The sequence below is a fragment of the Melozone crissalis genome, unplaced genomic scaffold (genome assembly GCF_028551555.1).
Source record: "Melozone crissalis strain CALT ecotype California unplaced genomic scaffold, PUWL_Pcris_2 ptg000007l_1, whole genome shotgun sequence".
NCBI classification, from domain to species: domain Eukaryota; kingdom Metazoa; phylum Chordata; class Aves; order Passeriformes; family Passerellidae; genus Melozone; species Melozone crissalis.
Window position 1 is genome coordinate 16861343 of NW_026535785.1, and position 144179 is coordinate 17005521.

General features: G+C 46.4%; 1 protein-coding gene across 1 annotated transcript; it reads right to left on the bottom strand.

The window, feature by feature from the left end:
* Nucleotides 1-3593: 3593 nt before the first annotated feature.
* LOC128951053 (hydrocephalus-inducing protein homolog) lies at nt 3594-66294 on the bottom strand. Its single transcript, XM_054296209.1, has 63 exons — nt 66169-66294; nt 64571-64770; nt 62177-62301; nt 60676-60880; nt 59794-59986; nt 58637-58712; nt 57580-57698; nt 55467-55690; nt 53485-53552; nt 52027-52259; nt 51129-51229; nt 50531-50666; nt 49908-50072; nt 48886-49038; nt 46814-47052; nt 45498-45750; nt 44788-44931; nt 43311-43451; nt 42507-42823; nt 41278-41379; nt 40645-40648; nt 39667-39867; nt 38669-38797; nt 37610-37787; nt 36975-37135; nt 36113-36246; nt 35016-35152; nt 34256-34377; nt 33957-34159; nt 33499-33661; nt 32213-32452; nt 31774-31960; nt 31127-31297; nt 30656-30829; nt 29330-29454; nt 28790-28918; nt 28281-28485; nt 27683-27806; nt 25372-25999; nt 24750-24908; nt 19705-19898; nt 19351-19533; nt 18992-19111; nt 17546-17705; nt 17268-17440; nt 16908-17106; nt 16119-16221; nt 15500-15599; nt 14854-15022; nt 14336-14574; nt 13925-13997; nt 13155-13359; nt 11903-12135; nt 11195-11346; nt 10082-10274; nt 9418-9520; nt 8562-8813; nt 8088-8230; nt 7525-7746; nt 6197-6357; nt 5583-5683; nt 4664-5045; nt 3594-3872 (listed from the first exon to the last, which is right to left on the bottom strand). Exons 1-63 carry the CDS (start codon nt 66292-66294, stop codon nt 3704-3706), a joined length of 10923 nt encoding a protein of 3640 aa, XP_054152184.1. The 3' UTR covers nt 3594-3703.
* Nucleotides 66295-144179: the final 77885 nt, after the last annotated feature.

Below are 144179 nucleotides of genomic sequence, written 5' to 3' on the forward strand. Positions count from 1 at the left end.
ACCATTGTATTACTATTAAACTTTTAAAATTTTAAAAACAAATTATTGGCGTTTTCCACAGTTCCCTTTTTCCCTTTCCCCCTCCGGGCTGTCCCTGTGCCGGGAGCTGCGGGGCCGCGCTGCCCTAGATGTGCGGAGGCTCCGTGGATTCCGTCCAGTCCCGCCTGAACTCCGGCACTGGAGCAGCTCCCAGTGGGAGAAGGACCGTGAAAGGGCTGCATTTGTGACCAGTCACAGAACCATAGTTGGGAGAGGAGGAACCACAGGAGGTCCCTTCCACAGAATGTGGATGGGACCTTAATGATCACCTTATTCCACCTCCATGGTGTTGGAAATGCACGGACCTTTAGATGCAATTCAGTGGGGACAAATGGTGGAAGCAAAAGAATACTCTATTAGTAATGAGCCAGGTGTGTGCTGCCCTTGCCTGACAGACCAAGACTGCCCCCCCTGAGGAAATGGCTTCTTTTTGTAGCCTTTCCTGGTCGGGGCTGTCCCTATCCCCTTTGCCATTGGATGGGTACTCAGGAACTTCCATTCTCTCCCGACTGCCAACTTTTCACAGAATCACAGAATGAATTAGATTGGAAAAGACCTTTAAGGTCATCTACTTCAACCCATGACCTAACACCTCCTCATCAACTAAACCATGGCACTGAGTGCCACATCTACTCTTTTTTAAACATGTCCAGGGTTGGCAACGCCACCACCTCCCTGGGCAGGCGATTCCAGTGTGCCGTCACTCTTTCAGTGAAGAATTTTTTTTCTAACATCTAATCTAAACTTCCCCTGGCACAGCTTAAGACTGTGCCCTCTCCTTCTGTCACTTGTTGCCTGGGAGCAGACCGGGCCCCACCTGACCACAACCACCTTTCAGGGAGTTGTAGACAGTGATAAAGTCTCCTGAGTCTCCTTTTCTCCGGGCTGAGCACCCCCAGCTCCCTCAGGGGTTCCTCACAGGGTTTGTGTTCCCAGCCCCTCTCCATCCTCGTTGCCCCCTCTGGACATGCTCAAACATCCCAAGATCCTTCCCAGACTGAGGGCCCAGACTGGACACAGCACTCGAGGTGTGGCCTCAGCAGTGCTGAGCACAGGGGAAGGATGATCTCCCTGCTCCTGCTGGCCACACCATTCCTGATCCAGGCCAGGAGCCACTGGCTTCTTGGCCACCAGGACACACAGCTGGCTCATGCTCAGTTGGCTGCTGACCAGTGCCCAAGGTCCCTTTGTGCCTGGCCGCTGCCCAGCCACTCTGTCCCCAGCCTGTAGCGCTGCAGGGGGTGTTGTGGCCAAGGTGCAGCACTCGGCAGTTGGACTTGTTAAACTTCATGTTGTTGGACTTGGCCCATCTATCCAGCCTGTTCAGGTCCCTCTGCAGAGCCCTCCTACCCTCCAATAAGTTGACACATGCTCCCACCTTGCTGTTATCTGCAAATTTACGGTCCCCTCCCCTCTCATCCTACTTCTGTTTAGGTCTCCAACTCCGCCCCCCTCCCAGCTCACAAACACTCAACAAACCAACCAGAACAAATCCAAACAACACCACATAGAACCAACACCTTTCATTCTTTAACCTAAGAACCTTCTGGCTTCAGCAAAATCTCACCTCATCTCTCACAATCCACCCTTTCCTTTTATTATCCTTTTATTGCTGAACCCCTTGATTTAATTACCCTGTCTGGTCAGCACTAACTGGCTCCTTTTGTGAAGCAGTTATAAATAAGATTAATCAGTCTTTTCTGAGGTCAGTGTTAAATTCAGTCTATTTAAAAGTTCCTGATTTGTCAGTTCTGGTTGCTGTCCATAGTTCTCCTCCAACTCAAGCAAAGCAGGATGTAGATACGCTTGTGTGCAGTGTCTGCCATCAGCAGTTCCATCTGTGCTTGCTGGGATGATGCAAACCTCAGATGGTGACTGTAGCACCAAAGGTTGCCTTCCTCGGTATCCATACCTGTTTCCTGAGCTCTGTGCACTAGAACAGCACACTGCAGGGATGTAGAGGTGAAGCATAGAAGCCATGACACTCCATCCAGCAATTTGCAGAGGCTTAGAACATAATCTCCTATTCCTCTTTTGTCAAAGTCTGGTTTGCCTTATATTCCCACTGCTCAACGCCCAAGGGGTTGCAGCCCACAGAGGAGCAAAAGGCTCTCAGGTGGCAAATACAGAGGTCAGTCCAGTCTTGCCCTTGACTGTTCACTATTAAATCATCTTTTGAAGATTAACTTTTAAGGGTCACTTCCTTGTACCACTGCGCAAGTTTGGGGAGGAGCTTCCACTGGCCCTTTGACTTGAGAGGCGTGAGAGCTTTTCTGCAGTCCTGGTAATTGTTTCAGTTGTTAAAAGTACCTGAAAGGGACCTTCCCATGCTGCTGTTAAGGCATCATCATTCCAAGTTTATTAGAACCCAATCTCCTGGTTTTACCTGGTGTATGTGAAAGTCTAGAGGTGATGTTTGGGGTAACAACTCTTTTCTTCTAAGATCCATGAGAGAGAGTACAATTGCCTGCAAATAATTTCTGAGAGCCGAGTCATTAGTTTCAGCCATTGGCAACCCCTCCTCCCTTCCCAGATAAGGTAACCCAAGTAACATTTCACTGGGAGAAACTCCTCTGCCCTTTCTTGGAGCAGTTCTGATCTCTAATAATGCTAATCTGCTTTCAACCATTAATTTGGTAATATGGTTCTTAAGGATAGCATTCATTCTCTGCACACATCCAGAGCCTTGAGGGTGCCACGGGGTATGAAATCTCCAATTTATGTCTAATTCCACACATATAGAATGTAAAATTTCTCAAGTGTGTTCCCTTATCTGAGTCTATTCTTTCACTATGCCATATCTGGGAATGGTTTGTTCTAATAGCATCTTAGCCACTTTGGAGGCAGTTGCAGGTGAGGTGGGAAAGGCTTCTACCCCGTGGGTGAGGTGATCAACTATTACAAGAAGGTATTTCCACCTCTGTATTCTGGGGAACTCAGTGTAATTTATTTGCATATTTTGAAAGGATCTAAGGGCTAGGGCTCTTCCCTCACCAGGGTGTTTTCTCATCACTTTCTTATTTACCTTTTAACAAATTGAGCATTGTTCAGTCTCTGTTTGATTCCTGTATAGACTCCCTCACAGCAATAAGTTCTTCCGAATTGATCACACAGTGCTTGAGCTCGCCAGCGTATTCCTTGGTGTAGCTTAATTAAAATTTCTTCAGTAATTGCTTTATTCATTAGCTGCCTCCCTTCCCTGCCCAGCTGTGACCAGAACTACAGCAAAGGGGAAGTGCCTGCAGCGAAGGGAAGGCCGTGGTTGGGTATCTGGTTCTGTTTGTTGTTGCTGCCAGTGTTGTTTTTGTTTGCCTTACACGCTAGTAAAGAACTGTTACTCCTTTTCCCATATCTTTGCCTGAAAGCCCCTTAATTTCAGTTACAATAATTTGGAGGGAAGGGGGTCACATTTTCCATTCCAGAGAGGTCCTGCAGACACCTGTCTTGCCAACCAAGACAAGCTGACAACTAACGATTTATTGCCAGTTGTTTAATCAACAATTAAACAACAGTTAGTGAATTAACTTAGGTAACTAAAAGATAAGCTAGAGGCGTTCACTGGAAGGGTAGCTGCGGAGGTCTCTGGTGAAGGGTGGGAGACCACCAGCAGCAGAAGGCACGGTGCTGCTGGCTCCTGTGGAGGCTCCAGCTGACACAAACGCTCTCACTCAGGGGGCAGTTTCCAGTGCACCTTCTTCTTGGGCTTCGGGCTCTCCTCTGCCTGCCGTAACGCCGAGCGTTTGGGTTTACCAAACCTCATCTTCTTCTTGTCCCGGGCCCTGCCTCTCAAAATCAGCCGCACCTTCTTCTGACTTGGCCTCAGCTTAGGAATCCTAGGAAGAAGGGGACTGGTGTTAGCCAGAGGAACATTTCCAGCCAGCTGCTTTTCTGCCTCCTTGCAAAGCACACAGTGTTGCATCCTCTCTCTGTGCAAGCAGTGAGCAGCACATTAAATAACTGCACTCACTGCACAGAGGTGCAAGGGCAGGACCATGACCTGTTAAGTGCCTGGGAACCACCTACAGCACACAGGGTTCCATGTAGAGAAGCAGGCCTTGCTTGTCCCCAAAGGAACCAGAGCTAGGGACTGGCTGGTGCCCAGATCTCTCATTCCAGATTTTGCAACCTTCCGGGAGCGTGATGTTTCATACGGTGTCTTTTCCCAGTGCCTCCCTTCCAAGGCCAGATGATCTGGCCTTCCACAGATCTTTCTGTGCTCCTGTGGGTGTTTCTGCTGCCTCTCTGGGGCTGCCTGACTCCATGCCCACCTCCCCATCCCAGTCAGAGGGACTGAAGGGAGGGTGTTAGGGGGGATGAACCAGGCTGTGCTTGGTGATGCCCAGCAATAGGACAAGAGGCAATGGCAGCACCTGAACAGGAAATTCCACCTGAACTTGAGGAAGAACTTCTTTCCTGTGTAGGTGACAGCTTGCCCAGAGAGAGTGTGGAGTGTCCCTCACTGGAATTATTCCAGAGCCCTCTGGACACAACCCTGTGCTCAGCGACGACCCCACCTGAGCAGGGAAGTGGGACCAGATGACCTACTGTGGTCCCTTCCACTCTGTCCCACCCTGTGATTCAGTGACACCCATCGGTAGCGTGAGTTGGTGGAGACGTTTCCCACCTGCACACCATGATGGTCTTAAACTTGCCCACAGCCTTCGGGGCGAAGCGCACGTGGAAGGTCTGCATCTGGCCAGGAGCGAGGGTGCCGCGGTAGGGGTCGATGGAGAACAGTGCCGCCGGTGTTTCATCGGTCAGATCTGGGAAGATTTCCATGGAGGAACTGCTATGCTGTAGAGAGACGTGCTTTGTCTTTTTCTTCTTCTTGGAAGGGGCTGGCTGCTCGGGCTGCTGCTGCTGCTGCTGCTGCTGCTGCCACCACTTGGAATGCTGCTGCTTCTTGTCAGGCCACCGCCGCACTTTAGGAGGACGGGCCAGCCGCCGCCAGTAACGACGCAGCAGCTTTCTGCGATGCTTTATAATTTTAGAAGAGAGGAGCCGACCTGCAAGGGAGCAAGAGAACACCTTTCAAAGACCTGTGTTCCCAGCAACTCCGCCTCCTGCTGCACGTAGGTGGAAGAGAGCTGGGATGCACTTGGAGCATCTCTGGCCAAGTCCTTTATTCTAGCAGGAAATAGTGTCTGGGAGCAGCGTCTCTGCCTGCAGCACACATTCCTGTGCCAAAGCAGGAGAGTTGCTTTTAGACAGTGACTTTGCATTTGCCCTGGAGTGAGGAACTGCACACAGACAGTGGCTCCAGGGCAGGTCACTTGTTACATCACTGCTTTTCCCAGTCTCAGACTTCTCAAAGAGATGACCTGATGTCCCCCTTCCCAGTCCTGACCCAGCACGTGGCTCTCCCCAGAGCCTGGCTCAGCTCCTTTGCAGAGCAGAAGGGGCAGAGCAAGAACAGAAAAGGCTGAAAGGCAGAGAGGGACAAGGTGAAAACTCTCCAGCTGCGGCTGGGAAGATGCTGATGAAAGTGGACGTGTGGACAAGGATGAAAAAGCAATTCATGTTTTGGGGTGAAATGCCCTTACGCATCAGAGCGACCGAGTATCCCTTCTTCACTGGTTTACTAGCTGTAGGTTCCTCCCAGTAGTATTCCAGAGGTACCTTCCCTGTGTTGTGAATTCTGAAACTGAAAAGCAAGAAGGAGGAATAAAAAAAAATGTCCAATAAATATAAAGCAATTAGTACAGTAACATTGTCTGAGGAACTCCTGGTATCACTTTCTGCTGAGGAGCACCTTCTTCCCCAGGCAACCCTGCTGCTCAGACTGCTGTCCTGGGTGGCCCTAAACAGTATTTCCAAGTCTGGATCTTTAAGAGGAAAGGGCCAACATGGTGCCCAGGACATGGAAGCTAAGGGGCTTACTCTGGACTTTAGGTCTTGGTTTGACTGCAAACTTATTCCTGAGCAGATGAGGACAGGTGACATGCAGTGAGAGCAAACCCATGGCTGCTCTCAGCAGAAAGGTCTGGCAGCACTGAGGCTCTCCTGACCACCATCTCCTGCTTGGCCTTGTGTGCACGACAATGGGCCTGTGCTGGTTGGGGCTGGGGCAGAGTTGTGGCAAGCAGGCACTGGGCCAGCCCTGGGCAAAGGCAGCTCCTGCTCCCAGGAGGAGCAGTGCCTGGCCTCCAGCACTCACGTGGCTGTCCTTGTGTGGAAGGGCAAGGTGTTCTTGAACTGAACCACGATGGTGTTCGTCTTCAGCTGGGTGTAGGCCACAGCAGCACTGAGGCGCACCTCGGCCTCCTGGGTGCTACCCTCCACCTCAGTGTGATCCGTTTCTGGGACTGGCTCGACCACCTGCAAACACAGGAGGGAGGGGTCACTGAGCAGAGCCCAGAAGGTCAGGCCTGGAAGGGAATCTTCTGGCCTCCAAGGTCAGCCTCATAGCGGGACTAGAAAGGACCATTCACTTTTACTTCCCTGGAAAGATGACAAAATTGGGACTGCTCTGCTACAGTAGTTGTTTCTACCCACTGATCCAAGCAGTCACTACCACAGCTGTTAATATCCCCACGGAGACTATAGCTGTGTTCCAGTCCCTGTACTTCAACCTTGTAGAGGGACTGACTCTCTTCCTGTCCCCTATAAATCCAGCAGGTCTCAAAATTTGGTTTAAGTTCCCCTGCTGGAGCTCTGTAGATGAAGAACCCCAGGACTGAAGAGTTCTAGAAAGCACCTTTTCCTTATCTTAGGAGAAAGTGCTTTCCAGATTTCTTGTGTGGAGCAACAGCCACACTGCTGGGAGCTGGGGATGGGCATTTTGGGATGTGAGAGATCTCACTAGGAAAGTCTCCAACTGCAGATGTTCTGATAGAAAAGAGGATGGTTTAGAAGCCTTAAAATGGTCCAGAAACTCAGAATGAACCTTCGCCCAAGATGAGTTTGCGTGGCAATAATGAAAATAAAACCTGGAGTCTCTGGAGATGATCCTTCTCTGGACTCCTCCATACTGTCACACAGTGCCTGAGCTACTCCATGATGAGATATCCCACACAATACAGAGACTACAACCAAATTCTCTGGTATCCATGCAGACAAAACTTGGACTTCACCAGCATATGCAGGAGAAGTGGATTTCTCTCTGCTTCAAAAGAAGAGACAGAGTGCAGCAGACTTAAGTCCTTGTTGGTGAAAAGGCACCAAATGAGATGAAGACATTTCTAACACCATAAAATGGGATAAAATCATAAAACATTGCCCCCCTTCAACATGGGCTGCAACACTTGTGCTTGTGGCACAGACTGATGGTTTGTGTAGCTAAAGGTCTCTGGTCCAAAGGCTTCCCCTCTTGTGTGAGTGCATCCAGTCACTGTGCATCCACCTCTCCCCTGGACTGCACTGCTGGTGAACCTCACAGCTGTCTGATGTCAGAGGAAGCAGGAGCTGCACAGCCAGCAGTGATGGTGTTATGGTGGTTCTTTTTGTAAAAGCTGGGTTGGCTTTTTTTGCCATTTTGCTTCTTACCTTCTGCATTTTATAGAATTTGTCTCCTGGGTCTTTCCTGGGGGTACTCTTCCACGTGACAATGCACTGTTGGTCATCCCAGTCCGGAACCTTCCTTGGTGGCAGCTGAAACTCGATCTTGGTCACCTTACATTTCACAAGGTGCCTCCTGTAGGTGACTGGGACATTTGATTTGAAGGACACTCTGATCTCCTTGGAACGGCGAGGACGGAGGTGTCCCACCTAGGGGGAATCAGGGAGTCAAGACCAAACTTGAAGCACTGCCAAGGGCAGGACTGCCAGCAAAAGGAACTGATGTGGTAAGCAGCTGTGCCAGGAATCTGCACCTCAGAGTGGATTTATGCAAAGTCTGATAGACAAAAGTGTGAACAGAAGGTGCCACCTGCCATAACATGAAGCCTTTGCTGCAAGGCTGGCAGCCTTGGCCCAGCCAAGCCAGGGACTGCATCTCCTACATGGCACTGGAACAGGCTATCAGTGGCATGTGAGGACTCCCTGCCAGCTCCTGGGAACACCAGGGCAGGGCCTGAGCAGTGGGGAAAGGCAGAGCAGTCCACGCTCACCTTGGGGGAGATGTGGAATGGGCCGTCTGCCTCCCACTCAAAGCGCAGGAACTGGTGCCGGGTGCGGTTCCTGATGGCGAAGGTCCTGCGGCAGCACTTCCCGACAGGACAGTGCCCAAAGTCCATGTGATTCACTCTGATAGCTGTAAAGGAGGAGAGCAAGAGATCTCAGCATGCAGGGAGCTCCACACACCCCCTCACGTGCACAGACACCTGCACGTTCAGTGCTTCCTTGCTCCAAGCCTTCCTCCCTCTGGAGGGAGTTCCCCATCCCACCACTTCCAGGGAAACACCCTGACACATCCTTAAGCCAGCAACGGGCAGCACAGCACACACTGCTCTGCATGCATGGCTGCCACGCCCACAGGCCACCAAGTCCCGTGGGTGACAGCCCAGGCCTGGCTAGAGGGAGGACACACATGATCAGACATTGTCCTCCTCCTTGCTCCACCTTGGCAGCCTCTCCTCTCTTACCATCAATGATGTCTTTATTCAGGCTGCTCTTAGCATCCCTTTCCTCTGTGTCTTCCTTTAGTCCTCTGAAGGTGAATCTGTCTCTGTGGCCTTCACCCACCAGCTCTACTAGGATCTTGTTAGAGCAGGCGTCCGCCACCAACAGATGAATCTCCCCTTCCAGACGTTGAGCCAGGGTGGGTTTGAAAATGACATCAAACTCTGCTGATTCCCCGTGACGCAGAAGGAAGAAAGGCTTTGTGGGCTTGCTCCCTGCACAGCAATGGAAATCAGAGTTAGGTGATACAGCTGTACAGAGGAAATATTTCCATAGGAGATATGAGGAATAAGAGGTTGAAGCCAGCTGCCTTCTAAGCACAGGTTCTACCCCCAGTAGTTCCAGACCTTCTTCCTATGTTCACAAGACACCTTGTGCCTATGCCACCTCCAGACACATCACCACTTAAGCAGCTTAACCTCAGGCTGATGCCCAGCCCTCATTCCATCTGCTTCCAGCCAGCTCCAGCCATATGCAAAGCTGAGCCAAAGAGTGCTTTTGGCTTCTGCTGGCTGGCTGTGTGCTCAAGGGCTGTGTCTGTTCAGGTTGGTACCTTCCTACATGCAGCAAATACCTCAGAGGGTCCACTGTGGTAGTGACAGTCCCCCACAACTCAACGCCCCACATCTAGAACAGAAGAACTTCCTACAACTTGCTAGGAGGAAACCCTGCAAAAAGGCCCCAAGAAAAGCTTGGGGGACAGAGAGCCCAAGGAACAAAACTGTGCCTAACATCTGGCTGCTGCTCGGAGAAGCCAAGAGCAGGCTTGGCTGAGTTTTCCCTCTTTGCATGATCACATTTCACGGGTAATGAATTTACCATTTATGAGGGAGTCCTCATCTTCAGTGCGGAATACCTCGAGTGTGGAGGCCCTGCCCTTCAAGAAGAACGCTCCGTACTCGTGCTCCAGGCGTAACATAAACTGAGAAAAGGGAAACCAGAGCACAATGATGCTGGTGTGAGTACAGGGTGGCACAGGGACTGACACCACAGTGCTGCTGGTCCCACATGGCAGCCCAGCACCTCTCCCACTACTAACAGCACTTAGCACAAAAGTGAAGTCAAACCAGACAAGAAAAAAGGGCGTTCAGAGGCATCTGGGTAGAACTGACAGAGAACCAAACAGGACAGAAAGTAATGAGCAGAATGTAATTAAACCACATCTAAGTCTACTTCAAATGTAGTAAACTGGGATCAAATACAATGTAATGGAACTAGAAAATCACACATGTCCATGAGAACAAAAGGTGACCTGAGAGACGGGGGGAAAATACTCCACAACCTTTCTTGTGTTCAACTTAAAGAAGAAAGACTGGATGGAAAATTTCCAAGAATTCCCTTCTTGGAGAACAGATGTCAGTCACTTGCTTCAAAAGAATTTCTGACACCTCTTCCCAGGTCTGCCGTGTTTTCTGGGACCCTTCCCCTGTGCCACAAGCGCTCGTTCCCACACCAGACCATTCCTTGAGCAGGTCCTCCCCACCTTGAGAGGTATGATGCCATCGTTCCGGACGACCAGGGGCAGCTTCTGGGATGTCCCCACGCGGCGCCTCTTGAAGCGCAGCACGGCCGTTCCCCTCTTGCTGCGAGCGCTGGGGCACACGACCGTCAGCTGCGCCTCGTGCGCCTTCCCACTGATGGTGAAGGTCACGGTTTGGGGTTTAATTTTCACAGGGCTGCAGAAGAGGCACAGAAACAATTTCGGCTGGCACTAACGCATTTCTCACTAGGCAGGCCACAGCGTTTTCCCTGCCTGGTGCTCCTGTACCCCACAACACGGCCCCCCACCAGCTTCCTCCCAATCCATTCAGGGCCATTCACAAGAGGAATCTGCTCCAAAGAGCCAGAGCCTTCCACAATAACAGTTAAAAATAATTTCATTTAATTGAATCATGCAGTACAGCAGGTAAATAATGAGGCACCAGATGAGATATGGCAAATCCCCTGGCTGCACTGAGATGAACTTATGCAACAATCAAAAGCACAGCATGAAAGCAGTACAAAAGCAAGAAGGCAAAAACACATCATCATCACCATCAGTAAATATCATTTCCATGAACAGTAAAAAAGCAGTTGCTTATTAGCAATTAGACTTCTCTTGTTCCAATTCAGCCACTAAAGGGTTGAGGAAGAGCAGGCCAAAGCCCCAGTACACAGGTCCCAGAGCAGAGGAACCAGACTCCTCTTTCATACCAGCTCCAATCACTCACATAAAACAGCTTAATGAATGCCAGGGAATCACAGAGGATCACCTAATTTTGCAGAAACAAAGAGGAAAGTGTGACTGCTGACTTGCTGGTACAGAAACTGCTTCATCCAAGCCTTTGTCCTTGGAACCCCCAGCTCAGCTGCAGCACATCTCAGTAACTTCCAGTTGGCTACCTAATATTTGCCTGTCTTCTTAGTTCCTCATACAGGCTAAACCATCAGCCTCATTTTTCTGCTCTATCTAAGAGTTACTGCCTCCCAGATCATCTCATGCCAAGTATTCTTCCTGAGGCTACTGAAAGCATTAGAGCTAACAAGAGGTCTGTGCCTTTCCAGGGGAGAGGCAGCTATCAGTGAGGCCTCCCGAGTATTTCACAGGGTCAGTTACCCTTTGGGGATGACAAGGGAAGCCTTGAAGGTGCAGTTGTAGTTCTGCTCATCTGGCGGGGTGAAGGTCACTGTAGCAACAGCATAGGATGAGCCAGGAATGGACATCTTGACTGGATCCAACTTGAAAACGTTGTTGATAGGGATCTGTTCCTTGGGGGAATCCAGAGAGCGTTGTTAGGAGAAAACACCTTTCAAGATGACACAGTTTTATACATAAATGCATTACTGAGAACAGCCCCAGACATTGTGTCTTCCTCCCTCCTTCCCTGACCTTGTGCTAAAGCATTGTGTATTTGGAGTGCTGGCAGCTGCCCCAGCCTATATGGGAGATGGGCACTGCATGGAAGATCCTGCAACTAACCCAGAACTGGCCTTCAAAGAGAAGGAAAAGCCAGGGAGCCTGAGGAAATGCTGTGCTTTGAGCCCTGGCATGTCAGCTCATAAGAGCCCCTCTCTGCGTGTGCTTCCAGGAGAGGTTCCGAAGGATTCACTTCTCCCTCTGAAGACCCAGAGGTGTGAGCCAAAACCTTGCCCGAGACATGCAGAATTCCACACAACTGTTCCCTGCCTCTGCTGGTCTCCCCTGCAGTTTGACCTGCACTGATCAAGACTAGTCTGGGCCACAGGAAGCAATGCACCTGGAGAACAAAAGAGGCTCTCACCCGGCCTTTAGAGGGCAACCACCACCTTGGCCTCCTGCTCTTACCTCTCCAGGCAGGGGTTTGATGGAAAGGACCACATCACACGGCAGGCTGCTTGCACTGTAGATACTGAAATGAGCTTCTGCCTCTTGGCCAACCAGAACCTTGTTGAAGATGAACCTGTTCTCATCTCTGACGAACAGGCCCGTGCCTTTCACCAACTGCATCTTGCGGTCGAGGTTGGTGCTGCTGCAGATCAGGTACTCCTCAAAGATTAACAGCACGTCCTCAGCAAGTCCTGGGGACACACCAGAGGGATGAACATGGAGAAGCCTCCCTGATGAGTTTATCTGGACCCTGCTGGCCTCTCAGAAGGCTTGATAAGCCCTTTCTGCCCGGGTGACTGCTAAGCCCAGCATTGGCTGAGGCAACTGGCTGTGAGGATGGAGCCCAGTCCACCTCAGTCTTAGAGAGCATTGCTTTCCTTTTATCCTTCCATGCATCCCTCTCAGCCTGGGAGGCGTGAGTCCACTGGTGGACTTGAAGAGGGCTGGAACCTCTGAGGATTTTAAGGTGGGACACCAGGGCTAGCATGCCTCTCTATCCAAGCAGCAAGTTGAGGTGTAGCATTGTGTTTTTTAATTGTAATGCATTTCTAGCAGTCAGTTTTGTAATCTTTCTTAATTTGTACTGTCATAGCATATTTTATTCTTGATGGATTGTTCCTTTCTGCCCTGTGTTATTGGGTTTGCCCTGGCTGCCCATCTCTCCAAAGATCTGCCCCTCTGTTCCCTCTTCCTCCTCCTATTGAATGTCTATCCCTCCCCAAGCCTGCCTCTTTCTCTAGACACTTCCCTATCAATCTTGCATCCTTTGAAACCCCACTGATTTGTTTAAATTATTCTCCTCCCCTGCAGCCCCTTATTGGTTTAAACACTGTATTCCCCGCCTTGTGTTCCACCCCCAATTTCTCCCTATTGGTCTAAGATTGTATGCTCCCCTGAGACCTCCTCCCCCTTATCATCTGATGTACGCATTTGAGTTTGCCCTTTCTGTCACTGAACCTGCGGGAGTCAACTTCTTTGGGAACCATACAGAGGGCCTCTCCCTGATCCTTGTCCCTACCCTGGCACAGTCTGCAGTCCATGGCAGCCGTAGAGCGGCCGTGCCCTGCAGCTGCAGCCCGGATTGGGCAGCTTTCTGGGGCAGCCCACCCGTGCTGTCGGTGCCGGGCGCTGGTTGGAATAATCCGGCACTGTGGCACTGAGGTGCTGCTCAGCAGCAGGTGTGACCAAGGGCACTGTGGCCAGTAGGTACCTGGGAGGCAGGACTCGGCAATCAGGGTGAAGGGAATGCCCAGGGGATTCTCCTTGGGGTCTCTGCCCGGGATGTCAATGTAGAGCTGCTCCTCACATTTCCCCTCCTGCCCCGCGAAGCAGTCCACTGTGATCTTCTGCTGGCCCCACGGACCGATGGAGCCGGAGCAGGGGGACACCGTGAACATGCCAAGATTGAGGTGACTCTGCAGAAACAGTTCCAGGAGAGGTTGATGGCTGATAGCTGTGCCTTGAGCACCCCACCAAAGAGTATGTCCAGTCCCAGGGCAGGGAAGGATGACTTCATGGCCCAAAGGCAGCCCCAGGCTGGGAGCAACAAGCCAAGAAGAGCTACAAATCTGTCCCAGGGGGCAGAGAGAAAGGAATTTAAGTGTAAAGAATTAAGGTGGTAGCTGTGCTCCTTCAATCTCCAGAGGTAACAGAGGAGAGCAGAACTACCTCTGAGAAATGATGGGAGAGAGGTAGGGGACTGCAAAGAAGAAAAAGCAATGTTGTCTGAGCTCTGTGGACTGGGAGTTCAGTGGGGGATGTTTTTGCTTCTGAGGTGTTCACAGACCTATGCTGGCTTGCAGCTACCAAACACAGGACCTGCTCCCCTCTGTTGACCCCACAACTCCAGGTCAGAGCCAGACTACAGGACTGTCAGTGGGACTGAGCAGATACTGGTCTTGCAGTGAGCCGTAGCCTGGGCACAGCAGCATCTTCTCACATCCCCTGCAGCAGCACTGCTGGGCAGCAGGAGTCACCCACCTGTGTGAAGGAGCTTGATTTCCTTGCTGTTGAGAGCCTAGCAGCCAATGGAGCAGATTCCCCTTCCTTTGAGCTGAGAGGAGAAAGCAGAGGTATCTGTCATCTGAGCTCCCCTGCCTTTCTCTGAGGCCGAAGCTGGCCTTCCTGCTCACAGAGGAAAGCCTTGTGCTCCTGCTGGCTCTCAGAGAGCAGCCAGCAGCACCCATTGAGAGCACCTGCTGGACTGAGCAGCTCTACCACCAGCTTCATACTACACATGTGGATACCCAGGCCTTTTTTTGCTCCCTCTCCTCAAGCCAGGGATGCAAATGCACATCAGCCACAACAGCCCAGGTCCCCTGGCTGCCTGCCACATACCAGCCGTGGGGTGGTGCCTCCTCAGACAGGAAGGGTGGTCAGGGCTGCTCGTACCTTTTCCTTTCTGATGTAGATGCATCCTCGGGTGGTTGGCGGATGCAGAATTTGAAGTGGAGCATGCCTTTGTTCTCCAGCACCACAGTCTGGCTCTTCTTGGTGCCCTTGATCATGGCCCCAAAGTTGATGGGTGAGGCAGGCTCAATGCTGTACTTGCTGTACACGGCTTTGGCCGACACCTTCAGTGGGATGTCAGCCACAACCTGGCCTCCTTGACCTAATCTGGCATCTGTCACCTGTGTCCACAGGAAGGGCAGGTAAACAATGCAAAGAGGCCAGCCTCTACCCCAGTCCCCAGGCTCCCTCCCCAGCCTCCAGTTTACCCCTCCCTGTTTAGCACCTCCTCCAGAGTCACATTCTCAGCTCCACTTAGGAAGCCTCCCAAATGGTGTCGAAAGACTTTGTGCATGTAGGAGAGAGGATTCTCCAGTTAAAGGCCTCCTTCCATTAGACATCTATCCTGTTTACACTCCCAAAGCACCGTGTGATAACACAGCCTGGCCCAGGCAGCTCACCTGGCAGTACAGGATGGGTCTGTTCTTGAGGAGCATTTCACTGGTGGGGTGGAAGAGCATCTCAACATTCACAGCAGGCTGGGAGGCAATCAGCACGCCCGACTGAGGCGCAACAGTGAAGTGGGATGCCGCGTCTCGCATCCTGGGACCTGCACCCTTCAGCATGAACCTGGGGAGAAAGGGAAGGAATGGAGATCTCTGCAGCTAAAAGTACAGGTGCCACCAGCACAGCCAGGACTTTGCGTAGGACCAGAAAAAAAAGGGAGAGTCCAGCTCTGCTCAGGAATCTTGGATCTTGACAGAGAGTGCAGACAATCATGAGGTTACTGCAAGAAACCTTGACACCAACATTTTTCATTCCCTTCCTTACAGAGTCTCAGAAAGGGAAAGGAGGTGACCATCAAAGAAAGGCAATGAATCTCAGCATTCCAGTGGCTGAAATTTCTGGGGCTCTCCTTTGGGTTCCTGCTGAGCTGTGAAGAACTGCTGGTTTGTGGCTGGATTCTCTGGTAGAATAATGGAGATTAGAGAGTCCAGGTTTTGTATTTACCATGAGGTAGCCAGCATGGAAATGGTTCTAGCCATTGACAGAGCATGCAGGCCTGGGAACCCAAGGAAATGCTCCCTACCAGGCAGCAGGACTTACCTGTACTCAATGTTGTATACCCCTTTGTTGTTTAAACTTAGGACTTTCTTCACATTATCCAGGACATTAACGGTTCCAAATTCCAAGCTTCCTTCTGGACCTGCAGAAAACCCACAGAGTGGGATCAAACATGGTATTTGTGAGCTGCTGCAGAATACAACAGGCCACAAGCTACATAGAGGTCTTGGTGCAAACCCCCTTCCAGCAAGTTTCTGTTCCTGAAAGTGTTTCCAGCTGCCCTTTCTCTTCACACTTAAAATATCTGCAGGCTTAGTAGCTAAAGAGCTCGCCTTCCATTTCCTCGCTCCCAAGCACAAATCCAATTACTTTATTTGCTGTGCCACGCCTGTGGGCATTGCCAACTGCCGGTTCATGTCGCTGTTGTTTCAAAGCCCCCAAATCCAGTCTGCACATGAAGCTGCACACTTCAAAGTTCAGAGGGGAGAGACTTAAGGCTGTCAGAGCCCTTTATTTCATGCAGGTTGCAGGGTACATGCTTTATGTGTCCATGCCATCCTTGTATCCCATCTCATCCCATCCCATCCCAGTGCTTTGGCTGCCCACCTCCCAAGGTAATACAGTGCACCTGGACTGCTTTGTTTAGGAGGCATCCACTGACCTTCAGGTATGAAGTCAATGGTCAGAGAAACATCGTAGACCTCTGCAGAGATTTCGATGTTTTCAGTGTGGACAACCCCTAGGACATTTTCTATATCTGAAACCTGAGGCAGCAAGAAACAAACACTGTTCAGATTATTCTTTTGAAAAGTCCTTGTCTCTGCTGGCTGCTTCCCCTATGGCCTCCCTGGCTTCACAAGCGTTGGTGGACTCCCAAGCTTTGCTAACCTGTTCCTCTCAGGGGCTGCCCCAGTGAGATTCTGCTGCAGTAAAAAACCCTATCAGCCCAACTCTGCACTCCTGCAGCAGGGAATGCTGCTGCTAAAGCCTCCTTGAGAGGCACAGGGGGGTAAGAACAACCACAAAAAGTGTGAGGTGTCTCAGAGCAGGTGGCATTGACAACCCTCTCCAATCACCTAGCACCCTGTCTGAAATGCAGCCCCTAAACCATGGGGAACAAAATCCCAGGGGGAGAGTTTGTTGCACAATGCAAGGGCTTCAGACAAAGTCCAGGAGGAATGTAGAGATCACGCTACAGTCTGTACAACCAGACAACAGCCTTCAGCCATTCACAGGGACAAGGTGGTTGTGGTAGAGGCTCAGGATGCAGTGTCTGCTATCTGGGGGGATGTGGATGCACTGCATGTTCTGGCAAATGCTGTGCAGAGGCAGAAGTTGGGGTCACAGCACCCTCGTGTCTGGCAGGTGCAGCTCTTCGTGACTCTGTCCCTAGGAGCACATGGCTGCTCACTGTGCCCTGCTCTGCCAGGCAGAGCACAGTTCCTCTCACCTCTAGTCGGAGGATCTTCTCCATTATGCCAATCTGCTCAGCCTTGAAATGCACTGTCACTTCCAACTCTGAGTGGGGATCAAGGATGCCATTATCTTGTGACAAGGAGAAGTTCTCAGCAAGGTAATCCAGCCCATTGAGCTGCCAGGCCATGGGCAGCAGGCTGTTGTTTTTCAGGACCAAGGTCCTGCTGTCAGTCCTGCAGAGAGAGGAAGGGAAGGCACTTGGCATCAGTTGCTGGATGGTCACACCAGCCTCGCCACTGAATGCAACTTGGAGCAGCTCCATCCATGCCCCAGAAACCAGAGTCAAACGTTTTCTCTTTGTCACAAGTCTCGGAGTGCTTGTGGGATCACTGACCTGTGCAGAAGCAGCTTGTCAAAAGAGAGCTCTGGGGGGCTGACCTCCAGCTTCACATGCACCCCATAGCAGCACAGGCTGAAGACCACTGGCTCCGGGTTCTTCTCAATGCTGCAGATGAGCTTGTCTTCCAGGAAGCCAAGGGAAGTGGGGTATGCCCAAATGGTCAGCTCCTGGACATGGCCCCACAGGAAGAAATTAAAGGAGCTCTGAGTGTGAGCAGGAGGAGCAGCCCCTGGGCACTTCTACAGTGCCTGCTCTACCTGCCCTTCTCCTACCTGCTTCTCCTTTGGTTTCAGGGTTAGGCTGGGAGGGTCCAGAAGGAATGTTTCTGCTTCCCCATCATTCTCAAAGGAGAAGTGGACCTCTATGACCATGGGGGAGATGTTGAGGATGGTTAGCTTCTCCAAGTTGCCGGGACAGTTCAGGGCCTTGTACCTGTCCACAAAAGAGGAAAAGGCTGCAGAGGAGACTGTTGCCTTTGCCACACACCGAGGAGAGCACCGTGTGCACCCGAGGAAGTGGTGCTGGGAGACCCTGCTCTAACAAACAAGTGAGGGAAATGGATCCCAGTCAGGGGCATGGGCGTGTACTCATCCCTGCCTAACTCTGATGCCTTCCCCTGGACTTGGTGCCTCCAGCCCAGAAGGCTGATCATGCTCAGGCCACTTCAAGAGTTTTTAACAAAACGTTAATTCAAGGGTGCCTAGAAAAATAACAGCACACCAGACACATGGGTTTTTCCCCCCTCTTTCTTGGGATGCCTTCCCTGCAGGGTACAAGGAAAGGCCTTTGGAAAAGGAGTTTAGCTAATCTCTTTCATAAAAGTCATGAAGGTACTTTGGATTTCATGGGTTAGCTCAGAGTCTGAGAAATAAATATAAAGCATCAGTTCCTAAGAGGAATGCAAAAAGATAACAAATGATCCTTCTCTTAGGTGTGGAAATGACTTTGGAGTGAAAGTTAGAGAGAAGAATTTGGAGAAAGGGTTAAAGAGGCAAAGAGAGATCCCAGACCATCCATCAACCTGGCAAAAGATTGTATGTATTTCAATTTCATTTCCTTGGGCTGTCAAAAGAGACCTAGCCCTCCAGATCTCCCATGGAGATAAGAACTTAATGTTAAATTTTTATTTTTTTTTAAGTGACAGTAAAAGTAGAAGTACACAATAGCTTCAATGACAGTGTGTTTATGCAGATTTTATCCAGCAGTGAGCACGCAATGTCATTGCAGGAAAATGTAATTCCTGCAGTGTGTTCCCCTCGACACCTATTGGCAGGTCAACCATAAAATCTTATTAATAATTAGAGATTAATGAAAGGTTTACAAAACCATCTACAGAATAATTGCTAGATCAGGCTACCTGCAGAGCTCAAAGCACTTCAAAAACCACCATAAAGTTCATTTCCTATGGGTTGAAGCTGACATGTGGGGGGACACAAAAGTTGCCCCCCAAGTCACCTTTGGACTCGCAGCAGCACGCGGCTCTGGCCACCAAGGCGGCCACCAAGGCACCCACTGGGTAGGCAGAGCAGCTCCTCCAAGGCTCATTTGCCTCTTATCTGCTCAAGTTCACACATCTGTGGTCCTTCAAACCCATGTGTCTTCAAGCCCACGTGTCTTTGGTCCTTCAAATCCAGGACTCTGTTGGGATTGTGCCACCAGGACAGCATGTCTCTCCAGGCACGTCCAGAAAAGTACAAGGCCCGGCAGGGAGCACATACCACTCTCTTGATTTCCCACACAGCAGCGGTCCAAAGTGGAATTGCTTTGTGCTCTCAACGTATTCCTTGAAGATGACTTCGTCTTCCTTCATGGTTTTCCTGCACTGTGGAAACACCACCCTGGGCAGAGAAAGTGGGGAAGGAGGAGCTATGAGATGCTCCAAGTAGGAAATGCAGTCAGAAAGCCATAACCCTTCCTGGTGGCTGAGGTACCATCTGCCTTCCCAGCTCCCAGCACAGGAAGAGGGGCTGGGCAGCCTCAGGCAGCACGGTCTGCCCAGGCCAGAAGCCCCAAGGGGCAGCCTGGCTGTGAGTTCAGGGCAGCTGTGCTGTGGGAGGCTGCCAGGGCCCAGCCTTACCGTGGGTTCTGGCTGATGCTGGGGTACAGGCCGGTGCCACAGCAGGGCAGCTCGTACTGGCGCTTTGACTGCACGAGCTCAAACCTCAGTGTCTGCTCAAACCTCCCTGGCTTTTTGGCGAAGAAGTTGACCTTCAGTTCCACCTCACCGTGGGCAGGCACTATCCACCGGTACCGTTTCAGCCTGGCAATTTAAGAGGAGGCTTCAGACATTGCTGAGGAGCCAACAGAACAAGGAGGGTGCACTCGCCATCCCCCAGCACTGGCACGGGGTCACTGTGGAGCTGGGGACGATGGACCTTGTTTGGCAAGAGGACCAAGAAGCAGAGGCATCACCTCCTCCCGTGCAGCTCACCTGAGGAATTCTGTGGGGACTGAGGCACTTCCCACTGTACTTTTGGATCCTGTTGCAGAGGAATCCCGGGGACTTTCTGCTCTCTGTGTGGAGATATGCTTCTCCTTGGCAGAGCTGTCTCTGCTGGTTGCTTTACCTGTCTTTGGATGGCCCTTGGAAGAACTGCCCTTCACATCTGGATCTGGGGCCTTGGGCTAAGGAGAGAGAGAAGAGGGAGAGAGAGGTGAGCCCTGAGACATCCCCATCCTGGAAAGCAAAAGGGGGGTTTGTTCACCAACGGAAGAGAGAAAAAATAAATAAGTCCACCTGCCCATGGACTTGGTCTCCCTTATTGGTGTTTGTTTTGCCTAGGACACCCCTGCTCACTCAGGACCCTCTCCTCAAAGGAAGTTCATGGTTTTAAGTGCTTTTTCCCCCTCTTGTCTTACAGAACTGCTCTGTCTCCAGCAGAACAGTCTCTTTTGTCCCATCTTTTTTTTTTTTTTCTTTTTCTTTTTTTTTTTTTTAAGATGGCGGAATTAAGAAGCCTTATGTGATGGACAAGACTGTGTCCCTGCACTGAGCTGTGCCGCGGAGCTGTGCCGCGGAGCTGTGCTTTGCTCCTCCCTTCCCCGCATTCTGCATCCCTCGCAGAGCCTCTGCTACCTCCTTAGTAGCCCTGCAGCGCCGACCTGCTGCTGGAGAATTCCTGGAACTCTGAAACCCCGGATTTCCAAATCCCAGAATTTCCAAATCTCCGCATTCTTGAACCCCTGGATTCCTGTAACCCCGGAATTTGGAATCCTTGGATTTCTAAACCCTCGGATTTCTTGAATCCCCGGATTCCCGAACCTCTGGATTTTGAATCCCCTGCTGTCTGGTTGTTTTTGAGGTGTTTGTTAATAATGGTTTCTACACGGTCAAAAGCTGTGGCTGGTACAAGTGACCAAGTTGGGCCCTCCAAAAAGGACGTGAGTGTACAGACCCATCCGTGCCCAGAGTGTTTGAGCTTATCGGTGGCATCAGGGAGTGTTGTGGAGGAAACCTGCCTGCGCTGTGAACAAGTGAATGACCTCCTTTCACTGGTGGCTGAGCTTAGGGAGGAAGTTGAAAGGTTAAGGAGTATTAGGGAAAGTGAAAGGGAAATAGACTGGTGGAGTTCAGCCCTACCATCTTTAAGGGAGGTTACTAATCAAGAGACTGAGGACTTATATGCCTCCCACTCTCAGGCAACAGAAGGGCAATTGGTGGATGAAGAGGAGTCGAAACGGGTCCCTGTGCGGGGTGGTAAAAATGAAAAGACCTCCCCTCCCACCATCATCCAGCCAAGTACCACTTCAGAATAGGTATGACATTCTGGATCTAGAGATACAATTAGATGATTTAGGAGTGAATTGTCTTCCTAGTGAACCCCCCAATTATGATTCACCTGCAACACGAATCACTACCTCAAGCACCAAGAAGAAAAGAAGGGTAATCGTCGTAGGTGATTCCCTCCTGAAGGGAACTGAAGGCCCTATATGTCAACCAGACCCATTCCACAGGGAAGTCTGTAGCCTCCCTGGGGCCCGGGTACAAAATATCACTGAGAGACTTCCTGGACTGATTCAGCCCTCTGATTATTACCCACTGCTGATACTCCAGGCTGGTAGTGATGAGATTGAGAAGAGGAGTGTCAAGGCAATTAGAAAGGACTTTAAGGTACTGGGTCAGGTAATTGACAGGGCAGGAGCACAGGTAGTGTTCTGCTCAGTCCCAATGGTGGCGGAGGAAAATGATGAAAGAAACAGGAGAATCCGTATCATCAATAAGTGGCTTAAGGGTTGGTGCCACAGGCAAAATTTTGGATTCTTTGATCATGGTGAAACTTTTACAGCATCTTCTCTGTTGGAACCAGATGGGGTACACCTCTCTGTTAAGGGCAAAAGGATTTTAGCTCACGAACTGGCAGACCTCATTGAGAGAGCTTTAAACTAAGTTTGAAGGGGGAAGGGGAACCAGCTGAGCTATCTGGAAACAGGCCCAAGAATGGCAAGGCTAAGATAGGGGTGAACTCAGTTGCCCAGATGAGGTGCATGTATACCAATGCACGCAGTGTGGGCAATAAACAAGAAGAGCTGGAGGCCATGGTGCAACTGCAAAGCTATGATGTAGTTGCCATCACGGAAACGTGGTGGGATGACTCACATAACTGGAGTACTACACTGGATGGATACAAACTTTTCAGAAGAGATAGGAAAGGAAGAAGAAGAGGTGGGGTGGCACTTTATATTAAGCAAACTTTTGACGTCATCGAAATTGAAACAAAGGAAGGAGGAGTTGAATGTCTATGGATAAGAATTAAGGGGAAGGCCAACAAGGCCGACACCATATTGGGAGTCTGTTATCGTCGACCCGATCAGGAAGAAGAAGTAGATGAATTATTTTATAAGCAGTTAGGCACTGTTTCAAGATCATCAACCCTCGTTCTTGTGGGTGATTTCAACCTACCAGATATCTGCTGGGAACTTAATACAGCAGTAAAGAAGCAGTCCAGGAAATTCTTAGAATGTATGGAGGACAATTTTTTGTTGCAGCTGGTGGATGAACCCACCAGGGGAGGGACTATGTTAGATCTGCTATTTACAAATAGAGATGGGCTGGTGGGAGATGTGGTGGTTGGAGGTCGTTTGGGGCAGAGTGATCATGAAATAATAGAGTTCTCAATACTTGGTGAAGTCAGGAAGAGCACCAGTAAAACTCTTGCACTGGACTTCCGGAGGGCGGACTTTGGCCTGTTCAGGAGACTCATTCAGAGCGTCCCTTGGGAAGCAGCCCTTAAAAACAAAGGAGTTCAGGAAGGGTGGGCTTACTTCAAAACAGAGATCTTGAGGGCGCAGGAACAGACCATCCCTGTATCCCGAAAGATCAGTCAACGGGGTAAACGTCCAGTCTGGTTGGGAAAGGAGGTCTTGGAGGAACTCAAGAATAAAAAGAGGATGTATCAGCGTTGGAAGAAGGGTCCGGTCTCTAAGGAGGTATTCAAGAGGGCTGCTAGAGTATGCAGAAAAAAAATTAGGGAGGCCAAAGCTCAGTTTGAACTCAGAATGGTGACTACTGTTAAGGATAATAAAAAATGTTTTTATAAATATATTAATGGTAGGAAGAAAGGTAAGACCAGCCTTTGTTCTTTATTGGGCAAAGGTGGGAAGTTAGTATTTGCAGATGAGGAGAAGGCAGAAGTGTTTAATGCCTATTTTGCCTCAGTTTTTAATGGGAAGATGACTTGCCCTCAAGACACCCGCCCACCTGGGCTGGTTGATGGTTTTAGGGAGCAGAATGGTCCCAACATTATCCAAGAGGAGGCTGTCATAGAACTATTGAAATGCTTGGATATTCATAAATCTATGGGACCAGACGGGATCCACCCCAGGGTAATGAGAGAGCTGGCAAATGAATTTGCAAAGCCACTCTCCATCATTTACCAACAGTCATGGCTTACTGGTGAGGTTCCGGATGACTGGAAGCTGGCCAATGTGATACCCATTCACAAAAAAGGTGTAAAGGAAGATCCTGGCAATTATAGACCAGTCAGCCTGACCTCTATACCTGGCAAAATAATGGAACAGTTTATATTATGCACCATCATGCAAAATTTGCAGGATGGCCAGGGTATCAGACCCAGCCAGCATGGATTTAGGAGGGGTAGATCATGTCTGACTAACCTGGTCACCTTTTATGACCAGGTAACCAGGCTAGTGGATGCAGGGAAGGCTGTAGATGTTGTTTACTTGGATTTCAGCAAGGCCTTTGACACTGTCTCCCATAGCTTACTCCTAGACAAACTCGCAGGCCGTGGTCTGGACAGGAATACCCTTTGCTGGATTCAGAACTGGCTGGATGGCCAGGCCCAGAGAGTGGTGGTGAATGGTGTTGCATCCAGCTGATGACCAGTCACCAGTGGTGTCCCTCAGGGGTCTGTGTTGGGGCCAGTTCTGTTCAATATTTTTATTGACGATATGCATGAGGGCTTAGAGTCTTTTATTAGTAAATTTGCTGATGATACTAAATTGGGAACGTGTGTAGATCTGCTAGAGGGACGTAGGGCTCTGCAGAAAGATTTGGAACGGTTGGATGCATGGGCAGAATCAAACGGGATGATCTTCAATAAGTCCAAGTGCCGAGTACTGCACTTCGGCCACAATAACCCCCTGCACCGATATAAGCTGGGGACGGTGTGGCTGGACAGTGCTCAGGTGGAAAGGGACCTGGGGGTGCTGGTTGACAGTCGATTGAACATGAGCCAGCAGTGTGCCCAGGTGGCCAAGAGGGCCAATGGCATCCTGGCCAGTATCAGGAACGGTGTGGCCAGCAGGAGCAGGGAGGTCATTCTTCCCCTGTACTCGGCACTGGTGAGGCCTCACTTGGAGTATTGCATCCAGTTCTGGGCCCCTCACTTTAGGAGGGACGTTGAGATGCTTGAGCGTGTCCAGAGGAGGGCAACGAGGCTGGTAAGGGGCTTGGAGCACAAGCCATATGAAGAACGACTGAGGGAGCTGGGGTTGTTTAGCCTGGAGAAAAGGAGACTAAGGGGCGACCTCATCACTCTCTACAACTTCCTGAAGGGTGGCTGTGGTGAGTTGGGGGTCGGTCTCTTTCTCCGGGCAACAACAGATAGAACAAGAGGACACAGTCTCAAGCTGTGTCAAGGGAGATGCAAGTTAGAATTAAGAAGGAAGTATTTTACAGAAAGAGTGGTCAGATACTGGAATCATCTACCCAGTGAGGTGGTGGAGTCATCATCCCTCGAGGAGTTCAAAAAAAGACTGGATGTGGCACTTGCTGCCATGATCTAGTTGAATAGTTAGAACATGGGTTGGACTTGATCATCTTATAGGTCTCTTCCAGCCTTGAATTTCTGTGATTCTGTGATCCCTGACAGAAAGGAGACCTGCAGACAAGGGACCCCATCACATCTTCACTGCCGCTCCACAATGCTCCCTTTCCATTCAACCTGTCCCGCCTGTCCCCGTCTAGCCTGGTCCCTGCCCTGGCACCTTCAGTGCCAGCACCACTGGAGCACCCACCAGATCCTCTTCTATAGCAGCACCTTCTGGTGCCACAATGCTGAAGGGCTCCACACGCTCTGCAGAGCCCAGTCTCTCCTCTGGGTACTCGACTATGGAGAGCACAGCAGCAGGGGGAAGGGGGGGGCCATCAGGATGCAGTCCCAGATGTTTCAGCAGCTAAAACAGAAGAGAAAATCCTGTTTATATTTCTGCCACCTTCATCCTCACAACTCCTTCTTTTAAGGCACTGAGCTTTTGGCAATGGGGTTTTTAATTTACACGAAATACGAGTGCTTTGTTATGCCCAGTGGGGTGAGCAGGCTCCAGAGCAGACACAAGAGCTACAAGCAGGACTGGGAGAGTGACTCAGCTGAAGAAAACAATGGCCATGTCCTGGGAGGGTTTATGATTTCCGGGATGGGAAACTCTGAACAGATGGGATACTTGTACACAGAGCCCTCCCACTTCCTGCCCATCTGAGGGATGGTGACAACCTCCCCATCCACACGGATGATAGAGTCTTTGTGGAATACCATCAGGGACCTGGACATGGCTCTGTGCCATTATCACCTGGGGGAACGCAATGCTCCGGGGCCCAAGACCACAGCAAGCTCAAGATCTGAGCCTTGCAAGGTTTTACCTGGTCTTCCGTTGGCAGCTTCCCATCCCTCAGGATCTGCCCAATCATGGCCTTTGGATCTGAGACCTCAATGTCCAGGCACGGCACCCCAATGTGCTCGTCTCCGACTGCTCCTTCGGCAGCTTCGCTTCGCGTCCCCAGCTGAGATGACTGAAGACTCCTTTGGTCTCCACTTTTTTGTTCAGGCTTCTTCTCCACCTTCTCCTGAGGCTTATTGGTCTTCTGACCTTTGTTTTCAGCTGGAGACTTTCCCTTTTGGATCACAGGTAACTGCACGGTACCCTGAACCCTGTCCCAGCAGGAGAAAACCTGTGCAACATTCTGCTGTGATGAATCATAAATCTGAAACCTCAGGATCAAGTTCTCCATCTCAGCTGGGTCCTCTGGAATTTCGGTTTCCCCCATCCCTGCAGCTTTGGTTTCCCATTTCTCTGGGGCTTTGGTTTCTCCGGTCTCAGGGGCTTTGGTTTCCCCCTTCTCTGGGGCTTCCTTCCCCTCAGGTGATCTGGTTTCTTCCTTCGCTGGTTTTGGAGGTTGCTTCTGCACGGAGACACCCTTCTTTTCCTCCTTCCGCCTCTCTAAGGCTTTTGCCTCCTCCTGAAGCTTTTGAGCCAGCCGCTTCAGCTCCCTTCAGCAAACAAAACAGAAAATATCGCTGAGAGTCACCAGTCCTGGCTGGCCCTGCACTTCATTCCTTGAGCCTGAGGCCAACATTTTCCTCCTCCCCCCACCAAATTCCAATACGATACATTCCCCCAAATCACCAACTCTTGGTCTGGCACCACCCTTTAGAATACTCAATCCGCAGTTCATCAAGATGAGAAGGAGTCCTTCTTTGTGCCATGGACTTCTTGTCACACGTGGCACCGCCCGGAGATCCTTTGCCATCATGACATCTTCCTTCCATGCCCAGTGCTCTCACCACTGTGCATGGACCAGGGCTGCTTCTGGGGTTCCTTTTAAGGATGCCTTGTCTCTTTCCAAAAAGGCACAGTCTCAACTTAGGGACATCTGTGCCCCCCATGTTTTTTGCACCCCCTGGTGCCGAGGGGTACCCACACTGATCCCTCCTGGTTCTGAGGCATTGCCCCCCCTGGAAGCAGTCTCTGTATCACAAGGAAACAGTCCATGGCTATACAAAAAAAAGAGTCCAGCAAAAAATGCCACTACATCTTCTCCATTCTTCCAACATCTCTCTCTCTGCCCAGACCTTCATCACTCTTCTAGGAAGGGTTAATGTTCTGTAAAGTTTTCATTGTCCACAAAGGGGTTAGAAGCTCCCACAAGCAGCTGGACACATCGCTGGCTCCTCCCTCGCCTTTCCTCCTTCTCAGCCGTGCTGCCACACATGTTTATCAAGTTTCAGGGTAACTGTCAGGCACGGCTCTGTTTCTCTCTCTGCCTCCCAGAAGTGTGTGGAGGGGAATACCTCTCAGTAGTTCTTCCATGCTTCCACCCTTGGGCCCCTCAGGGTCAGGCCCACCTCTCCCAGGCCGCGTGGCCTTCCCCTTCCCTGCACAGCCAGCAGCTGGGCTGAGGGAGAGATCAAACTCTCTCCCGCCTGAAATCCAAAGAGAACCTTCCAGGGGGGAGCCCTGCTTTTAACCCTGTGTTCTCAGAGGCGGATCCAATGTCCCAATGGCCACATCAGGCGCCAATATTAGAATCTGAGCACCTATTGGTGACCACAGCATCCCAGAAATCCTATTTCCGGTCAAACCACCACACACTCCCATCTCCACAATTTGCCTATGTGTCCTGAGCTGGGCTGCCTTGCTGGAGCAGAGCTTCTTCTGGGCTTGCCTACTGCTGCAGCTGAAGGGGAGCCTAAAGGACATGAGCTTTCATGGGTGCTGTCCCACCATAAGGAGAACCCTGGCAGATCAGCATTGCAAGGACTTGCAATGCTGGGGCAGGACCAGGACCCAAAGCAAGGTTTGCTCTGTGCCCCACACCTGCCCATACCACAATCCCACTGTTTTGGTGAAGGGACATGATGAAGAAGGTGCAACTCAACACCATGGACCTAAAGACACCTCTAGAGGCAGTGCCAAGGCAAGCCCAGAGCCCAGTTCCCTGCAGGCAGCATCTAAGGCAGGAGGGCTCACCACTCAAATAGAGAAGAAGATCTTCTGTCTCAACAGAAGAAGGTCCTTCCTCTCTTGGGAGCCAGGGAGCTCAGAGTGGCCATCCCTGTGCTGCTTCTGGCCTTTGCTCTGCAGCACCTCTGAGCTCAGAGTCCTTGGAGCAGGGAAGCCCTCCAGGGACGATAACCCATGGAAGAGCAGTAACCCATGGAAGGCTTACTCACTTTTTCCTCCGTATGCGCTTCCTTTCCAGGATTATTTTATCCATTTCTGCTTTCTTCTCCTTAGGGAGAGCATCATACTCATCCTCATCTATTTGCAAGATACGTTCTGCTTTCCTCTGCAGAGCTTTTTCCCGCTGCATTTCTTTAGCACAAACCAGAGGAGAAACCATGAGTGACTGCAAGCAGAGCTGGGTGCTCTGGGGCAGCTGCAAGGATTCACAGCTTTTCCTGACCCAGCCTATCATCCCAGGAGATATTGGGGAGCTCATATGCCTGCTCCAGAAATCAATCTCCCAAGCTATGGCCGGGCAGTGAGGTGCTGTGCTTTGCCTGCCTTAAGTGCACCAAGGCTGAGGACAGTTGTTTGTCACTGAGCTATAGCAGCTGGCACTTGTGCCCAAGCTTTAATGTTAGAGATTAAGGTGAGTCTTAAAACCTCAGATCTCCTGCAACTCTGAGATGAGTGCTGGCTACACTGAGGCAGAAGGCGGAAAGATTAATAAAAACATTTCTTACAAGCTCTGCTGCAAAGCCAGATACACAGAGATAAGGGTGAGGGCTTGAGAGAAAAGATTTGAGAGGGATGGAGATATTTCACCTTCCTTCTCTGTTTCAGCTTCCTTCCTCTTTCTTTCAGCTTCCTCCCTGGCTTTCCAAGAATCATAATCCTCATGCAGGTTCACCATGAAGATATGACAACGATTCTTGACAGCTTTGAGTACACAGAGTAGGGAAGATTCCAGGCTGCTTGCAAAGAGGCTCTCCAAGCCATCAAAGATCACTCCCTTGGAGCAGTCTTTACGCTGTGAATAAAGGGAAGAGTAAGTCAGCCATTGCACGCAGGGGCCTCACAGCTGGACAGTGATCCCAGATGTCCCAGGGCACCAGCTATCCTTGTTCCAAGTGCAGTAGCTAAGAGCAGCTGGGACCTGTCCTTAGGCTCTGCCAACTAAGGGCAGCTGCAGCTTCCCCCAGGGTTCCCTGCACACAGCCCAGGATCCTCGAGCAGCATGTACAGAGCTGCTCCTCCTCCTCCTCCTCTCTGAGTCGTACCTCAGTGCCTTCTCTCCGGAGCAGGAATGTCTCCTTTTCCCCCACCCCACACACCTGCAGCCTCTCACTGAGGATGTCCACCAGCAGCTCCTCGGGCAGCACACAGCTCAAGCAGTTCAGCTCTTCCCCACGACTGCTGACGATGTTCAGCTGCTGGGGCGCAGGAGCAGTGGAAACTGTGAACTGCAATGGGAACCATTGTAAGGAAAAGAAACCACGGTGGAAAGCCCTGAACAACTCCCACTGCTGGGCTTGGAGCTGGGGTTCCTCACTAATGGAGACTAGAACAACCCTGCAGTGCAGGCTGGGGGCTCCAGGGGACGGTTCTGGAGGGCCCATCCCTTGGCCAGCAGAGACCCAACCTTGCAAGCCCCAGTGCAGCCTCCCAGCACTTTGCTCACTGCCTGCAGCCACACTAGCCAGGACTGCACTTTGCCAGCAAACCACTGAGAGCCAGTGGAGCTGTCTGCCAGAGCACATTCCCAGCCCAAGTCATGGCACACAGACCCACAGAGCCTACAATGCAAGCGGCCCCTGCCCATCTCAAAGACAATGCAAAGGTCCCAGGCATCAACCAGGGCAGATCATGTTTACCTTGATGTCATGTTTACCAAGTTTGCTGGCTGACTCCTTCTTTTGTGATGGAGGGGTCTTTTCTTTGACATTCTTGTTGATTTTTTCCCCAGAGGCTCGTTTATTCTTGGTCTGAGATGTTTTATCTGTACAGGGAACAGATGGTTCAGGGGGGCTTTGTAAAGCAAGCAGGCACCTTTGACTGCAATGGGCACAGCCTTGGGAAGGAACATGGCTCTTTTCCCCAGTCTGCTGGGCACTGGCAGCACTGTTTCCCAGAAGCAGCTCCTTCCCTGCTTCTCTTACCAACATGGTAAAGCACACCGTCCCATACTTGATTTTAAAGCCAGCACTATGTCCCTCCTAACAACTGTGCATGCAGGTGACGCTGCTCACACAGCAGTTCACCTGCAGATCAAGCCAGAGATTTGTCCTCCAGGAGCATTGTTTCCATACACTGCACCCATCCTGCATTCCCATGTGGAGACCTGCAGCCCTGCCACACTTGCATCACCCATCTCCACTGAAGCTAAATCCTCCTTGTGGGAAAAGCCCAGCTGGGACCCAGACTCTTCTTCCTTCCACCAGCTCCCAACCCAGCCAGGTTCAAAACTGAGCACTGCAAAACTTCCCCCTGCACCGAGCCAGGTCTGGCCTCACCCTGCAGAGCTCAGGGCACCAACTGCCCAGGAAGTTTCATAAAAGTCTCCAGTCTCACATGGAGAACAGCCCAACGAGCTGTAACCTGACAATGGCCATAGGTAACTCTCTGGAGAAAAGAGCTCATCTGGAGCATGTCTCTCATTGGAAATTCCTCTGGGAGGCTGTCCTTCCCTTCCTCTCGTTTGCAAGGTTACATGCATAGTCAGTCCTCTTGTGCTCAATGAGCCACTTCAGAAGGCTTTTTCCTTGTTCAGCCTTCATAAGAAGAAGGCTCAATTCAGCTTTGAGGAAATATAAAATAGTTGGGAAAGAGAAAGGCATGCTTTACCAGCCCTAGATGAGCTCTTTTCTCCAGAGATTTACCTATGCCCACTGCCAGGTTACACAGCTCGTTGGGCTGTTCTCCATGTGAGACTGGAGGCTTCTATGAAACTTCCTGGGCAGTTGGTACCCCTAGAAAAATGAACATGTGCAAGAAAGGCAGCAAAGGGGGCTATAAAAGAACCTTTTTCTGAGCCCTTAAAATTGATTTCATTTTTTTGGCAAGCCAGTGATGCACTTCACCCGTGTTCCCTAAGAGAAACCCAAGGACTGAAAAACTGCTGCTCTGAGTAAGCAGAAGTGGACAGTGGTGGTGGGTTTCTCAAGTACTGGCCCTGGGTCCTTACCAGCATTTCTCCTTACCAGCATCACCTTCGTCTTTGCCTTCCAGCTCCAGGGCAGCCTGGGTGCAGAGCTCCCGGGCACGGAGCCCCGCTGGGCTCCCGTCCTTGGCCATGGCCTCTTTCACCACGGTGTCGATGGACACGTAAGCAGCGTCGTAATACTGACACAGGCCTGCTGCTATCTCTGTCTTTCCTGAGAGAGAGAGGAGGACTGCTTGGTGACACTGGCACAGGAGGCATTGCAGGGACAGGCCCTGGAAAACCTCCAACAAATTTCAAAGTTAAAATGACAGTGGGAAAGCAAGTGTCGCTCCAGGGGAGGCCATGAGGGAGGCAGCTGCAGCGTGGATGCAAACTCTGAATTCTAGAGCCAAGTGGATCATCTCCACCTCCCGTTCAGCTGAGGACTTGCCTTAAGCACCGTGGCCCACCAGGACGTGTTCCCCCTGCTTGTCCCTCTCCCTGCAGCCCTGGGCTGCAGCTCACGTACCTGCCCGGGGCGGCCCATGGATGATGACAACCATCCCTCCTTGGTGGGGCTGCGCCTCGCACCTCCTTGAGTCCGGGTCAATGCCCAGGTGGCGCAGGACAGCCCGAGAGACAGGATTCCCAGCCTCTTTCACCATGGACTCAGGACAGAATGGGACAGCTCTGTGATGTGCTGCAGTGCAAAACCAGGAGGAAAAGTCAGCCTCCTGCCTACCTTTGATCCTCACCATCCTCCCCATCCCCTCAGATCCCAGGAAATGAGACTCGGTGAAAGAAAGATGAGATTGTTCTTTTGCAGCTAGGAAGGTGCAAATATAAAAGAGCCAGTGATATTAGACCTGGTCCTTTTGGCTGAGGAACTCATCCAGCCCTAGTCTTTGTGGCTAAGGGACACAAGGAAATATCCTGATTATTTCCCCAGTCTATGGCAGGCAGATAGGAGCTTGCTTTGGCTGCACTCAGGATTGGAAGAGGATGCCACAGCCCTTCAGCCAAGAGTTCCTCCACCAAGCTGGGGAACAGGCAGCTGCTAAAAGCACGGGCTTTCCCTGGAGAGCAAGGTGACAGAGAGTTCAGGGTGTATGGGCTGGAGTCCCTGCTGTGACCACAGGCAAAACAGACACCACCAAACCCTCACTGTTTTCTGACCTGCTGCTGCCTTGCCCATGGCCTTGGCCTCAGCCTCAGCCCTGGCCTTGAGCTCTGCCTCTTGAGCCTTTGGCCTCCACTGTGCTCCATGGTCCTGCAGCACCTCTGGAGGCAGTGTCTCACCCACGGCACGTGGAGGCAGAAAAAAGCTCTTTTGGTACTCAGACCCCACTGCCATCCGCAGGATCTGTGTGTGGAGGGAAGAGAAGCCATACACAAGATTCCTTTTCTTGCCTTTCATCACACAGACTCAACAAACCCATTTTCTGTCTCCTCCCTTCCTCCCAACAACACAAACTATTTAGTTTAGGTCCTCCCACAGCATGTCAGCAGAGCTGGCTTTGCCCTGAGGATTGCCTCCATCTCCCTGGCACAAGCCTGGGAATGCTGGAGTGCTGTGAAGCTTGGGCAGCGTGTACATGGGGACCAGACTTCTCACCTTCTCCTCCTCAAGGTACTGCTCATCAAAATCCAGGGAGTAAAACTCAATGGGGAAGTTGCATGGGTTCTTCACCACCACTGTGGCCTCCACCCCATCGCTGTCCACCAGCATCCATCCCATCTTTAGTGCTGGGGGCCTGAACTCCAACCGTGGCTCCAGACCTTGTCCTGAGAGGTGCAGCTTTAAGCGATTGCTGCTCCCACAAATGATAAGCTCCAGCTCATTCTTGTAAGACCTCTGAAAAGAGGAAAGCGCAGAAAACTCATCCATGAAGTCTCAGATGACAAGACCCCAAATACAGCAATGCTTGGTGTTATCAGTCCCTCCAAGGTGAATGGAAACCAGATATTTACTTATGCTAGGGACTAGAGCATCTGTAGTAGTCTGGGTCTGAGTAACTGGGATGAATGCTGGTGTGCACTGTAACTGGGTATCAGATGGATCTACAGTGGACTGTCAGACATTTTCACCTAGTCATGCAGGAGTGCAGTGCTCATGGGAAAGGCCCTCAGGGTTACAGTGTCCAGACACAGTCCTGGCACTGCTGCATCAGGCAAACACCAGCTCCAGGAGAGAGGCAAATGAGCTCTTGCTGGCCAGAAATAAGGGTCATCTTCTCTGCTTAGTGTTTGGCTCTGGTCCAAGCCAGACACAAGATGGTTACATTTCTTGAGCAATTAAAAGATCCCTGGGAGTGTGTGTGGGCACAGAAGCACTTGTGTCCATGCTGGTACACACTGCCACTTTCCAAGACCCAGCAGCCACAGGCAAACCACTTTTGGGAATGCTTTGTCCTTTGAGCTGAATCCCCAGCTGCACAGGAATGTGCAGGCAGGCCAGAGCCCCAGGGACTGCTGGCAGCACCCCACTACAGGTGACTGTCCTGCCGTGCCCAGGAAGGTGGGTGGTGGCTGTTTGGTCTGTCAGTCCTGCAGCAGGATGAGCCATTCCAGGATTATCCTCTGTGAGTGGGCAGCTGCTCTGCACTGAGTGTCACAGCTGCAAATACAGCCAGGCAAGGGGCAGGCTGAGGGGAGTTGGGCACATCCCCCCCATGTGCCAAGAGGCAGCCTCAGAGCCCTGGTGCTCTCTGTGCAAGCTCCCTGTGGGCATTTCAAAGCACATCTCACGGGAGTGCTCTGTGGGGTGAACTGAGCCACGCTGAGTACGGGGTTTGCAGAAAGCTCCCTGTGAAGGCAGAGCTCCTACCACACTCTCTGCACCAGGCCCTCATTTCCAGATAGCCCTGACAGGCCTCCTGGGCTGACACCCGCCAATCTCACCTCCTCCTCAGGTGTAAACTGGATATGCAAGTTCTGCCACTTTCCTGGATCAAGGGTTCCTTTGGAGGGCGTCACGTCAAAGGGACAGGGCTCGTGCTGATTGTTCTGGGCACAGAAATCAATAATGTGAGGTCTCCTCATGTTCTGAGACACTGACACGGTGCTGAGAGCACCCACAGCCAAACCAAGTGTGGCCCCAAAGCCCAGAGCTGGAGGGAAGCCCTGTAGACAGGGCAGGCAGATAGGGAACTAGTGTCCTCAGAGGAGGAGGAGGAATGGGTGAAGATGGCAGCAAAGCAAAGCATCAGCTAATGGAACAGGTTAAGGCAAACCAGCCTTGATCTAGACCCTCAGAAGTTTCCTCAAACACACTGTAGACCCAAGTGCTCAAGCAGCCACAGAGCAGAAAGGGCAAGAGTCACAAAGAAAACCCAACCAAGTTCTGTGTTCAATGTCGCCTGTGCTTTACCCTCAGAGCAGGCTTGTTGGAAGCAATGAACCATTTGCAGGGTACTCGGAACCAGTTGAAGAGTCGGATGGTATTAACCTGGCAGTCCCCAACAACGATGTCAGAGAACTGCAATCTGTTCTTGGAGAGGGTGAGTGACAGTTCCAACACAGTGGCACGGATGCGGATGCTGTACATAGGGCCTTCTATCACCTGGAGAAGGACAGAGAATTCAGCAGAGCAATGTGACAGTGCAGGTGACATCTGCTGCTGTGCCCAGCCTGCTGCCTGCCCCAAGAGCTGTGGTACCTCTATGGGCAGCACCACTTCCACGTCACCATACGGCTTGTGGGCACTTTCAAAGCGCACGTCGAAGTCCACGCTGTTGTTGGGGGGCAGGCAAATCATCTGGTCCAGGCTCACACTGAAACCTTGAACAGATGAACACAAAGCCGCTGAGATACACACAAAACACAAAATGTGTACAAGCATTTAGGCCTTACAGGTGTCCTGGCTGAGAGGTGTGGCAAAAGCCCCACGCTGTGCTGTGACCTGGACAAAATCTTAAGAGTGCACCTGAACACCCTTCAGACACAGCGAGCCACTGTGTGATGGAAGGGCAGCCTTGCCTCAAGGCCTCTTTTGGAAACCTCTTTTGATCCACCAGAGGATCTCACAGGCTGCTTCCTCAGTAAAGGCTGAATACAGGTGCTGGGAACCTGTGTGAACTCCAAACAAAGCACTTCCAAAATACAGCAGACCCCACTGGTTGGCAAAACAAGCCCACAGAGTGTCCAAAGAAACTTGCTGCTTGTGGGAGCCAAGGGTGGAAGATGCTGAGAGGTGACCAGGGTGATGGTCACCATTGGCCCCTGCACTGAAGCGTTAGGGCAGTCACAGGCAGGCCAGGTCCCTGGGCATGGCTGGCCAGGAGAGTTCTGCCTCTACAGCTCCCAGCAGGGGCACTGAGAAGAAAAAGCTCAGAAACCTCCCCAGGTTCAGGGGCTTAAGCTAATCTGTCTGAGACACCTCCTTCAAGGGCACAGGAAGTGTCTCCAGCACTGCTTACCTGTGTCCTGCAGGACAGATACATCGACCTGGAAGGACACATGGATCTGCCCAGGGTTGGTGATCTTCAGAGAGTGTGACTCAGTGTAACCCTTAAGGACAGGGCCCATATCCAGGACATACTCGAGCAGCTCAACTCTGCAAGGAATAAGGACAGTCCTTAAACCACAGCCTGGCTACACATCCAAGTGGATGGAGGATACAAATAAAGTGGCTATTTCTCTATTCACTGCTGTCAAAACTCAGCTCAAGCCCATGAAACCCATGGCCTGACCACCTGGCAATAACTTTGGGAAGTCAGGAGGAGTGCAGGTCCTAGGTTTGATCAGCTACTAATGGTACCTGAAAATAAAATTAGTTTAAAATGGACACTGGCCACAGTTCGTCTGCCATGAAAAGCCATTCTAGGTGAGTCCACTGGGCCTCCACTGCTCTCAGTGGAACTGCCTAGCCTGGTGTACAGCCTGAGCCTGAAATTGCTTTGGAGTCTAGGAATAAGGTTTGCCTGCACAGGAAATCTTCATTGCTCTGCAACCAGACCACATGAGCTGCTCTGCAGAGCATCTCCTTCCTGAATTGAAGCCCCCGTGCTTGTGCTGCATCATGATGGTGCAAAGGGACAGGCCAAGTCACCTAGATAAGCCCTGCCACCCCACCAGGATCCAAATCATCTGATGTTAGGTTTTAAAGGGTTTGCTGACACGTGCAGTTCCCTTCTCCTTTTGTTCAGTGTCACAGCTGCCCAGCTGTTAGTTGGAAGCAAGACCTCAGCTGGGAGTTGTCTCTTTCAGAGCTAGGCAGCAGGGACAGAATCTATGCTGTCTGGAAGGGCTAGAAGGTCTGCACTGGGTCCCCCAGCTCTAGGGACAGAACCCCACACCTGTGGGGAGCTGAGCAGTGCAAAGCTCAGCGTGGTGCTGGGGAAGGGAGGACACTCTGCTGCTCACATGCAGCGTGTCACAGCCACCAGGACCAGAGCCTTTCTGGAGTCCAGGCTGTTCCCAGCTCTGCAGACACAGGGAGCTCTCAGGAGAAGGGGACATGGCTGGGTGTTCCCACCCAGGGGCACCTGGAGATGGGGTGGGAGTCCCTACTCACTTGACAAGACTCTGGCACAGCTCCTTGTCAGGGAACCTGCTCTTCAGGGGATGGGATGGAAGAATTTGCTGCAGCTCCAAAGCAGCCTTCTCTATCAGCATCCTGATCATCTTTATCTGCAGCTGAGTGTCTGACTGAAGAAAGGGAAGACAGTGGCTGGTTAGCAAAGGTCCTTCCCAAAGCCCAGCTTGCACCTGAGAAATGACCCCAGCCCACTCTTGTTGGGAGGGGGTGTGGGGTCCTCCTGTCTGGCTGCTCAGTGCCTGTGACACCTCCTGCTCTCTTAGCCAGGACCTCATCTCCAGGGAAGTAACTCCAGCATCTTTGCCTGCCCAGACACTGTTAGCAAAGCTGATCTGGCCAGGCAGACCGACAAGCCAGGAACCTTCCAGAGCTCCAGATACTTGCCTGCCCCCAGCCTGTACCAAGGCAGCTTGGACAGAAGCTGTCTCGAAAGGGAACTGGCACCAAGCTGGTGCCTCGTGGAGATGAGCACCTCCAGCACAGCCCCAGGGCACAATCTGGCAGCTGCTGTTAAGGTCTGTAAATCTGGCAGGGCAAGGGTTGGGAACAATGAACTCCCCAGCAATGACCTGCATCTCCTTCAAAGCACCATCAACTCCATCCCTGGAGCATGGCCTTCAGCATCTCTCCCTGGGGCAGCCAGGAAGCTGGTGCAGCCCCAGAGGAGACCATGACCAGCGTGGCAGCCCTAGGGGCAATGCTGAGGTGACACAAGGTTGTCAGTGGGCAGGGAGGTCCCAAGTGTCATCAGGGCACCAGGAAGCTGCTGTGGGCTGCAAGGGGCTCAGGTGACATGGAGAGGGTGGCCTGTGCCAAACGGGGCTGCAGCTGTTCTTACTACAGTGCCAGAGGCAAGCACGCTGGGCTGCAGGTCCCGAGTCTTCAAGGTCTCAGTCTTTGGGCTCTGAGGCTTCTTCAGAACAACTGATTTATAGCTGGGATCGAATATTTGCCGGCGTTTTACGAGCCGTTTCAGTGTCTTCTCATATTTTTCATTTCCTGAAGGAAGAAAGCATCCACAAAGAGAAGGGTGAGCAAAGTGCCAGTCCCATTTAAGCTGGGAAGTCCCCGCCTCTCAACACTGGTTTCTTCCAGAAAGAAATCCCTCAAGACATCCATGGAAAGTGGATGCTGCTGCTCCTCTCTGAATCTCATCCCCTGCAATGTCACACAGATCCAACCCTGCCAGAAGCCCTGCCAGCCTCTCTTACAGCTTCCCCAAGCCTTTCACTCTAGCCATCGTCCTTCAGGACCCTGCCAGATGAGCTGGCAGGCTCTGCAGGTTGGTTCCTGGGACAAAGTCCACATGGGATCCTCTGCTCAAGACTCATGAAGCAACCAGGGGGCTTGACTTGATCTGGGAGTCCTGCAACCCTCCAGGCTCGGTGGAGGTTGCCATGAGCTGCCCTATGGGCACACGGTAGGGAACAAAACCAGAGGGGCCCTTCCTGGGGGCAGACAGGCAGTGCCCACCTCTGATGTTCCAGGGCAGGTCCAGACTGATCATGGGAAAGGATGCTTCTCCTTTCAGGCAGATATTTTCTGGTTCCAGGTCACCCACTTTAAGCTGGTAAGTCCTGCTGAAGGCTCCTGGTAATCCTGGCATGTAAGAGAATTTCAGCACTTGCTTCTTGCCAGGTGCAAGGGAACCCTGCAGGGACGGGAGAAGAGGGAGGGAATGCATCAGAGTGTTTGATGGGGGATGGCTCGGGGGACAGATAGGCTGAGGAGACAGGTTCTCATCTAGAAGAAACCATCAGACCACATCACCTTCATGATAAATATATTACAGTATTGGCTTTCACAATTGTTAGAGTAAATATGATGTGTTTTATAATGATGACTTTTGTAAAAGAAGTTTTGCTAAAGTTTACAGCTCTTTTAATGAGAATGTTGTGTTGTGTTAGCAATGTTGGTGAAGAGTTGTTGCAATATTAACATTTAACCAATGAAGGAATGGAAACCTGTTGAATGTGTTGAAAAGTTACAAATGACCAGGACTAGGAAAACTGCACACGCTCCATCTGCTGAGCAGGAGCTGACACAGCGCCTCAGGGCTCTAGCGGTGACGCTCTGTCCCTGTCCACTGTTGCTCTCTCCATTTCTCATTTTCTCTCTTTTCTGTCCCCCCTCTGGTCGGGACCATGCCCTTTCTTTATCAACAAACAGTTTTCAGATACAACACTTGCTGCGTTTGTGCCTTATTTTCATCTGAGAAATCTATCAAAAAGAATTCTCCTCTGCTCCCCTTACAGCAGGACAGGACAGTGACCCACACACCTGTGCCTCCCGCCGGTGTCGCCTCTGACAGCAGAGCCACCCACCAGCCAAGGCCCTGGGGGAGTCTGTCAGGAGAGCACTTGTTTGACCTTCTCTGGCCCCAGCAGAAATTGCTTACAGCCCTGTCTCTCTCATGGCTGGGTTTGGGCTCTTCCCCTCTGACTTTTTTCCCCCTTCCCCACCTCCCCCCTTTCTTTTTCCCTTTCACACTCTCCTGACACAGGGCTGGGCTCAGTCACTTGTGCTACTTACAGTGGTGGGGTTGACCAGAAACACACCAGGCAGACGCTTATCTGCAGGGCTGGGGTTTAGCACCCAGTTGAGTTCAATCTTGCCACCATTCACCAGGGTGACATTGCTGTGACGAATTTCATTAAACATCTGGAGAGAAGGCACAGGAGAGGGAAGTTACAGACCTGGGCCTGCTGCTGAGAATCTCCTTTCTCCCTCCTGGGTTTGAAAGCCGACACATCATGGGAGCAGGGACCAGAGAGGAGATAGGGGCACTTGGGAACCTGGGGAACGCCCAGGCACAGGGCACCTGCACAGCACCAGGGAGCTCTGGCAGCACACAGAGCTGTGGTAACAACCACGTGAGGGCCAGCAATAAATGAACCAGGGGACACAGGCCCTCCTCTGCCCTCTGAGGGGTCACCAACAGCCAGGAGAAACAGAGACAGCACTGAGGCATTCCAGGAGAAAAGGCACCTGCATGCAAGTACTGGCAAGCAACATGGATGCAACAAGGGAGTCACCCAGGGCAACACAGACAGAGCCAGCAGCTGGGAATATCTGTGGGCTTTTGACTGGAAGAGAGTGAAGTGGGGATTATTCTGGGACAGTCTCTCCAACTGTAGTGACTGGAAGCCCAACTTCTTTCCTTGATCATTGTGTGGATTAAGCAAGAGCTTTAGACAAGAGCATCTCCTTGGAGGTCAGGCTTTAGGAGTGGACCAGCAGAGGGATGTCTCAGGGACACACCCCTCAGAGCATCCCCACTGGGCCCCTGCCTGCCCCAGGAGGCAGTGTTAGGTGCCCTGAAAAAGAGGCATTCCCAGCATTGTGGAGAGGGTTGGAGATGGCCATTTTACAGCAGCTTGGATGCCAGATGTGTCCCTCAAAGGTTGGACTTCCAAGCCCCAGAGCCAACAAAGGGGCTGGGAAGGGCAGGGAGCCCTGGAGCGAGGTGGGCAGGAACCCGCTGGCCGTGGTGCCAAGGCAAGGAGCTGTGCCAGGGATGTGTGTGGTACCTGTAAGCCACAGTTGATCTCCTGGGGCCTCACGAGGTAGCTGAGATGTGAGATCTCCCCGGTCACCAGCACCTCGTAGGTGGGGCCTCCCTCCACGTGGCACAGCGCCGTGACATCGGCGATGGTGTTGAGGTGGCCACAGAAGGTGAAGGAGACCTGCTGGCTCTCTCCTGGCTGCAGCACACCTGACACTGGCAGGATACTGAAAGCCTGGATGGAAGACAGGAGAGATTGAGCTGTTGAGCATGGCAATGGATGCAGAAGAGCATCTTGGAGCAAAGTGCAGCTGTACCTGGAGGGGCCTATTCCCCAAACACTGCCAGAATCACCCTCATCTCATCCTGCATCCCTGCCACTGACCAGTGGAGGGACCATGGGGAAAATCTTCTCCCATACTCACAGATCAATGCATTAATTAGTACATTACAGGAAAGTGAACTGGGATGTCTCCTGGCAGTAGAAATTCTCTCTGATGCACAACTTGCCTTTAAAAAGCATTTCTTACTGCTTTTAGAAAAGGAGGAGACGCAGAGTAAGAGCTCTTGGAGCTGAGCAAAGGACTCCAGCCCAGCTCATCTGACTCCTGCGGCTCTTCCCCTCTCTCTGATTTAAATGCTGCTTTCTCAAGGTGCTACAGCAAAAGCTCCTGCAAAAATTTCCTATGGGCCACCTGAGGAGTTCCAGGGAGAGCAGGGCCCTCCATAGGTGCTGCAAAGTGTCCTTGGGCAGCCCTACAAGGTGTCCTGCACAGCCTCTCCAACTACCAGCTGCTCCAGCAGCACTTTGTGATGGGCCTGCAGGGATGGGAGGCCCCTCTGTGGCCAATGCTGAGGGCCACCAGTGCAGCGGTGCGTAAGCGGCCACTAAGGCAAAGTCCGGCGAGCTGATGGTCTGTGGCCGACACCCCAGCTGCATGGAAAGCCAACCCCCTTTGGCGTCTTGGCCTCAGGCTGGGCTGGATTGCGGACTGGAACTCACGGCGCTGACGGGACGAGAAAAGGAGTCGGACACCTTGCTGGGGGTGAAGGTCGGTTTATTCGATGTCATGGAGGCACCAACCAGGAAGGACACCAACCAGCAAAATGGCCCCGAGGGCCAGGAGAGACAGGGTTTTAAAGACAGGGGGTGGATAAGGGAGGGATTCACAGCAGACCAATAGGGAAGGGTATAAGGAGGAACTTAACATGATGGGCATACAGAAACATCCAATAAATACAGAGTAAAGGAGGGGCCCCGGGACCACAGCCAACCACAACCCCCAGAGAGAAGAAGGTTCTCGAAAACTAGGAGGAGTGGGGGGTGATTGACTGGGCCCAGGGAGGAGAAAAAGTTTACTTATAAGGAGAAATACGGGAGGAGAAATTACATAACTTAACTGACTGACAAAACCAGGGGCAGGGGTAACCATAGCAACAAAACTGTCAGGAGGGCTAAGGCGGGAAAACTAGGGAGGGCAGAACCATTTTACATTGGAAAAGGGGGGAAACAATACACCAAATGGGGGAGCAATACAAAAAACTTAATGACACACTACAACACACCAGTGGCACTGGGAGCTGCAGCCCTGCTTGCCACACTGACAGTGTGCAAGTGAGACACATTCCCTCTTACCTCCTGCGCTTCGAGGGAAGTCTGCGGTACGTCCACGGAGCAACTGACTCCCTCAAACCCCACTTGGAGGCGAGGGTATTCAGGAATTTGTGCTGCTTGCACCTGAAAAACAAGCCATTTTCTATGCTAGGAGGAAGAGACAGCCACTTTGCAAAGTCTCAGTTTGTAAGAGCTTCAGGGCCAGCAGTGCAATAGCAGCTCTGGGTGAAAGCAGAGCCCTGCAAACAGGAGTCTGGCTGCCTTGGGAAGAGGCTCCATGGAGATCAGGATCATCCCAGATGGCTCTGGGAAGGAAGCTGGAGGCCTTACCATGATGATGCAGATAAAAGCCTCATCTTACATTGTAAAGGCAAAAAATCCCACACTCAACACAGGTCTGTTGGATCTGAGCGAGCTTCTCCAAGGAAAACTCTCCTATTTCTCCCTCCCACACAGCCCATGTCCAGCCACTGGCCCTGCTGCCCAGCCCACTGGCAGGGCACAGGACAGCAGGGCAGCAAAAAGGGAGGTCAGCACGAGCATGACTTGATGGTGGCAGGCTGGGGAGGAAACACAAGCAGTAGAAGAAAATCTACCTTGTCTCTTAAAGATTGGTTAAAATCCTGCATTGTTTTCAGCATTCTGGCTGTCTCCTCATGTCTTATCTTGAAGTGTCTCCATCGAGATGCTGCGTGATCCAAATAAGTTGCCTTCCCCTTTGGTGGTTGAAGTTTGAATTTAGGTGGGTAAAGCTCATGTCTGGAAAATAACATAACAGCAAACCTCAGTGGCCAGCGGCAGTAACTTGTAGCTCTATGATCCCTGGTGCTAAGTGGCTCTTTCTCTGGTCTTGGGACCTTCTGGGCATCCTCCAGCACAATGCAAGGGAGGAAGGCAAGGAGCAGAGAGCAGCTCCTGCAGAGAGGACCCATCCAAAAGCAGAGGGGCCAGAAAGGCCTCCAGCAGCACTGTGGAAGCTGGGACTAGGAGCCCTTCATCAAGGTGGACATGGCCTCAGGCCACAGAGGTCTGAGAAAGCAGCTTTCACCCCAGCTTTCCTTCCCAAAGGAAACCACTCTGGGGGCTATGCAGCATCAAACTGGTGGAAAACCTATTCCCTGAGCATCCAGCCTGAGCACACAGCTGCTCAGTGTCATTTGTCAGACCCCAGGCAAACAGCTTTGTTGTTTGCCAAGTACAAACAGGACTCCAGCAAGAAGAGCTTGAGGGGGAGGGCAAAGTGCACATACCTAAACCTGGTCACCTCGCTGTCGGACTGGAATGACCAGTGGTACTGGACGGGCAGTGGGCTGCAGTTGCTCATCTCCAGGGAACGCACTTCTTCAGTGCCAACCCTGATGCAGCCAAACTCCAGGGAGCTGGGCTGCATTTGGAGATTTGGGAAGTGCACTTCTCCCTGAAGGCTGATATGCTCCACAAAAGGATGGCCCCTGACCATGTCTATCTTCAGAACCTTTTCTTCTTTCCAGCTCTTAAAATCCAGTTCATAAGCTGGGTCAAACACGATGTAGAGATGGCAGGTCTCCCCTACATCCACTCTCACAGGCTGCAAGGAGATGAGCAGTAATTAATCACCTGTGGGATGAGGTCCCAAGGCCTGGCAGCAGCAAACAGTAAATGCTCCAAGTGAGCCCAGCATGGGCTCCTCAGTTCATGCTTCATCTCTCTACAGCAGGGGTCTGACTGCAGGCACCACACTCCAGTCCAGGATCCCTCAGGCTCCCGTTGCTGTGCTCAGCCCCAATCCAAGGGGGTGGCTGCTGGAGAGCTGGCATGCTTTCCAGGAGACACCTTTACTGCATGCCTTGCCCAGACCAAGCTGCCTGCTCCCTTCTCCCTGTGCCTTAAAGCCAGGATGGATCTTCACAATTCAGATAAGATTTTGATTCTTTCAGCAGCTTTGCTGATGCAGCCCAGGCCAGCCCACTGCTGATGCTACAGAATTATCTTCTAGACTCAAGGAGCTCCCAAGAGAAAGGTACACCCACATCCCTCCTCTCCAGACCCCACTGGGGGAGTCCAGGGCTGCTCACCTGGCCAACTGGGAGGGGCTGCTTCTCCTCATCACAGACCTGGAACGGCTGCTCCAAGTCCAGCATGAGGTCCAGTGGCAGCAGGCAGGTGTTTTTTAAAGACAAAGGCTGGTACTGCAGCCTCAGGACATCACTGGGTTTCTATGGAAACAGGAGACAGGGAAAAACAGCCTCAACTAGACACAGACCTCCTTCTGATTCTGCTGCAGCTCACATTTTTCAGCCTCAGGAGTGCATTCATTTCTATTTGCAATTTCTATTTGTTTCTACCCTTCCAGGAGGTTTTTCCTGACAGCAGATGCTTTTCATGTTTAGAAACCACAGCATTCTCTGGAGGACAGAGAAACACTCCCAAGTACACATGAGGGAATAGGCCCCTGAGAGGAGGTGGCTGCTTGAATAAGATCTAAAGCAGAAAGTGAATCCAGGCCATTTGTCTCCAGTTTTGTCTCTCTATTGGGCAGAACAGCACTAGAGGATCTTCACTCACAGACAGTCATTTCTCACAACCTTCCTGGCTCTAGCAGCCTCCAAAAGCACTTTGTCTGCACCACGTATCCTGCAGCCCCTGCTACAGGCACAAGGTGTCTGTGGTCTCAAAGCTCTGAGCAGCCTGGGCTCTTCCTTCCTATCTGTGCATTGTGCTGGGCTTCCTGCAGGGTTTAGAGAAACCAGAGACTTTGGGAAACAACTTCTGCACGTACTGGCACCAAACAGGTGCTGTGCCATAGAATGCAATAAATCAGTTTGTGTGTGTGGCATTGAGCAGAACCCAGGCAGAATCAGGGAGAGTTGAAAAGCTTCTAAATTACATCTGAACTGCCTGTTCCAGGGATTCTGTACTTCACTGGAAGCCTGGGAACCAGAGGAAAGGCCTGAAACTACAGAAACCAAATCATTAACCGTCTTCTCTTTTTCACACAACTTGCAGGAGGCAGAAAGATGATGCTGGAGTTGGGATCCAGAGACTAAAGGGCACCTGCTCTGCCTCAGTGTTATCATCACTGCAGTTGCAGGATGCCTGGGATCCTTTGAAGCAGAGGAGGCTTAGGGAAATGCACAGAGCTATACCATACAGCTGTACCATCAAGCATCCATGCCAACAGCAGAGAAGGCAAAGAGACACAGGAGATGTTGGGTTTTTCCTTGTCAGCCTGAGGAATTCACAGGAATCTCCAGATTTCCCAGCTTCCCTACAGCATCAGTGTACAGACATCACCGTGCCTTGGAGGGTCCTCAAAAGCCTCCCTTTACAGTGAGCACAGAAACTGGCATTTCTCTGGAAGTGGCCACCATCTCCTTGGCACTGCAGCTGGAACTGCACTTTTACTTTGGGGAAGTCAAACACCAGTCTCGTCTCTAAAAGCATCTTCACTCACTTTACAAAGTGCCTCAGGAAGGGTAAAGAGGGGCTTCAACACAAGCACACACCCCCCTCAGCCATGCTGGTAAATGCCAGCATGCAATCCAGACTTACCTTCTCCACATAGAAAGAGAATTCTCTGGCTGATACTTCTATAGAGGGGTGAATAAACTCACAGGTGATGATTGTTTCTATTATCCTCTCCTTCTTGAGGGCTGTCCCAATGAGAGTATCACAGTACACATAATCCTGCACCTCCTGCAAGCAAGAGTCACTTGTCACCAGTGGGTAGTGGCAAGGCTCCCTGAAAATGCCCTGCATTGGCTCTGCACCCACCATGGGCCCTATTCCTGCCACAGTTACAGTCACTGCCCCCTTTTCTTCCTGTGCTCAATTGTCTGTGACACTGCACCCCAATAACCACAAAAGGCACTTGTGAGAAACCCCCTCCCTCAACATGGCTTTTGTTTTACTCCGTGCTCACCCCAGATAAACCACTTGGCACTTGTTTAATTCACTTTCTTTTTGGGCTCCTAGCCTAAGTGGAACTTATTTCTCTGCCCTTCTCTGCTGACTCAGCATGCAACACTGCTTGCCCCAAAAGAGCAATATTTCCTTCCACCCCTGCTTTGGGATCAGCACTGGGTTTTGGTAGCTGTGGAATCACAATAAAGTCTCAGCTGGTCTGATGGTGGCCAGCAAGGAAAGCAACTGGTGCTGCCACAGAAACGTGTAGCCTTAAATCAGTTTTGTAAAGGCCCCTGCTCATCTCCCCAGGCAAACGTCAAGGGACGGTGGAACAAGCCCAGAGGAGGGGATCTCACCTGTGGGATGCGGGAGAAGCCTCGCAGCACCATGTCCTCAGACTGGCCTCGCGCCAGGCCCATCGTTGGTGACTTCACCCCAAACGCAGGCTTGGCACGTTTGGGCTTCTGGGAATCATCCTGGGGGCTACTGAGGGCTGAGACACTCTGGGCCTCCTCCTCAGGTGGGCTGTAGCATTCTGCACTCCAGAAGAGCTGATGGTAACGGCGGCCCTTGTTTGTTACTTTGAACTGACGAATACAGGGCACCAGGCTGGAATAGAAGGCAGGATGGAAAATAGTATGGGAGTAGCTATTTCCCTGGTCATCAGATTGCTCCCAGTCAGCAACCGGAGGTGTTAATTGCTTGGAGACTGTCTTCATCTCCAGCTCTTAATGTGGACCAGAAGTAGTGTGGGATAAGCTGCCCTTTTGATGTCATTATTGCAAAGAGAAATATGTTTATTACGGTAATGTAACATTTTCCAGGTGAGGATAACAGGACGTGGTGTTTTGCCCCAAAATGTTTGTTCTGGGGTGATTCATACTGTTGCTGTATTTTGTGTTAATCTGTGCCCAAAACTGAAACTGAATCTTTGAGATGCTGCCCTTGGGGACCCTGTGTGTGGGAGCAGGATTGCAGACATTCCTAAAAGCTGCCTCAGAGGCAGTTTCTGGATGATCCCAGCTAGCTGGCAAAAATCATCTGCCTGCTCCAGGAGAGGAAACCAGGGGAGCAGAGCCTCTCTCATTCATATCAGCCTTGGCTCTGCACTGGGAGCCATTTGTAGAAACTTCATTTTGCAATTAGAAACTGTTTGGAAGTGAACTTTGCAAACTCTGCTGGCAGCTCTGCCTCTGGAACTGCTCTGTGGGCTCCTGCCTTCCTGGTGGGGGTTGTCACCCTCCTGTCTCTTTGTTCCCAGGGCCCCTGCTTGCCTGGGAGGTGCCACTGGGAAAGGGCAAGGGCAAGGGCAAGAGAAAGGATCTTCCTTCCCTTGGTTCCTCAGCCACATGGAGGGACTGCCTCATCTGGGCACCATTTCAGGAACCTTTTGTTCTGGGGCAGCCTGTGAGATCATTACTTGATCAAGCCAGGACATCAATGTATTGGAACTAAAGACAATTTGTGGCAATTTAGCAACTGGTTTCCCTTTCAGCGGCTTTTGAGGGTGTCTAACAACTCTCAACTGCCCATCACATGTTTGTAAAGGAATCTCTGCCTTTAGGGAAGCAGTCAGGGCTTTGAACACTGAAGAAGATCTTGCCTGAAGGACTACAGAAAAACTGCTCCTTGTTGAGATAGGAGGAGAGGTGGGAGTGGAGAGATCTCCTACCTGAATTGGTATCCCAAGTTGAGCTCTGGGGCAAATGGTTCATCTATGACAATTGTGGTGCCAATGCCAAAAGCCTGGAGAAAGACGGTGCTCCAAAGGCTGTTCCTAATGAACAGCTGGACAGACTCCTCAAAACCCACAGTGTCATCCAGGGTTGCTGTGACAGTCACAGGAACCTCACCCCTAGCAGGGATCACTCCTTCACTGGGTTCAACAACAAAGCAGTAGGATTTGGAAAGCTGTAAGACAAGCATAATATGCATTTAGGATGGAAACCATACACCCTGGTGTCTTGTGGGATATAAGAAAAGGAAAGACTAAAGAGGGGAGGCTTAATCCTGAAGGCTTAATCTCCCTGAAGTTAAGCTACAGTACTGGGCAACAGCAGAGTTCATACAACCTGTATTTTCCCCTCCTTTTAGGGACTCACCCAATTAACCCCGTTTTGCCCAACCCAAGGGATGCTTATCCTCAGGAGAGTGTTCCTTCCCCAGTCTTTCTCTGCAGTGTGGGCCAAGGAAAGCTGCTTTCTCTCTCCTGGCCTCTCACAAAGGCTCAAGGCCAGAGGAAGTCAGGACTGCTCAAATCCCACTGCAGAAACCCCATGGCTGGAGGACACTGCTGAGAGCCTGAAGAATGTATCTCTGCAAAACCAGGTAAGCAAAACCCCAACACCAAACGATTCTTTCCCAAGGGGCCATCAGTGCTTCTCAACACCCCCTGAAGGACTGAAGCCCTCACTCCCCACCAATCATCAGCTGTAGAGAGGTGCCCCAGGGCCCTCTGCTTTGGAAAAGTCACCTCTACATGCTTCTAGCAGAGCAGGAAAGCAGGAAGCAGAAAGAAAACTGGACAACATGTGCTCTGTGGGCATGGCCCACTCTTCCCAAGAGCTCTTGTCATCTGCTTTCTCATGGACTTCATGGACTGAGCAAGGGAGCTGGAAGGTGCCCAAAGGAGGGGGAAAGGCCTTGCACCAGCACAGCTGTACAGACACAGCTCTGCAGGTCTGGCCCTGGCAGGAGCATGTGAAACCCAACCTTTACACACCATGAGCACCCAGCCAAGGTGCACTGCTCCCTGCAGAGGCTGAAAGCAGAACTCCATTGTGGAGTCAGAGAAAGCTGCCCTGGAAAAAAACCCTCACTTCAGAATAACATTTCTCTCCCAAACAGTTGGGAAAGCAGCAAGAGGAAAATTCACACCCCTCCTCCTTGGCCCAGGAGGCTGTGGCTGGACTCTCCCACATGGCCTGATGCTTTATCCACAGACCAAACAAGTCCGTAGCATCAGGTTTTATCCAGCTCCACAAGTTCAACACACCCAGCATGAAGAAGAACAAACCTCAAGCCCCTCACAGATCTCCCCCTCCAGCAGACATCCCAGCCAGCCCCAGGCCCAGCCTACAAGCCCTTCCTGGCTGCACCAGCCCTGCTCCCCCTGCCAGGGGAGCAGCCCCAGCTCCTTCTGCCCAAGGCAGCCCCCACACCTTAAACAGCCTTTCTCTGCAGCTGCTCCCCAAAGATGCTCTTCAATAGCACAGAGATCACAGGCTGGGGGTGCACAACCCCCACACTTGTCTTTGTGTGGACAGCCCAGATGGCTTGACCCCCAGCAGGTGTGAAAATTGCCTCCCCACCAGCAGTCTGAGGACAGACCTCACACCCTGCTCTCTACTATTAACAGCAGTTTGGCACAAAGCAAATGCAGATGGGACAGGGAAACCACAGTGAAATCCATGCTCTGGGGAGCAAAGGATCACAGGTTTCTCTTGATCTCGGAGCTCCAAAATGTGACACACACAGCTAAAGACAAAAGATAAAATTAAGGGAGAACTTGTCAACACAACCCAGATTAATTTCTGCTCCAACATCTTTGCACCTGACTTCACTGAGGGGTGCCCCAGCTAAAACCACTCCAGAGCCAGGTTCCTCTTGCCTCGCTCAGAGGGAATATTGGAGTATCTTGCCTCCTCTCACACAGGGCAATATGGAAATCTTGCATTTAAAAACCAAGTCATGGCTGCTACTGACCAGTCCATTTCCCTGGAAAACAGCCCCACAGATACTTACAATGTCTACCCTGAAGGTTACAGGGACGAGACATTCACTGAAGAGGGTAAAGCTTTGTGAAGCAGGTTGTAGAGCTGGGATCCTGCCAAACTCTAACAGAGTTGGACTTGGGTAGATTTCATCCAGCCATCCAGTGCTCCATAATTCTACTCCCTGTTCCAGGAAGCAGGCAAGAAAGATTAAAAAACCACCCAAAACAAACCACAACAGGGAAACCTAAAAAAGCTTAAACAGCTCAACCCAGCTCAAGTTATTTCTTTAGGGGCAGCTACCACACTCCAGATAAAATGCTGGGCTTTTGGGGAAAAAGAAAAATACAGGTTCACGTCCAAATTTAAAAGGATTAAGGTAAGAGAACCTTTCAAACTACAAATTATTGGCCCAAAGGTAAAAGCTTTGCAAGAAATCTCTAGTTAAGACCAGGCTGACAGTTAAACAACTGGTTATTCTGGTGGGGAGAAACCCTCCTCTTTAAGGTAAGCAGCCTGATAGTTGAAAACAACTGTTTTGTCAAACTTCAGGCTCTCTGGCACAGCCTGCACTGCCTGTCCTTCCTGTTCACTGATTTACATGCAGTGCCACAATGGCCCAGGTTCAGATGTTTGGTGCCATCCAGGGAAGTTGGCATCATCATTTCCTTATGTTTTAGTATCAGTTTAAATCCTTGCAACCACTCTTCAAATGCCAGCTTTCCTTTCTTTTACAGAAAGCTCAAGGTTCCCAGAAGTCTTCTGACATCTTCTTTTGTGCTGAGAGAGATGATATTTTAAAACAGATGTTTCCAAAGTTAACAGCATTTTAAAGATTAATTAACTAAAACTACCCTCAGTTCCAGCTTAGATGAACTACCTTCTGTGTCAGACACTGAGATCACCACCTATGAGGCACGGGCTGTTTGTGCCACCCATCTCTCCTGTCCTTCTCCACAGCAGCCTGTGGCTGTTTTCCCTGGCAGAATCCCTGTCCCCGTACACCATTCCAGGAGCAGTTGCACACAGGCTCACATCTCCCCTTGCACTCACCCGTGGGTGTCTCGCATCCCCGAACACGCCGACGAGAATGTTGGTGCGATGCTCGCCCACTGTCTGCACTTCGATTATAACTGGGATCTCTGCAGTGCTGTAAGGCTGGACAATCCCACAGGGCTTGGGGCTGCTGTAGAGCACAGGAGAATCCTCCTCGCGTTTCTGGAAGGGACAGAATGAAATGCAACTTCAGAGGGACCTCTGAAGAAACTTTAGACTCCTTAACATCCACCACAACATGTGTGTATGTTTTAAACATACACACATGTTTAAAACTCCTCAGGACAAAGGTAAAAGGCACAAACAAGCTGCAAGAATTGTAGGCTTAGCACTCCCAGGGGATCCTGCAAGGAGGCTGCCAGCACAGGCACTGGTGTCTGTGGATGCAGCAGCTTTTCACAACCATCTAAGATCTCCCACAAGAAAACACCCTGAAGACTAGAACATAAACTGTTTCCTTGGGAGGTTAACCTGCATCCTAAAGTTTACATTCAGGTAGGATCCAGTTCTCAGCAGATCTTTAAGACTGAACAGAAACCAGCAAGGTCTTATCCAAACCCTTTTTCCCCTAATAATCTCCCCAATAATATTTGAAGGAGCAGGTGGATGTGATGCCAAACCTGGGGAATAAGCCCGTAGCAGCCAGGAAGGCTGGTGGAATTCGTAACAAAGAGCTTCCTCTCATATGGCACCTTCAGGAGGCACTCACGGTACGGCAGGATTATGGGGAACACATTCAGCTCAGGAACGACACATCTGGGCAAAAAGATGACCCCAAGGGAATCAGAGATACTGAGAGAATGGAGAACATTTACCCCCAAAGATTGTGAAATGGAGCAGAACACATTGGTCATGAACAGAACCAGACCCTGACTCTCAGCAGGCTGCCTGGTGTGTCCCAAACCAATGCACGGTGGCTACAACCAGCACAACTCCATCTCTTGCAGGAAGAAGGAAGAGGGGGCCCTCGGGAAATTTGTTCCACCTCAAGCACCAACACCCAGGCCAATAAATGATATCATTCCTGGTCCCTTTAGAAAAGGGCCCAGGACCGTGCTGGGCTGTGAGCAGAGGTGCTTTTCACCACAGGCTGCTGTCCAAGCACTGCTGTTCTCATGTCCAGCTGGCACAACATGAGGGCATTAACCAGCACTTCTCCTTGGGAGCTGCAGCCAGCAAAGCCTGTGCAAGACAGTGCCTGGGGGAAGGGGAAGGTACCTGGCTATGATGAACACTGATGCCACTTCCTTAGCAATACCCTCCAGGTCCACCAGCAATCTCCGTTTGAATCTCGTCACGGTGTTGGAACAGAGGGTCACCTGGTGGAAGAGAAGAACAGTAAATTCTTCCTTACAAAAGCTCATTACTCACATGTGATATCCTCCAGTTCTTGAGGGAGGATTTGGCCTTAATTCTTCTGCTGGTTCATGTGTAGAGCACAGTCTTAGAGTAGCAAAAGCCTTCTGGCAATACCAGATTTGCCAAACACACCTTGCTATCACAGCATAGGTCAGCTTCATTAAAACATTAGACTAAAGCTCTACACACCACTGTATTCAAATTAAGGGGCCAATTTCTCATCTGACTACAATGACATAAATGCAGAGGAAATCTGACTTGAACAGAATGAGTTCAGCTTTACAGCAGGAGGCTGAGGGCAAAGAGTGGCCCAGCAGGTGCTGGGCAGTTCAGGGCTGCAGAGCATTTTGTCTCCACTGGAGATCCCTGCAGTGAACACAAATCATTCTGCTCCCCAGGAGAGGAGAAATGAGACCAAGAAGAAAAGCTAACTGCTTTATACAATTACATCTCCCTAACAGACACCTTCTGCCCTCATCCTTGCTCTGCTCATCTGCAATCAAAGAAATTGCTCTCAAAAACACAAGAATGGCTTCAGGACTTGACTATATGGTATTGATCTCAGTGTATGATTTTGGAAACAAAACAGTGCTCCCTGAGGAACATCCCAAGTAACCCAGCCAGCAGAGGCCTCCCAGCAGTGCAGATCTCTCACTCCCAGGATGCTCAAAGCTGGCACCAGAGCTAAAGCCCTCCCACACTCCAGTGAAGCTTCAGCCCTGGTGCTGAAGCGTCTGTGGCTGGATTCTTCCCATACCTGAATATGCTGGTGTCCCTGGGGGACGATGGTTCCTTGGCTGGGATTCATTGTGAACTCCCTTGGCTCCATACAGAATTGAATTCCCTTGTCCCAGGATGGGTCACCTTCTTTGCGTACTTGATCAAAGCTGCTCACAGCCGGCTGCATGCCATCCTCCGACATGCGGAGCTTGAACGTCACGGGCACCGGGGAGCTGTTGGTGAGGCGGCAGCTCTGGGTATAGGGAAAGCCTAGAAAAGGACACAAATATCCATTTAGGCACTCATCATGGCATGACTCCTGGTGGGAATATCCTGGCAGGATGAAAGTGTGATTGGAATTGAGCTCTTTATTATCTGAACTACAGCTCACCAAGAAGCTGCATGAGGAATTAATTGTCACTTAGTTCCCTTTGCCACTGACTGCAGACTGCAGCCTTGAAAATACCCCCTCCTAACCCTGCTGAACACTGCAAGCTTCTCTCTTTGTGATGGGGAGGAGCTCCCTCACCTGCCCCAAACCAGCACCGGTTCTCTCAGTGATGAGTGTGCACCCAGACCAAGCATTTACTCTGAGAATTCAAGCTGTAAAATTCCCTGGTAAGTCTGCCAACACTCTCACCATTTTCAAGATACATAAACAGTGAGTTGTCATTGAGAAGAAGCTACAGCAAAAGAAAGTGAGGATGGAATCAGGAACTAGAACGTGATGCACTTAATGCAGTTTCTCTCTGCAGGACCCTTAAAGCATCTCTTGGTTTGGGCCAAACAGACTGAGCACGTGACAGCTCAGAGCCCACTGAACTGGGGGCAAACCCCAGCCTTGCTTTGAGATTAGCAATTAGGAACCAGGTCCCACCTCACCCAGCAAACAGGGACATCACAGCCATGCTGCTCACTGTGATTGTGCCTGCAAGGGGATCCCCACTTTAGCTCTGAGATTTGCAGAGATACAGCCACTCATGGTGGGGATGTCCTGCAGAGCCCGGAGAACAGCCACAGCCTGCTCTGCAGTGCACATCTGGCTGGGCTGGCCAGCTCTGTGGGGAGGAGAATTCTCCCCAGGCCTGCTCACCAAGAGTCTCTGCAACACAGATGGGGAGAAAAAACAACTGCAGGTGCAGCCCAGAGCTTCTCTGTGCCCATCAACAGTGATCACTGCCAGCTCCAGCAGGGACTCCAGCAGGGAGGCAAGAGAGGCACAAAAAGGACAAACCCAGATGTCAAAACCTCAAATGAGACTGAGGTCAGCACATGCAAACAACAGTCAATAGCTGAAAAGAAGAAAAGATACAACAGCTGCCTTTCTATTCTGTGGTTCTATTCAATCTCACAATGGCAAAATGCCCCCCGAGGCAGCAGCAGCCCTGCAGTTCACAGCCTGAAGAGGCTGCTGTGGCAGACCATGAGTGAGGGGTGCTTTTATGTTGGAAGGCACAGATCCCTGACACTGTGTCCCAGCCCAGGGAACACTCACCAAAGGAGATGTCCCCGAAGTCGAGCTCAGGGACATCGAACTGTAAATCCGGTCCAGTGACGCTGCCCCTGGATGGCGAGGACAGAGCAGGAAATGGCTCGGTTAAAGGCATTGCAAAGGTCCGGCTGTCATGGCTTGGGGACACAAAACCTGGGCTCAGGGCACCCTGGGTTCCCAACCAACACAGCCCCGTGTGCTCAGCACAGGGCCCTGGGCACAGGAGGCAGCTCAAGCCAAGTGGCAGCAGCCAACAGCCCCTGATGGGCAGGCAGGAGAGGCCCCCTGGATGCTGGTGGTCCCATGAAGGACCCTGAACACACACCCCAACATGGCTCTGTGCCTCAGTTTCCCCAGCTGCAATGGGATGGACATCAAGGTGTCCCCACAAACTTCTGTAAGCAGCCTTTCCAGCCACAGGTTCCCTGCTTTGCTACTTCTTAGCTGGAACTGCTGTTCCCATAGAGGAGCTTTCTCAGGAGAGTTTGACCCACACAATCATTACAGACAGAGTTCTGAGACATGAATGCAGGGGAGCCCCAAACATCCTCTGAAAAGAGCAGCAACAGTTCTACCCAGGGCACAGATGAATCCTAGAGGAAAGGACCAGCTTGTCAGCAGTGTACAGCTGGCACAGCCAAGAGCAATAGCTGCAACAACCCAACAAGGCTGTCCTGAATCTAGCACAGCACCTCACCTGTCCTTGAACTCAGCAGACACACTCCAAAAGCCACCAACACCCTCTGAAATCAGCACTTGAAGCTGCACAACACTCACCAGTTGATTTCATGTATTGATGCCAATCAACGCCCACTCTGCCTTTTGGTTCAAAATCAAGGAGCAGTGAACTGTGCCTTGTGTTGTACTCACAGGACTGCCCCTGGCTCTGCTCTGCACATCTCAACAAGAGACACCTGCCCTTGCTCAAGGAGAAAGCTGCTTATGCAGAAACATCCCATGACCAGTTTGGGGGAGGGACAGAGGAAAATCAATTATTTGATGGTGAAAGGTTCCCTCTTGATTTCCAAACTAAAAAAGCAGCACTTTTCCTCCAAAAACAAAGCCAGCATCATTGTTTCTCCACTATGGGCAGACTTACTCACCACTTTTCTCTTGCTAAGTAATAACTTCCTTGTTCCTTTTTGTCCATCTCCCTTATCTTATTGGTATAATCAAATTCAGGTTGTTTTCATTTCTTGACTGCCTTGAGCCAGTGCCTCCCAAGAGCAGCAGCCCAGCTCCAAAGCTGCAGAGCAGCCAGCATCAGCTCTCCTGCTTCCACTCCATTATCCTGCAGCACATGGCTCAGGCTGGCAGGGACAAGCCCTCACGCTGCTGTGGTGCTGAGCACTGAGCTCTGCCTCCCCTATGATCCGCCCTTCTCCCTTTGGCTGGGCCAGGATTGTCTCTTGCCATGGCACCAGCCCACGGGATGGTGCCCAAGTCCTTGGCACAGTTCCTGCTGCACAGTTCCTGACTCCCACATCAGCCCTTTGCTGGCTGTGCAAAGGAGGCACCAGAGCCCTCTGTGCACAGGAGCTGGGAGCACAGCTTGTCCCCACAGCATAGCTGGGAGAGGGGAGCTGAGGCTGCTGCTGCCCATCTGGCATGGAGTATTCACACAAGGTTTTACAAACACTGCTGCTGCTGCTGCAGAATCACCCAGGCTGGTCCATCTCAAAGCCCTGCGGGCCTTGCTGGGTGTTCAGGTGGGACATCCCAGAGCAGCTGCTGCCCAAAGCTGATCCATCCCACTGCCTGCCATGGCCCAAGGCAGAGGGAGATCCCCGCAGGGAGGAGTCATTGCAGCTCCTGGGCACCACACAGGGCAGCAGGCAGCCTCACACTAAGGCAATGCCAGGATCACAGCAGAGATTCACACCTCAGGCAACACCTTTTTTCTCTGCTCAACCCCAGAATGAGATATGTGGGGGATGTCCCAGAGGCAGCTACAGATATGCCCACCCAGCTCCCAGGGTCCTTACTTGATGGTCAGGAACACAGGTGTAGGAGATTCAGTCACACTGAATTGAAATGCTTTCTCAAAGCTCCCCAGCACAGTGGCATCAAAGGAGACCCGAATAGTCTGGGTCCCACCTGCTGGAATGATGCCCCGCTCGGGTTGAAACTTGAAACAGAAGTCCACATCTGTGGTTGAAGGGATATAGGTGAAGGGAGCATCAAGAGCTCCTTGGTTAATCAGTTTCACCTGCAGAAGCAAGAAAGCAAAATGGAAATACATGTGGAATCTTCCCTTCTTGTGAGTTATTGTCTAATGATGCAATGAACACCCTGAAAAAGGCAGAAGATGCTTTGTGGTGCTGAATGGCAGAAGTCAAAATATACAACAGGACAAGTTCTGCCTTTGGGTTTTCATGCAAAGCAGTGGCAACTCCACAGAACTGCAGTCACCCTGGGCTTATCCCATGGACACAGAGCAGTGCCCCTCTGCTCAGCAGCACCAAGCTCATTGAGAGCTGGCCCTGAGAGCCCTGAGTGGGGTCATTGCAGCTACGTAGTGAATCAGCCCAGAGCTGCTGCTGCCCCAGTGAGCACAGCTCCAACAGCACCATCTACTCATTCACCTTTTCCCAGACCATGAAAACAATTCATTGAGAATGAGGCATCAGCATCAAAATGTACACACAGCACCATCTTTTGGTAAGAAAACTCAGCGTGTCTTTCCCTTCCCCAGGCACGCTTTTGAAAGTGTCTGGCATGACACAGGGCCTCCTTTTCTACCTCTTTCAGTTGCTCTCTCATGATTTTTTTTGCAAACTTGACACTACTGGGGGCGAGGAAAACAGATAGAAAATTCCTTTGCTTTATTTCCAAATGTTGTATTGTGTTTTTATCACCCCAGTTCTCTGTCTGTTATGGTTTTGATATTGTTGTTTTTATCACCCCAGTTCTCTGTTTGTTATGGTTTAGCCATTTTTGTGACCTTGGCTGAACCCAAAACTGGCTTACCTCAAGTTATTTCACTCCCCCCAGCCTGTCAATCCTTCCTACTCCCTGCCCAGCACCCCGAGTGTTTCCCGATTCAATCCCCAATCTCCTCACCGGACTCCTGTCAGTCTCTCGGCCTCCCGTCCCCTCTTTCCAGAACCTTCCACCAGCGGCGTCGAGTGATGGGCCAGAGTTCGGGGCCCTCCCTCAGAGCATTTCCTGATTTGTTGCCCCTCTTGTCGCTCTCCCTGATTTCCACACCCCCAGTTCTTCCCATTGGTTGCTCGCTAAATCCCGCTCTTGTTTCCACGCCCATTTGTAAGCCAGCAGGAGCTCCCTCACACCTAGATTTCCCCTGAGGCGTGGAGCTTTTCCCAAGGTTCTGGTAAACCTCAGACTGAACCCTACAGAGAGTTAGCTCTTTTTTTCTCCACCTTGGCCAGCCTATGCCTTCTCTGCTTTAGGGCTCACACCCCTGGCCGCCCTCCTGTACCCCCAGGCACGGGGGACTGTCCTCCTTAGCCCACCATGTCAGGGCTGGCTGGGCAGTGACCGACGGTCACTGAGGACATGGTGACACCCAGGATGACTTTTCTCCTTCTAGAGCCAGAGATGCGCCAAGGCTGAAGTGTGGTGAGGGACTGGTCAGCAAGGGAAAGAACTCCCAAGCTCTTTGCAAGGGCCAGCACTGAGCCAGGAGGCTGGATGGCTTTCCTGTGACTTCCAGGAATAGGCAGGGACACTTGACTGGAAGCTGTTTGCAGTGGGCTGAAGCCCAAGGCAGCCAGTTTGTTGCAGCTGCTTCTGCAGAGCCCAGTCCAAAGGGGCCTTGTGTCTGGCACTGCCACAAAAGCCTCTCAACATGCGGCTTTTTGAGGCAGTGTTGGTTTCATGTGCCAAGGGGTTGTTTTGCAGGAAGCCTCCCAGCTGATCCCTAAGGAAGGCTGCCCAAAAGCAGGAACTGAGGCTTCAGGAACAACAGACACACCTTTGTGACCCCCCCCCCCCCCCCCCCCCCCCCCGAGATTTGAGCAGTACATCAAATATTCCCTGCTCACAAGTGCCCAGGTTGGCAGGAATTCCACAGCTCCACCAGGCTTGCTGCGGCCACAGGAGCCATCAGGATCCATCCCAAGCCCTGCTGCTCACCTCATAGACATAGGAGGTGTTGATAAAAATCTTGCCAAGGTTCAGCGTAGGAGAGCTGAATTCAAGCAAGGGTCCTTGGCCTTCCCCTCTGAGGTACAGGGGCATCCTGCTCTCACGGCCTGGGGAGAGATGTCCATTTCAGTACAATCATTCCCTCTGTTCCACTGGATTTTCCAGGCTGCCTCAGTGCTTGTCCCTGACTCTGAGCTGGATGCAGTCATGCTTTGAGCTACCTGGTCTAGGGGGAGGTGGCCCTGCCCATGGCAGGGGCCTTGGGACTTGATGATCTTTAAGGTCCACTCCACCCTTAACATACTGTGATTCTGTGGTTTCCTTCCTATACACCTAGAGGAGCTTTGAACTCCCTTCAGTGAAGGCACAAAGCTCATGAAGAGTTTGGCAATTCCCAAACTACCTGGCCCAGGAGCACAGGCCTTTGTTGCCCCAGTGCTCCCCTTCTGCCACTCAGCACTGTGTTCTGTTTCCACAGACTGAGAGCTGCAAGGTGACAACTCCCACACAGGGAGAGAAGCAGGGGCTGGCCAAGGGTGCTCCTTCTACAAACAGCCTGGGCTCAGTGGGGCTCAGCCACCTCTGCTCTGCTGCTGTCTGGGCACTGGGAGGTGATCCAGGCTCAGGGAGCCCATTTCTAACTCAGCTCCTACCACCTGATGATGGATCCATGGCAAATGGACCCATCCTGGAGGCCAGGGGCCTGCAGGGGCTTAGTGCTTGTTCACTAAAGCTGTTCTGCTCTGGAGCTCTCTGGCCTTTGAGGAAATGCTGGCAAAGCCATGGCATGAAACCTCTCCCTGCATTGCCTGGGCTGTTCTGGGATCAGTCAGGCAGACACGGCATTCTGAGCCCTGGCCTTGCACAGGAGACTCCCTGGAAGCTGCAGGGCCAGTGGGGATGTGCCAGCACTGCCCTGCTGACCAAGGACTCTTCCCAGCAGTTCCATGGGAGCCCAGTGGGCTCAGGCTGGCACCATGGCTTCACTGAGAGGGAGAGAAGCAGGGCAAAGGAGCTGCACCTGAGATGCTGCAGTAAGCCACACTTCGATACTCCAGTGTTTCCAGGGGTTGAAAGGTCACCTTGATTTCAGCCGAACAGTTGGGCCCAATTTCTCCCTCCTACAGCAGAAAGAGACAGCAAAACATTGCTCTTCAAACTTCACATTTCTTGTTTCCAACCACAGGCCTGCAAGCCTTGATTGAGAGCATCAGTGATGAGTGAACAACACAAGCAGCCAAGGAAAGCCTCCAAACCCAGCTCAACACAGCGCTGGAAGCTCTCAATGCTCAGCTGATCAGCTCCCACTCTCCACAATATTCCTGCTGCTCTGACACAAGCTCTTGGTCCCATCATGCTGCTGTCAGCTCCATGGGATGTAAATTCCACTGTGCACTGGTGGCTCTTGGCCTTAGATGGGCTATAGGAGTAACCAAGAAGAGAATATGATCCCCTTCCTTGAAATACAAATGTTAGTTAAGCTGTTTTGAAAGAAAGCAGAGGTTGGGATTACTCTGGGCTTCACTCCAAGATGAGAAGGGATTTTGCTCTGTGCAGACACCAGGCATTCATCATCTCTCCCAATGCCAGTACTCAGAATCAGGGCTCTGGTTGATGGGAGCACGTGGCAGTTTGCTTGCATCACCAGAAAAGGAAGAGGTTTTCTGTCCCTGTGTGCAGGAGAACTCCAAAGGCCCATTTCAGCCTTCCACCCTTGTGTCCAGGCTCACAGATGACACTGGAAGGGACACTCAGAAACAGTGCAAGGCATGGTTACAGGAGGGGATTGGCATTTCTGTCATTAACATTGGGCTGAATTTGGCCTCCTTTTGCCAGGGAACCATTGCAAGCTTCAGGTCAGTGTGTGAGCTGGCAGTGCTCCAACAGCCTCTGCTGAGCCCCACGTGTGGGGGGAGCCCCTGCCTACAGGAACTGCTCCCTGGGACACTGCAAGGACACGCAGGCAGGGCCTTGAGCTCCAGCCTGGCAGCAGAGCTGGGCTTTGTCAGGCTCCCAGCCCTGCCTCAAGCCTGCAGGGCAGAAATGCTTTGAGCAGGGAGCTCTGCAGCCACTCCACTCCATGTGCTCCCTGCCAGCACATGGGGCCAGCTGAGGATCTGCCCAGTGACTGCAGCCGGGGAAAGGGTGCTTGGGAGGAGGAAGAGGAGGAGGAAGAAAATGAGGTTCTCAGCTGTCACTTACCATTGGCTCAATGAAAAAAAAGTCATTGGAGAAGAGCAGGGGGTCTTTTTGCGCCTGTGCCTTTTTCTCCTGGACCCTGCTTCTCAGGAGGGTAGTGTGATCTTCACAAAAGCCCTGCTCCTTCTCTACTTCTTTCTCCTCCATGAAGTTTTCCAGCCAGTCCTCACCTGATGGTTGTAGCAAAAAACTCTGCCTGCAGCCACAGGGAGAGACAAGGCCAGCAGATGGTTTCATGAGCCACATATTTGCAGAGAGAAGTGGGAGTGCAGGAGAGCAAAGCACTTGGGGAGGAGCAGCAGCAGCTCCCCAGCAAAGGCTGAGCCCAAGCCACAAGGGTCCCACATGGATCAGAGGATAACTTGCTGTTCATTGGCACAGCAGGGAGTTTCAGCCCACACTTGCAAGCTCAGGAGAGGTTTCCAAAGCCAGCATCCCTCCAGAGAAACCTCCTGGCTCAAAGCCTCTGCCAAAACTGAGGCAGAATCCACCGACCACCTCAGCTGGCTTTTCCTCCCACTGAGCTGTTCGGGGGATGCAGATAAAGGTCACAGAGCACCCACTGCAGCACTTCCCTGGGAAGGGGAGATGTTGCCAGGTCATGTAGGAAGAAGATTAGAGAGACAAGAGCCCAATTAGAACCTGAGGAAATCCAGTCATTGCAATCAACCTTTCCTTCCTAAATGCCATTTCTGGTTGGAGTATAAATGGAACTGGAATGCTGAGTGCTGAGCTCCTGAAGCCCAGGGACACACACCCTAGTGCCAGGGATGGTTTACTTGGCCCAAACCATTCAAAAGCACCAACACCCCCCTGAGGCCATACGTTAGTTTCAGTCTTGGGCCATGTATATATGTCTCACTGAAATGTATCTTCCAAACCAACCTCCTCTTCTCTTCGTTGTCATCTTCCTCAGTAGGAAGAGCCTTCCACTGGAAGTGTGCTGTGATGTTACTCCTGTTTTCGATGAACACGGTTGTCTGGTGTGACTTGGTGATAAAAGTCTTGCCAGCCTCCACGGAATCTGTGCTCAACACAACATCAATATCTACAGCTTTTCCATGGAGCTTTGTGTGGATAATTTGTTCATCTGGAACAAAGCAAAGGGGAGTCATTGCTCAGCTCACTGGCTGATGGAAGCACAAGGAACAGAACAAACCACGGGGCACAGAAGAAGGTGTCCCAGTTTTTATCTGAATGAGCAGTTCTTTGGATCAGTCCATTTGTCACATCCTGACAGCTCTGTGTGTAGAGTGTGAGGATGTCCTGGGCAGCTCCTTAAACCCCTTATTTCTGAGTGTGTCTGTAGAGATTTGGCCCCAAGGTGACAGTATGGACAGTGAGATTGGTCAGTGTGCTCTGGTGACCCACTCAGATCACTGGGATTTCTGCATCCAGGTCCTTCAGGTGACAGGGCTGAGGAGCCCTGTTCAGTCCTGCCTTGCCCAGGCTCTCCCTGGGCATCCCACGAGACTCCTGTCTCTCCTGATCCCTTGGATCCCTTCTTGCTGACCAGCAAATATGCCTGGAGGCAGGTGGGCAGCAAAAGGAGGCCCAGAGGAACAAGTGAAGTGACAGCCCACAGCAGGAGGGGACACAGGTCAGGAAACACAACCAGCCTGGCTCTGCAATATGACAAACCACTCTAAAATGAACACCATGAAAATCATCATCTCCCTGTCCAAACCCACAGCCACATCAGTCTTGAAATATTTTGTTCTGATTGTTCTGATCTCAAAAACCAAGCTGGAGCATTGCACATGAAATAAAAAAGGGACAAAGGAAAGATTAATAAATACAGAGCAGCTTCTACATTAAGACTGAAATGGGATTCCTCAGTCTAGAAATCAAATGGGAGATAGATGTGAGACGTTTGTAACAACATGAACAGCCCGGGAAATGGGCACAGGGAAAAATTTGTCTTGATTTGTCACCAAACAGGAACTTGAGGGCCTGAAAATGTTATTAGACAAAAACTACATATATGCGTAAGGGCCACATAGAAAATGGATGTGTGACAAGCCAGTGGAGAAGCAGCATATGGGATAGAGGTGTGCAAGAAATCCATTGCATTGGAGAGAGTCTGATGGAGACCTCACATACAGCACTAGGAATAAAATAAAACTTCACCAGGCATAGCCACATGGTAGTAGAGCATCAGGGATCCTCCTTCCTCCACTCAGCAACTCCCAGCAAAACAGGAGTCAAAAATCTTTGCCCGCTAGAGGGGATCCACTTTCTCAAGCCCCTGAACACCAAGGAGTTTTCAGTTTTCTTTGGGGTAAAGCTGAACAGGGGAGGCACCTCTAGAGGGAATGCAGGGGGAGGGACAACAGGGAGCCATGGTGGAGAACTGTCCTGTGCCCATGCAGGGCCCAGCACTCACCTGGGTTGCAGCACACTGCCAGGGACCCAAAATAGTCCCCGTTGGTCAGCGCGTGAAATCTCACTTTCACCCGCATGGCGTCACCAGCGCCCAGAATTCCTGAGGTCGGCACCACAGAGAAAGGACTGCAAGACAAAGAGAGGGGTCAGGGCTGGGGGGACACCTGGCCATGAGATTCCTTCTGCACTGCAGCTCCTTTGGGCAAGCAGGGAGCAAACCAAGCACAGGCAGCAGAAGGCAGAACAGACAGGGTCAGAAACAGCCACTAAGCCACTGCTGAGGAGATCCAGCCCTCACAAGATCCTGGTGTTATAGGTTGCGGTGGGGAATCAATCACTGACTAGCAATCACCGACTAGCAAGTCCAAATAAAATGTAATTTATTAATTGCTAGAGCAAGCGATAGTAGGCAAAGTCAGCGCTGGGTGAAACCAACAAAAGGCTTGCACCCACCCGGGAGCGCTGGGTGTGGCCGCGGAGTCACCTCTCTATCAACGGCCCACCCCCTTCTGGTGTTTCGCGGGGTTTATATATAGTCCTGGTTTTGGTTGACGTGTCTTCAAGGTAGTACTCTGCATATGCTCCTCCTGTTGCTAGGTGGTCTGAAGATGAAGGCCGGTATTTTTCCTTATTTGGTAGGTTTTTCTGATTCCTGGAATTTTAAGCTCAATCTACTGAGTTCCTGGAATCTTAAGTTTACTGAGCAGATAAGGTAATACTGTGCTATCAATCATAGCAAGCCCACCACCCATGTCAACAGTTTAGTAAGCAGATAAACAAATGTTGTGAAACCCATTGTCTTTGGTTTAACCTTCCTTATCTTTTTAAGTCTGGAAATTTACTAGGCAAACAAATGGATGGGGTGCAGCAGTCTTACTGGAATAACTTTGTCAGCTTTGATGAACAAACTTAAAGTTTTAACCCATTACACTGGGGGTAAAATGACGTCATCTCCCCCATACTCTGCATCCAGCTCTCTGCAGTGCGACTCAAGGGTCCCACTGCCAGCAATCCCATCAGAGAATGGTTTGTGAAGAGCACAGAGAGGGTTCAGAGCTATCTGCATGCACAACTTGACACTGACTGCCTCAGGAGTTTCTCTTTTCCTGCTGCCTATAAACCTCCTCTCAGGAGATGGAAATGTTAGGGCACTACCTGTCCTGGGATATTACAGCCTAGGAATCAGACAGGGAGAAGGAACTTTTCCTTGAAGACCAAGGAATAGTTACAGTTGAATTTGCAGTGTGGTTCTTTGGTTTATTTTGCCTTGAAAACATCCTGATCTAGCCTAAAACGGGCACATTTTATCAGCATTTCAATGAAAGCTGCTCCAAGAAAAGGAGCAGTCAAAGCTCTGAAAGAGTGCAAATGCAGATTAGAGCAATAGAGTGACATGGAAAGCCAAAAGGAGGATGCCATTTACAGGCTGAAGGATCCCAATGTGTTGGAAACATTAATGCAAATGTGTTGGTGCACTTTGGATTTAACAGGAGCAATCAGGATTGGTCACCAGGTAAAGAGCTCTTGCCTGACAAGCACAAGACTGCGTGCTTTGATGCTCAGGGACAGCTCAGGGGAAATGTGCTCCTGCCCAGCAGCTGCTGGGCTTTGTGCTCTTCTACAGCCCCACTGAGGAAACAAAAGTTCCTGGCCTTGGTGCTTTGCTGGCCTTGGTGCTTTGCTGGTGGTCAATCTGTCACTTAAAAGGGTGTTCTGGGCAGTTTGGTGATGAATGCATCACACACAAAAATAAAGAGAACATCTGGCAAGCTGAGCTTTTTTCATGTCACTTGCTTCAGGTTCAGCTCATGAAGGACCTCTTGCTGCAATGATGGGCTGAGCTGTTCCCATTCCCACTGGTGAGAACATCACTGGCTGATGGAGAAGCCTTGGGCCAGCAATGTTCATGTGCTGGACGTGAGACTTTGGAGGGAGGGGAGGAAAGACAAGGCCCCAGCAGCCCCAGAGCCAGATTGGTGCACGTGCTCCTGCATCTGCCGCAGGGCTGATGCCAGCACTGCTGCAGGTCCCTGCTGGGGCTCGGGGGATCAGTGCCTGCTGGGGGCAAAGCACAGGATTATTCTTTTTATTCTTTTGCCAGAAATTCCACCAGAACAGAGAAGCTGCCAGTCAAGGGAATCCATGGCCACACTTCAGCACTACATTCCATTCCATTCCATTCCCACTGCTGCCCCATGTTACATATTCCTGCCCTCTGATGGCAGGATGGGAATAACATTCCTGGGGGTGACTTCAGGGCTTGCCTGCTCACTTCCAGCCAGGGCTGCAGGGCAGCAGCTCTGATGCTCTGGTTCCTTTTGCTGCTCTTTCCCAACTCTACCATCACCCTAAGGTGACAGATATCCTTTGCACAAGGACAGATGAGCTGCCTCACCTCTGGGTGCTGAGCTCGTAACAAGCAGGCCGGTTTCCAACATTGCGAACCAGCAGAGTCTTCTGGGTGCTGTGCTTGACCGGACACTTGAAGAAGTCCACCTGGGCAGGGAAGTCCAAGATAGCTCGAGCACCGATGGCCTCAATTGGCACAACTATCTTCTCCTTGGCAGTGATGCAGGTGATCTCATGGGAATAATTCTGCAGGAAAAGAAACTGGCTCAGCACAGGGCATTTAGTGCCATCCCCATGGCAGAAGAAAAACCATTTCCTGTAACTCATCCATGGCATCAATTTACCTATTCCACCCTAAAATGAACACTGAGTTCTACTACTAAGTCACATTTTAAAGGCACCAGTGCACTTTGCAAAAGCTATCCCAGTGGCATTAAGCTCTTGTGTCACTTGGGTCATAAGGAGAACTGCCCTAGGCCACCATAATTTTCATGCACAAATTTTAATGATGTTAAGTAATTCCTAAGTTCCTTCTAAGGAACATGGAGCTAGGGAGCACAGGACATTCCTCTTCAGGTTTCTATATTCCCACTGTCTGAGAATAGGACAAAGTGTTAAACTGACTCTAGGCAGCAAAAGGAAGATGAGAAAACTGCTGCACTCAAAGAGATCCTGCACCTCCGGCCTGGTGCAGAAACATCAGTTGGCTCAGAACTCCCCTCTAACTTTGCCTCTCCAGCCAAGTCAGGAGAAGAACAGTGCTAAGAGGTTGCAGGATGCTGTTGGAAAGAGCCTCTCTTTGTTTGCCTGCAAGGCTTCCTCCCTTCCATGTCATGTCCTAAACCCTTCTGTATGAACAAGCCTCCAGATGCCAGCACTGATATCAGACTTGCCAGGGCCTCAGCACTGCTGTTCAAACCTCCATGCAGAAGCACCTTTGGCACGGAATGGGTGCCAGCTGACAGAGCAAGCACAGTGCCAGGCATGAAGACAGAGCCCCAGCAGTGTCACTGCCACGGGCTCTGGGCCCACAGCTCTGCCTGCAGCTTGTACCTGCCCTACACCAGCTCCTTCAGGCAGGTGTCCAAGTCCCCTGCAGCTCAGCAACCTGCTGCTGACCAAGGGCACCCAGAGTCCAGTGTGCCTGTGCCAGGCCGGGCTCACGGGCACAGCACGTCCTCTGCCCTGGCCCTGCAGCTGTGCCAGGCTCACTTGTGCTCTGGGACAGCACAGCTGCAAGGCTGGAGAACAGAGGGGTGGAAAAGCACCATCTTTGCTCCAGCCCAGGGTGAGGCAGGGAAGCTGTTGGCAGTCAGGAAGGAGGAAAGCTCTCTGACCTCTTTGTCCCTCAAGTGTTTTCCATAATAATGAAACCCCTTCCACTGTACCTAGAGATGGCCGAACATCTGTCAACACCTCTCTGTCATTTTCATCCTGTTCCCTGTGCATCTTCCCTTGGCAATGCTCAGGGATGTGCAGGGAGGGGAAGCAGAGCCTGTCAGCAGTGCCAAGGTGTGACTGGCTGCTGCAGGCTGCCTGCCCAGGCCTGGAGCCCAGCTCACAGCATGCAATGGGCTGGAGCCAGAGTGCAGGGAAAACGATGGCTGTGGAGATCATTGTGTGCTTTGGCCCCTCCAGCCTCACCTTGTTCTCGTCGGGGGTGAAGCGGATGCGCACAGGGGCAGAGGCGCCCGGTGGCACGATGTGGTACACATCACTGGGGCATGCCAGCTGGAAATAAGGGCTGCTCTCCATGGAAACCTTCACCATCCGAGCAATCTGCAGCAAAGACAGGAAATGATGACTTTGCCACTTGTGGAAACAGGACTAGAGGAGCCCTGTCCGTGCCCTGGTGACATCCCTCCTTGGCCCCTTTCCCAAAGCACTTTCAGCTGAGCAGGCACAGGCACATCATTCACAAGGGTGAGCTTGAACCCCTCCTGTCTGGCTCCAGCATTGTGGCCTGGGGCAGTTGGGCAGTGCCTGGTGGGGAAGGAAGGGCCAAGCAGGTCAGCACCAGCAGGATGGAGACAGAGCACCTGAACCAAGTCATCTGCATATTCCACAAGGCCAGAAAACCTGCTGGCTTCTGCCTGCACACAGCCATGCAGTCGTGTTCCAGGGGGGAATGTGCTACCTGAAAGCAAAACATCAAATTGTCCTGGGGGAAGGAAAAAATTCCCTTCTAGCAGGTCTGGTTTGGGTAGGGACGTTCTAGGGATAGAGTCATGCAGGCAGAGCAGTAAGTGAGGAGACCAAACCATTGTGGCCTTCCTGGGAATAAAAGTAAACCTGAAAAGCAAAAGAAGGAACACAGCAAGACAATCCCTAAAACAAGGAGACGGCAAAGAGAATTTAAATGGGCAGTAAAGCAGCAAGGAAGAATCATAAAACCATGAGAGCAATCAGCTTGCCAAAAGTGATGGAAACACACACAGGCTGTGCCTATTGACTGTGGGCTTCAAAGGCATTTTCTGCCTGGAGAAACATGACCAGCACTGACTGACAGTGTGGTCCAGTATGAAAAGCCAATCTTGGCTCTCCAGGGCTTCCTGCTGCCTGTGCAGGCAAGCTGGGCTGCTGGGCATTCCTGCCAGGTTCTGCCCACTGGGATTCACAAGATGAAGTCCTGAAATACTGTATCTGATGGGGAAACCTGAAACAAGCTCCATTTTGGGGGAACTGGTGACAGCTGGAGAGGTGAGAGAGAGCAGGGAGAGGTTCAGCTGCTGGGAGGAAGGCTCATGAAGGACCCCTTACACTGATCCCCAGTGAAGCACAGACGCTGGGTGAGCATATGTGCCCAGGACACACTGGGCAAACAGTGGCTCACCCACCTCTGCTCTGAGCTGATCGAGAGCTGCTGGGCCACATGGAGCAGGCTCAAGCCAAGCTGTTCTTTTGGCATGGGTGAGTCCCCTGCACATCTGGCAGCCTGCAAAATCTAATACCCCACCAGGGTCCAACACATTGTTCCAACCCAAAGCAGTAATGAAAGTTGTTTTGCTAAATCTGAAGTGATTCTTGCAGATCCTTGCCCTTCAAAGGCCAACGCTGCCACTGTGGAGAGAATCCTGTGACCCCCAAGCATTTGATGGTGACCACACCAAAGCAAGAGGTGGCTCCTTCAGCAGGAGAATGGCAAATGGCAATTTTGTGTCTTTGTGTCCCCAGCCTTCCCCCCATGGTTTTAGCAATGGCAGCTACACTCCAGCACAGCCCAGCAGCTTCAGCAGAGGTCAGTTGTGTTGGCTTAGTGCAGATCAGGACTCCCAGTCCACCACTGCCAGCAGTTTGCAATGACAACAGGACCTGGAGACTGAGGTATTTTGCTGGAGGTGAGCCTGTCACAAGTACACACTCTCTTCAAACTTCATGTGAAACAGAAAGGAAAAGAGCAGGAAAAGGCTACCTTTTGACGAGTCTCGCTCATGTCTACACATGGGCCAGTTCTGGGCAGAAAGTTCCGCCCAGTGCTGGCCTCCTGCTTTCTGTTGACAAATTTCTCCCTCTGGAACTTAGAGGGAAGCAGCTGAAAGGCAAAAAAAAAAAAAAAAAAAAACCCCAAAAAAACCAAACAAACCAGCAAGAATGTCAGAGATGTACTTCTTCAGAAAGGCTTTCCTTGAACAAGTGGCACTGATGAATAATTTGTGATCACAGCCACTAGCACAGTTCTGGAAGCCCTGGAAGTTTCCTGCTGAAATACTTAGCACCAATAAATTAATAATACAGAGTGCAATACACATACTCCAGCCACATGGCTGTGTCCAATGAGTCTCTCTGTGATTTGATGGGACATGGTTGGGGATTTCTGCCCTTTGGGCATTTGTTTCCTCTTACTTTTCATTGGATTGAGGCAGTGACCTTTCAGAGAGTGGGGAGGAGCTCTCAGAACTGCCCAAACTCCATCCCTGCACAACACTCAAAACTCACAGCCAGGAGATAGCACTGCTGGCTGAGTCCAAGGGAAGCAAGCAAGAAAAGCTGTACCAAGAGTGAGATGCACAGGAATGTGTCCAAGTTTTAGCTCTCTCTGTCAATTAGCATTGGTTTTCTCTGTCTGGGCTGACAGAGCCCTGTACAGAAGAAAACAGAGGGATCTCCTTGGCAGAGCCTCAGCAGTGGGGCATCTTCAGCCAAGTGAGCTGCAGACAGCAAGGGACCTTTGTGGCCCTGGCTCCATCCAGCGCTGCCTGCAGGGCTGCATCTGTGCCCACCCAGGAGCTGGGAGAGAACAGCTGTCTTGGGAGCTCTTCCAGCTGGGACCAGCCGTGGCTCTCAAGGCTTTGGGCAGAGTTTGAGCTTTCCCCCTCACATGCCCAGGTGCCCAAGGGCAGGATGGTCAGAGCAGCACAGGTGAGTGCCCAGCCTGACAGAAGGAATGGCTGTGGCAAAGGGGAATGAAAGAAGCCCATGCTCAGGGCTTCAGCTGTACATTGGTTTCACTTGGCTCTGCTGGCACAGCCAGGCAAGGTGCTGGGCTGTCCCTGACACATCCCACAGTGTTCCCTACTGCACCAGGACAGCCCCCAGCAACAGGAGCACGGCACAAAGGGCTGGGGAGGGGCTCTGCAGCTTCAGAGCATTGCTGGACAACAGGGGCAGGGAGAGCAGGGACAGCAGGGCAGTTTCCAGCCTTAACACAGCCCCAGGAGCTACTCACAGTATTAGGCTTCAGTCCTTCCCTAAGCAAAAGTCGAGGTGTTGGTGTTCTTCCCGGGAATCCAGACGCCATTTTGAAGAGAGGATCTCACAGCACTCGCTCACATAGAGCACGGTTGTGCGAACAGTTCGCTTGGCAAGTCGCCGAGTGCCGCCGCTTGAACGCGCAGCCAGAGCCGGCTCCGGGCACTGAGGCATCGCACGGGCGGCCCAGATCTGCGGCCGCGTTTGCGGTAACCGGGCAACCGCGGCACCGAGCGGGGGCCGGGCAGGGATGGGCCGGGCCGGGGCAGCGCCGGGGGCCAGGGCGGTGGCGCTGGGCGCGCCTCAGTCCCCCTTCGATCGGCTTCGTTGCCCCCTCGGTTCGCCCTCGATCTGCCCGTATCCCCGCTCAGTCCCCGCCTGTTTCAGCCCTGGTGCCCCCTCGGTCCCCGGGCACAGCGGGCTGGGTTCGCTCCCGGGCCCGGAGGCAGCGCTCGATGTCGCCAGAGCCTGGGCCCCAGCTCCGGGCTGCTCCTCTATCATGGGAAAAGCCCAGGGTCTCAGCAGTTTGTGTTCAGCGATAGTACAAGCGGGAATCAGCGAGCTGCAGGTCCTGGGCACTGACATTTAGCTTCTCGTTCTTCTTAGGGACACTCAAGTAGCAAGAGTAATTTCCTGGTGTAATGCTGCGCTTGCTTTGCTCTCGTCCTGGTTCTGACCTCGCAATAGAAAATGAGTAATTAATTCTAGTAGGTGTACTTGCATTTGGGCAGCATTAGACCCACAACATTCCTTGGTGCATTGGCCAGGAAATACGAACCAAAACCTCTACACTTCATTTGTGTTTCTGCCCGGTTTCCAACTGAAACTGCTGCACTCTGCCACAAGTTACACAACAAAATCCCAGCTTCTTGAAAACCAAAACTAAAATGTGTGAAATTGTTCTAATTACATATGTAACTTAAGAAAAAAAATGAGTATTCCGTTTGTCACCATCCAAAACTCATAGAAAATGAAAAGATAAATTAATTACTCTGAACCAGTTTACTTTTCACTACAAGATTTTCATCTAGTGGGACCCTACAGTGAATCTGTTACCTTAACATTGCTATGGCCAGGGAATTTATTTTCTCTCTTTACCTTGTATATGAAAAATTTATCCTCAAGCACCAAAAAAAGAAAAAAAAAACCAACCAAACTCCACAAGAGTAGTAAATAACATGAAAAAAAAAAACCACAGTAAAATACTCAAGCACTATTTCATTTAATACTTAAACTTCAAGAGCATTTTAATATGCATTTTCATTGCTACCCTCTTCATGAAATCTGAATGGGAAGACAGCAGTGTGGAAGGAATCAGGGAGGATTAAGGAATACTGAAAAGCAAGAACAAAATACAAAAAAGAAGAAAACCTGTTTGGAACATTTCAAAATTACATGTCACCAATGACATTCTGCTGTGAAATGATGGCATCTTAATATCTTCATCTAAGGGACCCTGATTTGAAATATTTATATAACACATGAAACAGGACTCTTGGTAACAATGAGAACTGTCAAGTACTGAAAATAGTGAGCATTGCCATGCAATTTTTTCCTGTCAAGCTCAAATCCTTTCTCTCAGAGCTGGGGAGGAAGTATCAGCTCTCACGCTGAGTTCTTTACTCTCCCTTCCCAGGAATGACTCCCGTGCCATCACTCTGGGCACACGGTGTGCCAAGTCACATCCCTACCCAAGTCCCTCTCACCCATTGGCAAGCACACAAAACCCAGATATTCTTCCTACCCCAGCACTGGGGGCATTTCTTCTCTAGGAAAGCTTTATCTGCGCAGTCTCTTTAGAGTGGGACCCCAAACTTCAAAAAATGAGTCTAAATCCTTGCCATCCACTCTGCTTGGAAGCCTCCATCCCTGTGGACTTGGTGCAGCTCATTTGGCTTTTCAGAACAGAAGGGGGTTGGAACATTTTTAACAGAAACAAAGCACAGTTCAGGGGAGCAGTAGCATGTGAGTAAAGACCAAGCAAAATTTGTGTCATCTGCTTTTTCCCCCTTCCTCATCAACAGAAACCAGGAAATAGATCATTCTCAATATTTCTGTGCCCCATTGGAGTGCCAAGAGGTTCATCTGAACTCAGCCCAAAGCATCCTCCTCAAAAAATGCAATGAAAAAGAGATTTCTGTGACAATGCCCACATTGTCAGAAGACCAATGTTTTTGCCTTATTAGAACATCTTTTCTTCAACAACTATCAAAAGAGAAAACAGAAATTTCTTTCTCAACACAAAGAATTTGTGCTGTAATTTCAACTAGGCTTTCGGTGTCCAGTGATTCCCCTCATCTACAGCAAATATCCCTGGACAGCCATGTCTCAAAACATCTGCAGGGTGACTTTTCAATTTTCATCTGACATGAATCTTGCCAGAGAGGAGTGTGTGTGTTACGTGCTTTTTTGATGATGGGTTCTTCCCATTCACACACACAAAAAAATCTGTAGCACTCTTCTTATTTTAGGAAAAAAATTAAAAATATCCTAAATTAGAAGAACTGATTTTTCAGTCCTAGGGTTGCAGTTTAAAATTAGGGATTAACCAAAATTCACCAGATACACTGTTCCTCTCATAAGTAACTCATATGTATAGATACACTTTTATATAGATATAAAAGATACATGTGTGTGTGTAGGTATATAAATATATCCACACAAATATTCTTAGCAGTGCCATGTAAACATCTGGGCTGAAGATCTCAGGGGGGGTCTCTTCCATCCTAAATGATTTTATGATACAGAATATATTTGCATCATTTAGTGGAAAAGACTATATAACAAACTTTTGTGCTTTTATGAGAGAGTACATTCAGCTGAAACCAAAAACCACATAACTTTTATTCAGAGTTTCTTATTTTTTAATGATTCATAAAAGAGGGCAAATGCTTGAGCAGTAATTTGTATTGAGGAGCGATCAGAAACAGTTGTTACAGGATTAAGATCTTCAGAGCCAGCAGTCAATCTCCTAAGATTTTCCACTGGCCAACAAAAAAAACCTGTCTCAAATATATAAATCAGATAGAAAAAATAAGAACATTGGAACCCAAAAGTACAGCTACCAGCTTTTCCAAAATGATTTAATTAAGATGGTATTCTGTCCAACTGAAGCTGGGTCTGGGTGCATATGCCGCACATAGCAGGAAGCACAGCCAAATAAAATAGAAATAGAACTACAGCTACTGTTTTCATTTAGAAAATAATACCACAATCCCCACTTCCCAAGTACTTCTCTTGTTAATTAATACAACATTTCAATCAGCACATGTCCCTTGGAACATGATGGGAATGGACCCAGAACAAGGAATAAAAGTCAAAAGTCCTGGTATAACTGAAAACATTGGCAAGACTTTTAAAAATTGTATCTGAATGTTGGAAGTAAAATCTAGAAATCCCAACATGCTCCAGTCTATTTGAGATGGAAAGCAAAGAAAATAGTAATCTTGAATATTCAACTACCTTCAAGTGAGCAATAGCTCCTTTTAGTAGATACTATCACTGTTATTAACAACTTCTGTTTTGAACTGGTGTAAAAAACACTTCAGCTTGTGGTAAACATTATTGGAAAAAAATCTGCACCATTTTAGAAAGGAATAAAGCCTGAGGAAATGAGTGTACCTGCCCTTGATGGGAGAGAGGACAAGGATAATGGAAATAGAGAGGAAGAAGGATTCCACCCCCAAGGCTGAGAATCTGTTAAAATCTCATACAGCTTTGAGGAGCCAATTCACTGTATTGTTATACCAGGACAATAAATCAGAGAAAGGCTGGATGAATGGATGAACAGTTAAAAAAGAACCACACTGAGAGCAAACCAGTAACCTCATCCAGGTATTGAAAGATGTTGGGGATTTGTATTTTACATCTTTAAAATGACCATCTTGCCCTGACCATGGGGAGATAAGCACCCTTATCTTCATCTCCTCATCTTTTGTCCAAATACATCTCCTCTCAGCTGCAGAGCTGACCTGGGTCATTCTCCATAGCCTCTCCTAAAAGCTCCTGACACTAGCACCTGGTCATCACCTTGATAGTGAAAGATTTTAAAATCATAGAAAATTCAGGAAGTTAGAAAGAAAGTTAGGCTTTAGTAGGCCTTGTGAAAATGTTAAAGGTAGGCCCTGGGAAACGTTAGGCCTTGTATTTGCTACATCATGTGAAACTGCACCTATGTAGTCAGTATATGATAAATTATATAATTGTTAGATGTGATTAGATATAATGATTGCTTAAAGAACAATGAGAAACTATGTTAGGGGTTTGACGGGGATCATGAGAAATCCACACTTGGATGAAATCAATGTATATAATAGAACAATGTAAGTTTAATTATTAATATGTAAGTTATATAATGATAAAATATAAAAACATGTAAGGCTCAAAACCATGTCAGGTCAGAGCTCTTTAATAAAAGCACCTGAATTATAATAATTATGTAATTATGTGTTCCTGAACACTAACAACCTCAGGCTGTCCTGCCTTTACAGTAGTCACACCTCATTTTCCATATGCAGGAATTGTCAGCATCACATAATGCAGTTCACTGGACATTTCCATTATTATTCTAACTAGGATTATAGAACATTTTAGTGGCTTTGCTTTAGGCCATTTCAGTACTTTAACCTAAGGCTGCCAGTAAATCCAACAGCACACTTAGCATTCTGATTGATACACACCCATAGAGATTTTCCCCTTATGTGGAAAATACTGGTGTTTATATGAAATAAAATGTTAAGTGAGCTTAGACCCACCAGTTTTATCTGCCTTTCTGAGGCTGCAGCACTTTAAAACTCTCAGCATGGTGTGTAAAGCAGTCAGCAGCTCTTGCTGTTTAATTGTCCTTTCCCCAGCCACTTGCAGTCAGGGAGGGAGCACTGGCATCTCCGTGCCCCAGCTGGGCAGAGAGAGGCAAGAAGTTTATGTCCCTCCTGAAGTAACATCTACTTCAGGATGAGACTGCTTAGAACTCAGGAAAGTCACCTTAAAACCTGTCTACAATCCTATTAAAGGAAATAATGAAAAAGTAGCAAGAGGCAAGCCAGTTGAAAAGTGAGAATAAGGATTAAAAACTTGCAAAACATTAAGATATGAGCATTGAAGGAAAAATCTTCTGAAGCAGGCAGTAGGTAACATATCTTTGGTAAAGATGGACTACACAGTAAACTTGTCATAAAAGCTTTCTGCAGACCCATGAACAACTATATTTAAAAAAAAAAAATCCAATAAGAAACACTGAACATGAGCCCAATCCAGTATAACTAAATACTATTTCTTGTGGATGTAAGCTCTGTAGGCAGCTGAGTGTGGTGCTCAGTTAAATCTCTGGCACTCAGCAGCAGTGAGAGAAGTACAATGCAGTCTTAGAAGGCAGGCAAAGGCAGATGGAAAGGGACAATAAACGAGCCAGTGACTGCACAGAGAGAAAAATCTCACCCAGCATTTTACCTTCCACCTGCTTCCTTATGGCTGTACCTTTGCAGAACCAGATCTCCCTTCCCGACACTGGAAATGGCACAAGGAGTGTTTATGACAGGGGGAATGTGTTTAAATACACAAAAAACCAAAGCAACAACATGAAAACCTAAAGGTAAGCATTTGAGAGCAGACACTCTTGAGAAGTATTTCTTTAAAGTAAAACATTCTTCTGTTTCCTTTGTTTTCCCATGCTGTTCTTTAACCTGCCCCTTAAAGGGGAGGGTCTAAAGAACATTCAGAGCTAAGCAGAGAAGAGATGGAAAAAGGAAAGATGCAGCTTTGAAACAGTAAAACACTTTTTTGTCCCACTCTCCATCATCCCCTGCAGCAATAGTGGGAGCAGTAGGGAGTGTGCTGAGGTGGGAGTTTGGCTGCAAGTCTCAGTTCCAAACAGTACATTTTGCATGGGACTGAGCACAGGCTTTATCATCCTTCCCATCAGGTCTGGTGATATTTGATGCTTCTGCATACTTTGTTATCTTGAAACCTTGTAAATCATCTTTCATTTAAGTTTAAATTGCTCCTGAGGGGCAGGAGGGAGGACAAAACACCCCAAGTAGTTAAAAGCTTGCTAGTGAATGCCTTTCCAGGCTCAATAGACTGCAGGAGTCAGTGAAATTCTGTTACAGGTTTTCTGTGTACCACATCACCACAGATACTACAAAGATACAGAGGGCAGAGATTTGCTTCTGTTCTCAAACGTGCAGGGCTAACACAAGAGCAAAACTTTATTTATCTCTGCACAGAAAGAAATACTTTGCTACCTGATATTGTTGTCATCTTACCACAGGGGTTCCATATCTTCTTGGTGTTTCTCATAGGCAGCTCCTCAGAGCACTGACTCTTCTTCACAAAGCAGCCCCCTGACTCCAGGTGGCTTCTCAAGGGCTCACCCCACTACTTTTACGGCACACTTCTTCTCATTGCTTACAGCTGGGGCCTGTTAAAGTCAGGCCTGTTCCTATTCCTTTGATAATTAGCCCAGCTGCAACTCCTTAGGGGTGAGATTACTTTCTACACTATCTTTATTTTCTTATGTTGTATCCCCCTACATAATATAAAGTTAGTTTTTCAAGAAAAGAGTGATAGAAAAAGCATCCTTAGGACTGAAGGGACATTCATAATGCAGCTCTGGATTGTTTCTACCAAGCCAAGCAGAGCCAGCATGCTGCACTTCAGGAGCTCTGCCTCTCCATCTCACCCTGCACCGACTGTAGCTCTCACCTTCCATCCCCATTTACCAGACTCAGGGAGAGGCTGAGAAAACCATTTCCAACAGGATTAGCAAATTTAGAATCAATGGCTGTTATTGATGCAAAGGACAGAAGGATTTCTGGTAGCAAAAGAAAGCATACACCTCCACTTCAAGCTCACAATTATTTCGATTTCTTACTTAAAAGCAGCAAAACACTTTTGAGTTGTCCCTGGTGAGCAGTTCTTAATGAGAATGGAGTTGGCATGGAGTACTAAATCAGTGCAACAAAGGACATTATTCCCTGGCACTGACACAAGAGGTTTTTTTATGGCAAAACCATACTGATTTCCAGAGCATTCAGCACTCAAGCATTTCAGACTTTGCACTGAATTTTATCAGTTATGTCAGTTTGATTGGATTGTATTGCAGCTCCAGAGGTGCCAGCTATACAGTAATGTTTTATTGCTTGTATTGCTGACAAAGACTGCATCATCTAGCTCTGGAAATGTACTTAGAGGGCTGTAAATAAAAAGGAAATTTTGCAGAACTAATATTGCAGGTTGTGAATGGCGAGGGGGCACATTTGCAGTAGAACTCTGATAGCACTTTCTGGCTGTTTTAGCAATTGGATAATGATGGATGGAGCTACAGCAACTTTGCCTTGGGTCTCAAGGGAGATCAGTGCATATCCTAGGGAACACACTTAGTCAGTAACTAGAAAATAAAGGCCTTTGATTTAATATCGAAATTAAATACTGAAGACACTAATTCTGCTGAGCAGTAACTTTGCACAGAGCACATTGTAGCACCTCTACAGCACAGGGATGATGTTTCTGAAGAGATGTACTGACCTGCATCTCCTGGCCATTGCCACCCTTTAGCACATGGCTTGTTAGGCAGGATCCCCACCAGGACCAACCCAGCCAGGGTTTATTCAGCTGCCATAGTGAAGACCTCCTCTGAGAGCCAGAGCTGCAGTGTTTGCATTTCTGTGTTGTGCTGAGCCTGATCCAGCCCCGTTCCAGCTGATGGAAGGACTCCTGGTGACTTCAGCAGGCGCTGGATTCAGCCCTTGGTGCAGTGAGGGGCAGTGAAGGTGTTTTAACCTGAAGTTCTTGAACAATATGGGTATTTCACAACTTAAGGAACACATAAAAGACATTTTCCCTCCCTTTCAGTGCTCATGTTACAGTCTGTGACAAAAAACCCCCTGCCAGGTTCTCCAAGCCATAGAGCAACCTTCCTTGCTTTTACATTCTTTTGTTCCTGGAAAGGAAAGCCAGACAAAAATATCAGCTGCATCCTCTCAATGTTAAACAGCTACTTCAGACAAGGACTGCCTTATTTTTTCCAATACTTAGCAGTACAGAAGTGGATTGTGTTGAGAGTTGAAAAGAATCAACCATTTCATTTAGTGAATGACAAAATCCTAGTTAAAACCTGTTTCCATTTTGGAAATATCAGTAGTTGTCCCTGTATCACACATGACCATGCACTGCCTTGATCATGGACCAAGAGCAGCAGTTGTCTCCAGAGATTCAGCTGAGAGTGTCCCAAATATCACCTCATTCTAAATACCTTTAAACTTGCTAAATGCTGAATACTTTAAAAGCAGTTTCAACTGATTTCCCACCACCAAGACATGTGTTTAATATTGTTATTGCTTCTAAAATAAGCATGATACACATAGGACTGATTCCTTTTGTGACTGCAGTTTTCTGATCTGGTGTTTTGTCACACCAGTTCTGTGATTAAATACATTAGTTCTGAGCAGGAGCTCCAACTGAGACATCATCAAGCACTGGAAGTGCCCAGGGTCCAAGAGGCTGTATGTGCACACAGGATTTTCCATGGCTATGGCATTTTTTCTATTCATAAGTCCTTCCATAATACAAGAAATTTAAGTTACACTGCATTCTTTGTCCCTTCCTTTTCCCTTTATTGTTTAGCAGAGCAGTGCCTACATTTGGTGGCAGTGCTGCAATCAAAGCTTGACACATTACGAGCCAGGTTTGAAATGAAGGGAGATTATATGGCTATAAGAGCATATTTTATTTTGGGCTTTGGTTTTTTTGGTGCCTCTTTTTTCTTTTTAACTTAAGATGGCATCATCATGAGAATGACATATCCTGGAAGATAGTTTCAAAAGAATGAGGGTTACAGGCTAGCCATGGAAACCATCTACTTGAGGTATTTCCTGGAGATCTTATCACTGTCATAGCAAAATTTCAATGTGTGAGGCAGATAAATATGGATGGCAACTGAGCTGCAAATTGACCTTGTAGGCTTGGGATAGATTTAGTCACTGCTGCCAAAAAAATTTTCAGGTACATCAGAGATTTGTGCCCAGGGGTCCTCTTCTTACCCAACTAACTTGTAATCACAACTGTCAGCTTCAGAACATTTATATGACCCTGTGGAGTGTAATGTGACTCAACCATCTGAATGTGAAATTCGTTAGACAACTGCAGCATGCTCAGTGGGAGCAGACTGTGAGACAACACTGATGGAAAAAAGAAGATGAGAGAACAGGTTAAAGGGTTCCTGCAGTGGTTTTGCAGGTTTGGGAATAGGTGTGCACGTATTAAGTGCCAGTGTGCCTCCTCACACACCTCCAAGGAGACCATTTGGGTGCTGTGAAAATTTCAGCAGTAACAGAACCTGACACCTATCTCTTCCAGTATCAGGGTATAACAATGATTGGCCTGCACTTTAATGAGTCTTGCCATTCCTTGTTTATCAAGGACATCATGCTTTGAAAAAACAACTTGCTTGATTATAATCAGGCAGTGAGAGGTGTGAGCAGCTCTCCTCACAGCACTTTACCCATTACCCACAGCACTTCTCAGCCCGTGCCAATCACTCCTGTGTGAATCATTCTAATTGCATAAAGGGCTTTGGACACTACTAACTTGTGTCTGATACAAACAGGGTTGATTTATTAGCCCTCTTCCACTTATACTTGTTTTAACCTCTGGTAGTCCAAAAGCAATCTATTGATCTAGTTAAGGGCTCTATGTAGAACTGAACCCTTAGGCAATGAGACTCCTTGGCAGGCTCTCACAGAGTTATCAGTTACACTTTTTGTTATTTAGGTCTAATTTTACTTCCCCTGTCCATTTTCTCCCATAATTTCTTCTTGCTGAGGTGGGCACTTACAGAGAAAGTCAGAGCTGCAATTGAGAGAATCAATACTTCCATTGCAGGGTACTTAAAGTGCTTCATTCCTCTTTGCATCCTGTGCCCTTCATATGTCAGGGATAGGGATCAATTATGAAGATCTGTCAGGTTTGTTATTACATGAGAACATTTATTCTGTTAAGAGGATAAAGCAAAGTCAGCAAGCCAAGAACATTTCAACTACAGTTTCCAAGCCTACAGTTGCAGCCTGTTAGAAAGACAAGAATATTTCCTTTATTCTAAACTCACAGAACAAAGGGACAATTCTCATCAGCCTGACCAGTGAAGAAATGAGATTGAGAATCACAACACAGAGCTTCAAAATACTTGGGACATTTTTTTCTAATGGTGTTTTTGCCTGAAGGCTTTCCCTCAAAAGCCTCTCCTACATCACAGAAAGAGTCAACTAGAACAGCACTTTTCAGATCCCTTTTTGTGCTGGACCAAGAGCATGACTTCATTTTCCATGGCTGGCCCAGTTCAGGCTCTCAGGGAATTACCAGCAGGGCATGCAGCTGGGCTCTTCTCTTGCCCTCTAAGACAGTGTCAACTCAAATTTGCCAAAACTAGCAGATGTCCAAGCACACTGTAAGACATAGAAAGAAAAGCAGCAAATGTGAGCAGAACCTGGCTCCCAGATCTCTAAGAGCTCGTTATTAGTGTGATTAGCTGTAGTACTGTAATTGAATAGGCTGGACACATTAAATTGCAAACACATTCAGCTGCTGACTAACAAAACTCTTGTTCCACACTTGTACACCTGATCCAGGCAAGGACAAGGTCGGAGACAGGCTTTGTTCCTTAAGGTTTTATGGTTTTGCTTTTCTTCACAAGATAAAAGGCAAAGACAAAAGCAGAATTTCTTATAGTGATTTTCAACTAATGCTTTGAAGGTGAATTCTGAATATTTAAACTTTTCCTCACAGTGGGAATTCTGATATTTGTAGCCACTGCCAAGGAAGGATCTTTTACTATTAAAGTGGTCGAAAATGAAAGTGAACATACTGCAGAGTCCGGGAGAGATGCCAGAACTGCACGTTCTCTGCATAGCTAAGAACAGGTACAGTGCAACTGCTGCATGGTGAAGATGTTATCTACCCTCAGCAAACATCTCAGCCTGATTTGGAAAGGGCCACCTTGAGGGGAAAATGGTTTTTTATTCTTCACTTCCATTCAGCAGTGATTTAAGGAGCTAATTAGTGCCAACATTTGAGGTCCAGATCCTAAATAAGTTTGAGTGCCTATTAGCTATTGCATCTCCTGCCAGCTGCAAGCCATGTCCCTCAGAGGATGTGAACCCTCTGTGCTGTGAGAGGAGCAGCCCTGCATGTGGAGCCTGCCCTTGCTGTCCAGTGAGAGGGAACCCAGCATCTGGAGATCAGATCACACTTGTGCTCAGCCCTTGCAGGCGGCAAGAATAGACACAGCTCTGAGAGCATGAAGAGGAATTTCACTTCAGGTACCAAACCCAGAAAGATTTAAGTTATTTCAAAGCCCTGTATTGGATATCACTTAACATTTCAAGTCCTGAAGGAAATAGTTTCCATTGAAACACATTGGGTGCTAAGGATCTGCTTGGAGTTCTATATAAATACCACCACCACCCTTACATTAGCTCCTGAGCTGAAGAATGACACTTAAAATAGGCTTTTCTCTGTCATTCTGCTTTATGGGACTCAAGGCACAAAATATAATCTCAGACCACAAAGACCCAATACTTTTCCTAGCTCATCATGCTCCTGGCTAGATCTACACACTGGTCTGTGCTATTTCCAGGGCCAAATTTTCCTCTCAGTACAAATTCAAACCCCACATAATGCAGCAGAGATTTTCCAGATGTAGCAGTCAGAATGCATTTAAAGTTGAACTTCTCTTGTTTCTTGTCACTCTCCCATATGCCTCAGGTACAGCTTTCTTTCCAGATGTGAACAGACTCTAAATATGTATTTGCATATATGAAACCGGAGTTTGCATCCTGCTCAGACTGTGACCCTGTGACACTCGTGGTGCTGTGCCTGTCCTGAGCCTGCTGCCCTGTTACACAAGGACAAGCTGCAGGGAAACAATTTAGGAGGAAAGAAATGCAATTCTAAATCTTTTATGCTTATCTACGTTTATAATTCCAGTCATGGCTCCTATCTGTTTGTAAATTCCAAAGCAAAATACCTCTGAACTTGCTAAGTCGGTGTGGATATGCTCATCTTCTCCTTGCTACATAAAATTAGACACAAACCAGGTAACAGTGGACTGATTAAGAGTCTCTCCACCAAAATAAAAGAAGATAGGTCTTGTTATCAACTTGGCTGCTGACTCTTGACAGAGGCAGGAATGTAAGGTGCATTGAGATGCTTATGAGATTCCTACCCTCCATTATGAGACCTTTCAGCGGTGGTTTTATGCTGAAAAGTGACTCTGAATAAATAGCATTGTGAAGTTCCAAATTTATTTTCTCTCAAAGTCTTGCAGAATAAATTTGCCCACTTTACAGGAAAAGATGCATTTTCTCTTGCTGACATCCTTGCAAACTCTGAAAGTCACAGCTGTGTTCTCCTTTCATTGCTGCTCTCCTGAAGTGCTGTCTTAGTTAAAACTCTATTGTTAATGTAACAGAGAAAAAAATTCAATACCTTCAGAAAAAAGTCCCTTTAAAGGCCTTCAATACAAAGAACTACCAATGCATATCCTAAGATTAATATAAAGCTATATCCATATTTAAGGGGTGTAGGGAGACGTACAAATCACTCTGGGATTTGAATTCTCTGAATCATAAAGATTCATCATAAAAATCTAGTTATGAGGATCATTAAAAAAATGAGCTTCAGAGCATGAAATGTTACAGATATTTGCAATCTTTTAGAAAAAAATAGTGTCTCCTTCAAGATCAGATTTTAAATCATCCTCTCTAAGTTGTATGAATGCCAACTTCTCGCAGACAGGTCAAGTAGATGTGAAGAAATGTTGGCAAATGTGTTTCAAAAGTGTGATGTAACACACCAGCACTGGCATGTCGTTCTCTTCTCTTCTCTTCTCTTCTCTTCTCTTCTCTTCTCTTCTCAGAAGGGGATTGGGGTCACACTTTGATAGACCTTTCATTTTTAAAGATGCAGATAAATACCTAATGACAGTTTTGAAAAACTTTATTTAATCTCACTCTTGTCAAAGTCCTTTAAAACCCAGAAGCATCTCAGCTGTTTTGAAAATTCCAGGAGTTACTGAGCATGGCAAATGCCCAAATGACTTTAAAAGTCTAATCATCGGTGCCTGTAATGGCTGGCAAAAGAACATGCAGAACAGACCCCTTACAGATTTAAAGCAATAGATAAATAGCTCACACAATGTAATGGGATATTTTGCACTGCTCTGATTCCGTTCCTTTTATTAGGATAGATCACATTATATGATCAAAGCTGACTGCAGGATACAGCTGTGAAATGAGGATGAGACAAAAATTAGGCCCGACATAAATTAGTAAAAGCCACAGTCACCTTTCTTGTTTGTAAACTTGCTGGGATGTCATGATCCACCTTCTACCCTGGGCATTTCAGGGTTTTGAATAAGGAATAAGCAGAGTTATTTGCTGGCTTTCACCAGCATGTTGCCAGCAAAATCTTTGCCAGAGGTGCACATGAGCTCCTGCTTGGGAGCAGGATAAGAGGACCTCTTAGAGAACAGACTGGATTTGTACTTTCCATGGATCATTTCAGGACTCAGGATCATTTCAGAACAGACTGGATGTCGTACTTTCCATGGATCACTTCAGGACTCTTGGTTTGAGTTCTCTGGATTTTTTCTTCCAAACTGCCTAAATGGCAGTGCAGTGAATGTGGAAAGTGCATTTACCTGCTGCTCTGGGTTCTAAACTTCCAGGAAGTTCAGAGAACTTTCCTGAACAGCTAATGCGAGATTGGAGAGGATTTAAAAAATCTATTAATTTATCCTTTTGTAACATGTGACATACCAATTTGTTTATGCCGTTATACAGCAATGTTGTTTTGAACTTACACTGCCATATATTTTATTTTTATTGGTCTCTTGCTAAAGCAAACATTTTAAACTCACTGAGCAACTTTCAGCCACAGGAGAACAGGGATTAGATCAAAATGTCCATGTGGCATCAGGGGCATCCTTGGTGGAATACAGATAGAGATGGAAATGAATATTCCAAGCACTGGTTGTCAGTAAAGCCGTTGGATAAATCAAGGAATTGCAAAATGCCTCTTTTCGTGGATGTATGGCCACTTATTGTCAGGGTCAGCTCTGGCCCTGTCTCTGTGGAACTGCATTTGTTGTTCAGTTTTACAGAACAATCTCCTCCATAGCTGCTGAAGTAACACTAGAGGGCAATAAAGTATGAGATATTCAGGATTTCTGAGCCTCAGAATATCTGACAAGGGTGATCTCCATTTGTTAATTCATCATTTGCTTCATGTGTTTGCTTTTATTAAAGAATGACTTGTGTTGGGGTAGGAAAATACGAAAAAGCTTCACAGACATCCAAAATTAGCAATCACTTGCTTTCACAGTGTTGTGGTGTTCTTAAAAAGAAGAGAGGAACTCTTTTGCGAAGGACATTTGTGTACTTCCAAACAAAATATTAAGGACTATTCAAGGATATTCAAGGATTTTAAAATCCTTAAATTTATTTTGAATTTTGCTGAATCCCTGACAGCAAAAAAATCTCTTGAAAGGGACAGAAAAACAAACAGAAAAAAAAATGACAAAGGGAAAGAAAGGGGGAAGATAAGAAAAAAAAAATTATAGAGATAGGTGGCATAAAGAAATATCTCCATTGGAGGTGTCTTACCTGCACAACATTTTTTTTTTTCTTTAGAGCCAGTTGATCTGTAAACTGACACTTTGGCAAGTGAGGGAGGAAGGGTTCCAGTCTGATCTGTCACACTTTCAGAGTGTCTTGGGTCACACACTATTTTAACAACTGCTCTTCCTCAGTTTGCTGTGAGAAAAGGATATTGTCTAAAGCTTGGACACTGTATGGTGCTGGAAAACAAACCAGAAATCTGTGCATCTTGCTGCTCTCAAGTCTCAGTAAATGCAAGGAACCTGGATGGCTTTTTGTCTTGAGTGTACCTCTCTGGTGATTAACATCTTCAGGGTGCACTTCAAGAGAAGGGTTTGCTTCAAAAAAAGGCTCTCTTTTAGGAATGCCAAGTGCAAAATTAATGATTCAGGACTGAGTCTGGAAGAAAGAGATGTAAGTGTGAAGTGAACCTTTAATGGTCTGTAAGAGGGAGTGACTGCTTAGAAGAGTTTTTATAGCACTGCACTTCCTGCTACTTGGGTAATAATAACAGCAGTAACAGTAATAATGCCTGCCTCTGATAGCTCACTTCCCATCAGCAGAACACAAGTAATTATGTTCATTTCTTATCTTAAAGCAAAGTGTTACTGAGGAGAGGAATGTGATAATGTGGTGTTTGCTGCTATCTGCGTTTTTAAGTATCAGGACCGGTTTCTTCTGCTGTACTGAGGCAGGGAAGGACCAAATGTCAGCCAAAGCTGTTCTTTGAGCACCCACACTTTAGACAGATCACCTCTTTAAAGGTGAGGTGGGGGTCATGTCATGGCCTCAGAGGATGTTTGGCTCCTTTGAGTGCAGAGTGTGTTTGTGACATTTAAAAGCCTCACCATTTCTGCTTTCAACTCTGCAGCACTGGAGTGGCAGGAGCCCACCTTGCTACAGCATGTTATTGATAGCTGATGATGTCTATCAGTTCCAACCAGGCACTTTAAAAACAGAAGGTGATATTCTTTTTGAGAAAAATAATTAAAGAGAAGTCTTAAAATGCTCATCAGCCTGAGCAGGCTTCATTTTTTCCCTCCTACAGCCAAGAGGAAATTATCATGCCACAGCAAATTAATTCAGGTCATGATAGTGCCATGGTAAAGCTAGAGGCCAGTTCATGGAGGTGGCTCAGAACAGCCTCTCTGTTTTCATGTTGCATTTAATGAACCTTTTGGTTGAAAAATTTGTTATGCTGCACTTGGATTCCAGCACAAGATGAATATGGCTCCTGTGATTTTGAGCCTCTCCAAGATAATGACTGTGATTCCACTGCTTCTCCTTGATGTACCTGTGTTCTCCCTGTGCACTCCCTCTGTCACTGGCAGGGTATGAAAGGGAGCACTGAGGATATTCACACAGGTCAGGCTTCCCTGAAGATACCTTGCCTCTCATACCTGTGCTCTTCCTGCTAATCCAAAGGTAAAGATGAATAGTAACAATTCATTTCAGCCATGTATTATTAATTTTAAGCAGTCTAGTTTTTCTGTCAGCCACTTTCTATTACCCACGTGTAATGACCCTTGCCCACATAAATCAGCCAGGAAGATTTAATTCGCTTACTGATGAACCCAGTTCTGTTCATTTCCAGCCTCCTCCTGCAAAACTCAGAACAGAAAACTCAAGGTTTTTTCTTGGACTTCTTGAAGGAGTAGTGCATTACTAAACCCTTCAGTAAAACTTGCCCTTCAGTGCCTAAAAGCTGACTACTAACTGCAGGAATTTTTAAGTGTTTTTCTTGATTGTATTTAGCCCTGCTCTGCTAGATTATCCTTGATTTTTGCACTGTCCATTTTTGTTGGATGAGGTGATAATTAAACACATGCAGTCTATAGAACAGAAAGTGTTATTCAAAACTAACCAGCAAAGGTCATGGAATAAATACATTGACAACTTGCTAAGAAAGGAGATTACCCAAAGTCTTGACTTGGTGTTATTTCAAATCCCAAGACACAAGAGAGTTTTTATTCCCTCTCAATTCCTTTGTTGTTTGGGGATTTCTGTGTATTGCTTAGCTTAAATTTCTCTCAAAGCCATCCAATCAACTCTGTTGACTGCTTGGTAAAATTCCCTCCTACACTTGGCTCGGTGTGTACTGAAGAAGAAGGTTATCTGCACTATTAAACCTTTGACTCCTTGTCTTTTGAAGAGATCATTTTGCATTTTGCTATGGCAGAGCTGTAATTAGATCTGTTAATTAAGGACAGAATGAACTTTTTAAAAACTCTAAACCCCTCTGCATTTTTGATAAGTTTGCTTAGGTTGCTACTGACCTTCGTACAGGGTTTGCCACTGCTTATTAATTGTTAAATTTTAATTAGGCATGCTGATGAATGTGCTAGCCTTTGCAATAAATAAAAGGTAGCTTCCTTTATAATCGGATATTTACCAGTCTACACTGAAATTATCTGCTTTCCTAGAACACAGTTAATTTAACATATTTTGATAACAGTAATTGGTGGTCTATAAAAACCAAATGCAAACAGATAAATATGATGACTCCCTGGTTCAAAGATTGAATTAGCAGTCCTAACAAACTGAGCTAGGACACGGGGTCTTAAAAACATTCCACAGGCACTTGACTTCAACAGCTGGTCAGATATTCATGAATTTTTATTGAAATTCCTTGAAAACATGTTTTCTGAGGATTAACCAACACTTCTTATGGAAAAAGCAGGTCAGACTGGGGAGATAGGGGAGTAGGAGGATGAAGAAGGGGATCATCTTTCTCGCCTGAGGGAAGTGAAATTTTGCAGCACTCCTGAACAACCTGCTTTTTCCTGTGCCAGTCATAACTGTGTGGTGAATCCCAGTGCCTGTGGGCCCCCTAGACCAACCCACCAAGGCTGTAAAACAAAATATCAGGAAATCAAAGGGTACCGAGAATCAAAATAATTCTTTTCGATTCACCAATATCCCCATAACTGAAAGAAATATCAGTTATCTGCCCTGTTTGATTGTTCTGATAGAATTGGTAACTGCACCTTTTAAATTGGACCTCCTGCCACTTTCACCTCTTGCCCCTGTGGAAGATATCACAGGATCTTGTCCTGAGGAATGATGTATTTAATTAGCCATGGCCATTGCCAAGAAACAGTTCATCAGCAGCAGCCTCTGCCACAGCACATTGGGGTATGTAAATTTATCCCTGATTTCAGTGCCATAACTGAACAGCAAACTCTGAAAATGCTGGAGACAGTGACTTGAATCCTGGCTCACATAGAGGTAAGTGGCAAAAGTCACCCTTAATTCCCACACAGTCCCTGCTGAGCTTCAGAGATCAATGGCCAAATGCTTTGTTCTGATCAGGAAACACCACCTCCATAATTAAATACTGCTGCTTTTTAAAGAAAGTAAACTCAGTTTAAAAGTTGAAGGAACGGGGCTCCATTCATTTATTTTCCATCCAGTGCTGATTTTTCAGTAGTTTCACAGTTTGCCTTCAAGAAAGAGCACAAATGATTCCTTTTTCCTGGGAGCTTTAGCACCTATCTCTTCTCCAGGGCTGAATAATTAGATAATTACCACATTGCCTGTATGATTAGTGCAGAAATGCTGCCTCCACGTCGTTGGGGATGTTGAGGCAGGTTCAGCATGATGGAGTGCACTGCTCAGAGCTGTGTGAGCCCTGCCAGGGGTTGCTGTCCCCTGACCAGCTCAAGGCGTGTGGTCACTGCTGGCTGGTTTGATGCCAGTTCTTCAAGCACTCAGTGCTGCTTTCAAGATTCCCACTGCAAGCAGCAGGGCTGGTGATTGACTTGCCAGGGTGATTTGGGGCACTGATGAAAGCAGGACTTTTCAAAGGCTGGTGCTTTGGGAGCATTCTGCCAGACTGAGGGAATATTCTGCTAGTGGCACACCTAACTGGGCTTAGAGTGAGGATTCAGAGACAGGTAAATTAATTTTCTAGGTCCTAATAAGTATGTCTTCCCAGCAAACAAGTTTCAGCAGAATCCTGACGTGGGACTCGGTGATATGTGTTTGAATATCTCCTGATACTGAAAAAGCCAGTTTTCAGAGAGTGTTTGAGCAACCTGTCTGCTGTTAGCCCTGGTTTATCCACAGATGTTCCTGCAGCCCCACTGAGAATCAACTCTTTTCCTTTTGAAATCAGCTATGACTGCATGCCTGGCTTCACTTTTCCCTGCAATGGAAAAGCAAGGGAAACATCTGAAAGCTTTCCCCCTTAGGGACATAAAAATGACATTACATCCTCAGCACAGGGTGGGATGCTTCGCCTGCTCCTTCCAGACACAGCCTGACACATTTTACCTGTGCTGTTGATGTAAATGAGGACCAACACTCTGGAAATACAGTTGTTACTGCAATAGAAAATGGGCCATGAAATAGGGGCTGCAGATCAGTCTGTTTAATAATGATCTCCTCAGAGCTGTATTAACGAGCTGGAAGTGAGGAGAGCAGAATTTCTTCCCCTTGAACTTAGACTAGCAGCAGGACATGAAGGAGCTGTAATAGAATGTTATTTTACAAGAAGTAAATAATGTAATAGAGTCTATAAGGATGTCAGCAGGAGAGTTAGAACTGTCATAGCATAATCCTGACTTGAGCAGCAATGTGTGAAAAAGTAGCCTGCAGCAGTTTTTCCAGTACTTCAATAATTTCTGCTTTCTCACTGATCTTTGTTTACTCTACTTACCTTGTCAAAAAAATGTTTTACCTTATGTTAAAATGCTAGCTAAAAGAGGAAAATGTATTCCCAGAAATCCCAACTTCTCAAGGATACACATTTTATTTTCTTTTCTGCTGTTGTTGTTGGGGAAAAGATGGAAGAATTGTATTCCCTTCACTTAAAAAATATGAAGAGTAGTAAAACCATAAATAAAAAGAAGCTGCCTGTGTCTTTGTTGCTTCTTGTTCCTTCAGACTAATGAATAATTCACAAAATTGGCAGTATTAGACTTCATATCCTTGTGATATGATGGCAGATTTTCCAATGAGGCCTCAAATGTAAGCTCAGGAGGGTCATGAAACTACACAGTTATCATTATTGGAATGCAGCAACATCTTCCAACGTACTGCAGCACCTTTATATCATCACTGAAGCAAGGCAGAGTGGACAAGTTTGCAACCAAAGAAAATGCTAAGTATTAAACTGAAGCTACAAAAAAAGAGGAGGGGGCTAAAATCTCTGTTTTGTTATTTCTCTTTTCATATGGCACCTATTTAAGTTTTCTTAAACCATTATTACAGCAATGCTGTAAAGACAAGGGGAACAAACAAAACCCAAATTTTCATGATGGTTTTTGCTTGTGCCTTGACACTGCACAGAGAATTCAGAGTTTGTACTCCCAGAAGAATACTCTTACAAGCCTTCCCTGGAACAAATCCTATCTGACTTTCCACAGGATCCAGGCTCTTCTACCTCCCTTTAAAAAATGTTGCTTTGCTGCTGGTGCTCTTGCAGGCTCCAAGCTCCTCTGCCATTCTCTCACCCCATCCCCGCCACAGCCTTGGGAATGCCATGCTGTGTTTTAAATTCAAATTGTGTTGGCTTCTCTGAGTTTGAGACAGACCTTTAACATCAGCCTGGTGTAATGTATTTGTATGGTATATCTGTCTTGGCCTTAAGGAAATACATTAAAAACCTTTCACTGAGGATATGAGATGTTGCATTGTCCTTGAAATTGTGTTTGGACCTTCCAAGCCATTTAATCTCAATTAAAGCAGAGCATACAAGAGAAGGTGCTCTGAAGATGCATTAAAGCCAGTTCCAGTGCCAAGCCTGTGCGCCCTCTGACACATCCTAAAAGCCCTGGTTGGAAGGTGGGATCAGAACTCTCCCTGAGCCCCATTATCCATGGATCATTAGCATAACTCAGAGCTCCTCGTGCACCGTGCCAGGGGGTGCTAACGAGTGCTGCTAATGTATGAAGGCTTGACATGATAGATTGTAATGCCTCTGGCTCTGTCGTGTCACAGGCAGTTTATGCATTAAATAAAACACACCAGGGGATTATGCAGTTAAGAGATTGGAAAGGCACCACGGAGACTTTTAATTCAAAATCTCCATTTGTGCTCTATGCTGGAGCTGCCAAGTGCAGCCTGAAGTTTGGCCTCGCTTGGGTGGCCAGGGGTTGTTAGAGATGAGTTTGGGGTTCTCAGAGCAGCCCATCCACCCTGGGACAGCAGCCTTCATCCCTTTCCTTCAGGATGCTGCAGGGAGCAGAGCCAGGCTGCCCCCACAGCTGAGCGAGCACCAGACACTGCAGGGTGACAGCAGCGAGTTCCTGCTGCCACTGATTGTGCTGCACTAATTCAGAGGATAAACACAGGACTCAATTCTCCAGAGTTATCAATCTGGCACCTTTCAAGCACATTTAGATTGGCACGGGCTTTTGTTTTCTGTTTTCTCTTTTTTTCCCCCCTTCCCAATTACATGTTAAGTGTGGCAGTGTTAACAGATGTCACTAGAATATAATCTCCAAGGATTCCAAGAGCAAATAACACTAGGAAAAAATTGATTCACAAAGAAATGTTTAGCTATCATGATCATTGAGAATAAACCACATTATTTTCTTAAATGCCTAGTTCAAGTACTGTTTTTAGAGTTATTTTGACAGAAGATTTTGTAAAAGGTGCCAGCAAACAATGTGGAATGACAATCACACAGGAATAAGATGGTGCCACAGTCAGAATTCACCAGTGACAAAGATGAAAGGCATTGCTTCATGGTTTTTGCAGGAATCTAACCTCCACGCCTACAATATGGTTCATATAGCAGAGTCCTACTGTGCCAGAAAATACATTTCTATTTGTAACATGCTAAAAATACTGTGAGTACCATGATATCCTGCTTCTTTTTCCTACTTGCTTTTTGGGCTTAGAAAACAAGTTTTTTATTCCTGTCCTTAATTTTTGACTGTTTTTTTTTTTTTTAAGCAACTCACCAGATAAGTCTGTTGTTAATAAATCTTTGGCTGATAATTAAAAAAAAAAAATAATATGGGAATGTGAAGTAATGAATACACCAGAATGCCTATTTAGATTCCTAGAAAATAATGATCACAGAGGCACAGAACTCCTACAGCTTCCAAAGAAGAAGTGAAACCTCTGCCCACATGTGGACATGCACATTAAAGCTGATGCCCACCAAGTTTATAACCTCTGTCATGGTAAATGATTGGTAGTTAAGCTTCTTTTTTGAGTTCATTGCCATTGCCCCTCTATTTTAGACTAATAGACAATAGTAATTTTTAATATGTCTGTTTTGTACAGGACAAAGCAGGCCACAAAGAGCTGAGCCCACTGACATAAAATTACTCAACACAGACTGTATTTGTAGCTCCTGCACAAGGACTTTATGCTTGTTTGCTGCCAGCCAGGTCTATTGCTACAGGTAAGACCAGCAGAAACAGAAGAATAATGAGTGAAAAATGATTTCTCTGTAAGATGGGAACATCCCTGACCCTCATCAGCCCCCCTGTTGTTCATCCTCCACTGGAGCCCAGTGCCTGGAGCTGTATCAGTGCCTCAAGCTCAGACAGGTGCTTTCAGTGTGTCCTGAGCTGGCTGCTGTGAAGGGGGGCTTGCACAGAGAAACCAGCTTGTCTGGCCCCCCAGGGCATGGAGAAAGCACATCTGTATCTGTCTGCAGCTGAGCAGAGCTTTTTTCCCCACTTTTTTCCCCTCCAGCTTTGTCCCTGGGCTCTGGGATGGAATCTGTGCCTCTTGCCCACCCTGAGTAGGGTCTCAGGGAGTTCATATCCCCCTGGAGAAATACCATTAGCAGCTTCCCACTGGCCTGAAGGTCTCCAAAGCCAAACCAGGCTGCCCCACGCCCATTGCAGAACAGCTCCTACACATTGCCACTGGAAAGCAGTTTCAGCAAAGCACATCAAAATTGTGCACTTTTACCCTCACACGGGTGCATTCTCCTCACTGCCCATTTGTCACAGACGTCTTTTATGGAAAATCCTTTCTTTAGGATTTTTCCTCCTGAGAAGCTGAGAGGCCTCAGGAACAAAATGTAAACAATGGTTATCTGCTGCTGTGGAATGCAACAGGTAGATCTTTGATTGGCCCATGTTAAATGTTTGTAATTAAAGGCCAATCACAGTCCGAGCCACAAACCTTTGTTATCATTCTCTCCTATTCTATTCTTAGCTAGCCTTCTGAGATGAAACCTTTTCTTCTATTCTTTTAGTATAGTTTTAATGTAATATATATCATAAAGTAAGAAATCAAGCCTTCTGAGACATGGAGTCAGATCCTCATCTCTTCCCTCATCCAAAAACCCTTGTGAACACCGTCACACCCATTGCTTAAAATGTGAACAGAACCTGGGTTTTATCTTCTTAGAGACCTGGTTCAGGCTCATATTTCCAGTATTTCTGGAACTATTTCAGTGATGAACTGTAGATGGAGTTATTAACCCACCAGAAGCATCTGAGAGAGGAAAATGAAAATGCCCTCAACACATTCTTCTCCAAAAAATTTCCGATCTTTGTGATTGTTTGTTGATTTACTAAAAATGGTATATTTAAAAGCATGGAAAGGCAGAAGGCTGGAGTTATTGAGGCATGTGACAGATATGACAGATACCTGGCTTGGAAATGCCACAGGACTTCTTTTCCATATACCATTATTCACCTCTGAACACTTCTTAACAAATTCTACACTTGCAGAAAAAAATAACAAAGTACATAAATGCAACAGGAAAAGGAAAGATTTCAGGATCAAAAAAAATACAACCAACCTAGCCTTCAACAAACCTCATTCTTATTAACACAAATAGCCAAATTTACTTAAATACTTTTCATTTTAGGAGTAGCAGTAGCTCCTCACTGTTCTGCAGTTTCAGTTCATATCACAGCTCACTTTCTCTCATATTTCAACCATATTTTCTGGAAATCCTCAGTAGTTTTAGAAGTTGGGCAATAGTCAGCCCCCTGTTCAGTAGCATCAGTATTGGGCTAATGCAAAAGCAGGTTCACTTTCCAAGACATGCCAGCTGCCTCCTGAAAATATGTGGATGACATTCCCTTTGTAATAGAAGATCTCTCAATTGTTACAATACTTGCACATTTCTAAGGAAGCAGAACACCCAGTCTGCCGTGGGTTAAGAAAATCCCCTGGAACTGCATCATAAGCAAATTTTATTCCTGTTCAGTGATTTATTTAAATGCAGTTATCTCTGAAGGATAAGAAACAGATCCTCAGGGTATTCACAGAAGCAGGGAGTTAGGGCACAGGGGGATTTTTCACCTTCAGATTGAATTATCTGACTTTATTTTAAAATGAGGATGGTCAGCTGGGGTGGTCAGCCAAGCATTTGCCCAAGACTACAGAACCTGACCAGCACAGGAACTCTGCTGACCCAAAGGGAGTTTGAGTAATCTGAAAGCTCAGCTGTGGGAGCAAGTGAATTAACAGAGACTGCTGGGGCTGAAAACTAACAGCCAGTCCTGGAGAGCTGTTTGATTTAAAGACACTCCTCACCTCCCTGTCAGTTCTCCAAGGGGTTTGGTATGCATTTTCTTATCACCCTCGGCAGTATGAAGGTATCAAGACAAGGTTAGTAAAATTAGGAAAGCTGGTCTGATCTCATCCAGGCAGCTCTTCTCAGCACTGCATGCTGAGGCAAACAGGGAGTGTCTTCTCACCCCAGGGATCCACACTGGAACCTCGGTCAGGCCATTAATTTACACCAGGGCATTTCAGGGGTGGAATAATTCTGAAAAATGCCAACACAGACCTCATTATTCATTATTGTCAGTCTGGGCAAGGCGGTCCTGGTAGCCTCCATGCAAGCCCATATAAGTTAATTATTCAAGTTTTTTTATGCAGATAATGCCACAAGATAAACCTCAGACAGAAAATTGTTCACATTTGCAGGGAGTATAAAGATTATGACTTTTATCCAGCTTAAAAATACGTAAGTTGCCATTTAAAGTTATCATTTAAAAATAAAATGCCTTGATAAATGTTTGTTATAATCCATATGATAGTGCAGTTATTTGAACTGGAAAACCTCCACACCTGGCAAGGCAGTAATTTGATGGCCTGCTAGAAGAAACAAGACATAATAATGTATTCATGTTAAGATCCCACATTAAATGGAAGAATCATGCTTGAAAGGATGGATGTCTGATTCTCTGTCACCCTAATTCTCTGTCACCCTGGGGCTCCTTCAGGGCTCTCAGATGAAAGAGCCTCGGACCATCAGTGCTGTTTATGCAGGAGAGCAGAAATGGGAGTTTGGGCTGATGATTGAATAATGCAGAATGTATTTTTGCTGTATTGTAGTGGAGCCAGCGTGGGGATAGGTGGTGAGAGAGGGCTCCCAGGCTGTGTTTGAGGCAGTGCAGAGCAGCACTGTCACACTGCTGCCAGGGCACCACTAGATGTCTGTCTCTGCCTGTGCTCACCCTGGCACCGCGCATTCTGCAGGGCCTGGTCACCAACTCGCCCTCTGGACCCCAGCTTGTGTTTGTGCTTGAGACAACTTACATTACCTGAGTGCTGCTGGAGAGCACCCTCTCACTGAATGAGCTGTTTAACAGACCAATTAGCTGCAGCTATTCCCCTCCATAAGTGAAGTAATGAGATCATTCTCTTCCCCTCCTCAGTCTGACACGGTGGCAATGAGAAGTTAGAGCAGACTGGGCAAGGCCACGTATCCAGTGTGACCCAAGAGTTACTGCAGGGAGTGAGTGGGACTTCTGCTGTTGTCTCCAGCTGCAGCAGGATTTCCAGAAATCCCCTTTCCCACAACAGATACGTCCATTTAGCTGTGTCATTTTAACAGGCTCATGCATGGCTCCACTCACTAATGCAGAGTTTACCTCTCAGGCTCTGTGTGTGTTGACTAATCTCTCATATTTTGTACTTCTTCCTAGCTGACTCAGCTGGTTGCTTTGTTAAGGACTTTTCCCCCTCCTCACACACTAAGTAAACCTGATTTTCATGCCCAGTTTGCCCTTCCCAAGCAGTGCCAGGGCTGAGCTCCTGAGGAAACACTTCCAACACACACACTCAGGGCAGCATCTGCTCGGCGAGGCACAGAAACTCCACACCGAGTGGTTTGGCTGGCTCCTGCAGCCAACCTGCACAGAGAGCCACCTCAGCAGCACTGCCATCTCTAGATTAACCTGTGGCAAGCCAGGCAGCCACAGCTTCCAGCATTTGTGCCACTTCTCTGCAGGAATTCGCTGTCTCCTGGCAGGATGAGGAGGGCAGGCTCAGGTGCTGAGGTTTGCGTGTGGACAGGGTAGCAAAGGGCTCTCCCCTCAGCTCTGTCTCTCCCTTCTTCTCCCATACTCACCAGTCATAGGAAAGAAATGCAGAATATTTTAGGATAAGATGCCAAAACACCTTATATTTGACTTCAGCTCTATTGTCATACAATTTGGCTGTACTAAATGGATCAGTGAGCACATCCCTTGCATATGTTAAAGTCCCTCAAAGCAAAGAGTCATGCAGCCATCTAGCTTGTTTTCCCTCCTAGTAAATAATCAATTCTTTCTTTTGAGTGTGTGAGCAGCTACCTCCATTTCCATTTGAGAAACAGAGTTAGAGTGAGTCTCAGTGGTTTGCTAAAGGACCACTCACAACACTTCTGGCAGACCAGAGAGAAAGCCACGAACAGAAAAGACAATTAAAGAGTCAGATACTCAGTGTTTCATCAAGCTGGCAGCAGGTTCTTGGACAAAATAAAAGTACTGTTCCACAGAATCCTCAATTACACTGTCAACTTCAGTATAATTTAATATTTTGGAGAACAAAAGAGTAAATGGGTTTGAGGAAGGAATTAGATGAGTTGATCCCCATGATGACAGACCTGTTTACCTAACAGACTTTTTTTGTATTGGGCTGACTACAAAAGTCCTCTTGCAGCAGAAACAAGTCCAACTGATGGGATGAGGAAAAGAGTTTCCCTATTCTGTTGTCTTATGTATCAAGGGTTCTTTTATCATTACAGTGGAAGGGCTCCATGTCACCAGAGCTCCATACCTCCTCTGAGCACTGACTGTTCCTGGTCCTTGCAGCAGCCATCTGACTACTCTCACTCCTCTTTTATGCCACTGTTCTCATTGGTTACAGGTGCAGCCTCATCCAGCCTGCTCCTAATCTTTAGTAATAGGGTCCAGCTGCAGCTCATTGGGGGATAGGATTACATTCTCCATTACACATACTGTGTCCTCCTACACTGTTCCACACCTATTCCTGAACCACTGTCCCCATCTTCCACCCTACTCTCTCTGGAGATGGGATGTTTCACTCCAGAGCATTTGTGTTGAGGTCACCACTCCAGCCAGAGGAGACAGCAAAGCTCTCAAAGTTTCATGAGGGAGGTCTAGCATGTAAGTGCAGTCATCATTGTACAATGCAAACAGGATTTGCAGGGAAGGAAGAGCTATTTTTGTGATTTTCCTCCAAGGTTCAGAGATTTGGTTCCTATAAAAGCACCATGTCTTAGTTCAGGATGGCTGGTTCAGGACACACCATGGAACAAGCAGGCAATAATGGCAGGGTTTGCATCATGGTCAGAAGAATAAGCTGGTTAAGTCAATCCAAGTAGTTTTCCCCTTCCACAGACAGGAAATTAGACCTTTCTGCCCTGATACAAACCCTTACTGCACACCAGGCTGCCAGGTGTGGAAATCAATATGAATCAGAGAAGAATCAATAAGAATAAGAGAAGACAACATTTCAAAAGGAGCCTTTCCACCTTCTGTGACCCAAGTGTGGTACAATGGTTGTAAGGGTAATTTTGGAACTAAGGGCGCTGCAATGCTGTTTTTGCTTTGCAAGGCAAATGCCAGTTCTCCAAGTGCAGTGGCAACTGATGGCAGCTCAAGGCTATTTCCATTTTTATTCCATGAGTGTACCAGGAGCTAGTAGTGCCTGGGATGTGGTTGTGGGAAATTAGGACATCTAAACAATTACTTGTTTACATAAATATTCTAAATATGCCTTTAGTAAAGCACTGGGGTTATAGAACTAATTACTCTGCTCATCTCTTACTAACTTCCATGGCTCTACGTGTTCCCTTTTAGGGTGGATATCTCATTTTTGGTATGGATTTGTATATGCCCCGGGTTTTATTCATCATTATATGAAGCTCAGACCAGATATGTTTTTTCCTCTCCTCTGGATCCTGTTTATTATTAAACAAGTACATTATTAGCAAATGCAGCAAAAAAATTTAAAGCAAATTGGAATAAAACCGAACACAGCCAGTCTATTTCCATGCTTATTTAATGATACACTTCAGTGCATGGCTAGTTATATACATTATATTGCATTAGAGAAACTGTACTCAACTCACACCTTTCTCTTTCTTAGCTCAGGGACTTCTCAGCAGCAATTCCAGTGGAGATCTCCCACACCTTGGCTTTGCCTTTCCAAGGAAGATGGATTCCTTCAAATAAAAAAATATTTACCTTTATTTTCCTCTCATTTTGATACTGCTCAGTCATGCTTCTTACACAGTCTTTACCTTTTTCTTTTACCCAACAATAATTTTTTTAAAGCTGGCAAAATTCTAGGCAAATAGAAATATCCAGAGAGAATGCCTTTCCAGTTTAGTCCAAAATTATTGGTGTGGGGCTTTTTTCTCAAAATGAGAAAATCCCCCCTTATCAATTGAAACATTTTGTTCATTTCACATCACTAATTTTTCATATTTTAATTTTCAGTATTTTTTTTCCTCATAAGCTTCTAAGTTACGTTTAAGTGAATTTATCCATACACAGGATGCTTTTGCTATTTGCTATCTTAGAGGCTGAACTCATCCTGTACTTGCTAAAAAATATGAAGAATATCTATGATAGCTCAGTTCTGATAGGGAATTGAATCCATTTTGGAGCAGCAAAGCTGTGAGAGCTGAGAGCCTCAGCACAGCCCCTCTGCTCCTGGGTAAATGGACAGACCAACATGGATAAATGGACAGACGAACCTTGTCAGCAGCATCCTCTGCTGCTGTTAACTCTGTGCAACTTGGCTTTAAATGGGCTGGCTCTGAATATTTCCATTTAGGCCCTCAGCATTAGACTGCCTGACACATTGTTAGCATGACCAAACCTTTCAGAGACATCAAGGAAACAAAACTGAAAAGGCAGTGAGATAAATCTGTGCTCCCAAACAGATGCTGCACAATCACATGCAGCTCAAGATGCCAGTTCCTAACATCTTATTTCAGCAAGTCTTGCAGATAGGAAATTGAACACAATCTCACCAAACACAAGCTGAATCAGCCTGTAGCATTCATGGATTTTAAAGTAAGCAAGGAGAGCTGTGACTATCCAGTTGGATTTGCATTGCGCAGGCCAAAGAATTTCATCCAATAAATCCCACCATCAAATGAATTATTGCTTCCTTCCATGTAAGCAATCCTTAGATCCAGTAAGTTGTGGCTGAATTATAGCACATCTTGCAGGAGGGCATCCAGCTTCCTTCCATCCTGTAATGCTTACAAGGCTAGGCACAGGGCCCAACAAGCCATCTCCTTCCCCATTTCCTACTGCTGAACTTAATCCAGCTATGATGTGAAGGCAAACTTCTGTTGTGAATATTACTTCCATATACCACGTGCCAGAAATATACCTTTACTCAGGGAAATAAGTGTTTCTTCAAAAATGATGGCTGGGATAGTGGGAAGAAATCAGTCAACAAGAGGGTTGCAATCTACTGAAGAAGTACTTCCTGTTTGGATCTTATACTGATTTCTTTTGCAAACTTGGAGAAATTTGAAAAGTAAAGCAGAAAATGGATGGAGAAATGAAGACAAAATAATACAGGGCAAGAATGTGAAAATATCTCAGATTTATCTTGTGCCCCTGACTGGAAATTTTGGAAAATAAAACCCTAGAGCTTAGGAGTGTGTGGTGGGTTAAGACACAGAGTCACTGGCTCACTGTCTCCAGAAGGATGAGGGAGAGAGGCAAGAATGTCAAAGAAAACTTGTGGGTTGAGATAAAGACAGTTCAACATTAAACCAAAGCCATGCACACAAGCACAGCAAAACAAGGAATTAATTCCCGGCCTCCAAAGAGCACACAGGTGTTCAGATATCCCCGGAGAGCAGGGCCACAGCCCATGGAAGGGTGACCTGGGAGGACAAACACATCCCCTCCAAACAGCAGAACTCAGTCCAACACCCTCTGACTCATCTTGGGGTGCCTCTCTGTGTCTGCCAACAAACAGCAGCATGTGAAGAGCAGTAAATGCCTTACCTGGTGCTGGTTTTGTGGGGTAAATTTGAGCATTAATCACAGCTATGTCTGGATGGATGCAGACTGAAAATGGTCCTATTTATCCTACCCACTGGTATCTGAAATCAATTTGCAGCTTATTTTGTGTATGTATTACATAATTGCAACAAGGAATATGTTTAATAAGCAGAATCCCAACAGCTCCAGGGTGGAGGAGATATTTTTGTTGTTGTAGGTGTTTGCCATTGGTGACATAAGCAAACACAAGATGTCCCAGCTGCAGCCCATTCTCCCGCCTGATTCAAGATTTTAATGTGAAAATGGCTATTTTTAGGCTGGAGCTCATTTGAGGTTGCTCTGTGTCCCCAGCATGTAGCTGATTGCTGATAACCTGTTTGGGGGAGTGGGGTGAGCCAGTGCAATCTGCAAACGTTAGGAATCAGGTAGGCTGAGAAGCAGAGCAAGAGCTGCAGGGACCGTTCTGAGATTCAAGTCCGATCTCTGGTACTCTGCCTTCTCTTGAAGATCCACTCTTTAGTTATAAGTGACACTTCTTTCACATTTTAAATAGCTGGCAGAAAATAAAAAGGAAAAGACCCTAAAATGCTTTTGCCAGACTAGTCAATGCATTTAAGATTAAGCTGAACATTTCTATACATCAGTGACCTTTAAAATCTGTTAGGAAGGTGAGATGTTAGGATTTAGTCTCAGCCAGGTGATTGATGGTTTTTTTTCAACAGCAAAGCAAAGCTATAGCATGTAGTCTAAAGCCTATTTATAATCCTCTTTAACAGCACTTGGTATAAAGATACAACTCATTTCTTTGTGAAAATAGCCTGTCTCTGCAATAGTGTGATATAGTGAAAGGAAACAAAGTAAAAACCTGGAGCTTCCCTCCAAGATATATATTTAAAAAGTGCCAATAATTGCTCTGCATTTAAAGGAATTTTGTTAATATGAAAACCTGATTACATAACCACAAAGGAAATGTCAATAAGGATGTTCATTCATCCACTTACCCTCTGAAACAGATTGGCAATGATAATAAACAACAGCAGAAGCCCCTTTGTGGGTGGGGTGTTTGTTTCTCAGGATGCTCCCAAGGATGTCACTTTGTCCCGCTTGCAGGAAGGGCAGTCTGAGGGACAATGCCCATTGACAGGAGTGTTTAACCAGCCCTTCAGCCTGTCTGCTCTGCTGCCCTGCTCCTCCTGGGCTCCACCAAAGGGGCACCCAGCTGGAAATGGGAAATGGACCGGCCCTCTCATGAGCTGTCACCACACAGCTTCTTCATCCTGTCCTTATGGAGGACATGGGAAGAGGGAGAGAAGTTCTCTTGCCTTCACTGCAGTAAAAAAAGGCTCAAACTCAACCCCTTTGCACCTGAATGTCAAGCAGAAGGCAGGACCTTGTTCTTTACAACAACCTTGTTTGCTTTTCCCATCTCATTATCTGACCCTGGATTGCCCCTCCCACAGTAAATCACTGACAAACCCACTTTACACCATCACCAGACATTTGCCTTCCTTCTGGAAGACCACACTGACTTTTTTTTTCCCTTTCTTCATTGTGATTTTTCAATACACAAGTCTGTAAATAGCGCATCAGGAAAAGCATCAAAAAGTGGAAAGCAAAATCTATTTGTTTTACTTAAAGGGATATACCTCAAAGTGTGTCCTAATACACTTCCAGAGTGTGTCTGCTCTGAGGTTGCAGTATTAAGCACACATTATGCACTCAGGTTTCAACCCTGCCATCACTGCATTGCTTGACTGCAGTTGAGCTGCAGTAAAAATTCACGAGGAAACACATCCCTGGTGCCTCGGGGCAATTCTGTTTGAGTTTTCCAGGGCAGGAGGAGATGGGAGCACATCCTGAGCTGTTGCAGGCAGTGCCTGCTGGCTGCTCAGTGCCCATGGATGTGTTGTGCATCTTGGCACTGAGCCAGGAGCATCCTGTTATCTTGGGGATAGCCCTTAAATACCTTTCCCTTCCCTCAGCCTGTTGTGTATTCATAAACCCTTATGCATAGGAAACTTTTCCCCTAAAATAATTTACATGTTCCAAGAATTGTTTAGCATGGCTCCTCCTTGGATCCACCTTTTAAGAGCATGGACATTCCTTGGTTGTGGTTTTAGTCCTTTTTTATCCCCTCCAGTCTGGGCCTTGGTGCACTCTGCCTTCAGAGGGTGAGTGCTGATGGTTGGCACATCTGTCCAGGTGTGCTCATCCTGTGTGCATTGGGTGTTACCCCATCCCAGCAGGCATTTAACACAAACACACTGATATCAGCTATTGCACTACTATGTCTAAGCTTAATTAACAACAGAAAAAACCCTGATATCTTTATAACAAAGTTACTTTACACCACACATATCAAATCCATTTTAATATTTGCAAAAAGCCAGTATTATAATATGTATCTATAACACACTCACCTTAGTCTTTACGCAGGCTGCAACTCCTTGCACTCTGCAGCTACCAGTCCCCATCACTATTTGCAATCCTTTTCCATATTTAGTAACTAGGGGAGTTAATTCCGAGATTTCGCTCAGGGGAGTTCTAACATGAAAGGGTTGCTGTTGAATTTAACAGTGTCACCTTCGTTTTGCAGGGAAACAGCATATTTGTACACCAGCAGAGTAAAGTCTTCCCTGCATCACAGGCAAGGAGCTTTCTGGACTGCGCATGTCACAAGAACCAGGTGTAAAATGAGCTAAACAAATTTAAAACCACAGCAAGCTCGAGGCTCTGAAATGGAACCTCAGTTGCTCTGTCTGAATGCCACTGGGACTTAGCAGACCCTCAGAAAAGCCCCCTCAAATATATGCTTGGAAAGGGCCAAAAGACAAACTTAATGGCAATGGGGTAAAGCCTAGGGCTTCTGTGGGCAAGGAGAAAGAAATTCCAATCTGTCAAAGGAAATACTAAGACAACACATTGGAAAACATACCACTTCAAAAATTTCAATATAACTTCAGTCAAGGTGTTTTGTTTGTCTTTGCCTCAGGAAAAAGAATTTTAAGTTTCTTTCCAGGTCATTGTTCCATCAGGTGGAGTCTGATGAACTCAACAGATCAACAGGACTGGGAGTAGCCCAAAAGATAAAGAGCCACCAGCAGCCATTAACAGAGCATCAGTGTCCACCTACAAACATCTACCCCAAACTCTTGGAGACATCTGCTCCGGAAAGGACTGATAGGAAAATTGAAGAACGAAGATCTAATTAACATTGGAGGTGAGGAGGTTCAGATCCAATGGGAAACTGAATACTGGCAGTTGCTCAGCTCTGGACCAATGAACTTTAAAGCAGTGCATCTCTATGGGTTTTGACTGTATAAAGTTTGGGAGAATGTCCTGCAGAAATACCTGTCATGGAATGATTCTCTTTGCACACCCGGGCTATGTGTGCATGAGATGGTTTCTGTGGTACATCCTGGCCAGAGAATCAAAAACTTTTTTACAGAAAGTGTGATAAAGCTCTGGAATGGCTGCCCAGGGAGGTGGTGGAGTGACCATCCCTGGATGTCTTTAAAACAAGACTGGATGTGGCACTGGGTGCCAGGGTTTAGCTGAGGTGTTGGGGCTGGGTTGGACTCCATGATCTTTAAGGTCTCTTCCAACCTGGTCATTCTGTGAATTCTGTGAATTCTGTGAATTCTGTGAATTCTGTGAATAAAGTAATGCCTTGACTCTCTGACATAAAAAGGTTGTTGGAGGGTTTTTGCTTTTCCCACAGTTTCAGTGACAAACACAGCGGCAGGACTGATTTCATTCTGTGCAGTCACTCTGCAATGTCCCAGTTCCTCTGAAAGCTTTGCTGGAGGAACACGGTGTATGTATTTATTTTACCTGAAAGCAATACAGGAACATTTGCTGTAACATCTTGATATGAAAATGTTAACTGCTAGTGCTGCACTTCTCAGGGAAGCAAGCAGAAAGGAAAGAATAAAGCTCGAGTAGCAGGTAAACATCCCTGCTACTGCATCTCTCTCTGCATGTCCAGCCTTGCTATTTTGGTTCTTTGCTGAAAGGAAGTACAGGAGGACCATACCTAAGAAACATGACTGTCAGCATTCGTTAAGACCAATGCTTAATCTCAGCTGACAACATCAATGTCAGCATCGTAGCTGGGAGCTGGCAGCATTTCAATAGAGGATTCTTCTGAGCTCTTACACACTGCTTCAGTGAATAATCCTACCGGGGAATATGGAGAGGAGCATTTAAAATGATTTTAGCTGGCACGTCACTGCAAGGTTGAACCACCATGTAGTGATGTGCCCACTGCCTAATTCCACTGTGAAATGTTGAAATACAGCTTTTAGCTCCACAGAAGCATGTAGGCCTCTATTTACATGCAAATTAATGCTATTCATGTGTGAACTACAGCAGGTACTGATTCTGCCAGATGGAATAATTTGGGGATGGGCCCATTCTCTTTCACTGAGGGCTGCATGTATTCTCACATGCTGTAGATAATTGTTGGAGTTTCTATGTCACCAGAAGTCCCAATTAAATAGCTATTTAAATAATTTACTTTTCTTTCCAAGTGAAACATGGTCATGCATGCAGTTTCATAGACTAAAAATAATGATGGCAGTAATCACACTTCTAATGCCACCATTAGTAAGAACACCATTAGCACTGAGGCAGAAGCAGGTGGCTCAGGGCAGGGTATCAGGAAACCTGGATGTGTCACTGCCCAGCGATTTTGGACATGCCATTTCATCCCACATCCAGAGAGTGCAACAAATTGGAAAAGACCCATCAGGACTAGCAAGTCATTGTCTCTTTCTTCCCTTTGTTTTCATCTGTAAATTATTCACAGAATGCATAATACTTTGCTCAGTTCCTGAACTGAAGTAGGCAAAATACCCCAAAAATGTTACTGTGACATTTACATGCATTTTGCTGCATTAGCCCCCACTTGACCTTCACCAGCAGAGAGGGTCACTTGATTTTAATCAATGGCAGCCCCTAATTCCACAGAATTAGGATACTGAAAAGCAGTGGGTGGCTAAACTGACTGATGCAAACAGGCCTGGTTTGGCTGATGGTATTTTATTTGAAGCACTGATATGCTTAATATTAGTTCAATTATCATCAGCAGAGAAATCAAGATACCAGTCTGTGAAGCTCCTCAACACGCAGTGGCCAACTTTATATGAGGCAGCAACAAACACAAGACCTGAGAGGAATCAACAATAGGATCTGCTGATCTATTTACAATTGGAAGCTACAAAGGATTTCTTAGCCAGAGATTTTCATTCTCTTGAAGCTGGAGATGCAGAGACAGATTTTGACAGTTCCACAAAGAAAAGGATTTAATTAAACTGAAGAAAATGAGATAAACTTTGCATAACAAAAGGAAGGAGGGAAATACACCCATCTCACATGAAGAGGCTGGGATGGGCTGTGAGGGGCTGTCCCCACCTCCCTGCTCTCCTTGCAGCCCGTTCCTATGGTGTGACCTGTCCCTGAGTCTGCCCAGCCCCGGCTGTGTCTGCAAAGGGCATCAGCAGAGTGGCCAGGGAGAGCTGGGTGTGGAAAGGAGGAACCCAAGCAAAGACAATCACTCACAAATCCCCAAATGCAGAATGACTGGAAAGATCATCATCAAACAAAGAAAAAAAAAACCCAAACCCACATCAGAAAATCTCCAAATTCAGGCTAAATAGCAGTGTGAAAAATGCGTATTTTATGATTGGCTTTTCACAAATATTAAAATGAATATTATATGTGTTGTGTTAGAAAGTTATGCTGTATTAATTTTTTTTAGTGTGTTAAATATAGTTTTAGGTTATAACATAATGTTAAAATAGAAACTATGTATGTGGGATATTTTTTTAAAGAGAGGAATGAGGTACTCACACCAGATAGCAGCCACAGAACACCTCAGTCTTTCAGAGAAAGAGAATTTATTGCCCCATTATCAGGAGAAATGAACTTCTTCCTGCCTTGCTCAGCAGTGGAGACGCTGTCAGGATTCAGAGGAAGAAACTGAAACTGACCAGACAGAATCCTGTGTTTGAATGGTATTTATGCATCATGTATGAGGTGTATGAATATGCAACAGGTTATTGTTTTTAAGGGTTAATCCTCTATTAACATGTGTTATTTTCGGGGTTAGGAAAAGGTACTCGGACTGTCCATAACTCTTCATTGTTATTGTCTCATATTGTCCTAATCTAAATTGCCCAAATTTTTATTACTCTAATTATATTGCTATTTCTATAGCCATTTTATTATTATGAAACTTTTAAAATTTCAGAACAATTGATTGGCGTTTTTCACATGCAGCCATTAGGGAGGTCAGCAGAGCCCTTTCCTTTCCCAGCTTTTCTCATTGCAGAGCCATGTCAGGAGCATTCAGCTTCACTGCTCTCACCTGCCAGAACACTCCCAAATGCCTTTGCATGTCAGGGGCTCTGGGTGGGTTTGCTTCACCTTTTGTGAGTGATGGTGAGCACAGACTCACCAGGGAATCGTTGCAGAGGGAAGCACAGCATCATCTCCCAGCCACGGAAAAACCCCCTTATGCTAATCCCTAATTCACAGACAAAGGTATTTCCACCTAAATATAAATGGCCTTTCTGAAAGGCCATTTAAAAATAAGATCAGTCACATATTCCTGCAGGAGGGAAAAGAAAAGCCTCAGTTGGGGGAATCACAGGTGAATGGCACACATTCTGATACTACTGCCTGAATCTCTTTTTCCTTCACCAGAGATAAAAACAGAACAAAACTAAACAGGCAAAGTCCATTCTGGACTTTCATTTTTTCCCCCATGTGCTTGATTTTAGGAGACTAATTTTGTTTCGACTTTGAAATTTAATGTCTCTTGGTCAAGCCTATGGGATAACAATAAATTCAGAGAGACATGGGAAGAAGCCCTAAAAACACTGAGCAGCTGTTCTGTGCTGCACCTTTCCACCTTTCCCTGGAAACTCCTGCAGGACATCCCATGAGGAGCCCTCCTCGTTGTGTTCTTGGTGTCTCAGAGTGACCAAGGAGGGAGCACAAGCAATGGGATGCACAGGGAAATGCTTTCCCTGCTGTGCTCAATGATTCAGCCTCTGTGACAAAAGATTTGAGCAGACTTGCATTTAGCAGGCACTAATGCGCTTCTCCTTAAAGAGTTTAATCACATTTTGAATCCACGTTTAATTTTATTTTCCAAAAATCTTGTAGCGATGAGTTTCGCAAATTAATTTTACAGTTAGTGAGAAAGAACTCCCTCTTCTTTCTGTTAAACGAACTCACCAGTAAGATTGCTGGTTATGTTCCTGCACACCCATCTTGACAAACAGTAAAGTAATAACTCCTGATGCTTTTCCTTTTTATTGTTTACGATGTAATCTCTTCCATCACGTGCATCCCTTTCATTTATTTTTTAAGCAAAGACTCCAAATCTGTGATCTTTCCTCCTATTTTGAGCATTCTTGTTGCCTTCCTCCTGTTTTAATATTCTGCCCTGAGCATTGCTTTGGACTTCTCAGTACCAAATTTTATCTGTTATTTTATTAGTTCTGTGAGTTTAAAGTCCAAGCTTTTCAGTCTGCATTTTGATTATCCTGATAATTTTTTTTATTGCCACTACACTTGAGCCTCCAGGATCTCTGCTAATGTGCTGATTAGTACAATTCCCAGCTGAAAGCCTTGGAGTGTTTCCCTTCAATGGAAAAGCAGTCCATGTATTCCTACCCTTTATTTCTTATCTTTTAACCAGTTTTTAATACTTTAGAGGACCTTTCCTCTTATCCTTTGATAGCTTAGTTTCCATGAGGATGTCCCATGAGAAGCCCTGTCAGGAGTGTTGAATGGAAACCACTTGGATGAAATGTTTATTATCAGGAATTAGCATATTCATTCAGGATCAGCAACCTGTGGAATGGGCTGTTTGATTTCTGGAGAAAAGGAATTGTGAATCATTTATAGGATGCTTCCTGACATCGTATGTCAAAATAGATGCTGCAGATGCCATTAAAATATCATGATTTTAGTAACTTAGCTGATGTTTTAGTAATATCTGGTGAATATTGTAACTGATATTTTTCTCTAAATTCTATATTATCCCACTTTCACTACTTCTTTTTCAATTTTTTTAAAATTTCATTTTTAAACTGAAAACTAAAATGAAAACAGGGATGACCTGACATTAAATAGAACAAGCTGAACTTGCCTCCCTGGGCAGAGCCTTCCTGCTGAGCCCTGTGCTGTGCCCTGTCCATGCCACGCACCCCAAAGTCCCTCTACTGGCATTCCCAGCCCATCTTCTCCATCCTGCCCATTCCCAGCCCATTCTCTCCATGCTGGCATTCCCAGCCCATCCTGCCCATGCTGGCATTCCCACCCTATCCTGCTACATGCTTGTGGGAACCCAGCACATCCCTCTGGCTGTCCTGGATGGCCAGGACCCTGCCAGGGGGCTCAGAGACCCTGGCACAGAGCCCAGAACACCTGTGGGTTTGATTATGACCCACGGAGCAAATTACCAACCTGAGATGAAGATCTGCAAGCCATGACAATTTAGGTAAAATAACAGTGAAGTTATCACAGGGTGGAAAAGTAGATTTTGGAGTTTTTGGTATGGGGGTTCAGGAGGCAAGATGGAGGGATCTGGGCGTGTCCAGCCTTTCTCCTTCTCCTTCTTGGCCTCCATCTTCTGCTGTGATGGTGGCACTTACAGATTGGTTTAGAGTAGAAGCTCACTGTCTAACACAGGTGGTAGGGATTGGAAAGTAATTGTAAACATTGTACATGTAGTTTTTAGTATAAAGCCATAACAGTGCCCTGGGGGCAGGCAGAGTGCCTGGAACTGTCCTGCTGGATGGACCTGGGCAGGGCAGGAGAAAGAATTTTATAGATAAGGAACAATAAACAACCTTGAGACTGAGAAATGAAGAGCCCTGACTGCTTCTTCGAGTGCTGGGCTGGGAAAAGAGACTTTCCAACTTTTCTTGGGGTCACTGTGACAAGCTAGAGACCCTGACACATGCTGGCACTCCCAGCCCATTGTGCCCCATGCTGTCACTGCTGTCCCTGCTCCATGCTGGCATTCCCAGCCCATCCATCCCCAGGGAGCAGCTGCAGAACAGGACAGAGTCAATGGGAATTCAGGCTGCTGGCGCTGAGGAGAGCCTTGTCTGCTTGAAATATAACTTATCCTGGTAATTTGGAGACCTAAGCAAAAGTGAGCAGAGAATCTGTATGATCCTACTTCCTTCTGGCCAGGACATGGAAAAAATAATTTACCAAGGAAATGATCTCACAAAGACATAACGTAAGAATTAGTAATGTCTGAAACAAATAAAAGCCCAACCTCTCTAAATGTTATATTTTCTTATAATTTCATTAAAAGAATAATTTTTCATCTTGAAAAAAAAAACAAGTTAGATTTATTTTATTTTATTTTATTTTATTTTATTTTATTTTATTTTATTTTATTTTATGCTTGGGTTGCTTCCTGATGAATAATCACATGGAGATAAAATTCAGATTCATGTGTACCAGGCATTTCAGGATATAAAATGTCATTGCTAATTCCCTAAGCCATACATTGCAGGATTACCAACATTAAGATTACATTTAGAAGGCATCTGCAAATACTAAGGACAGTAAAGGTCATTAAAGGTAAAATTTCCCTGTACTTCTAGTAGAATAAAGAGACACTCCTACTGCAGGTGTCAAGCCCACTCCATTTTGCCTCTCCAGTCATGACCAATTTCATATGGGAAATTATCTTTATCAGGAAAGCTTCATACAAAGTTTATCTGGAGCTACACAACAACTTTAGAATAAAAACTAACCACGAAATTTTAAAAGACAACCCTCCCCCCCCCCATCCCCCCCGGCCAATAATCTAGAAACATTTAATGAGGGAGAATTACTGCTCCTTAACAAAATGGAGAAAGATTAGAATACTTGATGAGAACATTGTTGAAATTTTTCCTTTCGGAGGTGTTCTGTGCTGGCTGGGAGCCATTCACTCCTGCACTGCAATTGAAGAGAACATTTGCCTCCTTGGTTTTCCACTCTAATATCTCATAGCACAAGCAGAGCTTTTGTTATGCATCAGCAGCTGCCAATATTTTAATGAAAGGCTCCAACAAAACCGGTTGTCCTTTTCTTTTCATTTCTTTTAGCTGGCAGCTCTTCAGAGTTTCACTCCCCAGTTCAAACCCAGTCTGCTGCAATCTCTGCCCACAGCCCTCCAGGATCTCCCAGTATTGTCCCATTACAAACTGATTGACTGCACTGTCAGAACCTCTCACAAACTTCCCAGTTTCATTTAGGCTGCAGGACTTCTGTCTCCAGCAAAGCAAATTCCCAATTCTACCCTTATCTCATATTAAACTGGAAGGAATATTTCACATCAGATGGGTTCCTGCTGAATCCAGATATATTTAGCAAAGTCTCCAAGTCTGTCTCTTCATCCTGTGATCTGCATTTGTTTCTCCACATGCAAGGCCTTTCTTTGCCTATTTATACAAGGTTTTAATTTTTATATATATATATTTAATTCTTGTCTGAGTGTGTATTTCTCCAACACTCTTGGATGCTGTGATAGGCGCAAGAAAAAATGTCAGGCACCTAAGGAAGCCTGTGCTTAAGACATAGAGTTAAACACAGGCTAAACACTCCTTGAACTCTGACAAAAAGATCTGTGAGCTTTTTGCACTGGACTCTGCTGATGTCTCTGTTTCATACTTTTGGTAACAACAGCACTTAGCCAGCTTCCTTTTTGGTATGATATTCCAAGGACCTTTCAGTAATTCAGTTGCAATCAGGGTGAAAAAAAAGAAACCCTTGAAAGGTAATAAATGTCAATTCATTTGTACAACAAGAATAATGAAGCTGATTGCAAAACACAGGTTAGAAAAAAAAACAGTGGAACCACTATGAATTACATTCCTATTCATGAATTTAAAAGCACAGAATTTGCCAAGTTTTAAAAAATTCCAGAGAGCTGATATTTTTTTACCCATTTCCCCTGCCTTTGCTGATTTCTCTGGCAGCGATATGTCTGTGGAGATACAACACTGCTTGGTGCTAAATAGTGTCACTTTCTTCTGATTCTGTCGAGTTTTCATGTTGACTAGCACAAGGAAATGCTAACCTCTCCTGTTCTCACTCCTCTAGCGTGATTTCTAATACTTCTGACACCATCCCTTGCATGTCCTTATTTCTCTGTAATTACATTAACATGATGATGTGCCTTCATCTGGGACTTCGTCAGGATTTCATCTTGTAAAGAAAAAAAGAAGCCCTAGATCACTGAAGTACCTTTTTTCTTATGGAGCCACCTTCAAAGCCTTAACCTCAATATCTCTAGAGATCTGTCAGCTTAGAAGTAACACCTGACACCATCAAATTATTGCCATTATCACATCTAGGGCAATCATTTCTCCCTCCCCTGCCATCCCAGGGTTGTCAGAAAACAAAAAGCAGGGTGTCTTTCAACTTTGGAAGTTGTTAGCCACAGGTGTGGCTTAGATTTACCGAATTATTCCACTGTAGTGTCCCAGGAAGATTTGGCAGAGATTGATTCCAGCAAACCGAGGGTGACACACATCAAACTCCTTCACAGATGCTTATTCACCCATCAGATTATAGAACTGCTGACCCCCGAATTGCTGAGAACTAAAAGGAGTAAAGAGAGAGCTGGATGTGTGTGATCTGGATGCCAGGTCATTAAGGCTATTCTGGTAAGACAAACAGAAGGGTTTGATGCAGACTCTCTACCTCGGGCTGTGAACTTGTCATCTTACAGGGGAAGTGAAGCCAGTCAGCCTAACTGCCTGAGCAATAAATAGAACCTCTTTCCTAGCACATAATAAAAGCAATGGACACCTTCTACTTCAGTTTATCTTCTTCATTCTCTCATCTAACATTGCCCTGAGCTCTTCTGGAGTGCTTGTTTAACAGTGCTCGCTGCTGTTACCCATAAGCAATTAGTGGTGGTAATGGGGCTATGTCTTATGCCACAGCTGTCATTTCATGTTTACAAACACAGCATCAAAACTTCATGAAGTTGGGGGATGGATGCAGCTTATTTTTTGCAACCTGAAACAATGCCTAAGATGGGAAAGAAAAGTACTGTAGTTATTTCCTAAAAATTTCCCACAGCATGTCATTGAGCAAACACAGGACCTGGGCCATTTTTGTAGAGCTGAGATATTTCTCTGCTGACACAGTTCAATACTAAATATGTGTTTGATTAGATGCTCCACTTTAAATAGTTTCTTCCCCTGTGGCAGAAACCTGCCTATGGACAGGGGACAGACAAGAGGAAACTCAGCAAAGTTCCATTTTGAATCCATTCTTAACAAAGCATGGGTCACAGTAGACTACTGAGAAGGTGTTCTGTGGGTGCATAAAAAACATATTTAGGATATATTAAAATGAAGAATAGGTATTGCACTGACTGACCTCCCCCCACTCTTGATATTCACAGAATTTAGGGCAGCTGGGCCAATTTGGTCTCCTGTATCCAGCAGGACCTTAATTTCACTTGCCTTAATTTCACTTGCATTAATTTCACTTATCTTAATGTTCAGCCCAATACCCTGGTCTGCAGTGAGGCATTTTGATCCTTGACAAACCTGTGGGGACCACAGACAGCAGTGTCAAAACCATTCTTCAAACCTCAGTGCTGGCTGGAGATGAACTGAAAGAAGTTGGCTCGTGGCATTGGCTCTTCTGCCATGGAAATACAGAAAGCCACCCTGTCTCTGCTCCTCCTCTGGCTGCTGCTTTTGAGTTGCCTGTGCTTTGCCGTAAAAACAAGTTGCCTTTCTCACCAGGGAGTAAAAACTTCATTCCTGGCCACTGTGTGATGGAAATTGTTGATTTTCTTTAGAGGAAACATTTGTTAAAGGCTAATATATGATCTTTGGTCTTCTGAGGAGTGTGTTTTCCTTCCTATGAACAGCCTCACCTTGACCTGAATTAAAGCATGGCTTGTTCTCAGTGCCCTGGCACAGTCCATGCGCTCAGCTCCATCCTTTGCTCTCCAGGCTTTGAGTTGGCAGAACTTGTATCTTCGGTTATTGCAATAAAAATTATGCTTACAAACGAGGGAGATAATCAGGTCCCTTTAAAAATCAGGTTTATGGGAACTAATCTAAATGTGAAGTTAACTCATTTTTAAAGCAGCAGCTTAAACTGTCATTAAAGCAACAAAATAAAGGCCTTTAGAGAGAAGGGAGCATTAAGAGGAAGGAGCAGAGACATCAGGTTACAGATAAAGTTGTTTCTGCCCAGCAAACAAGTAGTAGAGCTAACCATTTCATCTTCCACCTCACATAAACAAGTAGTTGATGATGCAATAAACACAGCAAAAGTGAACCTGGGTACTGCAAATGGCTTTATGCCAAGGCACAACAGAAATCAGGGGCTGAGGCTGGATGAGCTCCTTACAAACAGGCAGGTTAAGACTGCAATATTGCACAAGATCATTTAAAGCCTCTAAAAACCCTTAAAATTTCTCTCCCTCTTTCACTGGCACTTTAATAAGGCAATTCCCAATATTTGGCTAGTGAAATAGTCTGGAATATAACAGTTGTAGCAGCAGCCTGTGGTGAGGCTGCTCCTTATTGGCCCTGTGTGCATGTTTGAAGCTCCTTTGTACCCCATGAAAGCTGTACCCACTCCAGGGCTTATTTGCACTCAGGGAGCAGTTAAAAGTTTTGATTACTGGGAATGCAGATGGTGGGGCTGATTCTGGGAGCAGAGCAGGCTATTCTCCCAGTCCCCAGCATCTGGAGACCGCTGGCACCCATTTTTTTTCTTTTTTTCCTGAATGAAATCCTTTTCATCTGATGACAAGTCTGTGGCTCACATTGTTCGCTTCAGCAAGCCAGCACAGTGTCACATCAGCTTTGTCCCCATCTTTAAATATATTCATGCCATCTGTCTCTTGGTCTCAACTGGTGAAACAATTGCAACGTAGGTTACGTACAATCAATTCCCAGTTGTTCTGAACAGCTTGAGATGTCTCACATCTAAACTCAGTGGCTTGTGGAAGAGACTGGTAAATGACTTTTTATAGGAAGATGATTGGTTTAGGATTCCCTTTGCAGACATTTCAGATGGCAAGGAGTTCAGATTTTAGCTTGATATCTTTGCACTTTTTCTCCATATGGTTTTGGTTCTTCTTGCAAAGAAAAGTGTTTGTCTCCATATGTCTCTTATCTTGAGTTTTCAGTGTCAACTTTAATTAGAAACTGAAGATCACTTGGTTTGATTTATATCAGTATTTGTCATTGCTGCTATTGTCTTTCAGGCAATCGTATTCAGATGTTAATGTCAGATTAAAATTATTCTTTATAGGGTCATAAATATGAAATATGCAATTAAAGCATTGCCATTTTGAAACAACAGAGTGTGTGACAGAGCCCTGCTCGTGGCACCTCAGTCAGCAGTGTGCTTGTGAGAGAGCACAGTGGATCTCTGTCACTCAGAGCCACCCCAGCCAAACTCAGATTGAATCCAGGGCTGCAGGTGTGACACGGCTCAGACTCAGACACCAGGGGAGTTAAATTTGCTCTCAGCTCTGTGATCACGATGGAATTGTCAAAGTGAAGGACCACCCAAGTGCAGAATGGAGGTGGTCCTTGCTGGAAGCTGGGATCAGGAGCCACTGGGTGCCCTTGCATTGGGCATGCAGCCCAGGGGGAGCAGGGCAATGGTCCCTGGCAGGATCCAGCTGCTCCTCCTGGGCATGGAGCCCAGCCATCCACAGAGAGAAGAGTGGAGATGTGCAGGAGCACAGGCAGGCCAGCACTTGTGACACAAGCTTGTAAGCAAAATCACTCTCACCCAAATCCCATTTCTGAAAGTACATAATATTCCTTTTTTTTTTTTTTTTTTTAACTTAAAATCTTCCAGCTTCCTTATGAGGTTACTCCACACAAACCTCTGGGTTCTGGTGACAATAGGTAAGTCCTTGCCTTGAAGCCTCTGCAAAGAACTGGGATTTGTCTTTTCGTTTAAATGAAAGGAGCCCCAACAAATGAATAACTTCATTTTGGCAGGCCCTTTTTTCACACTGTGCCTGTAACCAGCATTCCTCTTTCACAGGGAACCCTCTGCAGTAGCTGAGGTGACCCCTTTGTTCTGTTCCACACAAGCACAGGCAGTGTGAGCATCCCCAGCATCCCCTCATTACCTCTCCCAGAGGTGGTAATGGGCCCTCAGATAATCCATAAATAGTGCTAAGGACTGTGTGTGAAGAGCTGTACACAAAAGAAGCCTTTTACAAGGAAGCATAAACCCAGGTATTTGATTTATCCCGCAAATCACAGGAACAAATGCTGCATACTCCTCCTGCATGACACGCTGTCTTCAGGCCAGTTATTGGAGCTGGTTATTTCCATCATTTCCACATTCCCAGAGATCATTTTGCCATCAGGAATGGCTGCAGAGTGTTCAGAGCTGTCTCCAGCAGGGAGTAAATCTCTTTTCCCCACAGCCCCTGCTGCAGGTGGCAGGGCAAAGGGAGCTCAAGGCTCCTGGAGGGGAAAAGCCAAGCAGGAATTTAGCAGGAATGAAGGCATGGACAGCATTTAACTCCTTACAAGGTAGGGAGCAGGTAAAATACTCATTTCAGCAGACTTCCAAAATGTTATGAGATGCAGAGGAAAGGACACAGATTCAAGCACAAGCTGCCCTATTCTCTCCTCCATCTCTGATCAGCAGTGTCTGGAGAGATGGCCAATACCTCTGAGAAATGACCAGGCTCTATCCTATGGGAATTTTATTCTGTGTAACATTTTGATCATTCAGTCCAGTCTTAAAGTGCTTTTGCTCCCAGCCATTCTGGGAAACTCTGTGAGACAAGATGTCTTGGAAATTGTCGTACCACTTGAGATGCTTAAGCTCTGTGCCGGGCTATGGGGACATTGATGATAAAATAATAATCATAAAAATAATATCTGAAGCCCTGCCTCTGGACACTGACCTGAGTAAAATCAGTCCAATTTTTGGAAAGCACCCAAGTAGTTTTAGCCTCCATATTTTCTTCTCTCCTAGTAGGTAAACTGAGAATAAATCAGGGTCTTTTACTGCAGCCCAAAAGAAACAACCTGTTACATTGGGCTTCCTGGGTCAGTGCTTTGATGTCTGTGCCAGTGTAAATCTGAGCTAAAATGTACTTCCCAACTACACAGGGAGAACCATAAAGAATGGGAAAGGAGCTCAGAGGATAAGTAGACTCAAACCTGAATAATGAGAGAGGCTCTCAGTGGACATTGCATGAATTAAACAGGTCTGGTTTGGATTTGCTTCCATCCCGCAATGTCCTGGGAGGAATGGGACCCCAAACTGCAAATTGCTGCTGGAACAAACTGGTGCAAACACAGTGACAGAGGAAGGGATCCACCTGCTCAGCCCCTTCTCTGATGCCCACCCTGTGACGGTGTTCACAGGGGTTTTCAGACTGGGGAGGAGATGAGGATCATGTTTCAGAAGGCTTGATTTATTATTTTATGATATATATTACATTAAAACTATACTAAAAGAATAGAAGAAAAGGTTTCATCAGAAGGCTAGCTAAGAATAGAAAAAGAAGGAATGATAACAAAAGGTTGTGTCTGCGACAGAGAGTCTGAGCCAGCTGACTGTGATTGGCCATTAATTAGAAACAACCAACATGGGCCAATCACAGATGCACCTGTTGCATTCCACAGCAGCAGATAATCAATGTTTACATTTTGTTCCTGAGGCCTCCCAGCTTCTCAGGAGGAAAAATCCCAAGGAAAGGATTTTCCATAAAAGATGTCTGCGACACCACCCCACACCTGAGGGGCATCTCACCTCCTTCTGGAGCTCCCCTGAGCCATCCTGGGTGGGAAGGATGGAGAGATGGTGCCAAGGCATTCAGGAATTTGTCTGGTGAACTGTGAGAAGGGTCAGTGAGATTGTGGAGGCATAAAGTTTATTGAGAAGCAAATTAAAATGCAAAATATGGTGGACTCATACTGCAGCGTCTCCGATGAGGAGCCCAGTGAATATCAATCTAAATTAATTTTGGCCTCTTTAATCAATCATCTCTTTATGAAATACAAATAAAGCCAGATCAGTATGACATGTTATTAAGGAAGAAAAGACAGTTGCCCTAAACGTCTGGTGACAATTTACATAAATGTCATTTGAGGCAGCAAGGTTAAGACCTCTGGCAGAGCATTATAATATTCTAAAGATCATCAGCAACTTCACTGTAGACAAACTAAGAAACAAAGAGGATTGGTGCCCTGGAACCAAGGGGTGCTGGAGGAGAGAGAGAGAAGGAATTTAATTTGGCATTCCTGCAAATTTTAGACAGCTTTTAAGGCATAAAAGGGATGTAAACAAGTCTTCAAAATAAAATGGCCTGAAAGAAGAATATTTAATGTATTTTTTTTTTTAAGAACTATGATCCTCAATTCATCCAAAAAGATCTGTTTTTGTAAAAGATCTGTGCAACTAAGGTCCATGGTTGGTGTATTTATTATATTACAGTATTGCTGTGACAGGACTTGTATTAATGCAACTCCCAAATCACCAGATGGAAGTGAGACCCTGCTATGTCACACACGTTTGCTACAGAAGAATTTCACATGGGGAATTTTATTTTCTAAAGAGTGCAGAGATGGAAGGAGACTGATTTCCTAGGGACAAACTGAACATGACTGGTTAAACCCTGATTAAGGCTCAGGAAATGCAATTCACAGCCAGTGCCCAGCCCAGCCCAGCCCCTCTCTGCCTCTCATACCCACCATGGGTTTTCTCCACAGAAAGGCCGTGGGGTCACAGCAGAGCCTCACTCCTGGCCAGTTTCCCTCATCAGGCCTCTAATGTGTGTTTTGCTTCCCTTCCCTCCAGCCTGTTTATCGTTCACTCCCATTCTCCAGTACGAAAAAATGAACAAAGACACTTTCTAAAGGCCATTTCACAGCTTTAGGGAGCTGTATTCAGGAGAGTAATGTGCGATCTAAGGCAAGCTGAGGAGCATTATTTTCCTATCACCACCCCACAGATGATGGGGAGTGACAGATTACATGCCAGTCACAGCACACCAGGCAAGGGGCCAGGCTGCCAGGAGCTCTGTCCTTTCTGGCTCCAGCCAAAGCATTGTTGGGAATGAAAGAATGATTTATAAATAGCTCACACCGAAGTCAGTCTATCACAGAGGCTGCAGATCAGCCTGGTCTTTATTCAGGCTGTTCAGGATGATGTCTGCAGGCTCTGTACGTGCAGGTGTTGCAGACAGAGCCTGCAAGGATCATGTCCCAGAGCTATTCCCTTCCTAGCTGTCACCTTTCTTTGCAAGAAAAAGAAAACCTACTGTGAGCACATTTAGCTTCACTCTCTTCATTCCCTTTTAGCTTCCCTCTCATTTGATAGATTCCACATTAATTTGTACTCTCTTAGAAAGACTTCTTTAAAAAAATAAAAAAAATCGAGTGTCTGTCCTTTCTCTGAAGAACTGACAAAGAAAAAAGAACAATATCTTATTAGCAATCATGTTACCAGATCTCCCACAGAAAGTGTAATATGAAGAGTTAGGATTCAGTGACAGAAGTGAGCAGAACCTTCTGCCAAAACTGAACAGAGTCAGTCTGGAGCCATCACAAATGAGTCATTATTCTCTAACCTCTCCCTGAATGTTCACACACAAAAACTACATGTTTTTTCAAGACTTTCTGCTTATTCTGTGAAGTCTATCTAAATCCAAGTATGGGGATCCCCAGTCTGATGAGAGAAGTTGTTAGCAGTCCCAGTGGGCCCATGACATCTTTATGCAGACTTCCTAAACTTAACCTGTGGACAGACTGTGACGGTGCTCACAGGGGTTTTCAGGTGAGGGAAGAGATGAGGATCTGACTCCATGTTCAGAAGGCTTGATTTATTATTTTATGATGTACATTACATTAAAACTATACTAAAAGAATAGAAGGAAAAGTTTCATCTCAGAAGGGTAGCTAAGCTAAGAATAGAATAGAAAGGAATGAATAATAAAGGTTTGTGTCTCAGACAGAGAGTCCAAGCTAACTGGGCTGGGATTGGCCATTAATTAGAAACAACCAACATGGGCCAATCACAGATGCACCCGCTGCATTCCACAGCAGCAGATAACCATTGTTTACATTTTGTTCCTGAGGCCTCTCAGCTTATCAGGAAGAAAAATCCCAAGGAAAGGATTTTTAATGAAAAGATGTCTGCGACAGACAGACCCCAGAGGAGAACCCCAGAACCCCACCCAGCCCAGGATGCTGAGGTGGCCCCAGCCTTGCTGTCCTGGAGCTGAGCACAGCTAACAGGAGGTGTCTCCTTCTGCAGGGGAGTGACAGGGGACACTGGTGTGGAGCCAGCTGCAACAGACCTGCAGCAGCACCCCCTGCTTTGAGGGGACCCCTGAAATGCTGTACTGTGGTGTTTTTCCATGAAAGGGCCTGAAATGGGACTGGCTTTCTAATGCAAACCTTCACCTGGTGTATTTTTAAGTAACTTCTCTGAAATTAACTTTCTGCAATATCCATTAAACTTATTCTTGGCACTGCCAAAAGGAGGGAAGATGGATAAGGGCTATTTCTTTCAGAAGAGAACTCCTATGCGACAATAAAATTTTATTGCCAAAAGCAAAACCAGAACAGATTGGAAGAGAATCTGTGCCCACTGAAGACTTTTTTTTTAAGATTTTCACTAAATATCATTTATCCTGTTTTAATCTTATGCACAGAACATCATTGCTCCTGATATATTGACCAAGAATAAAACCTGACAAGTTGCTCAGGAGCTGAAGGTGTGAGATGAAGCCTAATGAATTATACATATGTTTTGGGTACAGCTGAAATCAAGACAGGATGGGTCTAAATGGGCACTTACAGATACCAAAATCATATAACCTGAAATTTTCAGCTGTGTACCTTCTGTCTGTTCTGCATCTGTGAGCAATGGCTGCCCAGCATATCAATAATGGTAAAAAAGAGAATGAATGCAGCTCATCACATTGTTTGTGGATGTGTTCCTTTGGGGTGGGAGAGGAAGACAGAGAGACAGAGAGTCAGACAGATGGGGTGCAACATTCTTGTTCTACCATCCTCACCCCAAAATCCCTGAGACAGACAATGCCAATGGAAGGGTGTGAAGGAAACCCTGTGCCATGGAATGGACAGGTCCCCACATTAGCTTCCTAATTTACCCTAAAAAACCTCCTTACAATCAAAGGCTGCTTCTAACATGTGACACAGAGTTTACAGTTGTCTGTGCCTTTTAATGCCACAGTCCTGAACCTTAAATCTACCCCAAGTGGAAACTGGATCTAGCTCCTCTCCAGTGCTGCAGAATTTGTGTTTCAGTGTTTGTGGTGCCTTTCCACGGAGTGTGGCTCTGGTTGTGACAGTGTCCCCTGCCAGGAGCAGTGCAGGGACACCAACAGGACAATTCTGTGCTCACCCTGCCTGCCCTGGTTCCTGTTCTGTGCAGCTCGGGGTAATGCTGAGCTGGCAAACACCAGGAAGATGGTGACAAGCAGCTCTTTGTGCAACAGCTGAAAATAGCTCTGTCTTAAAAGGGAGCCTAAGTGCTATTCATTGATCATGTCTGTTATTGTCTGCATAAATAGAAGCAGCTGATTGCAAAAGTCCTCCACTTTGGGAAAATGAGGATCACGCTGCCAGTTTGAGGCCAGATTGCACAAGGCTGATCAGCAAACTGAAGGCAGAGGATGGGAAGTGCTCTGCCCCAAGGCAGCAGGGCATTACATCAGTTTTGTGGCTGATCCTCTCCTGGGGGTTCTTCAAAACAATTAAAAGTCTAGGGAAGCTTTTATTTATTAAGAATCTGCATAGTTCATGACCTTGAACCCTGAGAAGCTGATTTCCATGGGTGAGTAGACAGTTACATTGAAGTCATGGATACGAGAAACAGAAACTGTGTTAGCAAGGATAACCAAGCCTCAGAAATATGGGCATGAACCTTACCATCAGCAGAATTCTACAGCTTCTGGGTGTTTATATGATGTGCACTGGGAGTGGCAGTGTGTAAGGCCAGGCTGGAGGGTTTGGAGCAACCAGGGATAGTGGAAGATGTCCCTGCCCAAGGCAGGGGTGGAATGGGATGAGCTTCAAGGAATAGGATGAGCTTTAAGGTCCCTTCCCACCCAAACCATTCCATGATTCTCTGATCCTATGAATAATATTGCAATAACCAGTCACAAAGTTATTTGACTAGGTTATTTACCACTCCCATGGTCACTTTTCTCCCACTGCTCCCATGACCAGAGGAGGCATTACAAAGTTTGGCAGTGATCCTTCATTGTGAAGACTGAAAATTTGATTAAAATCCTACCTGTTTTTTCCTTTAACCAAGAACCTTACTATTGGTTCATCTCAGACAACAGGCCTGTGATTTTCCCTGAATCTTGACACAAGATGAATTCTAAAGGTTGTTAAGTGCCCCTAAAATCACAGCAGGCATTCCTTGCAATGAATCCAAAATAGTTTTGCTTTACTCTGCTCCTTCAGCCCTTTCAGTGCTGGGAGTTCAGAACCTGACCCAGCATCAACTGGAAGCTGCAGAGGAAGGACTTGGCTTGCAGAAGGAGAAATGTAGAAAACATTGGGTCAGGCATCTCAGCACTTCTGAGGAGCCCACCAGGGACCCAGCAACAGCATTTGGAGGCAAAACATTTTCAAAATCTTCCTTCAATGTTTTAGACTCCCTTAAACCTACAGCATAAAGGAACATATTGTCAAAGATTAAAACAAATATCTTTTGTCTTAGTGTCCTCTGAGTCAAGCTATTCTTAGAGGAAGCATAAAAAATGGAAAAGGAAAGAAATAAAAGCTGTACCACTTATCTCTTTAGTGTATAGAAATAGCAATGCTAGGCTAATCCAAATATTACTTAGCCAGATTCTGGTTTGATATTCCAACAGTGCCTATAGTTCTAAAACACTATTTTAATATTGAATTCCCTAAATAATTATTCACTGTAAAATATATTCAGTCCATAGAATTTTTCCTCTTATTTTCAGGGATTGAATCTGGAAGTCCTTATTAAGGTAAGATGCTGCAGAAACCCACAGGGTTTACCTGAGTTAAGAGCTCAAGTTAAGAACTGGTCCTGCATATGCACATAAATTGCTTTGGGAGCTGGAAGATTGTAATGCAACAAAGGAAGAGTCCATAATGCATGCAGGTTTCTGACAGTTTTTGCAAACATCAAGGAACATGACACCTACCCTTAATATGTTTCTGCTCTGATTATGAAACCCAAACTGCAAGGAGTCCATCTTTGCATATGCCAGAGGAATCAGTTTTCCAACCTGAGCTGTCTGGCATTTCTTCGAGTGGATGATGAACTTGTTAAAAATGAAATAGAGAGTAATGGGTACTTATAATTTAAATGAACCACTGCATGCAAAGTAATTTCTTTAAACTATCTGCCGGGTAAATCTTGACTTACCAGCATGACACATTTGAAAATTTAAAAATGTGAACATACATTATTTAAATACGAGCACCATTAATTGAGATTCAACAGAGTGCAATCCATTGTTTAAGGGGAAAATCCCAAGATGCCTGTGCAACAAAAACTTCCAAAGTCAAGAGGAGCTACACCTGCAGATGGAGAACAGATTACAAAGGTCCCAGTCTTCTCTGCCAGACCTCATGTTTACCTTTACCAAACTGCAAGGAAGAAGTTGCAGACTTTGTAGGATGGAGGAGAATGTTATCTGCCTCATTCTCTAGCGACCTGGTAGTGGGCAGGCTCCAGAGGCTGAGGTGCTGTCTGGGGGCTGCTGGCAGGAATGCTCAGTGCAGAGCTGGGTCAGTGCAGGGTGAGGCTGAAACACCCTGCTCCAAATGCAGCCTGGCTGGTCTGGAATGGCCAAAATTGTTTATTTGCAGCAGGTCTGCAACTGGCCAAAATTGTTTATTTGCACTACAGACAGTTCGTATTCCAATGGAAGAGTTTTGCCTTTAAGAACAGCACATCATTTCAGGAAGATCTGGCTAAGAACACAAGGGGATGAGGCGGGTTGGCTGGAAAGGATTTGAGGTGGGGAGTTTGTGTTCAGGGAGGTTTTCTGCAATGCTGTTTAGCAATCAAATTTCCACCAGCCCCAGCAGTAAAATGCAGGCATATTTTCTCCATGGCTGAGTGGAACAGCCAGAGCATTGTGATGAGCAGCTGTGCAGATGCATCAATCTGTGCAAGATCTGCCCAGGGCTGAAGTGAGCATGGGAGAGGTGGAGATGAGTGGTTTTGTGGCTTGCAGGTATGATATCCTTCCCTCTGAAATTGTGATCCAGTGCTCTCCAGTACCTCAGGTACACTCCTGAGCTCATATAACACAGACATATGGAATGCACACCTGTGGGATGCACAACAGCAGGATCAGGCTCTGCATGGCTGATATATCAAATTTATCCTGGTGTGATTGTTAATTATATCTAATATTTGCTACATCTTTCCAATACAATAAAATGCTTAAAAGTCAGACTGCTGATAGGTGGCTTAAATAAAAATCTTTTTTCTAAGAAGCTTTTTTCCCATGGGCATTCCTTCTTCTGAAAGGGTGAGAGGTTGAGAGCTATCATGGGTTTAGCTCAGGAGCATCACTGAGACTGAAAACAGTAATGAGGAAAAGAGAAAAATGCAGTGTGCTCAACACAGCACGTTTAGAGATTTTAAAACTCTGTATTTCCCTTGACCAGACCTAAAGCAAAACAATGTTCTATTCTGCTAAGCCTTCATCACTGGGAAATCAGAGCAGATTTTTGAAGTGAATTAAGCAATAGGATGGGGTCACATGAGGACTGGTGCTAAATTGAAGAAAATTGAGAAATCTGTTCTTTAACTATGGTTTTGTGTTGCATTTGAACTTATTCTTCCCATGGTGATTTTGAAAGCCTTGCCTCATACTAGAAATAATTAACCTAACTCTCACAGTAATGCATTTGAAATCAATGAAGTTAAACAGGTACACAACCGGTGTAACGAGTTTCCCCTATTAGTACAAATTCTGAAATTATTTGGGTTGCTTTATGTCAAGGGGTACTATCTCATTGACTTCAATGAGCTTTGAATAAAGCTTTAAAATTTTCTGTCTCACTAGATTTTGGATTTGTTTAATGAGAACAAAACAAGATGGTTCCACTTAAATAAATGGAACTACACTTGTAGAAAATTAAGGCACAATCAGAATCTGGATTACTGAAATTATGTTTTTGGCAATCACAATATAAGTGTTCAAAATCAATTTCCTATTATGGCCTTTCTGGAATAGCATCTTCCTTCTGGGTTTTTTTTTTGTAAATACTTTTAATAAAACAAAAGTATTTTACAGGCATCACTCATATTACCAAAACCAACTGGATTTATAATTTATTTTGCTACCACTAAAAGCACACTAAGTCAAGTTTTAGATGCAGTGTAAGGCCATGGAACAACAACAATCTTATTTTTATAGACCTAAACATGCAGAATAACTTAGGCTTTCTTCTATTAATTAGAACCAGGGCATTGCACTTGGTAAAGGCAGAAGTTGACTTGCTTTTCTCTTCATGGTTCTAAAAACAAAAGGGATTAGGCCAATGCTTCAGGTTGCACAAACACTCGATACTTTCAGTGCATTTCAGCTACAAAGCTGTGCTGTTGTATTCAACCTTCTCAGGCCCAATTACAATTCTCAGAAATGCTGCAAATGTGACAGGAGGAGTCACCCTAACAGAGGACAATTCAAAAATAGTTAGATGTTTGCCCAGGTCCCTGCTTGGCTTGGTTTATACTCAATACCCATCTTTCTGTTGACTTGAATGACTTTTAAATCATCTCCTTGAAGACTCCACTGACTCCTCCCCTATGGGAAAAGCCAGCTAAGTCAGGTCAGCCAAGACCCTTTGCTAAATTAAGGGTTTTTTGGGAAATAATACTCTCAGTATCAATAACCCACTGCAAACCCCACATTATTGGAAGAAAAGAAGACAAACTAACAAATCATTAAATGCCAGCCTGGAGGCTGATTGCAGGTTGTGCAGGCAGAGCCCTCCATCTTTTCCCATAAAAAGTGTTTGGAATTGAAAGCTGCTGGAGGAGTTTTCAGCCTGGGAGCCCGACGGGTGCAGGAAATCAGGGTGTGGGAGTGCAGGAAATCAGGGTGTGGGAGTGCAGGAAATCAGGATGTGGGAGCACAGGAAATCAGGATATGGGAGTGCACAGAGCCTGAGCAGCCCCAGCCTGGCACAGGTGCCACCAGAGCAGCAGGGCTGGGAACCCATCTGGGGCGCCATCCACCCTCCCCAACATTTCATCTCCAAAGCACAGAATGTTTTGCAGTTTTGGCTGGATGATTGGCATGAGGAAGAGGACATAAGCAAATCAGAGTGAGCTCCTCAGGTCACTGCTGGGGAGGTGTCATCAGGGAAATTGCCACAGTGCAGCTGCTGCTGGGCAGCTCAGAGCTTGCTGTCCCTCTGTAAAGGATTGTTAGGCTTGATTGTGCATTTCCAGGTGATTTCACAATCGAGGGATGGCACTGATGAGCAGGGAAGGGATTAAATGCAGGGCAGCTGATGAGAGTGGGACCTGATGAAGATGATATTTCTACCAGTCCCTGTATTTGACGCGTTTGCTCAAATAGAATTACGGGAGAGAGTTCTACTCTTTTGTAAGCTCTGTTTGATTGGTACAATTTGGGTTTAACATCTGCCTTTGATTTCCTGGCTTTATAAAGTGACTCCCATGGCTCCTATTATCCAGCCCAGGCACACCACTAAGCTAAAACTGGAGAGGTGGGAAGGGTGAGATTGAGGCTAACAGCAGAAAGCCCTGCCAAGCACAAACTACCTGAGCTTTAAAAAAAGAAAGCAACTGACAACCTTTTATATACATGCTTGCATGTATATTTTGCCATTAAAGTTGACAAAAAGTTTGTCACAGAAAGCAAAAGGTGCATGAGCAATGTGCCATTGCTGTATTTTGTAGCGTGTGCTTGGTGGCAGTTGCTGGAAGACAGGAGGGGATTGTCACTGTTGAGAAATGCTTGGCTTTGTTCACAGCTGTGTAATTTCCAAGCTGATTGATAGTCTACACACAGACAGAGCAAATATGTGTTGTCCTGAAACCCTGAACTTTCTTTTTGTTTCCTTTTATAATATTTTTTCCAGTGTAGAAGCCCCAGAGTGCAAATGTAATTTCCCACTGCTAAAGTAGAGCCCCCATAACGTACTCATGTCCATCATTCTTACCCAGGAAATGTTTTCCTTAATGGCATTAATGAAACTGAAAACTCAAACATTCCCCCAAGTGGCAAAGGGGGATATTTTTGGATTTAACTTCTATTCATTATATTACTGTGTTACACTTTAACCCTAGGAATCAAATGAAATTAAGACACCAATCATCTACTCAACTGAAGAAGTTCTATAAATGGGCTATGGACTCAAACAGTTCTTGATTCCATGTAAAAGGGACACAAGTACTGGTCTTTTTAGGATGAGCCCCATCATTCTCAGGGATTTGTTGTAGTCCTCTGAATGCTTCAGCTTGTGCTAGTGAGAGATGTGAGATGGTGACTGAAACCAGTGTCAGAGGGACAGAATGTAGAAATGTAAAATTTAGAAAATGACATGGTGGGAAAGTACAGCAAAAAGAGCAATGAAGGCCTGGAGACCATTTTCCCCTGCCCAAGATATTTATGTCTCTAACAACAGCTCCTGACATCAGTAAAATCACAAGCATTGGCCTCAGAGATAAAGCTGAGAGCCAGTGACTGCAGTGATCTATTGGCCAGATGCCACTCCTGCTCCTGCACATCTGTGCTCATCACTGTGCTCCACCAGAGTGACTAAACCCAGAACAACCCCACTGGCCCTATTTTTAATTAAACATTTATTAATAGAAAGTTGTGGATGTTACTGATATACAATAAAAGCAGGGATGGTCCACTGTACATAATTTCCCTCACAGCTGGTTCATTGTGTATCCTTCTGATGATCTATAAAATGTTCTTTGCAGTTTTTGTTCTGAGTTCATTTATAACACAGAATAAATAATTGCTATACCATAATTGTTTATGTCCACTATGTTGGTGACGTAATCCTCCAGAAATTCTTAAGCAGGCACAACAAACGTGTAGCTAATAAAGTTTTAAAGTTATAGAAATATAGACTCATGGAATGGTTTGGAAAGGACCTTAAAGCCCATCCAGTGCCACCCCTGCCATGGCAGGGACACCTTCCACTGTCCCAGGCTGCTCCAGCCCCAGTGTCCAGCCTGGCCTTGGGCACTGCCAGGGATCCAGGGGCAGCCCCAGCTGCTCTGGGCACCCTGTGCCAGGGCCTGCCCACCCTCTCAGGGGAAGAATTTATTCCTAATATCCAATCCAAACCTACTCCCTCTGTGTTTAAAGCCATGCATGCTGCACATACCTGGCGGGGGAAAATGCTGATTTACTTGAGACTTGATGCCAGTCAGTCTGGGATTTTCTAATTAACAGTAAATTAAATATACCCAAAGATAAAGATTCTAAAAATAATGTATATTTTCCATCTCCCTTCATTAGTCAGAATCCTGGTTTTTAAAAAGAAAAAAGTTGTGGTTTTTTTGTCCTTAATAACATTCTCTTTCTTTTTGGAAAAAGGTGTTTGTGAAAAAATAACTCATGTATAAGGCACTGAACTTTGTTATTCCAGAAGGATTTCCAGGAAGAATGTATGGTTTGTGCTTGCTTTTACATTTCCTTCTTCTTAGAAGGGCTGGGTTGCTAACACTGTACTAATAAAGCCCATTGTTTTAATACTCAGCTGTATTTCAGTGTGCCTTTTGACCAAGGAAAGGACTTGGCCAGCCACCACTAGGTTAACAAATTAATATGCACAAAGCAACCAACACAACAGCAGGCACTCACCCTCAGCTGTAATTATCCCTATTGTGATATAATATTGTTGGAATTCTGGTCCTAATTGCCAATGTGGGGAATGGGGCAGGCCAGGTTCTCCTTGGAGGATAAACTGGTGTCATGGAACGTGGGGAGCACTCCTGGAGCAGCTGTTGGAGCAGTCTTTTGTCTTATATATATATATATATTACAACAGTTCTATTATCATTATAGTGCAAGGATTCCATATCACCAGAGTTTCATACCTCCTGGATGTTTCTCACAAGCAGCTCCTCTAAGCACTAACTGTTCCTAACCCTTGCAGCACTCATCTAACTCCTCTTCTCACCAATCCACTCTTTTATGCCACTGTTCTTATTGGCTACAGGTGTGGCCTGTTAACATCAGGCCTGCTCCTAATCTTTAGTAATTGGATCCAGCTGCAACTCGTTGGGGGATAAGATTGCATTCTACATTACCTTCATTCACCCATACTGTGTCCCCCTGCAGCACACAGGACTGCTGCAGGGTGGTGGCACTGGCAGGGCTGCTCCCTCCTCCAGCCTTGTCCTGGTTCTGCCTCCAGGGCTGGCTCCGGCCTGAGATGATGCCTCAGGTTTAGGTTTTACATTTTTCAGATTTTGTGCTGCTTTAGTGGGTACTTCTGAGCTTCATATTAGAGATAGAAAGAGCAGGGAGACAAAACAATTCCTGCTCCAGCTGGGCACCAAGGACAAATGATCCAAATCTCAGCCCAAGAGCACAAACACCGTGGGCTGGAGAGAGAAAAACAAGCAGGGTGGGACTGCATGGGCTAAAGCTGGAATTGGACAATGAACTGCAAGATGCAAATGGAGCAGAACTGATCAAAGTGTGAAACAAATCATCCATTTTGTGACCATTTTGGTTCATCTTGGGTGCAGCCCTGGCTGGGCTCTTGTGCTGCCCAAGGTGGATCCATTGAGGGCTTTTAATAAATCCCTGCTTTATTCTGTAACTCTGTCTAGCCTCTGTTCTAGGGCAGCCTGCACAAGGCATCACAGACATGAAGAAGACAAATTCCTGGGCTGTTCACCAGAACTTCCTCCATAAAAACCTCTCAAGCCCAAGCAGTGAGAAGCTTTGTCACAAGCTCCACATCATTTGTATGCTATCAAAGTAAGGTGTGGAGAGCTGACTCCTTCCTGCCTTGGGAGACTTCTCTAAAAATAATGTAAGTTTTCTGTCCCCAGCGCAGAAAGATGGCCAGGACTGAATAATCCTTACTCAGATTGAAAAAAGCTCTGGCACAAAGTCTCTCTGTGAAGCCACACATTTCCATCTTGCCCTTACTGTGTAAAGGATAAAGGTGTGCAATCTGCTCCTCACTGCCACTCCCCAGGGCTAATGCAGATGAAGGAGAGCTTGGAGCAGCTTGTGGGAATGAGGGACAATGTCAAATTGAAAGAGGCAGTTCAGATGGGACAAAACACAAAGGAATGAATGAAAGAGATAAAGGTTGATGGGTGATGTGCATGAGGATAATATTTATAGTATATTCCCCTTACAAGGACTTCATAGTGCTCTGTGCCTCCTAAAAAGTCTCAAGAAGCTTTTGGCAACACCCAGTTGTGCCATAGTTTGGGAAATAACTCGAGAAAAAAAGCCATTTTGCTGCCTTCCTTAGGTAGTTAAATTATTCATATTGGCTGTGTAACTAATGAAATGAGAAATGAGAGACAGTGTTGGCTCTAGCACAATTCCAATGCTGATTGATTGGTCAGTCTTAAGAAGGGATTGATTCATTTTATCCCACAGTGATACTCACCACCATTTCATTCCCCTGAAAATGGAGGTGTGAATGTCTAAATATCACCTATGAGAAGAAAGCAATTAGCATCTCCAACATAGAATTCTATTAATCTCATGGCTACAGTATTGAAGCCCCAAACAATTTACTAAGATGATGTATCTCTATTTAAATCTAAAAAAAGAATAACTCTGTATCAATCTGGCAACTTGTAAGGGTGTGGTTAATAAGAAATACACATATTTATGGGGAGCACTTGGTTTTTATATAGCAAAATGCCCAAGGATAATATTGCCTCCTGATAATCACATCCCATGCTGGGTTTTATTGCTTATAATTCTCACTTTCTTATTAGAAAAAAACATCTTCCATTAAGTTTTTAAATTATCAACCAGCATAGACAGTAACTGAACCTTATCTCCTTTCTTCAAAGTAATTATTAGGAGAGTTCAATTGCTGGTTTAGAAATCAATTATTTAGAAAACTCTCTCATTTTAGTGCCTCTCTAAAAGGACTGGGGTTTATGGTGTGCTTGCATTTTGCTTGCACAGCAAAGCAAAATCCCCAAATCCATCTGTCAAAATTTGTGTGCTGTGCAAACACATTTGTGGAAGTAAACAGGAGTGTGTCAGAAAAAGGATTATTATATCCAAAACCTAATAGTTGGAAATATACAAAGAATTTTTAAAGTGCTTTCTTGCTGTGGCAAGGTTTAGGTCCTTGCCCTAATTCTGGTTTATGTGGTATGATTTTGTCATGAGGGAAATTAATCAAAACACATATTCCCATTCACAGTGGTGAAGTGCAGGGGGACTGTGACTCAGGATCTGATCCCAAACTTGGCTTTCACTGAGGGATGGAATTGTGCTGTTTTCCTACAGTGCACAATCCTGCAGGAAGTAGAAGTGAAAATGCTTTCATCCTTTGTTGCTTCTTCTATTTTAAGGCATCCTTTACTTTTTAATAATGGTGTGGAAATATTTTTCCTGAACTTGATATAACAGACATGTTCATATATACTTCTGACCTGATGCAAGAGAGAAAAAAATCACAGCAAGGGTAGTTTAGCACTGCAACAGGAGTCACATAAAGCAGTCTCCCAAAGGTGGAAGTTCTCAAGTCAGGCCTGGTCTGGTTCCCTCCCAGCCAGACCCTTCCTGTGGTTCTGTGAAATGTTGATGAGGCAACAAATTCACTCCAGAAAGGAACTCCCAGCTCTCTGGGCCATGGGATTTTGGCTGCTGACTCTGCCATCAGCATTTCTCAGAAAAAAAGAGGATACAAACCAAATAAGTAATAACTTATCTACCCCTAAAGCAGAAGAAGCTGACAAAGAATAAATAAGTGAATAGCAAAATCTCCAGGGTTACACTCCTGAGAGATGTACTGTTTGAACTGCACTCACTTATCTGGGAGATGAAAACTGAGAGAACTTGATAAAAATGTAGGGTTTTAGTATGTTTAGGGTTTTTCCCTATGTAAAAGAACCTGTTCCGTGCCTCAGGCAAATCCCAGCTGGTATTTTGCACAACCCCTGCAGAAAACAGGTTTCATGGCAAGGCTTGCTGGCTCAATCTGTCGTTGCCAAGGAGTCATTTCTGAGGCATCTGGGTGAGCACTGCAGTGCAAACATTTCCACTCCAGCTGCAGGGGTGGCAGCCTGTGTTGGACAGATGGGAGCAGCACTCAGGGCTGCTCCCTGCTTTGGGAACTCGCTGGGAGAGCTTGTGGCTCTGCCAAAGCAGAAACCGGAGAGGCAGCTCATCATGCAGGCTGCAATACCAAATTCCTGAATTGAAATCAAAGGTGGGGTTTCTTTTTCAGCCGTGCCCTGGTTGTACCACATCAGCTGCTGCTGGCACAAGGTGCTGCTGCTCTTCACTGAAGGCAAAAGGAGACAGAGAATGAGATGTTCAGCTGGTGGTGTTGTTAGCGTTCAGAAACACGTAATCACGAGAATGATTATGTCGGTGCTTTTTATTAAGAGCTCTGGGAATCAGGAGTATTCAACTCGAATCTGACTCCAACCATACATTCGAGATGATCATGTTTTTATGTTCTATTTTTATATAACTTTCATGTTAATTATTAAACCTATATTGTTCTATTGTATACATAGATTTCAGCCGAGCATAGCCCCCCTTAAATTTCCAACATAGTTTCTCATGATTCTTCTTATGATTATATAATAATTTTATTTAATTACGAAACAATCATCACATCTAACAAGTATATCATTTATCATACTGCTTACGCAGGTGCGGTTGATCTGGGAAAACACAAAGCCTAACATTTTCAGATTCTGTCTTTAAGATTTTCCAGGGCTGCACTATCAGTGTGTTCCAAGACCCCATATCCAAATGCCTGAAACAAATCCCAACCCAATATCCAACCTGTTAGAGTTGTTAAGAAGACTGGAACAATCAAGGTGGGGTGTGTTGTTTTTTGGGGTTTTTTTAGCTTAATCATCAGGCTTTTAATTACTTTAAACCAATGATGCCAGTTCTGACTGCTGAAGGTGATGGTGGTGCCCAGATTTCTGTGCTGCAGATTAACTCAGCCAGTCCAGATCAGGGTGCAATATTAATTTGAAGCAGAACTTCATGAGGAAAATCTGCTCTGCTTACGTTTAGCACTTGTGGCAAATGTTCCCACCATCCTATTTTTATCACAGGGCAAGTGAACAGGGAACAACTTAAAAAGCACCAGAGCTGTGACAAGAATGGCATTTTCATTTTTTTAAAGAATTTGTAATTTCAAAACCGGTTTCATGCCCATCAGGAAGCAAATCCTATCACTTCAAAATTCGCCATGAAAGAAGATTCCAACCGTAACAAACCAAAATACTGTCTCAAGCCAGCTCCTGACAGATTTTATTTTGACAAAAATCAAAATGCTTCATTTGGTTGCAACTGCACTTTAGTGTAGAATACAGAATAGAGAGGAAGGCCTCATTTGAAAGGAAACATAAAAATATTGTTAGAAAATATAACAGCTGAGCAAATAAAAAAATGCTTCATTGTCCTATGCCTCTATTTTTCCCAAAATAAAAATTCAACAAAATTAACAATCTGTCAAACCATCGAAGTAGGAGAAAAGTGCACTTCCCAATAAAAAAATTAAGAAATACATTTTCAATAAACACAGAAAACCTCAGGTGTTTTTGGATCCACCAGTTCCTGATATGCCATCCCTGGGACACCAGAGCCAAAATGCCCTTTTTGGACACAGGGTGCAGCTGCAGGTACTGGTGGCTGCTGTGTAAGTGCCTTCTAGCATTGCCATGGATAAGATTCCAAAGGTGAAACATGATCAGAGCCAGCCTTGACAACAGCCCAGAGACTCACAGCTTTACCAAGCACTTGCTACTGTGAAAGCCTTCTGAGCAACACCCTGACATGAACACCCTTAGGAAAACCTGTGATTTTGTTATTAAATGTGTAATTACCTGAATTCAGCTCCTGCTTGAATAACCTCCTGAGCATTGCTTTTTAGCGGAGCTGTTGGACCGTGACACCAAATAACCACCAGGCTTCTCCTTTGTCCCTCTGTCCCCTGCAATGGGATGCCTGTGCTCTGAATGCAAGGAAAGGTGCTTGAGAAGGAGCACGATGCCATTTAGCAGGTCAGGCTTTAACACAGTCTCCGATGTAAATTGGGAAATGCTCCAATGAGCTGCGCGAGTTTACACAAGTAATCTGCTCGCAGCCTGGCATTCCTAATCAGAGCCCAGGACCACAAAGGGGAGACTCTGAAAGGTTAATAACAGTCATTTATTTGTACAGGGATGCAGCAGAACTGTATCCATATTTCACAGGCTGCTGCAGGCAGATATAAGTCAGGGAAAATATTACAGCCAAAGAAAATACACTCCTGCACAGAAAAGAAAAAAAAAAAAGTTGGAATTTTGCAGAAATTTCTGGAGTGCACTCTCAAGGAACATAACATTCATCAAGCTACTTATTATTCTTTACATTTAACAACCACACTGGAACTGTTTTTGTCTTATTTAAGAAGTGTAATTTTTCATTGACCTTAGATTTGTGAAAATTAGGCAGAATTAGGTATAGTATGTCAAACTGGAACACCTGTTTAGTGACATAAACATATTTAAATATCAACCTTTCCCTCTGATTGGTTTTTGTGGGAGCAAATACTGATTAGAAACAGAAATTTCAAACCATGACCTTCCATGGCAGGAGCTAACACATCATGCCATTAAGTTCTGATATTGAATTATCTCATTAACTAAAAAGGGCAGTTTTGTTGTTGTTTTTTTTTTTTTTTTTTAAATTTTAATTTTGTCAAGCACCATGACTTGCAGTGTTGTAAGGAAACCTTGAAAGCAAAGTTTATGGTCTTTCACCATGCTTTCACAAGGCACCATGGTCAACACCTCTCTCACAAACAGAAATAAACCACACCAAAGACATCCCTCATAATGAAAATCTTCTTTATTCTTTTAGAGATGCTTTTAATGAGCGGTGGTTTGTTTTTGTGGCACAGTTCTCTCCACAGCATTGGAAGAGACAGAGTTCAGAATATAGGTGAGATTGTTGGTCTAAATAGTACCTGATAAAAGGAAATCTATTTTTATTGAACATTTATTACAACAAACATAAGCACCAACACCAAATGTTCAAATCCTTGTATTTGTTAATGAAGACTTTGTTGGTGTTAAAGTTCAACCTTGGAGCAAATGTAGATGCAAAGAAATGATGTATTTTGGGATTTTTTTTGAACCATAATCTTGTCAGAACAGATTATCAAACGATCAAAGCAGTAACAGAATGAATTGGGGTTTAAAGGTTTATGAAAAAGCAGTTATATTGTAGGATGACACTTTTTAATAGACTAAAGGCATTAAACAGACCTTGTATTAGGCTTTGAAATTAATGGGTCACTGTATAACATTCCAGACTTCATAGATTGATAAGATTAATGCTTGCTTATATAGCAAATTCAATGGCACATTTAATTTCATATGAATGTTTAAAGTTAAATTGCTTTTGGATTAAGTCTAAACTCATTATTAATTTTAACGTGTGAAAGAACTTCCATTTTTCTTTCATTTTATTTAATCAAGTGCATCATCATTAAGTAAAGGCTATGAACTTAGATAGTGGAGAAATAAGGAAGTATATTAATTTAGTTTTTGAAAGATCTATTTGTTAAAGTTTAATTCAGTGGCCATTTTAGGTTCCATAAGAACTCAGGAAAAATAGTGACTGCAGCCTATTCACTTTTCCTGTAATAACTTTTAGAGGGAGAGGGTGCTTTTGGGCAAGATGTTTGCAGCACATGAGAATTTCAAAGGTAAATTTTGTATTCACATCTCTTTGGCATTTTCAAAGCCTGATCCCTCTTCACTGTAGCTCAGCATGAGTTTTGCCCACGCCTGGCTCCCAATGCCCATGGGTTGATTGATTTCAGTGAATCTCCCCCAGTTTACATCAGGTGAGGCCCTGGCTCTGCATTTCCCACTGATGTTCCAGCTGAGAAAGGATTTTTCCTAAATTCTGCATCAAGAGCTCTACACTCTGAGTTCCAAGTGAAGCCTGGAGCAGATTTTCCAAGGGAGAGGACACAGGGAGTGACCCCAAGAGTTTTTGTAGGGTTTGTGCTGCTGCTCTGGGCACTCCCTCCAGTCCCACACACACCTGCACCATCACACACTGGGCACTAATTACAAATTCCAGAACAAATATCTCTTTATATGTTACCAGTTCCAGAACAAATATCTCTTTAAAAACACTCCCACATCCTCTCTTTATGTAAAACTTCATGCATCTGATGAGGAGCGTGGCTGAGGGACCACAAACCCCCTCTCTGGGATTTACCTGGGACTATCAGAGTTTAAGAGTGTTAGCTAATGAATTATTCAAAGTGAATTAATAGCTTGGGAGAGTCCTTCACCTGTCTGACACAACTTCATTTTCCCTAGATAAGGTTTCTCAGCAGTCAGACACTGGCAAACAACTTTGTTTTCCCTTTCTAATGTGTGTGAAAATGTGCACGGTAGACAAGGAAAAGAAAAATTTCCTTGCATCATAATAATAATAATTTAACCTAGCTGCAAGGTAATTTAAGGATGGACCTTTGAATGCTTTGCAGTGGAGGTAAAATCTCCAGCTGATACCTGACCATGTCCAAAACCCAAGAGACGAACCAAAGCCAGGGCAGGAGCCAGGCTGCTGTGTCCAGCTGTGTTCTCTAGGCAGCGTTGCTCATTCTCTCAGAAAGCAACTACAGCTTTCCATAAAGTGTGAGATAACATTTTAAGGCACTTTTTCTTGTCCATTGTATTCAAAATGCATTTTTTAATGAGAGGAGATATTATACTTGCATCACACTTGTCAGTTCTTTCCCTCTGAATGTCTTACTCAGGAGCTGAAGAACAATTTGCCTTTTGTAGTACTGCTGTCTCCTATTTATTTATGGGTTTATTTAATTAAGAAGAGGAACCTACTTTTCTTTATAATTGACTTTGCATACTGTGTCTGCTGCCAGTATCTCATTGTTTGCAAATGGTGAGGCCCTGTGTGCAGACACACACCCCCCTATGAACAACTGTCCCTCCATGCCTTAGTTTGTGATTTACTGTAAATTGTTAAGCACTTCTAAATCACAGCACTTTATTATAATGCTATTTACAACGTTTGAAATAGTGCTAATCACGCAGTAACAGGATAAATTCAAATGAGGTCTCTGTTCTCTCGCTGGATGTTCCTTTATTTAAGAAAACAGAAAACAATTCCCAGAGCCTGTGGTAACCTGTCACCAAAACAGGACATTTCCAACTCGATAATGACTTTGACTCCATGCTGAGTCAGGGACAAAGGAAATTAAGATTCCTCCCCCCTTCACCTCAAGTGTCATCCGTGTGGAACGTCAGGATGGAGGTGGGTGAGTTTTATGGGGCTGCTCCTCCTGAGAAGCCCCAGGAGTTATTGCTGTGCTTTCTCTCCCGTCTCTCCTGACGGGCACACGAGCTGACCCTCTGTCAGGACGGGGAATTTGTGCTGCCTCTGCTTTACAGCAAATTACTGCTGCCCTGAAGCAAAGGAGAGGCATGGCAGGAACATGTCTCTGAGGCACATCCCCTTTGAGGTTATTCCAGGGGGGAAAATGAAGTTTCTGCATCCTTTTTAAATTTTTTTTTTCTTTTGATCAACAACTATCTTTGAAAACAAATCTGCTCAAGAGTCCCAGGAGGTTTGTTAGAGCCCCTCAATCACTCAGAGCTCTCAGGGGATCCTAATGCAGCACTGCCAATCCTCTCACTCCTCTCCTTCCTCTGGGGTTAGAGCAGACAGGAGGGGAAAAGAGTATTGGCTACGGGCTGGAATAATGAAAATAGTAATGGAACATGGCATCAGTGGTGACATGGAGGCTGAAGGAGCAGAAATGCTGTGGAGATCAAAGCAGTTGGGAGCAGTGCTTTGTACTATTAATACCTCCCATATTTTGAAAGTGGAGAAGGAATGTAAAAGCAAGCTATGTGCTACTGTCCCTCAGGCCAGCTCCATTAGAGGCCCTTGATGAGCCCTGTGAGCTCCTGGGGAAGGACAGCACAGCACTGCAGCACAGAGCACAACAGGCACTGCCTGGAAAGCTGACATGACAGATACAAGGCCAGGCAAGTGTTCAATTTGGGCTATCACGGAAAGAAAGGGGAACAAGAGGAGAATGTTTAGTGACAGCTGGCTGTGCTGTGGCTGGGAGCGGTGCCCTGAGCCAGGACAGTGCCGTGCCCTGTGCCCCTGGGAGGTGACACAGCCCTCACAGGAGCAGCCTGGGCTAGCACACAGGATTCCTGTCATGTTTCTGCTTCCTTTCCTCCTTATTCTTGATGAATAACTCTTAAAGGCATTTGTCTTTTGTGACGGCATTCACAGGGGTGCTTGGATGAGGGAAGAGACGAGGATCTTACTCAATGGTTCAGAAGGCTTGATTTATTATTTTATGATATATATTACATTAAAACTATACTAAAAGAATAGAAGAAAGTATTTCATCAGAAGGCTAGCTAAGAATAGAAAGGAATGATAACAAAGGCTTGTGGCTGGGACAGAGAGTCCGAGCCAGCTGACTGTGATTGGCCATTAATTAGAAACAACCACATGAGACCAATCACAGATGCACCTGTTGCATTCCACAGCAGCAGATAACCATTGTTTGCATTTTGTTCCTGAGGCCTCCCAGCTTCTCAGGAGGAAAAATCCTAAGGAAAGGATTTTTCATGAAAAGATGTCTGTGACAGTCTTTCATTTCTAGCCAGACCAGAAAGAAACTGCATCATTCTTACTGCTCTGCTGCCCTTCACTTGACCCTGCAGGGTGACACGAGGCAGGACCAGGCTTCACCTGCTTGTACTGAGCAAGTTTTGTCTTTTCTTCCACAGGGCTGGGCTGTAGATATTTCTGAACCATGCAGAAAGTGGTTTTCTTGCCAAGCAACTCACAAAAATGGATTCAGAGAGAGCATGGATGCCTAGCAATGGCAGAAAGGTGTGTCCTTTGGTTTGTTTTACCCTGGCACTCCTCATTTCCCTGACTCTCTGTCCATGCTTCCTGTGTTTCCCCCTCTGGAGCCACAAGTGTCTCTGCCATAACTCATCGGGGCTGCAGGAGAAGGGGTTTGGTCATGGATTATCCATGGGTAACACCACAGCACAAATCATCATTTTAGAAGCAGCAAAACACTTGACAAAGAAGACAGTGGATATTGTGACAGCAATTCACTGCCTGCTTGACATAGATTGAATGTAAATGTATCCTGAAATTATAAGTGAAAGAATTGGTTTAATATATTTCCAACAAAATAAGCTTCTCTTGGAAAATATCAGTGAAATGGAGCTTTGCTTATTTTTGCTTCTTATTCAACATTTCTCATTGAAACTTCTTCTAAAAAAACCTTGAGCTGGTTTTATCAAAATTGTATATTTATTTCAGCATTAAAATTTAATTTTAAATATTCAGTATTTTTATTCACATTATTTCATGATCTGGCAGTAGTAAAAAAATGTGAAGCTTTATCCCACATAAAGAGATAGAAAACAGCTCCTTCTCTATTGTACTGATAAAAAAATCAGCAGTCTCTGATGATGCTTTTGTTCTCAGCAAATTCTCCCATACGCTGACATTTCTTTAACCAAACTCTGACATCGAAATAATAAGAAATAAAAAGACAATTTTAAATCTAAACTTTTGAGTTTGAAATGCACATTACTTTGTGAAGCAGCTATTTAGAATTTTCCTTTTGTAGGAAAGATATTTGTTCCATTTCTGAACAAAATTGAACTTCAAGATGTCCACATTTCCCAAATAGAAATTCTATATTCTGTTCAGCTCTGTTTAAAAATTCAGCATGTTATGTGGTGCTCTCATTGCTCAGAATAGTGCTATTTAGGATTGTGCTATTTGTGGAATATTTGACAATTATTAACAAAATATCATTTCAGCCTAGCTTATAACTTCAGTTCAAATTCCACTTGATAGTGTTTATGTGCAGGCTGAAGTGCTTTTCATGTGTTACAATGACATCTTCAGATGTCTTGCACTATCTCACAGTTTTCAAATGAGGCAGCTCAAACAGGACTCTTTTTAGTGGCAATTTCATGAAAATCATCTAAAGAAAAAGATTATTTAGAAGCAAATGGAAGGGGAGTGGGGGGGGAGAGCACGAAAAGTAAACGAGGCAATGCATTTCCAGCTAGGTTAAATGTCAGATTAAAATTCAAAGAAGCAATAACAGTAGGCAACTGCTGTCAGGTGGGAATGACTGAGGAGTGATGGGTCTGAGTCTGTGGTGCTGCAGAAGCTGCTGCACTGGGGCATTTAAAATGCTGAATGGGGCAGATTCTCTGTGGGAAATGATGATTTGTGCTGTGGTGTTACCCATGGATAATCCATGACCAAACCCCCTGCTCCTGCAGCCCTGAGGAGTTATGGCAGAGACAATTCTGGCTCCAGAGAGGGAAACGCAGGAATCATGGAGAGATATTCAGGGAAATGAGGAGTGCCAGGGTAAAACAAACCAAAGGACACACCTTTCTGCCATTGCTAGGCATGCATGTTCTCTCTGAATCCATTTTTGTGAGTTGCTTGGCAAGAAAACAACTTTCTGCACTGTTCAGAAATATCTACAGCCCAGCCCTGTGGAGGTAAATCTTTAAAAGTCCTCTAAGATGTCAAATGGAAGATGACCATTTGTATCAGCTGAAGATCTGACTGCTGTTGTGTTTCTCACATCAGAATGACAGGATCACAGATTTGTTTGGGGTAGAAAGGACCTTAAAGCTCATCTCTCTCCACCCCTTTCACTATATAACATTTATTTTATATTCAATATAAAACATACTTCTGCAAACATCAAATATTTCATATTACTGATATGGCCTTCCCTTAGAGCTAAAAGGTGGCCCTATCCTAACACCATCAAAAACCTATATTTTTTTTTAGACTAAGTGATGTAGCTGTGTGAACTCCACTGTGCAAATGAAATGCAGGCTGTGTATTTGTCTGGAGCTTTGCATGTACCTGTGCTTGCCCGGGCATGCTCAGAGGCACTCCCTGCTGCACAAAGCACTTGCTGGAGCTAAGAAATGTTTTCTACTTGCCTTTTTCCTTTCCCAGGCAGAGATTTTGGTAGTGCAGGATGATCCCCGGAGTACCAGCATGTAAAAACATCATATAACAAATTGCCAGATTGGTGATGGAGCCGCACAGACCTCAGTGTGCCTTCCTCCCCGTGGTGCTTTGGCTTTTAGGAACAAACATGCACATTTCCCTGGTCGTCTCTAGCAAAATACACAAAGAATATTTCTTTTTTTTTTTCCTTTCCCTTCCCCATCCTTTGTGAATTATGGAGTAGTAAGCACAATTTTAAATACAGCTCTGCAGACAGTGAGATACAGTTCCACCCTGTGCAAGACGAATTGAAGCTCATTTATGAAAGTACATCTAAAAATGCCAAGGGAGTAGGCTTATCAAAGAGATGACATCAAGTTGTCACTCATTCTTTGTACATGCACCTGTGATTGAGAAAAGTGTTTTCTTTAATATAAGTTGATATTTGAAGAGAACATGACAAAATGAAGTCCCATCCCTTCATCATTTACATTATGCCTTAGGGGTACAAGGCTGATCTAAGGCATTTTGATTTATGCCTATTAGTGAAGCTGTACCTACAGATGATCAAAAGGCTCATTCTGATTCCTATAAAATAGTCAATATCACAATTAGGGAAACATATTAGGTATAATTAAATTACAGCTATAAATGACACAGAAATTAGATATTTTATGATAAATATCATTTGATACACCAGCCTTTTTAAAGAATTCATCCCATCCATCCTCCTAAAGGATATGAAAAATGATGCACATGAAAAAGAGCCTTAGAACGAACCCAGCAACTGCTTGTGCTTTCCCATCTGGCATTGGACAAGCTTTACCATGAAGGGGCAGGAATAAGGAAAGCACCTTTTGCCTTTATTTCAGCCATAATTATCCTTTGCAAGCCAAGATGTGGTGGAGGTGAGCAGAGAGAGAACACAGGGCAATCCATGCAACAGGAATCCAGCAGAGCTCAGTTTACATTTTACAAGAATCAGGGGATATTTGTATGCAAAAAAAAAAAAAAGCTTGGGATGGCCCAGAGGCAAGAAAAGAAAACATAGCAAGAGGTTCATGCCTCATATTCAACATGCCGGAAACATTGCAATTAGAAATACCCATCTGACCACGTGCCAGGGACTCAGGGACGCTCAGGAGTGCCCAAGGTTGGCCAGGAGCACAGCAAACCCAAAATCCTGAGTGTGTCTCTCTGCTAGGATTAGCTTACCTGTGGAACACACACATCATTTCAGCTTCTTTCAGGAGCTAAGATGTGGAAATTATTTCCACATGGAGAAAATCCTACTTAACCACTGACACCAGGGCACGAGAGCAAACATGAGAACTGCAATTATGTTTGACCTGTGCTCTGCCTGGTCTGCTGAACTCCCTGGGTGCTGCAAGCATCACATCCTTGGGCGAGGTGTGGAAAGCTTCCAGTGAAATAAAAACCTAAAATTGTGCTAAACCCCATTACTGAAGGAGTTCTTGCTGCCCTCACCCTTGATGGGCAGATCACTGTAAATACACATGGTGTAATCCTTGCCCCTCAAGGATTATACCTTTCCCAAAGCCCATGGAAATGTGACTGGAGGCAGGCAGGGAGGTATCATTTCCAATCCTGTTCTCTTTCAGCAGTCAGGATCCTTCTGTCAGCTCTCATGGCATTTTTAGGCTGCAGCTTTCCCAGGCATAAAAATCATCTTTTTGTTCCTGTAGGAGAAGACGATGCAGGAAAGCATCTGAGCACCTGATTTCTTCAGGGCTGCCCATACACAGCAGCTGGGTGGGTCAGACCAGTCACAGAGAACACCTGAGTGACTGGAAATCAATTCATATACAGATAGGAGTGTGGAAAAGTGATCCAAGGGATGTCCAGAGCCAGCTCAGAGTGTCTTGGTGGAAAAGGACAGTCTGCAGTGTGGCCAGGCCATTCAGAACCCCTGAAACAAGCTCCCTCCCTCAGGCTGAGTTGAGCAAGGGTGAACATTTAATCGTGATTGTTTTGACTTCAGTGAAAGTGCTCATCTGTTCAGCATTAGACATCTGCTTAATTTCCTGACTGGATTGAGTCCTACAGAGCTAAACATCCAGGAGTGACAAATGCAGGTTCAGGTGTGGGATTATCCCACTCTGAGACAGATGTTCCTAAGCCACTGCATGCATCAAAGGCAGCAGCACTGAGAGAGGCTTGAATTTAGCCTTGTTCCTGTGTTTATCCATCCTGCAGCATTATGTGTTTTCCTTGCCTTCATTTTTGTATTCCACTGTCTCACTTCAGTACAAACTGTATGAGACAGAGGCTCCTGGGGGAGCAGCTGGAGATTTGAAATTCACATCACTGTTCCCCTTAAGCCTGTCAGATGATCAGATAGCCGAGGAAGTGCTAATAGCTTATGCTCTGGTGAAATATGTTTTTCTGTACATGATTACCTTTGTATTTTGTTCCCCTTATCCCTGATTGTCAGCATTTTAATTAAAAGTAGAGGTGTGAGAACATGGGAAAACCTGTCTGCAGAACAAGGCTGACTTTGATTTAAGTTAGTGTACTAAGTTTGTAAATGTGGAACCCAATTTTCTGCTGCTGTCATCTGTCTGGAGAGAGACCATGGAGCTGGATGCCAGGCAATTCACTCTGCTTCCTGAGGCCCCTGGATCTCTGCAGTAGGGCAGGGGGGTGTACACAGCAAGGAACCCTTGATGGAATTTAACAAAAGTGCTTTGAGCTGCTACTGCTGCTCTGACTGATAGTTTCTGTCCCTATTACAACACTGGGAGACCATTTGATGTCAAACCAGCTCCTCAGCATCTCCACAGCCAGAGCTCCAGAGCTCAAAGCCTCTGCCTCATCTTTAAATGAATAAATAAATAAATCCAGCGTTATGGCTGGATTTAGGGGATTCATACCCACAGGTCTTGTCTTTAAGGGAATTCTGACCTTGTAGACAACACAATAGGCAATGTGCCTAATTTCTCAGCTGCTCTAGTTCTGATCTCTCTAATTTGGTGCAGATTAATCCAGAGGTTGGTAGGGAGCACATTGGTGCGGGTTCAGTCACCCCTGCCAGCTGCAGAGGGAAATCAAGGGCAGGAGCCTCTCTAATGAGCACACCCTGGGTCTCTGTGAGAGCCTGATGTGGGCACACCCTTCCCTCCCTGGCAGGAAAGGATTGCTGAAGGGTTTGGGATAGGGAGAACAGGGCAAAAAATGTCCCCTCTTCATCTGCCACCACAGGGGCTGCCGGTGTGCTGCCAGCTTCATGGTACCTTACATAAAACCCCAGTAAGGGGGGGTTAATGCCAATTTAGTGCCCAGTTTAGTGCCGAATTTAGTGCCAATTTAGTGCCAGCAGCCCTGGCTCTGGCAGGCTGGGCTGTTCAGAGCTGTGTCTGAGCACAGGCATGATCCACAATTAGATCTCCTCCATATGCCCTGGGAAACCCAAGTGGAAGGAGCCACGGCTCTCTGCTGGATTCTGTCGCAGACAACTTTTATGAAAATTCCTTTCCTAAGGATTTTTTCCTCCTGAGAAGCTGAGAGGCCTCAGGAACAAAATGTAAACATTGATTATCTGCTGCTGTGGAATGCAACAGGTGCATCTGTGATTGCCCCCATGTTGGATGCTTATGATTAATGGTCAATCACAGCCCAGCTGGCTCAGACAGAGACCTGAGCCACAAACCTTTTGTAGCATTCTTTCCTTTCTATTCTTAGCTTAGCTAGCCTTCTCAGGAGGACCTTTTATTCTTTTAGTATAGTTTTAATGTAATATATATCATAAAATATTAAATCAAGCCTTCTGAAACATGGAGTCAGATCCTTGTCTCTTCCCTCAAGATAAGACCCCTGTGAAAACCGTCACAGGATTCAGCTCTGTGTAACTCACCCACTTCTGGAGATGGAAATTTTCCTCTTGAGTTGCAGTAAGGTATTTTTTAAAGTAGCCAGTCTCTAGTGGGGACTATAAAATAGAAATTGTGAAAGAAAGAAATATCCTTATGGTTTTCCTTGTTGTACAGTACTTGGGATTGTTAATTCATTTTTATCAGGACTTTTACGATCAAAAGGTATCTTTTTGTTGTTAAAAAAATTAGCACTTCATCTCAAGAAGCAAATGCACTATTTTATCATAAATCAGTGTGAATATTACATTTTGATGGTTTTTTTTAGGTGGAAACATGCTGTGAGCCAATGTGCCAGGGCACATATCTGATTGTTGGGGTGACACAATCATTTGACAGAAAAAAAATAGCAAGATGAAAGGAAGTAAAACAATATGATAAAGACAAAAGATGATGCAGCAAAAATACCATGAGGAAAGAAGTGAGCATGAAATAATTGCATTAGGACACAAGAAAATACAATGTGATGGAAAAGAATTAGCCTGATCTTGTTCCTTGCTGCATAGGAAGAACTGTTATGAAGACATATTGCAGAGACAAAAAGCAATGTTGGATTACTCAGAATAGGACACATAAATGGACAAAGCAGAAAAATGCTGCCATGCACTGCAAAGAAGACAAAATGCTTTGATATTTGTATTTTAATGACCTCATTCTGATTCTGTGGAGCTCACGTCAATAGCAGTGTTCATGTGGACTCTTGCTGATTGAAATATAAAAAATAAAAATTCATTTAATATAAGGGACATTAATATTTCCTCAGGGACAGAGGGAGGCAGGAGAAATTCCCTGTGAGTGCTGAAGCCCTGCTCAGGGCTCAGGGGTGCAGCATTGGTGCCTGGCTGGGATTTGGGGTCTTTGTTCCACAGCCACTGCTGGGGCCCTAACACACACCCCAGCATCTCTGCTGTGCTCACACATTGCCATGCTTAAACTGAGGTGAAATCACTGAAGT

Excerpts from the sequence above, each read along its gene's own strand:
- LOC128951053 (XM_054296209.1), bottom strand. The coding sequence starts at position 66,294 with ATGGTGAAGGTTTCCATGGAGAGCAGCCCTTATTTCCAGCTGGCATGC. Across the intron at positions 36,247-36,974 it reads TGCTTGCCTCTGGCACTGTA|TCAGACACTCAGCTGCAGAT; the intron begins GTAAGAACAGCT and ends CCCTTTCTTCAG. Across the intron at positions 27,807-28,280 it reads AGCTGAAACAGAGAAGGAAG|CTCTGCAGAGGAAAGCAGAA; the intron begins GTGAAATATCTC and ends AGCGGGAAAAAG.